This window comes from Mercenaria mercenaria, chromosome 7 (genome assembly GCF_021730395.1).
Source record: "Mercenaria mercenaria strain notata chromosome 7, MADL_Memer_1, whole genome shotgun sequence".
NCBI classification, from domain to species: Eukaryota; Metazoa; Mollusca; class Bivalvia; order Venerida; family Veneridae; genus Mercenaria; species Mercenaria mercenaria.
Window position 1 is genome coordinate 80,169,229 of NC_069367.1, and position 144,179 is coordinate 80,313,407.

Here is a 144,179-nt window from a genome sequence, read left to right on the forward strand (position 1 = left end):
AATAAATGTATAATAAAAATATCTCATTAACATTCTTAACCTTTGACCAGACTTTCATATTTGCGGATAAAACCGAAACTTCGCAATTTGAGTTACTTAAGAGTTCGAAATTTCAAATTGATAGATAAACTCACTTGTACGGATTCTTCGTGGAACTGATAGATGACAGTAGACTAAATATATACGTATTTTTTTGCCAAGCAGGATAAACATAAGCCGGCATAAGGTTTTCAAAGAAAGGCTTATATTTATGCACACATGCCCTAAGTATTATTTTACTGCGCTACTTACAATATTGAATGTTCTGAAAAAGAGCCTTAGTACAAAGCTTTATACTTCCAAACTGGTTGAAAAAACTATTTTGTCTCTCCTTTAAAAAGATATTACCTTAGTGCTATTAATACCAAGTCAGCGAAGCATACGACATATAAAATATTTGATATGGGTACGTCTTTTGCTACACCCCTCGCTATTAATACTCTGCAGCAAATATTCTTTCTCAACGGTTTAATTATATTGTTTGGTTCAAGTAATAACATTATCGATTTACATTATAAACTATCTTACTATTTTCAAAAAAAAAATATATATATAAGCTACATCAATGAATAATATAAAAATAAAAATGCCGCCTATTCCTGATGATTACAGATTTATTGCTGTGAAGTATATAGGTGTTTTAAGGTAAAATTACTGTTTATATATATATATATTTCAAATAGTGGTTTTCCATTTCTAACTTGAGTTCTTTAGTTTAGTTTTGCGACGCAATACATTCCATACAGGCGCATCCCACATTCCGTCATTTATATTTCTGTAGGATATTAGTACTTTTTATTATGGCGACTGATGAAAAAGACAAACTACTGGCAGAATATAACGCAGAGAAAATTGCCATAGAAAATGAAAACATTACGCAAGAGATTCTGCTACAGAGGCAAAAGTTAACTGACGCGCTGAAAAAGAATAATGAAAGACTTAAAAAGGAATTAAAGGAAGTCAGAAATCAAGTACGCATGGAAGAAACAGGTAAAACTTTTTTTGCTTAAGTTTTGTATCTATCCTGGGTGTGGAATACTCCTAACAGATGTTACCTACACCAGCAGTACATTTATCAATCACTGCGGAATAGCATGGTTATTGCAGAGAAATTTTATATTTTGGACTATCACTTAAGACAACGAATATGATAAAAATGGTGGACTTATAGTATGTTACAGGTCTGTCTGCCTGTTATACAAAGTGGAATCCTGCAATATTTGAAAATGTACAACATATTTTTCACGGACAGAAGTAAAAGACAGATCTCATTTTGTTCCTTTGTTCGATTGTTCGTCCGTCTGTCTGTCTGTCTGTCTGTCTGTCTGTCAATCCGTCAGTCAATAGGTAGATCATGCATAAACTTAAAAAATACAAGAAATCTCTTAGATGATGGTTTACTTGGAGAAAATGCAGGTCCTTCAATTACGTTTCAATATATGGCAGCAAATTTGACAAATACCCCTTCCAGTAGGTGACACGTTTGCTTGGCAATAGCACTATTTTCATTTATTGTCTTTATTTGCATGTGTACAAAGTGATATAAAACAGGATTTATCTGAAATACTTACTTACTAGCATATTTGTCATGATAACCCTATATCGCTCACCTGTTAAACTTGGCCTTGGAATCATGAAGATAAACATTCTGACCAAGCTTCATGAAGATAGGGTCATAAATGTTGCCTCTACAGTGTTAATAAGCTTTTAATTGATTTGAGTTGTGAACTTGTTTTTGACCCCATATGACCCGATTTTTAACTTGGCATAGGAATCATCAATATAAACATTCTACCAGGTTTCATGAAGACAGGGTTATACATATGGCCTCTAGAATGTTAACAAGCTTTTCGTTTGATTTGAGCAGGTGACCTAGTTTTTAACCCCACATAATCCAGTTTCAAACTCGGCCTAGGAATCGTTAGGATGAACATTCTGACCAAATTTCATGAAGATGGGATCATAAATGGTACCTCAGTAATCGTAACAATCTTTTCCTTTGATTTGACCGGGTGACCTAGTTCTTGATCCCATGTAATCCAGTTTCAAACTTGGATTAGGAATCATTAAGATAAATATTCTGACCAGGTTTCAAGAAGATAGGGTCATAAAAGTGGCCTTTGATTTGTCCTGATGACCTATTTTTAACCCCACATGACCTAGTTTCAAACCTGGCCTAGAGATCATCAATATAAACATTTCTTGCAAGTTTGTATCAAATTAAAGCATAAATGAAAATTCCTTATTACTGAAAGTGCCAAAATAGAAAAAGTGTGCCTCTTTCAGGGGAAATAACTCTAGAGCCCATGCTGGAATCTACCCGGTTTTCAAAAGAAACCGAGATCTTATTGTAACTTAAGTAGTGTGTAAGTGTTGATAAAATCGAATATAAAATGTAACTAAGGTAAATCTTAACAGGGTAAAAATGTTTTTACTCCCAAACCTATGATTAGATCCGAAGGATTCATCATGGAATCCCAGATCTATTGTTGTTGAAGATATTTTGCAAGATTGTATCAAATCAAACCATAAATGTTGCAAAAGTCGTAATAGAAAAGTTTGGCCCTTTAAGGGCCATAACTCTTAAACCCATGATGTGATCTGGTCAGTTTTCGAAATGAATCGAGATAGTATGCCAATACAAGTTGTGTACAGGTGTGATTAAGTACATTGCAAAATTTCGCCTCTATCGTGTTCACAAGCCAAAATTTTAGGGGCCATAACTCTGGAACCCATGATGGAATCTGGCCAGTGTTCGAAAGGAAACCAGGTATTAAGCCAATAAATTGTGTGCAAGTTTGGTTAATAGTGATTGCAAAATGTGGTCTTTATCATGTACACAAGAAATTGTGAAAGCACGGACGACAATAGACGACAGGCGATCAAAAAACGCTCACCTTGTCAATAAGTAAATTGTTTTACATGAAAATATAACAGCATATAAAATATTTATATTATTGTACAAAACCATTGTCAATTTATTCATATATGTATTGAATTCCGGAAAGGGGCTACATGAAGGGGCCACACTTCTGGACAGTCCAGCGCCTTTAAAAACGCACCATTTTTAAAAAGCTGTTACATGTCTTCGTTTTGATGCATTTGTAACATCGTGCGAGTGCTTAAACTTTACTTAACTAGGTAAAACATCGTTTTTACAACTGTTTACATTTATTTCTTTTCAAATGACATTCGTATTTAAAGTGGGGCAACTCATTTAGAATATTTTAAGTATCCAACTCCGTGGGACAGAACGTATTGGACAGATAAGTTATGTGTCAAGATGCTGTTCATTCGCTAAACATCTGTTGTTTTGTGGTATACTGTTCAACCTTAACATTCAATTCTAAAAAGGTCTTGATATTTATCTGAAAGTTAACCCGTCTAGGAGGAGAATGGTTCATGAAACAGGACATTTTATTTTACAATGAAAAATAATGACAATGATATAATTGCAAAAGATACAAATAACACAAATTTCCTCCAGGTTAATCATTAATCTGCTATTGTGAATTGTGAAGATTTTCTGTACGATCAACATGGAATGTAAATTTAGAAAATAGCCCAGTTTAATGATCTTGATACATTCCAAACGTGTCTGAAATAAGATTAACGTATTGAAAGGCAGTTTTTAGGTAGTGGTAATTGGTGGATAACTGGTCAAAGTACATTTCTTGTTTTCTGAAAAATGTTCTTATTTTGCTGAATGTCGAAAATTCATATAAAAATAACAGTTGACATTTTATGCTTTTAAACTTTCGCCTGCTAACTTTCTATAATGGACTGGTCTATCATACAATTGGGCAGTGCCATTTATTATTTGAAGGGATGTTCACTGAAAATGAACTGACTGAATAGTGAACTGTGCAGACGCAGACCATGATCAGACTGCACGGAAGTGCAGGCTGAACTTGGTCTGCGCTGGTCACAAAGGCAGGATCATTTGCCGACAGCCGGCTAAAGGTTAAATATTTTAAGATATTTTGTACCGTACAAAGTTTTGTCGACCCGACAGCCTTTCTTTTGTGTAAAACTGTCAGTTTCCTGGATTCTATACTTGTATTTACATTCAAAAGTATCTGACAACTTCTTCACGTGAATCAGATGTGGAGAACGACTTTAAACTATATAATATTAATTCAAATCGTTGCCATGCCAATTACAACAGAGGCCTCGAACTACAAGCCTCTTAATTAGTTGTACTCGTTACTTTTATTGTCAAGAAAACTGAAGGTTTTAATATCTTTTTGATGGTGTGTGCGCAGTGTTTTAACACATTTCGTTGTGTCTTCTTGGCCTGTGCCTGATCACGGTATGTTATGACAGCATTTCTTGTGATAATGTAATGATGAATCTATATCAATACTTTTTTATTACGGCAATGTATATTTAGGTAGCAAATTAAAGACCTAAATAAACTTAAAATTTCTTATAATAATTATGAAAAACAAGAGCTGTCACTATTGGTGACAAATGCCCCCGAAGTAGGCCCCAGAATATAACAGTTGCATACGCATAAAAATCACATATGATTTTGTGCCCTTCTCCTTGCCCTATGAGGCCTCGGTCATAAACGTGTCACATCTCCCGAATATGGTTAATATTTGTGTAAAATTATTTTCAAATCCCTTGATAAATGGCAGAGTTATGGACCAGACAAGAAACATCTTTGACTTCTAAGTGTGGCATTGACATTGGAGTTAGGGGTCTAGGTCCCACGCCTAATACCTCATCTCATTATATGGAACATTTGTGCCAAGTAATTTCAAAATCCCTTTATCAATGGCAGTTATGGACCGGACAAGAAACAATCCACGTTAATATTTGACCTATAATTGTGACCTTGACCTTTGAGCTAGGGGTCTGGGTCTTGCTCATGACACGTCATCTCAGTATGAGAAACATTTATGCCAAATATTTTCAGAATCCCTTAATGAATGGAAGTGTTATGAACCTGACACGAAAACATACCCTGTTATCCGTTGACTTATAAGTGTTACCTTGACTTTGGGAGCTAGGGATTTGGGTCTTGAGCATGACACATCGTCTCATTATGATAAACATTTATGCTAAGTTGTTTCAAAATCCCTTCATGGATGGCAGGGTTATGGACCGGACGAGAAACAGACCATGTTAACCTTTGACCTCTAAGTGTGACGTTGTCCTTGGAGCTAGGGGTATGGGTCTTGCGCAAGACACGTCGTCTCATTATTATTAACATTTATGCCAAGCTATTTAAAAAATCACTTTAAAGATGGAAGACATACATCCCGGACAAGAATTTACCTGGCGGACAGTGCGATTTTTATATGCCCGTCTTGTGGGTATAAAAAACTTATAAATTCCATTTGCGTCAAATTCTGACTAATTGACTAGACACACATTGATATCTCAGAAAGGGACTATAATCTTCCGAATATTTCCCAAATGTGCACGGATTTTTCATGCAAAACAAAATGTCATGTCCTAGTTGCTGATAAATATGTTTACAGGAGCGTAGCAAGTTGGGCCTTTTGTTATATTAACAGTATCCGATAACTTATAGCACATATTGTCTTGTTCCTTCTTCTGACTATTTGTTTGTAATCATACATACACGTTACAAGCGTTCTTCAAATCCGAAACCAATCTGGGGCCGTATTCATAAAGCATCTTAAGTATAAGTTTTGACTTAAGTTTAAGATTGTACTTAAGTTTGTGGTGATTTCAACTTAAGTATAAGTAAAAACTTAAGTTCTAGTCATAAAACAGCTAAAACTTAAGATACGTAAGAAATGACTTCAGTCAGAAAATAAAATAGCGTGGTGAGTACGATTAAAGTGTTGTTTTCAGATAAAGCACTTTAAACATAATTGTGCATGTTGTATCTGTCTGAAATTAATGTTGTTGTTCTTTTTTAATGTTTTCGTCCACATTAAAAAACAAGAATTACTTATTAAGTTATTATATGAATAACAAATATACTTAAGTAAAATAAATTTCTAACCTAAGTAATACTTAAGTAAATAATCAATTTCTTATACTTAAGTTGCTTTATGAAAACGGCCCCTGGACTATATAAAACAGGAGCATGTAGGTCAGTCAGTTATCATTCTCGGAATAGGTCTGCATAGTCTTTATAGACCTGTGAGGTGATTTGTCTATAAACACAATGCAGACCTATTTCTCGAACAATAACTATTACATATACAAATACATTGCATTTATATATAGTGCAAAAAATATAAAATATTCTATTGAGCTTTACAATTACATAACACACATTACAACAATACATTCAAAATATGAACAGGATTCTAGAACTGAAATAGATAAATACTATTTTATATCATTACAAATATTTTGTATGTAAGAAGAGCACACTCATTGTTCATGAAACTGACTATACAAATGTGTTTTCAGTTTTGATATAAAGCTGGCTTGAGACTGAATGTCTTTCAGATAGCTAAGTAGATCTTTCCACCATTTTGGAAAAACGACGACCATAGATCTGTCTGATAATTTTGATATCCGTCTAAGAATGTTTAAGTAAGTGTCACTTTGTGATCGCAGTCTGTACCGTTGTCGAGTAGGTACAAACATTTCCCACTGTATCATTGACGAAAGAGAAGAATATAACTAGGACTTTGAACACGACTTCACATGACTGTTCATAGGAAGAATTCATGACTACTCTAGCGGCATGATTTTGGACTGTAGTTTGTTGATTTAATAGGCTGGAATTTCGGTAAACAAACCGTTGCAGAAGTCAATGTTGGAATGAACGAATCCATGCACTAATGATTTATTGAGATGTTTACGTATAGCTCTATGATTTCGTAACTGTACATGAGCTATCTGACACTTTTTCTGGGTTGGGATAATTGTCATGGTTACACACAGGTCTCTGACATGATCGGCGCATTTTACGTCACACCCACCAACATTTACACTTATGATTTTCAATATCCCTAACTGTTGTCTGGTTCCATATATAATTATTTCAGTTTTAGGCTGATTCATTTTCAGTTTGAATGTTGTCATCCATTTTATGATTTCATTTAGGCAACTGTCAAGATGTTGAAGAACAGTTGTCTCATTTTGATAATTCCCAGCTTGAATTTTGAACGCAAATTGTGGTCATCCGCCTATCGGTAGAGATTGACTGGTTATTTCTGCACCTTAGATACAGGTTAAAGATCACCGATCCGGTACAAGAACCCCGTGGAACACCGAACTTCAATGGCTCAGTGTCAGATGCTGACTGTTCGACTAAGCTCTCATTGTTCTGTTCGTGAGATAAGATTCGATCCATTTCAAGGGAGTGTTATGAATACCAAACTCATCTTGAATGATTTGAATCAGTATCGGAATATCGATGGTATCGAACGCTGCACTCAAGTCGATTATGATCACGATTGTTATTTGGTTTTTATCTACGGTTTCCAAAATATTATAAATTTTGACCATTACTGTTTCAACTCTGATATTTTCTATAGGCACTTTAATAAACTAGCTTAAATTTGCTTCATGCAGCCTTTTTAAAAGAAATTTGGAGACGGACAATAGTTTTGGAATTCCAGCAGGAGAACTTGCTTCTTCAATAAAGGTTTAGGACAATTATTAAATATGATAAAGTTCCATGTGCACTGACGTATGAACACATCTGCGGTCTGCATTTTTGTACTTGTAACATGTAAAATATTGAGTTCTTCTCAACCCGATGCAAGAGGGCATGGGGAGTAGCATGCATTTCCAGTACGGTCCATGAACAGGTTCAGTCAAACTGGAGCCTGGAACATTTTCGTTTTTGTCGTGTTGAGCGACCTGTGGACTTTCCACTTTTTTCTATTTTAATAAAAGTACTTTTCCACGCCTCTAGGAACACACCAGATAGCAGTGATAGACTTACAATTTCTGTCACAACGGGAGCAAGTTGTGAAAATGCTCATTTTTTTAGTTGGAATTACATCAAGTTTACATAAGGTAGCATTTCGGGAAGTGGTTTGAACGCAGTAAATGTATTTATAATCACAGTTGGATTCGAGCAGGAAGAATTATCATTGATGTTTGTTGTAGTTTGTATATTGTCATGATCATTTCTCAGTTTGTTTATAATATCGGCAAACTATCGTAGGAAGTAATTTACCAATTTAGTTCTTCTCAACCCGATGCAAGAGGGCATGGGGAGTAGCATGCATTTCCAGTACGGTCCATGAACAGGTTCAGTCAAACCGGAGCCTGGAACATTTTCGTTTTTGTCGTGTTGAGCGACCTGTGGACTTTCCACTTTTTTCTATTTTAATGAAAGTACTTTTCCACGCCTCTAGGAACACACCAGATAGCAGTGATAGACTTACAATTTCTGTCACAACGGGAGCAAGTTGTGAAAATGCTCATTTTTTTTAATTGGAATTACATCAGGTTTACATAAGGTAGCATTTCGGAAAGTGGTTTGAACGCAGTAAATGTATTTATAATCACAGTTGGATTCGAGCAGGAAGAATTATCATTGATGTTTGTTGTAATTTGTATATTGTCATGATCATTTCTCAATTTGTTTATAATATCGGCAAACTATCGTAGGAAGTAATTTACCAAAGATACTGAACCTCTGTGTAATGGGGAGTGGATTGTCCTTCGACCTTCCAAGTAAATCTGATGCAAAAACATTTAGCATTTTTATGTTTCCTTCTGCCATTCTTGGTCTGAATACTCATCCTTGGTCCTAGAAGGTTCAGCACTATATATGTTTCTTATACCATTATATACTTTTTTCTTTGACAGGTCAGATTTATCATTCATAAAGATTTTTTCTATTGATCGTTTGTACTGTTTCAGCTGTTTTATGTATCCAGAGTACCACGGAACTGTCAGTCTACAGAGAATAGTTCTTTCATTCAGAGGGGCATATTTCTGAACAATATCTGACGTGATTCTTGTGAATTCAGACACACGATCATTAACCTTGGACGAGCTCTGGTTGTAAGATGTTACTGGAATTCCAACTGCGAAATTATATATTTTTTCCTGATCAAGGGGGAACGACACTGCTCAATATTGCGACGCACAAAGCAGTGGTCAGAGATATAATAGTCTGACAAAGGTCGTGAGTTTGATCCTCGGGCGGGGTGTATGTTCTCCGTGGCTATTTGATAAACGGCATTCTGCCTGAAATCATAAGTCCTCCAGCTCTGATTCTTGTCGGGAAGTTGGCAGTTACTTGCGGAAAACAGGTTTGTACTGGTACAGAATCCAGGACTACTGGATAGGTTAACTGCCCGCCGTTACATGACAGAAATACTGTTGAAAAACGGCGTTAAACCAAAAACAAACAAACTGACAAAGGTTGTGAGACTTGAGACTTTCACACGTTTGTCTTCTAGCTTTGTGATCATCAGGTCAAAAATGTGACCACAAGAATGAGTTGAAGCATTGACATGTTGAACCAGTTAAAAAGATTTCAAACACTACTGGTATTGTTTGGTAACTTATTGTCCATATGGATGTTAATGTCACTTAACAGCACCTGATACTCAGATATGAGCGTTATTTGTTCAAGAAACTCAGTGAATCCTTCCATGAACATAGTCTGAGTCACTGGGTATCTCTTCGAATACGGTGGTCTATATATCGCGAAGATGTAAAGTATGAACGATTGACTGCATACTTTCCATTCAGTACATTCAAAGGACTGAAAGTTTTTGCTGGTCATTTTGACATTTTTAGATTGCTTCTGTATAATAGGGTAAGTCCTCCACCTTTACGGTCGGGTCTCGGAACATCATCAAATCAGTAACCTTCCTGTAAAAATTCTAAGCTTAAAACGCCATCACTATCCGGCTGTAGCCAAGTTTCAGTGATCACACAGAGATCTATACCCTCCTTCAATATGCACTGGAGAAAGTCAGCAGATTTCCCTCGGACATACCTTATGTACACTGTTGGAAGTTTCAATTGTTTCTTTCTGTGGGCATATTTTCGGACTATTGTGATATCCCCAGCGTCGGCATTGGCCTCGTGAGTATACTCTTTGAAGACCATATATCACTGATCATAAATTAAGGAAATTTCAAACACGCCTTTCGCATGATACCAACTGAATGACATAGATTAAATAGCTCTCGGCATTAAGTACTGTCCTTTTTGTACTTATCCAATGTACTTAGCCATTCCTATTAAACAAATTCAGATTGTAATTGTCAAATTAGTATCTTAGTACCTATACATCGGAACTACATAAAACTTGACATACGTCTGCATCATGGCATTATTGAATGAACGACATAGGCTCCATAACTCTTGCTTTTATTTAATAAAATTATGTCTTTGTATTTAGCCATATATTCCTTTTTTCTGCGACTGTATCTCAGAAACTATTGACCACAACTAGATAAATCGTCACTGTCATGGTAATGACAACTGAGTGACATAGGTCCCATAAGTTTGCATTTATTTTGAAAAAGTTATAACCATATTTGTGATTTTTCTTTTTTCGTTCACCATTGTCAGCAAATTAGTATCTCAGAAACTCAACATCATACCTAAATGAATCTTCACAGACTTCTTTACCGTAACAATACTAACTGAATGACATAGGTTCCATAACTTTAGCTCATGTTGATAAAATCATGTTCTTTTGTGTTTGAATAGTATGAACCACATTTCATAGATCCTGAAATTATCTCCTTATCTGTACTTTCATGAATACATTTTCTTATTCCGCATAACAGAATTTAAGGCAGATAATAGAATTGTGATAAGGCATCTGTTCGTCCGTCCATTTGTCAACCCAACACGTTTCTCCACCATCCTACAATTCCAAAGTGTCGTACTTTAGTTTCTTGTATTTATCTATATTTCATCTTGTTATCCCGTCATCCACCCGTCAACATTACTTCACTGCACCTCACCACTACCACAGAAAACATTCCCTACAAAGAAGAAACATTTTGTTTTTCATTTTAAGTATTCCAGTGTTTTTTATATTGTCTCTTAGTATCCCTTCAACTGTCATCCACCCGCCCACATTTTCCAACCCCCACAAAAAAAATCAGTTTTTTATTCGCTTTTAGTTTCTTGTGCGTCTTGATATTGCTTAAAAGTATCCTATCAGCCCCCCTTTCATCTTCTTTTCTTCGTTTTTACTTTGATACATTCTTATTTGTCTAAACACAATGTATTGTTGTTTTTAGCTCAACCAATCCCCACTACTTCGGAGTGTGCTCTTCTTGAAAATGTTCATCTTGAGTCGAGTTTCGTTGTTTCCTTGTCAACACCAGGTCCGTAACCAAAATGAATTTAACGGAGGCTAGGGGTGTTTGTTACACTTTAGTTAAGGTGAAATTTCTTAAACACAAAAACTTAAAAATATATGTATATGGCAGGGTAGGATGTAGGTGGCTGTTTTTGTTATCCCCCGACGATGAAATCGGGAGGGGTATTGAAATGGCGTTGGTTGTCCGTCCGTCACGTCCGTGCATCCGTCCGTCCGCAGCCATTTCTAAGTAAGTAGCAGTTAAAATTTCATGAAACTTGAAATGAACATGAACAGCATACTTGGATGATGCAGGTCAAGTTTATTTTGCATTGGTCAATTTCCCTTAGAATTATTGCCCTTGACTTAATGAAAAATGCCCCAAAATGTCCGTCCGCAGCCTATTCTCAGTACATACTGCGATGATGCCCGTCAGGTTTTTTATTGGTCAATTTCCCTTAAAGTTATTGCTCTTGATTTAATGAAAAATCCACGCCTGCAGCCATTTCTCAGTAACAATTAAGCTGATAGAATTTCATAAAACTTGAAATAAATATGAACCAACATACTTCGATGATGCCAGTCTTTTTTTATTGGTCAATTTTCCTTAGAGTTATTGCCGTTTAATTGTATATAAATCTACAGATTTGTACATTACAAACCAGCCAATTGGTAGAATTTCATTAAACATCTTTAGTCTTTTCTATGAACAGCCCCCACTCCCCACCCCCCTCCAAAAAGTATTTTTTCATTCCATTTTTATTTTATTTTTTCAAACCTTCCATAAATATTTACCAACATGCAAAGTTGTACCGTTCCCCCACCTCACTCCTCCACCCAGTCATGCCCACTACCATTATCATGCATCCCAGCCTCAAACACCAATGTTTTTTTTTTTTTTAAATTTCCACCAATATTTGTAATCAACATGTTATGTTTTATACCTTCAACCGGTCACCCCCTACCCCCAAATAATAATATAAAACAAATACATTCATTTTCTTTTAAACTGATTTTGACTGATGAAATTATTTGCTTTCTTAGTAACACCCTCAACTTTTTACCGGATACATTTTTTTTTGCAATTCCTCACCACAAACCCTTTCAGCGGGGATACCAATTCATCGAATTTGCTTTTTGGTAATGTGTGTACCCCCTGGCTAATGGTGTTATTACAGATTATTAGAAAAACTTTGAAACTTTGAAACTGCTTTATTTGATTAAACGCCTAATTTTACACATAGTATATTCACCGGCGTTGTACATTGAATTATACCAGATTTATATAGCGCCGAAGGCGCTTTACATAGTTCAAATGCAGCCACACAGGGCGCATAATTCATCCTCTACTAGTACAGACACAGAGCGATCTGACCAGAGGGACAGAGTGAGACAAAGCCCCCACGACAGAGAGATCAGAAATCAGATACAGGCTTATCCGGCTAACTTAGCCTAGCTCGTTTCGAATAGACAGCCTGGTTTTTAACGTGCCCAGTATATAGCACTGATACACGCAAGGATTGCCTGGGTTCCTGACCAGTACACTTCTAGTTGGGTGGGAAACACTGAAAAGCGTTTCTGAAAATTCCCGAGTAGCTGCCGGGGATCGAACCCCGACCTCAGGATTGGAAGGCCAGTGTACAAACTACTGAGCTATCCGTCCACCCAAAAAAAAAGAAAAAAAGAAATACTACACACAACCTTACCAATAGTGCCTGCACCAACAATTACGTTTAATTAAACAAACATTAAAAATATAAATGTTAAAATGTAAAACCTTTTACAAAAATTCAAAAACTATTATATGCTGCTAAAATAGTTAGCAAAACATTTAGAACAACGACACGAAGTATCTGAAATACAGTGTCTTAAGATTTTTTAATGTGGTAAGTGTTTTTCTTTTGCGTAGTTCTAACGGCAGTTCTTTCCACAGTTTTGAACCAATAGTACAGAAACTTCTATTATTGAATGTTTTGCACTTGTTGTATGGAACAACATAACGACATTCAGAATTTCCGTACTATCTCAAACCTTGTGTATTATGAATATACTGTCTAAGCTATTCTGTTAAAACATTGAACTTAATCTTTGCTTTCACCGGCAACCAATGTATGTCATACAATGCCTGTTTAGATCTGTCAAATTTTCGGTTATGGACAACTTTTGCGCACTTGTTTTGAATACGTTGCATCAGACGCACCTCATCGTTAGCTACACCATACTGTCAGGATACTGGTTATATGACCCAGGGAAGTGCCTACGCCTTTAGTATCTTGAACAACGGTTTGGGTCCAATCGCTAAGGTGACGATATCTTAGACTAGCTGACAAACGAAGTAGAATGGCCTTTGTTAAAACGTAGAGCTGGTGAGACCAAATATCTCATATATAGAATTTTCCTCTGGCTACCTTGCCTAAATGATTCGTGTACCAATGATTCGTAAATGATTTCTATTATGAGCTAGACAAATTCAAGGATCAGGTAAATCACTAAATGTTTCAAACTAACAATCTTCAATTAAAAATGATTAGCTCAAACTCCTATTGGCTGGAGACTCTATACTTGACTGGTCTTTTTGTTGAAGTTCCCGTCAGACAATGTCTTTGAATCAACAACATACGAGTCCTATCGCACAGATGCTCGGCCTCTGTCCTCTCAAACTCTATATGATTGCCCTGACTCCTGGATTCTCAGCGCCTATATGCTATTATATGTAGCATTCAACTACCATATAGGTATATCCTCGATGCCTTGGCTGTACTTCGCCAGTAATGCTGAACCGTCTATAAGCTGGAACTCTCTTACTATCTCAGGAGATTACCAAACTCTGGGTCTCTGTCTCAGCTTCCTGATGCTCAGCCTATATATGCTATCGTATATAGCATTCAACTACCCTTCAGGTAAAACCTATATGCGCTGGCCCTATAGCTCAAAACCTGGTTGAAATTCTGCAACTCTTTTTTAATCTACAAACTTCCAAAGTCTTCTTTTTAATAATTTTTCCGCCCTGACAGGGTAACTGCAATAGTCTTCTTATCAAGGTACTGGGATAAATTATTAGTTGAATCCTCGATGTGTCTTCTTCGACCGCTGGATACCGAATGAGCTCTCTGTCATCCATCTACCTATTTATACCCCAGCAGACGTGCTATTTTTAGAACTTGTTTCTGATTGGTCCAAATTTAAACATAGCGTTTTACAACGAGTACTTGCTCTATCAAATATCTGGTTCCCTTTAACTTTTGTATATGACATATTGTGCGAAGCTGGGACCCAGCCATCCACATAATGAACCCAAATCAGCCACAAATGACCCAAATTCTATTTTATACAGTAATTTAACAATAATTATAACAAAGATAGCGTGAAAATGGAGTCGAGCACTATCTGTGCTTATGTGTTACGTTAGCAATATATCAAATATACAAATTATTCTGACACATACAGTATGACATTGCAGTAATCCAAACGTGAAATAACTAGAGACAAAGCTAAAATTTCAGTGGCTGATTTTGTTAAATATTTACGGATGTTCTTACTTCGTAGGTAATTCAACATGACTGTACGACATTTGCGTTTTATATGATCTTTAAAGTTCAGTGTTTCGTCAAGAAATGCACCGATATATCTAATTATGCTTGCACGTTTGATATCACCACCCGCAATGCTAATCGCATTTGTGAAATACTTGCTCAATTGAGGTCAGCTATAAGACATGATAAATTCAGTTTTTGAAGTGTTCATTTTCAGTTTGTTTCTATTCATCCTGCCATTCTGCTGGAGTTATTCTGCTATTCTGCGATTCAGCTGAAGTTATTCTGTTATTCTGTCATTATGCTGGTGTTATTCTGCTATTCTGCCATTCTGCTGGAGTTATTTTGCTATTCTGTCATTCTGCTGAAGTTATTCTGCTATTCAGCTGGAGTTATTCTGCTATTCTGACATTCTGCTGGAGTTATTCTGCTATTCTGCTGGAGTTATTCTGCTATTCTGCTTTTCTGTCATTCTGCTGGAGTTATTCTGCTATTCTGCTTTTCTGCAATTCTTCTAAGTTTTTCTGCTATTCTGCTATTCCGCCATTCTGCTGGAGTTATTCTGCTATTCTGCTGGAGTTAGTCTGCTATTCTGCTGAGTTTTTCTGCTATTCTGCTATTCCACCATTCTGCCGGAGTTATTCTGCCATTCTGCTAGAGTTATTCTGCTATTCCGCTATTCTACCATTCAGCTGAAGTTATTCTGCTATTCTGCCATTTTGCTGGATTTATTCTGCTATTCTGCCATTCTGCTAGAGTTATTCTGCTATTCTGCTAGAGTTATTCTGCTATTCTGCCATTCTGCTGGTGTTATTCTGCTATTCTGCCATTCTGCTGGCGTTATTCTGCTGGAGGTATTCTGCTATTCTGCCATTCTGCTGGAGTTATTCTGCTATTCTGCCATTCTGTTGGAGTTATTCTGTTATTCTGCTGGAGTTATTCTGTTATTCTGCTGGAGTTATTCTGCTATTCTGCTATTCTGCTTACTTCACACAGATTTTTATGCATCGTTTTCGGGGACATAAGATGTTGTAGCTTCAAAGATGTTTAGTATAAAAAGGGGATTTGGTCTGTCTTGATCAAATGCTTTGATATATCTCCTCCTTTGGCAATTGACTGTTTTATAACGATGTATAGGCATAGGTGATATTGATCAATACAATTACCTTCATTAATCCTGTCTGTCCTCTATTACAACACCTGTTCATAAATATGACATATTGACAAGTATATGAGCTCCACTGTAAAATACTGAATTGTTATAACTTTTGTTTGCATCTAAAATCGTTTTCATTTCTGCTCTTTGCATGAGTACAAGGGAAGTAAGATAATAGATGTCTATGCGTGTAAGTACTTGCATGTGGCCAGAGTAACACAACTGTAGAATAAATATCGAAAGTTCAGTTATTGGTATAAATAAAACTTTCATTAATGGCACATTTGTAAAATATTTTGGGTATCCGAAGGATTTAGCAATCGATTTGTAGACTTGTTTAGAAATGTTCTTCTGTCTAAATAAATATGTTCTTAGTACTGAGTACAATTTTATTAAAATTAATATGCAAGAAACATAACTATCTTTTAAATATTTAAGCCTTGTTCTTTCATGTCTTACAAGCAAATCTGTTGCACTTCCAGTGACCAGGCATGCATTTGTTTATTGGTATTCTTGTTTCTATAGAAAATTACAAAATTTCTTCGAATACCATAATTTTTTAAAGACCTGTTTCAAGCACTATCTTATCGAACCACAGATTGTATAAGCTTACATAGTACTTTAAAGGTCCAATACTAAGGAAAGTGAACACTTTAATTTCTTTTAAAAAGCACAGAAACTATTTCATTTTATTGGAAAATGAAAGTTGGTATGTAGAAATTCGAAATAAATCGAAGTATATGTACAATTATTTTTCTATGAAGTATGAAGAAAGTTAAAAAGACCTGGGGGGTCATTCTGTCGATTCATTGAAATTTCAACATAATACACATACATTTCTTTGAGTTCCAAAGACCTTCTGTAAATTTTGACCTGCCAATCTTCATTATTTAGTGTCTTGCAGAAGTCTATGCACTGGCTATGAAAAAAATTGCCAACTCACTTTCCCTTAGTAATGGACCTTTAAAATAAATTTCATAAATGTATTTTGGCATTAAGACACAGGATGCTGTTAGCGAAAGCATGTTTTTCCCCAAGTTAATGGTCATTATTTGTGATTCGCGTCTTCTAATGTATCGAAATTAATTGAAATTTCAATATATTTTCATCGCATATTTGTCTAAATGTTGAAGTATAAATGGTCTATTAAAAATTATGAATGATATTGCAAAAATAATCAAGGGTTGGTGGTGAGGGTAGGGTTTGTTTGACGTTACGATTAGTAAAATTATATGTAACATATTTAAAATGTTATTCAAATATTGTTGATTGTTGGCAGTTTTGCTCAAAGTCGTCGTTACTGAACGTTTCATATGCCTGTTGCTTTGAATGAGAACATGGCTAATTTTCATTTATGTTGGAAGTTTGAAATTTAGACTTATACCTTAAATGCTAAAGTTTTATTTTTCTCTGTTGTTAATTAGCACGTACTTTTTAAAAATGAAACTATGCTTGAAAGTGCATTCTGAATGTACAAACTGCTCAGCAAGTATTAAACGGTATCAGTTTGCTAAAATGTGACAAATTCAAAATTTAACAGTCTTCAGACTAAGTTTAAACACTTACGAATACGGACCAAGTCCCTGCTCTCTACATCTATTCGTTTGCCAGCAACGAGTTCCAAGCAGAGGTGTCTGTAATACTGCGGAACGGTATCTTGGAACATCAAAACTCTCTAGGTTTTAGCCTCTCACTGTTCCGGTAATCAAAGGTCGTTAGTGAAAGAAACAGTACTTTCGAACATCTAAATATTTTGTTTTACAGATTTCTCATCAAGACTGTTCATATCTATATTGTAATTTGATAGAGAAAACTTTTAGATACTGACAGTACCGATTGTCATATATTTGATATCGCGTTGATAATATTTGAGAAATTATACACCTCACATTAGACGTCAATAATGAAAGATCAAATCTCCTATTTACGACCTAAATACTATAGAAATGCTGTATTCCAAATCACCTAATGTACAATTAGTCTATTAAAAGCTCGAAAGTGGAAGATACGACCAATTTCCTCTGTACATACTTCTAAAACTGACCAAAAATGGGCCGTAACGACTTGTAAGTAACGGATATGACCTTATATTATTAACAAAATGTCATTTTTGGTTTAATAAACATTGTCACATACTGGTAGTTTTTTATGTTCATGCTATGGCCTCTTCGATGCAGTTCCCGGAAAGGTATAATAAAATGTCGTAAGTAACAGTTACAACAATGTATTTCTGTGATGTCCTCTGTTGTCGATACGTCCTCCAGACCTTTACTTGGCAGGGGTAGCTCAGATAGCTGCGTCGAGTGAGACTAGACCCATTTCATACGAGCTCCTTTTCTGATATTGTCATCTGATACAAATCCAATTACTTACGCGAGCTGTTCCCCTTTTACAATCTCAAACCCATAGAAAATACCGCTTCTGTGGTTAAATGTTATATTTCGATCTCGTTAGATCGTTGAACATGTCGTGTTAATGTACTGTTTATTTTCCAGCTTAAACATTTCGGCTTGGGTGGTTCCAATACTCCCGCTTAAATATCTTAGGGTATGACCACCCTTAGATATGGTGCCTGATTTTTAAAGTTGTCTTTTTAGCTCACCCTTAGATATGGTGCCTGATTTTTAAAATTGTCTTTTTAGCTCACCTGAGCAATGCTCAGGTGAGTTTTTGTGATCGCTCAATGTCCGGCGTCCGTCGTCTGTCTGTCGTCTGTCAACATTTAGCTTGTGTATGCAATAGAGGCTGTATTTTTTCAACTGATCTTCATGAAATTTTGTCAGAATGATTACCTTTATAAAATCTAGGCCAAGTTCGAATATGGGTTACCTGGGGTCAAAAACTATGTCACTAGGTCAAATTAAAGAAAAACCTTGTGTATGAGATAGAGGCTGTATTTTTCAACTGATCCTGATAAATTTTGATCAGAATGATTGCCTTGATAAAATCTTGGTCAAGTTTGAATATGGGTCATCTAGGGTAAAAAGTTAGGTCACTAGGTCAAATCAAAGAAAAAACATTGTGTTTGTAATAGGGGCTGCATTTTATATCGGATCTTAATGAAATTTGATCAGAATGTTTGTCTTGATGAAATCTAGGTTGAATTTGAATATGGATTATTTAGGGTCAAAAACTAGGTGACCCGGTCAAATTGAAGAACAGTCTTATGTACGCAATAGGGGCTTCATTTTACACTAGATATTCATAAAATTTAGTCCGAATGATTGCCTTGTTGAATTCTAGGTCAAATTAGAATATGGGTCATCTTAGGTCAAAACCTAGGTCACTAGGTCAAATCAAAGAAAACCTTGTTAATGCGATAGAGGCTGTATTTTTCAATTGATTTTCATGAAATTTGGTCAGAATGATAGTCTTGATGACATTAAGGTCAAATTCGAATATTGGTCATTTGGGGTCAAAAACTAGGTCGCTAGGACAAATCAAAGAAAAATGTTTTGTATGTGATAGAGGCTGTATTTTTCAATTGAGGTTCATGAAATTTGGTCAGAATGATTGCCTTGATCAAATCTAGGTCAAGTTCGAATGTAGATTATCTTGGCTCAAAAACTAGGTCACTAGGTCAAATGGAAGAAAATACTTGTTTACACTTAAGAGACATTTTTGATCCAGTCTTAATAAAAATTGGTCAGAATATTTGTTTCTATGAAGTCACTAGGTTAAACCTGTTTACATTGTTATGGTGTGTTTCTCAGGTGAGCGACTTAGAGCCATCTTGGCCCTCTTGTTCTCAATTTCTATTATATGCGGGCTCCATAGCCACATACCCCCTCTTCATTCCAGTTTATTTTGCTCTGCCAATTGTTTTCTCGTTCAGGGTAATGCAACTTATTTAACTGTGGATCATACACCGGTGTTCATGGAATTGTACATGTACCATGTGCACCGCCGTATGAGCACATCTGCGTGTGTTTCTAAATTATATTAGTGTACCTCTAATATGTGCTAATGTTGAGTTCTGATCGAACCGAGGCTAGAGGTGTTGACGGTATCTCGCATTTTCACTACAATCCGCGAACATGCTATATCAAACCGAACCTGCAACATTTTCATTTATATCGTTTTGGGCGACCTGTGTTTTTCCTTTCTCTATTTTATAACAGCCACATATACCTACTTTTTGATAAAAAAACACTGTATTTCAGTTAATTTCATTTTCCAAAGCCATATTCCTTATTCGACATTAAGATCGTGTTTATCTGTTACATATGCCTCTTTTTATTCAATGTATTCTGTGAATTTTTCCGAAGTCACTTTCGCCATTTATTCCACGTCCTATTCACATGGTATCTTGAAAAAAATGTCAAAAGGGTTTTATTGTATTTTCCTTACAGCAATACTCGCAAGATCTAAAATGACATTTCTTCTGTTTTGGAATTAAAATTCTGACCAATTTCCTATTCCTTATAAATCATTACATCGATCTTTTTTGTTCATCTTATATTGTTAAAAGTTTTGAAACGGAAGTAAGGCCCCTTGTCTCATCATTTATACAAAGTATTCTTCTTATTCATCAGTGGGACACAATACGCTTGTTTTCAAGGAAAATGCAAAAGATGGGCATCATAACAGCAATTGAGTTTGAGATGTGTGTTTTGGGGACTGAGAGAAAAAGGTTCCTGTTACATTGACCTTTGAGCCACTGGCGCCAAAATTAATAGAGAACTTCTTTAAGTAGTACTTTGTAACGGATATAGTTTGAAATCCGTAACTTTTATACACTCTGACTTGGAGTTCCAGAAAAGAGAAAATTACTGAGCATCAAGTTAGGTCCCTGACACCTTGACTTTGAGTCATTGACACCAAAATTGATAGGGATCTTCCTCTAGTGTTATTTAGTCAATGCGTAAAAATAAAAAAGCCGTAGCTATAATACTAAATAATTCACAGTCTAGAAAACCATTCTCAATCTCCCGGTTACTGTGAGCTCGACATTTACCCTACAGACCATATCAAATAATCAGGACCCTCCTTACTTTGTTAAAGTCATCAAGTAAAGTTTGAACGCTGTATCTACAATACGCTGTAACTTCGAGCTTTTAATCGAATAAAATACCAGAAAATAACCCGGGTCCCTGTGACCTTGCCCTTTGAGCCAATGACCCTGAAATCAATACAGATCATTGTCTAATATTAAAATGGAGGCATTTCAATAGGAAACAATAAGCTAAGTCTCAAAAGCGAAGCTAATTACTTTTCTCAAAAATTAGAACAATTGCAAAAAAGAATACTTTGGCTTATCCTTTATATTTAATTATCCAGTACACATGTACTTTAAATCGGTCAAGCTTTATATAAGAATGACTATATGACAGATGATGTATTGTCAGAGACCATCCTAGGCTTTCCAATGCCGAGTTAATGGTCAAAACAATTAAACTGTCATCACGTATACCAAATTTAGTAACAATAAACCTAAAATATCTCTCCATATGTTTGAAAAGGTGACTTGGTCAAAAGTCCCGGCCAAACCAGCCAGGAGCTGAGTCGGTCAAGAGTAAAAACAGCTTTAGCCAATCATAGCAGAGTATTCTGCAAAAGGCGACAGGCATGTGATTGTCACATGACGTGAAGTATAGAAAAGAAGGGCCCAAACTGCCCAAGCTTCAGTTTGGCCACGGTTACCATCACGCTAACCCCTTTTTGATAAAACATTTCTTAAATTAATTCTTTGGCTCTAGATCTAAATTTCGGAAATATTCATTTATTATATAAGTTAGTGAGAAAGGACAGTAGAATCTAAATACTTTAATAGATAGTATAAATTATTATGAACTGTTATAAGAAAGTGTAGTTTACTAATTTTCAAAGTGTATAGTAAAATCACAACGCGGAAGTGCGACAGGGGTAATATGTAATTAACTGTATATCTCTATAAACTCTTTATACTTTGTGACATTCGTAAATTTCGAATTGCCATTAATTTTCAGTAGTGGTCAGAAAACAATAGAAAAAAAGGATAGCACGGTTCTGAAAACAACAGAATATGTTTCTTTTTTCATTTTTTTCTCATGCCCATTTTATATGCATAGAATTTTGTTTTATATAAATATAGAATCTTTTCTGTACAGCAAAATAATTTTTAAGGTTAAACAATTATATTTATGTCTAAATGAAGCAAAAAGTTCAGGTTTTACTCATAAAGGAAACAGGAGAATCTGATAATAGGACTACCCACATTTTATGACCCTGAGGTTGTCCGAGTAGAGGGGGGCCTGTTGTTTTACTACAACTGTCTTCTGCTTTCAGATTCGCTGAGTTCACAGACGAAATTGAAATTCATTTCTTCTTTACAAGATCAAGATTTTAAAGGGTCTCAGTTTCCATCGATGTCTTGGAATTCAATAGAAACGATAAGATCACATTCAGAGAATTCAGACTATTATATTGATGTCAAGTCATGCAATAACCGGAGTCACCAACTGTCTTCAACCTCCGATATTTACGAGAGTGTTGGCTCTGCCTCATGCGCAAATATTCGGCCGGGTAAATACATACAACAGGCCACCAAAAGAAGATACTGCTGTATATATAAAGTACTGTTTGCCTTTCTTTGTGCGTTCCTTTTATTAACAACACTTACCGCGTTAGGATGGCAGTTATTCGGATCAGACGATTCAGCCACTACGCAAATTGAGTCATCATGCACACCATGTAACATGTCGGAAGTGAAAGGCGAAAATAACAAGACGTGCTGTGGTAGAAACTTCACTGAAAGTTTAATAGAATCTGATGGAGCAGGGGTACGTTCAATATTTTTGAATAATATTCCAAGACAATAATGGTATAATTACTATATACTAGTAATAATGGTATGACTAGCATAGTCTTTAATATAAAATATATATGGCATTTTCGCGATAACTCTCAGAAATTACAAATACCTAAATGAAACTTATATTGAAAAACACTTACATATTCAATAAACAAGTTACGTTTAGAGGTAATTACAATATTCACCTCATTTGTCGTTGTTTCCCTATAATATTTTATCAGGTATGTTGAGCAAGATTTTTTCATATATATTTTAGCTATCAAAAATACATTTTTGGGCGAAAGAATTTTGAAAAAAAAAAACATCGTAAAATACAATTCTAAGACTTTTACGATTTACTTTTAAATAGACAAAGAACGATTTTATCGTGTATTGTCTTGTCGATTAGAGCGACCTACTTTTGGCTATTCCGGTTTACTCCCTCATATTAAAATTGCATTTTATCAATCAAAATGTTATTTCCCTGTTTGATTCTATGTTTCTATGCAAACAAATAAAAGATTAAAACATACAAAGATGACAATCTACAAACAGTTTGGAACACCATTCGTGTGAAAGAAAGAAAGTATCTTAACTTCAATGGAAATAAATGAAAGTAGAGAAAAATATCTTAGATTCAATGAAAATAACTGAAAACCGAGAGAGAAAGATCTCAAAATAATTTGTTTGTTTGTTTGTTTTGGGCTTAACGCCGTTTTTCAACAGTATTTCAGTCATGTAACAGTGGGCAGTTAACCTAACCAATGTTCCCGGATTCTGTACCAGTACAAACCCGTTCTCCGCAAGTAACTGCCAACTTTCCCACATGAATCGGTAGCATCGCGCGTAATATATAGTAGGGGCCATGTATATGTCTAAAGTAGATTTCTTGTCTGACAGTTCAACAATATGGGATATCTTCCAAACTGACAGCTAAAATTTGGGTATAAGCACATGTGTAATAAGGTTTGTTAGCATTTCTATAATTGCAAAACTTGAAAATGCAAACTCTATATTTTGACATTAAATAGTTTGCTTCAGTTCCATATACATCATTTTTACTTCAATGATACCAAATTCACTGCTCAAGAAGACTTAAATTATTCCGGAAACAAAGTGAAAATACGTCTCACTGCAACAAAATATATATAAATATATATATATAAAACCAATGAAAATATGAATATATTACTTTAATATTTCTAAATAGTCCATATGAATGTATATAATAAAAATATACGTGTAATATATTAAGGCACTGACCTCCAGATTTTGACTAAACTGATTATATTTTCAAACTGAAGTTTGGTCATATTATGAACATTAGAATATGGTTTTTGTTTCTAAACTACCTGGTATTTTGAAAATGCCAAATTAAGAAAAAAAAAAATGAACGCGTCGAGAATCGAACCTAGACCGCCGCGACAATAAAGTTTTCCGCTGTCGTTAGATATTATAGGGTAATCATAACAGTAGCTCGATCTGGGATGCTGTGTTTGGCTTGAGTGGATTTTGCAAGATCGTATCTCATGAGGCGCGCATGCGACGAGTGTTATGCGACCTTGCAAACTCCACGAGAGCCGTATACAAAATCCCAGATCTAGCTAGCTACTGTCGTAGAGATCCTTATATTATATACCTCCACTGTTCTGTTTGTTTATTTGTAATGGAACAGATCTGAAAGTGTGTTGATGTTAAAATGAAGCGAGTGATGTTATATATAACATATATATTCAGTTATATTCATATAACTGTCAGTTCATGCATTCCGGTAACAAGCAATACGAAAGTACAATACTGGATTTTTGGGAGGTACAATACGGGATTTTTTTCTGCCTGTTCGTATTTCTATGTGAAATGTGCGCTGTATTTTTGACAAAATTTACATAAGTATAAAATAAAGATATTTATAGTCGAGGCAGTTTATCTCGAGTAAAGCGTCACAAACGCTTTTCAATTTTCATCATGAAAAGTAATAAACTTCTCGTGTGTTTCCGTAACGTATAGTCTGTCAGTAAATAATTTTTAAGAAATATAGCATTAATTTCGGCTAGAACTTCGTGTAAGACTACACCAAATTTAAGCTTACCCTATATATGTTTCATCCACATCCCAACCACTATGTAGATATTTAAATTATCTGGACTTAAATAATATATTTATATATTCCTTTCACTATGAATTATTTCAATGTTTAACATTGTAATATTGTTTAAATTATATGGTGTATTATACATACATATTTTACATGAATACTGCCAGTATCTTTGTATCTCCTGGATTCAGGTCCCCAGGTCCCCAGTCCCCAGATCTTCAATTTAGGCTAAACATGAGTGAACTTTATATTTAATTTTATTTTTAGTAACAGTTCCTGTGTTTCTGTATTTGAGGTCCCCAGGTCCCCATGTCCCCATCAAAGTAAAATGTTTGTCTGTTTTCTCAGCTGCTCTACACACCACTCTGATACTTTGACATTATGACTGTCTTTGTTGTTACATGTTGTTGTATGAAAATTAATGTATTATTTAAGAATGTATATATATACTATATATATATAGTCATGTACTTGAATATCTGCAACATTTACTACAAAGGTTATTATAAAGAAAAATAGTTAGATAAGCAAAATCAAAATTTATATCAACAAAAATATTAATATAATGAAAATGTATAAATTATATGTAACATATAACATAATTATATTTGTTTTACTTCACTGCAAAGGAAAAACAATGCATTATTACCAGTTTTTATATCTTTTGATCAAATTGTTCTAGAAATAGAATAGTAATAACTGTTCTGGATTTTACTGAAACATATTAAAAGCAACACACACACACACACACACACACACACACACACACACAAAAATAGATTGAAAAAATAGGTAGATAGAAAAATAACACAAATAGTTTTGTTTGTAAAAACTTTCATACTAAAAATGATATAAATTCAGTAATAATGTTTTAACACATATATCTAACACATGATGACTTGACCTAAAATATTTTCTTAAAGTTATTTTTTGATTGTATAGGTAGATGTATGAGATACAGAAGATTGTGGTAAGGTTGATTGATCTATAAAGATAATATGAAATAAGGCACTGCCTCAATCGGGAATCGATCAGACTTCAACTCATCCCTTTAACATTTAAAAAAACTGTCTACTAGGGTGTTTAATAACAAGCAAACTGTTGAGAAGCACAATGACAGACTTAAGGTGATCACAACAGCTCACACTGTGCTCAGGTGAGCTAAAAATCATACAAACTGAAAAGTTACTAGATTGCAACTCACTGTTAACAAGACTTAACAGACAGACACACATTAACAATCTATTTGCACCACGGCAGGTTAAGAGCTCAGTCTAGGGAGACATATTAGCCTTCTTGTGCAAGGCTTGGTTTTTTCTATTTGTGTTTATTGTAATTCTGAAATTACTGGTAAAACAAATCCTAATTTTGTTTTTATATACACATCAAAAAGACTAGCATTACACTTTATTTATTGAATAAACTATTCACATATTTAAGTTTTATCTGTATACACATTTATAAAGATCACAGATCACACAACTTGTTTTATCCATACATGAAATATAGCTGAACTGTGAATAACAACTTTTAATAACAGTACTGGATGCTTTTGTCAGGCTTTGAAATAAGTATTGTCAAAATAAAGAAAATGTGACTTGCTGTAATCTGTATTCTAAAATGTACAATTTCTCTTACAACAAGAACAAATAAACAAGAGGGGCCATGATGGCCCTGTATCGCTCACCTGACATATTGACATAAAGATCATCAAGATCAACATTCTGACCAAGTTACATTAAGATATGATCATAAATGTAGCCTCTAAAGAGTTAACTAGCTTTTCCTTTGATTTGACTTGGTGACCTAGTTTTTGACCCCACATGACCCTCATCAAGACATTTTGATGAAGTTTCATGAAGATGCAGTCATAAATGTGGCCTCTGGAGTGTTAACGAGCTTTTCCTTTGATTTGACCTAGTGACCTAATTTTTAATCCCACCTGAACTAGATTTAACTTGGTCTATAGATCATCAAGATTAAAATTCTGACAAAGTTTCATTAAGATTAAGATATGGTCATAAATTTGGCTTCTAAAGTGTAAACTAGCTTTTCCTTTGATTTGACCTAGTGACCTAGTTTTTGACCCTACATAACCCAGATTCAAACTGGACCTTGAGATCATAAAGATTAACATTCTGACCAAGTTTCATGAAGATATAGCCTTAAATGTGACCTCTACGGTGTTAACAAGCTTTTCCTTTGATTTGACTTGGTGACCTAGTTTTTGATCCAAGATAACCCAATATCAAAAGTATCCAAGATTTTATTGAGGGTAACAGTCTGACCAAGTTTAATAAAGATTAGGTCAAAGTTGTGACCTCTAGAGTGTTAACAGTCAGACTGTTGACGACGGATGGACACAGGGCGATCACAAAAGCTCACCTTGAGCACTTTGTGCTCAGGTGAGCTAAACGCTAGAGTTGTCACAGGAGTGACGAATTATACCCTACAATATGGCCTTATCACAGAACTAAGCCAATATCAAAGCAGCATTTTCTTGAGCTATGACCTAATGACCTCAAATTCAATCTCTATAGTTTCATGATCCTCCGCCAAAGTGTTCTCAAGTTGTTGTATGGAAAAGGTTTAAATGTTCAGGGTCATCCTGACCTTTGGAACTCTGAATCAATACAGGTAATCTGCTGGTCAAGACCAACCTTGTACTAAATTTTGTGTTTCTCATCCCAAGCATCCTGAAGTTATTGTCCAAAAACCGTTTTAAAGAACCGTTATTTATTTTGTTGAGCTTAACATCACACCGACACAGGATAGGCCATATGGCGACTTTACAGTTTTAATGGTGGAGGAAGACCCCATGTGCCCCTCCATGCATCATTTTAAAGAACCGGGTCAGTGTGACCTTGACCTGTGACCTACTGACCTCAACATCATTAGGGGTCACCTGCAGGTCATAATCAACCTCCCTAACAATTTTCATGATCCTAGGCTCAAGCATTTTCAAGTAAAAATCTGAAAAACATTTCACTGTTTTGCCTTATTGTGACCTTGACCTACTCACCTCAAAATAAAACTTGACCTGCATTTCATGATGTGACACCTGTGTACCAAACTTTATCATCCTAGGCTCAAGGTCTCAAGTTATCATTCGGAAACGGCTCGACTGTTCAAGGTCACTGTGACCTTGACCTTTGATCTATTGACCTCAAATTCAAACAACCTGTATTTTATCATGATACACCTGTGTTACAAAAGCTATGATCCCAGGCCAAAGCGTTTGCAAGTTATCTTGACCTTTGACCTACTGACCCCAAAGTCTAACTTGACCTGTAACTATGTACCAAAAAATATTTAAAGCGGTCAAGCTTTTCATGAGTTATCACCTGGAAGCCATGAAAACCTACTGACTGAAAGACAAACAAGCTTACTACATGGGGGTATAACAGAACATTCTCTTTAAAATCTCATGAAAAATACGAGAACTAGATACCCACAGGCAATATGTCAAGCCCGCCAGCTGTCAACAGGACTGGGAGTTGTGCATGACACTCCTTGTCTCATTGAGGCAAACATTTATGCCAAATAAAAGAGACTGCAAAAAGTTACAATATAAGTTATTTACAGTAACAACAAAGGAACGTAAAATTTAAAAAAAAATTTAAAAAAATATATAAAAAAAATTCTAAGTCCACAAAAAAATCCGCACCAGCAGAGATAGGTCAAAATACACCTGAAAATTGGATGTAACATGCATGTTGTACTACAGAAAAGTAGTCTTGATTTTTCCCTACGACCAGTAATAAAAAAGTTACAAATGTAAGCTATTTATAGTAACAACAAAGGGAAGTAATTCTAGGATCTTTTGCATGACACTCCGTCGCATGATGATGAACAATTGTGCCAAGTTACATCAAAATCCCTCTATGCATCAAAAAGAAATGCTCCAGACAAAGTCATTTTTGTATCTGACTTTTGACCTCTAAGTGTGACCTTGACCTTAGACCTAGTTCTTCCGTATGACACTCTGTCTCATGGTGGTGAACATTTGTGCCAAGTTACATCAAAGTCCATCCATGCATGAAGAAGAAATGCTCCAGACAAAGTTGTCATTCTTGTATCCTTTGACCTCTAAGTGTGACCTTGACCTTAGACCTAGGGACCTGGTTCTTGCGCAAGACACTCCATCTCATGATGGTGAACAATTGTGCCAAGTTACATCAAAATCCCTCCATGCATCAAGAAGAAATGCTCCGGACAGTCATTTTTGAATTTGACCTTTGACCTGTAAGTGTGATCTTGACCTTTGAGATAGGAACCTGGGGCTTGCGCATGACACTCCGTCTCACTGAGGTTAACATTCATACCATATATAAACAGATTGCTCCATGCATGTCCAAATTATGGTCGGACAAACAAATCGGACGGACGCACGCACATACAACGGATAGACATTTGGAAACTATGTCTTCGCTTCCGCAAGCGGGCTCGACAATAACAAAACCAATGTGATAATACATTATCTCTTAAAGTAACAGAGCTTTGTCAAACATGACTCTTCTCAAAATAAATTTTAGTTTCTAAATAAATCCTGAATTTCCTATCCTTAAAAGTTTGTTTTTTTTAAGTTCCCTTGTTCTTCTGTCTTTTTTATATTTTCTGGTGTTTCTTTCTTGCTTTTCAAGTATACTGGATTTGTTGACCTTCCATTTTGTAGCTGCCTGCTCTCAAGAAGTGAACCTGTAAAACAGAAATCAAATATTGTAAATTGATAAAAAGAGACCCTAACCAACTTTCATCAAGATCCTATGAAAAATGTGACCTATAGAGTGGTCACAAGCAAAAGTTTATCGACGCACGGACGGACGCCGGATGCCGCGCTATCACAGAAGCTCACCTTGTCACTTTGTGACAGGTGAGCTAAAAAGTCAATATCTGAGAACCGCTTCCTCCGGTCACAAATTAAACCATTTGTTGATGTGATTTTTGGGAAATGTTACCTTGCATTTTGGGATGTTGGGAAAAAAATGCGATATTTTTGTATTGGGAAGTGGCCGAATACAGGCCACTGTCATATAAGGATGAAAAGCCCTGCCGGCTAACAATTTCTGACAAGAAATCATTTTCAAAGTTTTTCTTTCCGGTCAGTTCTATATGAAATTAATTTCTTTGGGTAATTTTGAAAGGGGACCACCCCAAAATCATTCTGTGAAGTTTGGTGTAAATCTGCCCAGTGTTTCTGAAGAAGATTTTTTACAAATTGTTGGCACATGACGGACATCAACTCATGTTGTCACCCTGTGACAGGTGATTGAGCTAATAATTGTTTAAATTTGCATACATGTATTAAATTTTATGGTTTTGTCCAGAAATGCTTTATCATCAAGAAAATGAAATGGAGTCTTTACTAAGGTCTAAAAAAATTTTGTTTCCGGTAACATGCTAAAATAAATTAGGGTAGGTAGGTCGGAAAAAGTTTTTCTTTTGATTTTTTGAAATTATTTTTAGGGAGACTTTTTGGAAATTATTTTTGTGTCAAAAAATGAATACAAATAGGGGGGTTATGCCTCTAGAGCATCAGTAAGTTGATTTATAACATCACTGTCCATGTTTAAAGCATAAAAAGTTTTTATCAAAAAGTTGAAAAAAATGTTCTCAAAGACAAAGGCGGACGGACCGTCCATTTAGGGTCGGGCCAAAAATTTATGGTAGGTCAGGATACAGGAAACAGACAATTTTTTTTACGCCTAATGTTCCTTGGTATTTGCACTGACTCAATCGCAAAAATCTGTTCACACAAATACTAATTTGTATACAGTATATCATACTTTTTGAATGATTGAAACTGCTTCCCACAGCTGCAACTATATAATAAAGAAACAGAATGACAGAAATACCTTATGAGCCACAAGCAAGTGGTTTCAGTCTGTCAACAAGCACTTTGGAGCAGTACAACAATACTCTGTATAATAGACCAAGATGCCTGAAAATAGTGAAAAGGGAGCAAATTACGGGAACATGGACAACCAGCTGTTTTGAAATTTCAAAGGTCTAAGAGCTAATATCCTTTTCGCAGTTTTTCAATTTTCATGCCAATAAGATGACCTCAATTATATCATTGGCATGGCGGGAGAAATTTGTTAAAAAAACTTTTTTTAATGAAAATAAAACAGTAGCAAATTTTGTCAAAATGTATAATAAAACGAAGTAAATGCGGTTAAAAATTTCAGATTGGAAAAAGAAATGTCACTGTATGAGTAGGTTTGTTTACACGACTGACCAGCCAGAACAGCCAAACATTACTTTAACCCAGTGAATTCCAGGTACCTTTTTGACTTGGTGGTCTATGACCTTCACTTTGCTCGGTATCATTAAAAGTCAAAAACAGACTGGTAAAGCAGCTAGAAGAATCTGTTCTGCCTTCCTCAGCTTAGTATGAACACAGGAGCTGACAAAATGCTACAATTGTTTATTGGTATCTGACGGTCATGATTCATAAACGTATAACTTTAAACGTATTTGAGTTTGTGTGCAGTGTACAAAATTCAGATTTCAACTAACCCATGCTGGCAACCAGATAGAAAATTTTCCAAGCCTGACACCAATTTCACATGCCTGAACTTAAAGCTGAATTTTCAACCATAAAACAACTGGTCTAGCTCATACCCTCAAAATACTTCATCATATTGTTGGGGACATGCTCGACTGGGGATTCCTAGGAGAACAGGAACTGAATGCATCGGACCAAAAAGTAATGTGAGTGGCTTCAGTTTGCATTTGCAGAGCTCAAATTTAACTTTTTTGACCAACATAAAAATTTTAGCATGTAGCTTTTTTTTCTTGTTGCTTAGTCTGAAATCTACTTGCAAATTTAGACTTTCAATTAAGAATGTTAGAATATCCTAAAAAGTCATGCTAGAACATCAATACTGTTTGCACGGTTTTCCTTGGCGTACAATTTTGTGCGTTATAACTCAAAATAACCTTCAAAGTAATTCGGAACACATCATTGATGGCGTAACTTTACTACTGGCTGAAACTACGGCAAGGCAAATTATCGTAGTGACGGTACCTAATATTATAAATAGTGATTCAACTGTATACATGTACGAATTAGTAAGACAGCCTGCATTCTAGATTTAATTATAAGATAGACCTCTACTTTTCTTTATAATCAGTAATCCATTCAATAAAAAACGGCTAACCAAAAAAAGATGTTGTGTTTTCTGTTATCCTCAAATGAAAGCGAATCTACAAACATTAAAAAAAAACCGCAACAATTTTGACTAAATTATTTGTATTTGCAAAATTAATTGTGTGAAATTTTGATCTTAACTTGCATTCCATGAAATTGACTTACATTTAGCGGGTCCAAAATTTGAGCCCTGTGATTTGTGAAAGTAATTACATCTTCTGCATGATTATGGTTCTGACTAACTCTTAAACTCTTGCATTTATGGAACAGTTTGAATTCAATTCCTTCATAATTCTGACCAACTAATCGAGCATGCTTCAGAACTCCAGATTAAGGGCTGTATTTTTGTAATTACAAACTTGTTAGGGATCAGATATGACTTTATTTTAAAATGTGGATGTATCAATAAGAATTTATTTTAAAATGTGGTTGTATCAGTACGACATGTAAACAGTATTACATATATTCCAAAGAAAGATCGAGCCGAATTGCATGTCTGCGCCAAGTTGCGCTTATCAACGCTATCCTGACTGTTGACAATTTGCACGGTGTCAGATGAGTGTGGAATAAACGAAACAAACGCCAACAGCATAATGTAATGCATTAACACATAATTTTTTTGGACTTCAAAAATTATGCGTCATAAAAATCTGAAAAGGGGAAATAATTCTACCAATTTCAAACTGAAGGCAACCAAGTTATTTTTATTTCAATTTGTGTCATATGAACAGATGAACCAAGTTTGAAAGAAATATCTTTACTATTTTTCAAAAAATGTTAGTTTTTATGTCGAAAGCCCGATCGGGCAATGTTACCAGCCTGTTTAAAATCTATATTTTTTCTATAAGCCGATCCGATTCCCTATATTTAGACCGAGCACAGCTTATCGGCAGAATCATAAGCTCAACTTAATCACTGTGTCAGTGTTCGAAATTCACAGTAGTCCGACAGCCTGTGGCTACCAAATTTCAACTCGGGCTACCGATTTTCCGCAGGCACAAGCCTGACCAGGCTACTAAATTTTCCTATAAATTTGTTTTAAAAATCATGCTAATTAAACGAGCATCATGATTTCATATGATCTCCATTAATAAACACTAAGAAGGCATCACGCATCGTCCAGACTGAGGAATGCTTATTGGACTGTTGTTGTTTTTTTTGCACTCTCACGTGTTGACAATCAAACACGAAGTGTCAAAGATGTAACCACAGCACTAACTGGCTGAATACAATCACCTCTCACAAGTACCTGCAGTAGGCAGAGCTTAAATTATGCTATCAGTGTGTGTGTAAATGTGTATTCAGCACTCGTTATTATATCTTGCAAATTGTCAAAAGTCCGAGTAGCAGTAATTGGCAAGTGCCGATCCTAAAAAAATCGGGCGTTATAGTCTACAAATTGTTATATGGTGCAAAAATTAAGTATTTTAAGGTGTTAAAGTTCGGGGTAGTGAAATTAGTGTCGGGCTAGTCCAAATAATTGTACTCGAGAGTTAAATATCGTTATATTTTTTTGACTTGTCGATATCCGCCTCCTCTAGGTAGACAACGTAAAATATCAAAATGTAATATCGGTCTACCCGAGGTCTCATTATTTAGAATAAGTGTCGGGCTTGGAAAATTTCCTATCTGGTAGCCCAAATGGTCTAGTGGATTCAAATTTGAATTTCGCACACTGCTGTGTATACATGCAGTGAGCCTTAAGAAATAATAATCTAAAAGGCCCATTTCAAATTGATGAATAAATAAAAATGTAAAAAATAAGGAATTTCTATGCTGTTTATGGGTGGGGTGTTTGTTTACATTATTATTATACAATGGAAAGTTAGTTACTCACGTTTCTAAAAATGTCAACAGGCCAACCATGCACATGCTGTACTGGAGTGCCGTCCATATTCTATATAAAAGTAAAATAATTCCATTAATCAGTCATGCCTGCAAGTAAAATCACCGACTTCTTAATTTTAAAAATTCAATATAGGCATACGCCATAGTAACAGAGAAGTTCAAAGAAACTAAAGTACCGGAAAGGAATTAAAATACGATCTGAAAAGCGACACAAAGGTGAATCTATTCTCTCATTCCCCGAGCTGAAGAACTCGTTGGAGAACGTTTTTGTTTCCTCAAATTTTCAAAATGTCGGCGCCAGTCGTAACGTGTATCCACTCTCACTCTAAATATAAAAATGTTCAAAATGTCGCCGTTTAAAAATGTTACTCAGTATAGAATAAAGCATGTTTGTATCACAAATTATATCAGTGTAGTATTAGCTTCTGACGCAACAAAATTAACAGCTTACTTTGAATATTCTTTCGGGTCGCAGACATCTTATTGTGCGGATATTGCGTTTCGCCTACTGATCTGACGGACGCTTATTAACATTAACGAAGATCGTGATATCCCGAATTTCATCGGGGTCGTCGCACGCCCATGGTCTAAACCGGAACTCCATATTTTTTTATTTGGATAGTATGTGTTGTTTGGATACCCTCGTATGTTACCGTAGTGGGATTCGATCCCGATTTTCGTCGCTTCGCGACGAAAATCGGTAAGATCGATTCCCTATAAATAAAATGATGCCCTAAAACTATAAAAATAATTATAGAACAGCCAGCAAAGTCCATTTAACTAGAATTGTTTTGACATTTTGATTTATTACTAAGCCAATAGTCTCTAAGCGGTTGTACATTACAATTATTTGCTAATTTCATTTCAAGATGGAGAACTCATGGGATTAGATTGCAGGATATCTTTCTTTCATATGTAGGGTTTTGTAAAATGGTCATCAGTTCTAGTCCACTTAAAAAACGAAAATTTATAGAGAACATTCAAAAGAATTAAAAAAAAAAACATATTCATTTCAATAAATATTGTACATTTGTGTAGTAAAGTATAAATTCACCTTTTTCATATTAGGCCTAAAAAAATTCTTTTGTTTCCGGTAACATGCTAAAAAATATTAGGGTAGGTAGGTCGGAAATTTTTTTTTTTTTTTTTTGGAATTTTTTTTTTATTAAGGGAGACTTTTCGGAAATTATTTTTTTGTCAAAAAATGATTACAAATAAGGGGGTTATGCCTTTAGAGCATCAGTAAGTTGATTTCTAACATCAATGGCCATGTTTAAAGCATAACAAGTGCAGTTTTGCATCTTTTTGTTAAAAAAAATGAAAAAAATATTCTCCAACGCCATAAAAACATTTAGGGTCGGGCCAAAAAATTAGGGTAGGTCGGGATACCGGAAACAAACAATTTTTTTTTACGCCTAACAGAATTTTAGTGTACAATTTACTTTGTGTGTTTGATGACTAAGCTTTTGTTGTCTTATGATTATCATTTTATCAGAGTCACCAGTGTTCCTGGAATGTGTATGACTGCTTATTAAATTTTGCTCCCCACAAGTAACTGACAACTTCCCAAAATCAATCAACAGTGTAGAATGAAGTCGAACTAAAAATGCATCCCCTTGAATCATAGCTCTGCTCATCTTCCTACTGGTAGTGCAAGATTGAAGATTATATGACTAACTTGATTTAATATACATTTGTGTTACGTATGAAGGGTTTCTACCATATTTTAGAGCTAGTTTTAAAGATATCCTTTACTTATGAAATAGTTGACTTTACTCACTGAAATAGTTCAAACGAATTTAACTTGGCTAAATATATAAACTAAGAGTGTTTGTAGAGTTACATTTACATTTAAATGTCATGTTTAGCAGTCACTTCTTATATGCTTTTGTTATTTCATAGAAAAATATAAGAAACTGCAACACCTTCTTTCAACGTGTCATTACAGTCTGTTTTAACATGACAGATACAGTAAGTGATATGCAAACATTTGTGGTACTGTAATATACAGAAATGTTTTTATATTCTGGCTATTCTATATTTTTCAAAAAGCAGAATACATGCAATAATTATCTATCCATCTTCTTTATAGAAAGTATCAGAAAAAGAAAATTTATGAAATCTGAAAATTCATCTTGCAATTTGTTATAAGGAATAGTGTAGAAAAACACTAATTGAACAGAACTGCTTGGTTCTAATAATATTACTGTAAAAACTGAGATGATTTTAAACTGAAGTGTATGTATAATGCAAAAAAGTGTGACAGATAGCCATCAAATAAAACTTTAAATGTACAAATTCAGGTATAAAACACAGACATTTTAGTTACTAAGCTCTGTACCTTCACCTACACCCCTGCGGGCCCCATGCCATTATTGGACGATCTGTGTATGAAAAGAATTACTTTGATCGTGAGAGGCGACTAATAGGTTCAGAACACTTGATTTTGCTTTAACTCTGTGATTCCATATCTTTTGATTTTATTTTGGTGTAAATAGATGTGAAGCAAAAATTTTCAGTCAGTCCTCTATGACGCAATGTGTTGGTGTGCAGTAAAACCCAAATCAGATCATATCAAAATTCGCCTCGATAGCCTTAAGTGGTAGAGCGTCCACTTAGAGTGCGGGAGGTTGTAGGTTCGATTCCCGGCTGCGTAATACCTTAGACGTGAAAAATGGTACCAGCAGCTCCCTTCCTTCAGGCGCTCAGCATTAAAAGGGAAATGGCCTCTTCTCTCATATCCTTGTGGCGATGGATTCCATCAGGAATGAGGTGTTGAGAGTGATTAATATAAGTTGTAGAACTTCCTTCGCAATCAACCTAAAATAATGTATCAACTAAAATTCGCCTATGCTCATTGTGAATTGAATAGTCTTATAGTAGAAAGTACAATTTTTAAAATATGCTGAAGTTGTGACAAAGAAATTATGCTTATATATTTCGTTTTAAAATGCTGACAGTTAGCCGGGCAGAGGAGAGCATGCCATGGATATCCTACCACTTTAGATTTCACACAGTTTGCCGGGTTGTAGTGATGAATATAGCCAGTCTATCCCTCTGATCCGTGACATTCCGTGCAAAGCATGGATGTAAATTATCTAAATACATGTATACTGCTGACTAGCGTACAAATTAAACCAAATAGAGCTAATAGACCTTTACAACAGACACGTAGATGTAAATGTAAATGTAGACGTACTAATTCGAGGACTTAGCGCAAGACTATCGTATATTGTTATTTATTTATATACAGTTACAATAGTCTTGCACTATACCCTCGCTATGTACTTTGGTCAAATTATAGGGGATTTCTCAAAACATTATTAACTAACTAAATTAACTATGACTGTTTCACTAATGATGTCACAAGATATGTTAAAAAAATCATGAAAATTGTCCCTTCTACACGCCGGTTTTCAATCTGACTCTCAGTGCGATAAAGATTCACTTACGTTGTACGTGCTAATTTGACGTTAGTCAAACGTTACTGAAAATACATATACGGATATATACGTAATTAAGGTAGTTTCATTTCAAATGTACTTTAAAGTGGCATTGTGCGCATCTTACTGCACGTGGTGTGTTTTTGGTAAGTGTTCTATAAAAGCAAGTTTCGGTTGTTGTGAATTTAAATGTGTTAAACTAACGATAATACCGCATATGTATTCGAAGTTAATGCTTTAGAAATAAAGAAATCGGGCTAATGAAATAATAGAGCTTTCCTTCAATCTTCTACACAATGATCTCCCTTACCTAAAGACAGATATTTCTAAAGTAGAAGGGAAGCAACTCCTGCATGTAGTTTGACTATTTTTAAAAAGACTGCCCCACTCAAAATAAGAAGTCATATTTGGAAAGTAATCATTTCGTTCTGGTAACGGGAAGAATTTGGTATGTTAGATTAAAAGCTAAAATTTCCTTCATCCTTTTTTACACACACTTCTTTTTTAGCTGGATTTTTACTTGGAAATGCATATAATTCCACTTTAATAATGCAGTCGTGCATAATATTCTTATAATGAATGAATTACTGAAACGGCACAGAATCAATATTCTAACATCACATAATAAAGTCGACGAGGAAGACGGTAAAATTGTTTTGCTGATTAAAAATAGTTCCATTATCAACGTGAGGCATAATAAATATATAGAAAAAATGTCCTATTCATTTAAATTGTTTGATTTATTGACATATTACATGTATTTGATCACGTCCATGCAAATATACCCATGCAATATCGATTTCATAGAGTTCACGATGTGCACGTGTATGTGATAATAGCATTTTTTTGTGTAAATATTTTTAGATTGAGAGGTGGTACTTGTACGTGTACGCGTTCATGTAGGATTTCATTCTTCATTTCAATAAGTGTCTATGTGCTTAAGTTTAGAACATTAACTTTACACAGACTATAGCCATACAAGTTCATTTAATATTTGTGTGATAGAGCCGTTGCCAGGGGTCGTGCAGGGTGTTGAACATTGAACAGACACAAACATAACAGTCGTTCTTTGTAAACTGTATTCAATACACAAATGACATGCCGGAAATTCTATAGCAAAGATTCACTTACAAGAACGAGAAAAAAGGACTTGCCTTATTTATTTAATGATAAAATGCTCGTCACGAACCTCAGGTTTTATTATGTTAATTCACTAGTTGAATAAATTCAGTAACAAATTTCACTCACGTAAGATCCTTTATATTTCACAAACATCCGTAAATTGCAAGTATTAAGACTGTCGATATTTTTCTCACTAAAATGAATATTTATCAAAATTATGTAAATCTGTATTATGTTGAAAGAATATACAGAATTTGAAATTAACACCATTCAGTGAAATCAATGATAAATCGAATGAAAAGATGGTTGTTTCAAAGGATTCTTAAAAGTTTGTGATTTAAGCAGTGTAAATTTATAAACTTCTAGAGTGCATGTTTTATTAAAGCTGGTAATTCATGAAACATCGCTGGTGAACATCGCTGTAGCTAGCAAACTACGGGGACCCACGCATATATTTTCTAATTAATGTTGATCTGAAAGCAACACCTGATAGGTACAGTACATAAAAATATTTCTGTTTTGACTAAGTTACGTTCAAAATGTTGAATTAAATTTTACTCCTCCAAAATACTTCTAACCGAAGAACTGTGTAGATCTAATCATTTTACGAATCTGTAGAACTAAGTCTATCGGATAAAAAATTGTCTCTTATTAATATTCAATAAAGAAATTGTCAGTATAGTTTTGATATCTCTGGTGTTAGAACACGCCATGTACCCGGATAATCCAAACTCTGTTCAGCGACCCTAACTCAGTGCCAACATGGCTGACATAAAGGCGATGTATGTAGTTAATTTCCTTGTCTTTTTTCATCTTTTTATGTTAGTATGCAATGTTATCGTAAAACTTTTGATAGTCATAATATCATGTATTGATAGCATGCTTTGTGTACTAAATATTTCAATCGAAATGTCACATTATGTGGCTGGAATGCATTAAAATGTACTCAAAGAAGTCTTCAAAATGAACATGTTTTATGTTTCTAACTGTTTTAAAGTACCAGAAATTGCAGTAAGACCTTACTTATTAAATGTATTAGTTCCATAAACATCTCTTTGACAATGTTTAACAGTATCAAAGTTTGCAATTGATTTTTACAGTTTAAAATTTGTATTGATTATGAGGTGGGTTTAAATTTGCGGATAATTCCTAACTGGTATAGGATACAGTGCTGGATAAATACGAACTTAGAATGGATAAACACCTAACCAAACGAAAACGGCTGTTCGTCTGTCATATGGGAAAATTAGACTCATCGATTTTTCACACAAGTGAAAATATTTTATATAGCGCAAAGAAGGAGCCCTTTACTTTATTTAAATTCATGAAAAAAGTATTATAGGTATTTTAGCTTTGCAAACGATGGGATAATATTCAATGCATTGTCTTTCTTGTGAATATTTTATTTTAAAAATGAATTTAAAAGAAAATGGTCTTTTTTACGTATACTTTATGTCTGTCTATTTACAATTAGAAATATAGTAAAATATGGATAATTTGCTGAATTTTTTTCTGTTTAACAAAGAATAAATAGATTCTTATGTGTGCTTAAAGACCTTTGCAAACGACTTAGTAATCTATATCCATTTAGCTATTGTTTGATACTAATTTCAGTTTTCTAGGTGAAGAAGAAAACGGTCTTTTTTAAGCATTTTGCAGATGAGTATAGGTTTTTTTTTCCTTATCGGAAAGACTCGAACATTCTCGTATGTTTCCGTCAATTCTTACGGAATTTAAGCTCCTTAACGGTAAAGACTGATATCTTCTCACCCGCTAAACAGCACACATGTACGGATTTATAAATTAGTGGACGGTCCATAATATGATTTGTTTACAGCCAATAGTCAATTTTAAACAGCTTGAGGATCGAAGTTCAAAATTTATTAAAGAAACGTTGAAATTTTAGGCGGCATATTTTGGGTTAATGACCCTAGTTTTTGAAAATATGTGACCATAATATGAATTTCCGTACCACTTTAACATATAAAGCATTGTGATGTAACGCAAAATGGAACCGTCTAAAATGTTTTGCCCTCACTAAAAGTTACATTTAATTGGCATAGCATACTCTATCTATGTTAGTAGCAAAATTATCATTTGAAAGCTTGAAATTGGATATTGAACTTTCTCAGTATCTATATTTAGTTTTCTTTTGGCAAAGCTGTAAGTAAAAAGCTTGAGTGTGCGTTAAAAATATCAAATAAAAAGAGAGGTACAGATAAAGTATATAAGTATAGTTCTAAGCAAAAAATGGGCATAATTCAGGAAATATTGGTGCAATAGTTATGCACCTTGTGTCATATGATATGGGTGATGATGTGGAACACTTACTTCAAGTTTGAATCAAATCCATAACTCGAGGGTTCAACGCAATAAGGGCGTATCTACATATAATAATCATATGTAGATACGCCCTTATTGCGTTGAACCCTCGAACTGAGATATAGTGAAAATGCATCGAAATTGTAATTTATGATGTTACACCTTTGTCAAAAACATTAATTAATAAACTGTCAAGAACTTGAGGGTTTAATGACTCCAATAGTGGATGAATATTGCACAATAGCTTGAGTCTGTGTTAGAAATATTAAATAATAAGAGAGGTACAGATAAAGTGTATCAAAACACTATATAAGTATAATTCTAAGCAAAAAGGGGACATAGTTCTGGAAAAATTGGTGCAAGAGTTATGCACCTTGTGTCATATGATGTGGGTAATGATGTGGAACAACTACTTTAAGTTTGAAACAAATGCATTTCGTAATAACTGAGATATAGTGAAAATGCATCAAAATTAACTTTAAATTCTAAGTAAACGGGGGCATAATTTATGCAAGATTGGTGTCAGAGTTATGCACCTTATGTCACATGATGTGTGTTATAAGGTGGAAGATCTATATTAAGTTTGAACCAAATCCATTTAGTAATAACTGAAATAGAGTGAAAGTGTATCAAAACTTTGACCTGAAATTCTAAGTAAAAAGCGGGCATAATTTATGAAATATTGGTGCAAGAGTTATGGCCCTTGTGTCATATCATATCGATGATGATGTTGAACAACTATTTTAAATTTGAATGAAATCCATTTAGTAATAAAATCCTTCCAGGCACATGGAAGCAAAAGTTATGGAGCAAAAACCAAATATCTAACCTTTGACCTTGAATTGTGACCTTGACCTTTGACCATCAGGCATATGTGATGTGTTCAACATGTCATCTGGTCTTGAGGAATAATAATGTGAAGTTAAATTAAAATCTTTCTAGGCATATAGATTTCGGGACGGGACGCAAACTGACCCCTATATAGCCCCCACCCCCACCCTCCCCAACATGTTTGGTGGGGGTATAAACATGAAGATTTCTTTCAAGTTTAAAGTACTTTTACAATAGGTTATACTAATATTTTCATATATTAACGACAGTGTTTCATCATAAAGTTGGATTACAAATACTTAAAAACAAGAGTTGGTTGAATTTTATCAAAGCGAAATTGAAAGTAAGCGGTTGTTGCACTTTTATGTGACGCTATGAAAGGTCAAGAATGAAGTGCTAGCTAGGATTTCTTACTGGCTTTAATAAACTTTTGGATCTGCAGTCAGTCTATCAAACAGTAAATTCCAGAAATCCACAAAGATCCACCAATCAAATGATACAATGATTTCCGAGGCCGAAATCCAGAATTTCAGCAGCACGTCACTTGGTCTTGAGGAATAACAATGTGAAGTTAAATTAAAATCCTTCTAGGCATATAGATTTCAGCACGAAATATAAAAAAGAAAATGATCGATAAATTGCATATTACAACGGTAGTTGATTAATGTCTGGTTTTTAACAAATATAAATTACAAATAAATACAGATCATGAATTGTTCCTTTGACTATAAATGGAACTCTTATACAAAAATATTGAAGTATGCGGATTTCAAATATTTCCGCCAGCGAAACTTTTGGTAGCAATGACATTTGAGTAGACTGAAACAATTCTTTCAAAAAATATAGAAGAAAAATACCACCATATACAAAAAACTATTTAAATTTTGATATACCGACGTTTCGCCGAAAGGCTTCATCAGAGTAATACGTAAATAGCGGAACTGACGTTACGTCATCTTGAAAAATAGTGCCAACGCGCTAGACCACGTTACATACATAGCCGGCAAAATGCATTTAACAAAAACACAGCAAAAGGTAATATATTTGTAAAATCAGGCTATCGGATCAGTAAGATACGAAACGTTTCTAAAATACATATATATAACTGACGGTAACATTGTTAAAGTGAACAGCGACATTGGGCAAATAACTTGAAATCGATTCATCATCATTTCTTATGTCATGATGTCTATTCATACGTTTTGAAACTTGTTGGTTTGTTTGTCCAACATACTGTTTGTGACTTTTTACAAGTTATGATATATATAACATTTTCGTAGTACAATCTGTAGAGCATTTGTGAGGAAATGACTCGTTTGTATTAAAACTTTGAAACTGGCTATCAGTAGCAATACTATTACAGTGTGTACATCTCCGTTTGTTACATGTCTCTCACTATCTTTTAGAGATTTGAAAGGAGAAAGTCCCGAGCATTTGTGGCACGTTTAAATGCTAGAAATGGTTTGAAAGCATGTAAAAACGTGACACTTTCATTTTTTAAAAGGCGTAACAATTCCCATTACTTGCGTAATTTGGCTCCGGTATTCGGTATTCAATAGCAAATGATATAAAGGAGCTTTTAAGATTTTCAGTAGTACTTGGTGCCTGTTCCTGGCTTAAATAAGACACTTTTCCAACAGCTCTATCAACAATATCACGTGGATAATATCACTCTAGAAAAAATTGACGTAATTCATGATTGAGTTTCGGAAACTGTTATTATTAGAAATAATTCTTCAATACCTTTTTGCTTTGCTAAAAGGTATTCCATCTTTACAAGATTTGGGGTGACTAAATTTAAAGAATATTTTACAAATTGATGAATGTTAGTAATTTTCACATAAACACTTCTTTTAATATATAATGAATTAGTCTTCCTAACAGTCACATCCAGAAAAGACACCTCCGCCAGAGAAATAGCGTGGGAAAATTTAATTGATGGATGGAATTCACTGATGGCACTAATAAAGTTCTTCATTTAAATGGTCTCAGATCAACGAGATATCGTCCAAGAATCGGAACCATAGTGTCGGCTTCAGATCTCTTGAATTTAAAAAGTCGTTTTCAAATTTCCCGTAAATACAGATGCGCATGCCGGAGCCATGAAACTACCCATAGCTTGCCAATACACTGACGATAATAACAGTTATTCTCAAGAAGAAGTTGTAACAACTCAGCAATATTTTCACTAGTGGGTTTAGTACTGGCATACAGTGGGTTCACATCAATAGTAACTAAATACGAGGTTTTACTTTTAAACTTCACAGGCTTAATTTTTTTTAATATAGTCACTAGTATCCTTAATATAAGTAGAATAGTTTTCAGTATATATTTTCCGTTGTTGAATTACAACCTGCGACAATTGGCCAGTGGAAATTTAGAAACATATTCCTTATGGATCTTGGATAAAATGTTAAATTGAGCCGGGAAAACATCAAATTCGTCTCAATATCCATGTTATTTACACATCTAAAATAAATAATGTCAAAAAGGTACTAAGTATTTCAAATGTTATTGTGGTTTTCATTTATAAATGTTCAGTTCTAATCAGTTCACACCAGTATGGCAAGTTCATAAGGTAAGAGTATCTATACTTTGCTAAGATAGTTCAATCAGCACAGGATTTCACAATATCACAAGGATTTCCTGTCCAGAAATTTTAACGGAATAAAAAGTTTGCTGTGGCACAGTACGTTACGAGTTATTGCAATAACCACTTTGAACACCAATGTTCATTTGAAATCTGACTAAATAAAACCGAGTCTGTTATTAGTTCATTTTGCTTTGTTTTATTCTTCCAAAAGATTTTTTTAGATATTTTTATGGCAAAAGGGAAATGAGAAAATGTCGTCCTGCTTGACTAGGCTATTATAGTGTTTGTTCTGCTGACACGGATTATCTAACCACTATTTGTATAACCCTTTTAGATGTAAAGTACTGTGATTTTACCTGTTGTTTAATCAGTGGAAATGGTTTTAATCTACCTCGAATTATTCACAGAAATGAAGAATGATATTCATTTTTAATTTGAAACGTGTCTTCATTATATGTTGTGACCACTTTTGAGATTACAACAGTACTTGTTTATATTGTTAACTCTCAACCTAAAATATTTTTGTAAACTTAATTTTCCATTAAGCAAAATTACTACTTTGAGATAATTGCAACCGTTTCGTAACACAACCAAAATACTAAATATGTTTCTTGAAAGTTAAGTAAACTTTAGTATAAAGGTTTTGTTTTAAATTCTGAGTGTTTACGTGAACATACACATAGAGATAATGAGCAGTGTTCATTGTATCTGTCTCTAAAACAGGACACTATGTCTTTATTAAATGAATAAAAATGTATGAAATGTATTTTTCAATTATTATATTTGTGTTCTTTTTTATTTATTTTTTTTTAAATTTGTACATGCACATGTATTCTGTTGAATGCAAACCTGTCTCGTAGATAAATTAGTGTTACCACAATTTGCGAATGCTATCTCTAACAATCATGCAAAAATGCTGCTGCCATGTCGAATTCTGTCTGATTCCGTTCACAATGTTTGGCCAAATATTGTTTTTCAGGCAAAACGGTGCAGTTACATATATTATTTTGCAATCTGACTTAAGTACTTGATCTTCTAAACGAAGATCTGAGAACGACCCATTCACATTCGTTTTCCGTATATTTTGGATTTCCAGTATTGCTATTTTTATTTTATCCAATCAGACGACTTGTTCGAATGTCAAAGAGTAAGAAAAATGTTTCAGGGCTCGAACCCGGGACCCCTCGCTTACAAAGCAAGTGGCCTACCGACTGAGCTAACCGGCTATCTGATACATTACGACATAAGAATTGTAAATATCAAAAGTCAAGGCTACAGGTAGATTTGCAAGATGTTGTAAGTTAGGCTCTGATTGGCTAGCGAAAGGGTCGTCAGAACGAGGCAATGAATAGGTCGTTCTCAGATCCTATGCGTAGCGTAATAGGAGATGTACTTTAGTCAGATTGATTATTTTGCACATTATTGTTTGACAGGATGTTTAGTCTTTGCTTACGAATAAATGTATGCCTTTTCAAATTTCCTTGCTTATTTTGCAACTTTGATATTTATCTCAATATGTACAGAGACTGCCAAAAGAACAAAACGTGTATGAATATAAGGTATGATTAGTGCACAATATATAAAATTATAAAAGATAAGTCAAATAATACGATGTTGTTCTTTACAATTATAGAATTTATTACGAAGACATAATAAAAATAAGGAATAAGCAAAACGATTATCTGCTTAAGTAACTTGCTAAATTAACTTGTTAGGTAGTTGATAAAACATATCACATTGCATGTCACTTTTTGCATTGTCGGGCTAATAATCAGCATATATTTTCGACATTTAAGACTGTTGTTCTATTTCTGAATTTCTAGGAATATAAATAAATACTCAAGGCCTTGCTGCCATTGATAGTTAATATGCCTGACCAGCCTTTGGTTATGATGTGGATAAATCGAGGGTGAACGTCTAGCTTCAATGCAAAAGCCCCAGTTTTATTTAATAAAATCTGGAAAGTAGAAGAATGTAGTCATATTGATCAATTGTGGAAGTTTCCAACATGTCACTTCTGAAAACGGAATACATAACAGTTCTTAAAGATCCGGAAACCCATATTGACACTGGAAATAACGCTGAAACAATAGATAAATAGCGGATGCATTTAAGAAGATTATGTAGCCATTTTGACAAACGTAATTTATGTATTTGAGTGTGTATGCTGTTTAGCCTTATATCATTTTTGACTCAAATGCCACTGCACATGTAAATACAAAATCATGATGAGCAAATAAAGGTGAATGTCGAAAAGATTAAAGATATGATAAGGCCTAAATAAATCTTTGTTTCCGGTAACATGCTAAAAATATTGGGGTCGTTAGGTCGGATTTTTAAAAAAAAAATATTTATTATGTGAGACTTTTTGGAAATTATTTTTTGTGTCAAAAAATGAATACAAATAAGGGGGTTATGCCTTTAGAGCATCAGTAAGTTGATTTCTAACATCACTGACCATGTTTAAAGCATTAAAAGTGTAGTTTTGCTTTTTGTTACATTCTCCAAGGCCATAGAAACATTTAGGGTCTGGCCAAAAATTTAGGGTAGGTCGGGATACCGGAAACAGACATTGTTTTACGCCTAATAACACAGGAAATAATACTACAGAGCCTTGGGGGGCAATAACGATACAGAAAAGGTAAATAAATCAGCAAGTTTTCATCATTTGCTTGCTTGCTTATTTATTTATTTTCTCTTGTTCATATCGAGCTACATTCAGTCTCCATTTGCTGGCCTTCCAGTATGTGCATTTTTATTATATAGAGCATGTTTCTTCATATTTGTAATTTGTTTTAGAATTGTCTCATTTCAAATATATTCGTGTATGTGGTCAGTTCTTCGGTATTTTTCGTAATTCTTGTTAAAATATAATTGATTATTGAGTTGAAAAAAATCTTAGTACGCATGTACATTAAGTTTGCAATGTTATTATTCACACGAACAAATTATATTGGTAGCAATGGTAGATGTCCTAGCATAAATTATAAGAATATATATAATTTTGAATCAAATCGTACCAAAATATATTTTGTAATTTTACCATAGTTACGTTCTATTTAAGTACGATTATTTAATTCAATTTTATTTACACATAATTAAAATTCCGTCATATCAAAACTAATTGTCAGCAAATCAAACTAGCACAGTATGGTTGTAATTGAATAAATACACAGACCTTTTTTCTAGACGCGTGTGCAAAATAAAGAGAAATACTTATTTGTAGAAAAAATCTAAGAAATGTACAACAGTTGTTTGTTAATATATCATCTATCATATGATTTAATACAAGGCAGCATTCTACATCTTCTTTTTGAAAAACACTTTTGTTGAGGTTAATATAATGATGTTCAGTTATTTTCATGGCACATTAGAAAATAGTGTAAAAAAAACGTATATTGTTTTTATTGCTGAAACAGTAAGTTCATTCAACAAATACCACAGCACACTTTTAGTCAAAGTCAACATGCAACATTTCATTTCCTGCCATGTTACAAAAAGTTTCTTTGTCACTTGCAGGCTAGCAAAAAGACGGGTCGTCAAACAAGAACAGGTAAATGTATTTCTTGCATTTGGTATGGATTACCTGAACGTTTTCATAACTTAAGGAGGTAGGTTACCTTGTTACCAGGGTAATTTCAGATTAATTGAACCGCAGCAATGTTTTGTATTTCGTGTAATAGGATATTTTAACTGCTACAATCTCAATTTCGTTTATCTCTGACCCTTCAAGTTAAATTTTTATTCAGGTTTGAAGAACATGACCAACCAAAGGTATTTTATATTGAAAGAAGAAGGAAAATACGGATATTTTACACTTTTCAGTGTATTTTGGTTTCATTGATATCCGTAGAAGTCTGCATAGTTGATAATTTTTACTAGTATGCGCGTTAGCTTTCTAATATAAGCTTAAAATGTATATGTAGCGGGGCTCGTGTTTCCATGGAAACGCATTTTCTCTTATTTTTAAACAACTATGTATAAAAACGGGGTTTTCGACAGCTTCAGTGCCATTCCGTTAGTGACCAACATGGAAATTTTGGGTATTATTATTAGCAAAATACCAAGCACTTTACATGGTACCCTATTTTTCTTAAAGTTTAAAGTAACCATGGCAACAGAGATGTTTGAAATAGCTTATATCTTGCTTTTTGTCGTAATTTCTTATAAAACAAATTGAATAAAATTATCTTTCTTGTTAAAGTAGCTTTAAAATATGTTATTTCTAACGAAAGTAATATTTTCGTGTTATTTGCATTTATTCAAACAAATTCACAGCTTAAAATACTGACAGCAGTACCCTTCGTCTGGCATTTTTCATGGAAAAATAGTTCCGCATGTTGCTTTTATTCTCATGGATATTGTTGAAATGAAAATAAAATGCCGAAGCTGTGTTCCCTAAATAGACCAATGTTAACGCTTTTGAATTTTACATTTAGATATATAGGTCACTGGCTTCGTTTCCATGGTAACGCCAATTCAATCCAAGAAACTACAATATTCTACTGAAATTCGAACACTTTTAGAGCTTAGTTTACTGATTCCTGGAACCATTGAGCATTTGCTCTGTGCTTCCGAATAATCTACCCTTACCTCTTATCTTTTGTAGTCACAACAGCGGACATTTAGGTTAGTGCTGTGTGGGAGCTGTAAAAGGTTGTATGGACGGCGGTAACCGCCAAAATTAGTAAATATACAATCCATTCATAAACAAGTCAGTCAGTGCAGTGCATTTCAACACTGTCTAGTCTAAAATTCCATCCCGTCCAATATATTTGCATTCAACGCATTGTATTTTGAAACCATTTACTGCAAAACTTCATTCCATCCATCAAAACATGGAACGATGCATTGAAAAACTTGTTGCGATGCACCATAATATGAAATCATCCAACAAAACATGATACCATGCAGCTCAATGTGAAGCCGTTTAACACAACATGAGTACGTGCAGTGTGAAATGAAATGATTTATTACAACTTGACGCCGTCTAATGCATATCGAAACCGCTTTGTGTGAGTAAGGTCGGTTTAAGGACAAATTTTAAGATATTCATATGTAAAACTAATCCAGAATCTATATTTATAACAGGGCAAACTTATGAACTGATAGTCTTATTAACCTTTTACAATGCACGTACTCGTGTTTCGTTAAACGGCTTCACATTTGGCTGCATGGCGTTTAATTTTAATACGCCGCTCCAAATCACACAACACGGTTTCAGTATGCATTAGACGGCGCCAAGCTTTAATGAATCGTTTCATTTTACACTGCACGAACTCACGTTGTGTTAAACGGCCTCCGATGAGCTGCATGGTATCATGTTTTGTTGGATGATTTCATATTACGGTGCATCGCAACAAGTTTTTCAATGCATCGTTCTATGTTTAGATGGATGGAATGAAGTTTTGTATTAAATGGTTTCAAAATACAATGCGTTGAATGCAAATTTACTGGACGGGATAGAGTTTTAGACGGCGTTGAAATGCTATGCACTGACTGACTTGTTTATGAATGGATTGTATATTTACTAATTTGGCGGTAACCGCCGCCCATAAGGTTGCCCCGTACTATGTCTCAGTGTTGTTATAGATTTACTGATTCCTTGGAATCACTGAGCACTTGCTGTGCTTCCGAGAAATCTACCCTTACCTCTTATCTTTAGTATATAAGTAACAAATTATCAACGGAAACTGAAAAATAAGTATTGCAAATCAAACTGCCAGTCTTTTATTTGCAAATGGCCGTAAAAATAGACTTTCACCCAACTGTATTCCAAATAACATTGGTTACCATCATCCATTTTCTTACATTCCGCATAACATTTCAATATAACTACATAAAAGAAGCAAAATATTTATTATTATTCAGAGCAAAAGACTCACAAAAATATTTCAGCAAATAATGACTGTTTGGAAATAGTTCAAATAAAGAAAATACACAGAATTACGTACTTTCAAAATAAATGCTATTAATTTTGCGCGGTGACTGACACGTATCGTCATGACGTCAATGACGTCATTTTAAGGCAACAATGTTTTGAAGCGTTTCACAGTGGATATCTACCCAATTCTCCTAATACTGCAATATTAGGAGTTTGTTGTTTCACTCCTAACATCTTTTTACAGAATTTCACGCGCAATTTATCGACCTCTTTAAAGTCATAAATGCCCCATACCTCAGAGCTGTACAAAATAATTGGTACAACCATTGAATCAAATAGTGCCATCTTAGTTTTAATATCTAAGTTGACTCTATCAAGTAAAGATAACAAGGAATTACAATGTATATGCTTGAAGAGCTTGATCTGAAAGTGTTTTAACAGAATATTTCATATTTTCTGTATCAGATCAGCGCCAGGATATGTAAAGTTATCAACTACCTTTATACTCTCGCCATTTATTGTCCATATAAAATTATTGACTTGTTTCTTCTCCTCAAAAATACATATTTTTGTTTTGATACATTTATTTTTAGACCCCATTTAGTAGAATAAGTAGGAATAATGTTTAACTGCGCTTGCAAACTCTCAGGATAAGTTGTGAATAAAGCTATATCGTCAGCTAAAAGAAGCATATACATACTCAACTGATTTGGGTAATTTTCACTTAATTGATTAAAATCGATATCTTCATTTATGTCGTTTATGATAAGGATAAAAAGTAGAGGCGAGAGTGGCTCCCCTTGCTTCAATCCTACTCTTGACAAATTCATATCCGAAGACATCTGAACAAAAGATTTAACATTTGCATATATTGATTCGATAATATTAATCATTTTAGAATTGACACCTTCTTTTAAAAGCTTTACCCATAAAGCATCTCTAATAACTGTGTCAAAAAGTTTCTCATAGTCATTAAAAGCACAGTACAATTTTGATTTACTAAACAACACTTTTTGAATCAAACAATGAAGTATAAATATACAGTCTACTGTGGAATGATTATCTCTAAATCCGAATTGCGATTCATTGAAAACATGATTTTGTTTAATCTGTTTCTGAGTAACAACGAAAATATTTTACCAGCAACATTTACTAGCGTTATAACTCTATAATTTGAGGGGATTGTAACACCACCTTTTTATGAATTGGTACAATAATACCTTTACGCCATGCCTCAGGATATATACCCGAGTCATATATTTTGTTAAAAATTGTTACCAAATATGGAGATATGAAATAGTTTGAATCAATCAAAAAATCAGCTACATTCTTGTCATAATCACAGATTTTATATCTATTCAAAGATTTAACAGTTCTTGAAACCTTCTCAACATTAAACGGGCAGTCTCATTCTTCAATATGTATCTCTTCATTTCGTCCCTCATAGACATTCTCAGCTGAAAATTCATTATGAGCTGTGTTTGAAAGATTCTTAAAATGTTCAACAAAATCATGTGGGCTCACGTCAGCCGATTTCATTTTTTTTTCTTAAACTTATTAATATATTTCCAAAATTTCCGTGGACTTTTTTTGCTCATACTACTCAGTTTCTTTTTTTTCTTTAATATAATAAGAACGTTTTGCATTTCGTTTTACTATTGCAAATTCTTTTCTCCTGGTAAGAAATTTTATTTTATTTAATTCACTTCTATTTGAATGGACAATTCTCTTATCTGTTTGAAAAACGGCCTTTGCCAGCCTACACTAATCATTAAACCACGGCATTTTTTTATTCTTAGTACGCATCTGTCTATGACCAGTGTAGCATCTTTCATTTACCTGATATGAAATATCATACACTGTTTTGGAAAAATCATTAATACATACATCAATATCACCTGTACTCAGCTTTTACGACAATTCATCAGTACATGTTTATTCTCATCCAGTAAAGTTTGCATTTTTTGTAAGTCTGTGTGTTCCCATACAATCTTATCATAGGTTAAAATATCAGTCCTATAGAAAAAATTATTCTCAATATTCAGTGAAAAAGTTACTGGGCAATGACCTGGAAATTCAGTCAAACTATGTACATTCATGTGGAAAATAAAAGGAAAATCATAAAAAACGAAAAGTGAAAACTTCACAGGTCGCTCAACACGACAAAAACGAAAATGTTGCAGGCTCGGTTTAATTGAGTCTGTTCATGGACGGTAGTGGAAATGCATGCTACCGTCCACGCCCTCTAGCCCCGGGTTGAGCAGAACTAAACACATGCTAAAAGTACAAAAAGCAATTTAGAGACATCCGCAGATGTATTCAAAATTGTTATAAGATAATCAACTACACTGGATGCATTTTTATTTGTTTGTTTTGGGTTTAACGCCGTTTTTCAACAGTATTTCAGTCATGTAACGGCGGGCAGTTAACCTAACCAGTGTTCCTGGGTTCTGTACCAGTACAAACCTGTTCTCCGCAAGTAACTGCCAACTTCCCCGCATGAATTATCAGAGGTGGAGGACTAATGATTTCAGACACAATGTCGTTTATCAAATAGTCACGGAGAACATACGCCTCGCCCGAGGATCGAACTCGCGACCCCGCGATCCGTAGACCAACGCTCTTACCTACTGAGCTAAGCGGGCGGACTGGATGCATTTTTAATTCTAATTACATTATGACATGTAAATTCTTCTTCCTCGAGCCTTCCATTAGCAATAATAATCTCATTTTCCTTACAAAGAGATAATAAACGGTTACCAAAACTATTCACTTGGTTATCGCGAGAAATGCGTGCCGGAATCTCCAGTACAGACTGATCGCTTTCGGGTAAATCGACATAATGGTCAAGATCAATATTTTGCACAAAGTCAGGTTTTTCCTGTCCTTGAATTCAGGTCACCTGTCAAAAATACGTCGCCGAGAAAACTATACTTTCTTATATCAGAATTCAGCTGATCATAAAATCGTATTACAAAAATATTAATTATTGATTGTCACAAAACATTCCCTTTTCAATTTAAACCATACAATTCCGTTTGAATGTAAGCTCACTAACTCTATTGTATTCAAGTACTCTTCTCTATAATATATGATAATACCTCTACTAAAACGTTTCGCTCTACGATTTGTTTTCGGACGAGCACAAACAAAAGAACAATATCCATCAGTGCAATATTTGCTGATTTTGAATTCTATGTTTCATTTAACACGGGAATGTCGTACGAATTTATAAAATTCAAAAAGTCCGGTTCGTCTAATTTATTTTTTTATTCCTTGAACATTCCAAAGTAAAAAGCTAAGCTGCTTCTCCAAAATTTCCTAATCTGAAGATGAAACAAATCTACGACCTTCAATGTACAATTTGTCGTAAACCAGAACTGCTGTTTTGTTTTGATTTTTAGCTTTAATGAGTTCCGGAATAAATTTCATTTGCCGCTCTTGTATTTCCTTTGGGTATTGGTCAGAGACCTTGATTTCTATAGATTCACGTTTTTCAAATACTTTTTGTTTAACGTTAATTTTATCAGGGGTGTGACTAAAGTTAACCACTATCGGGCGAGTCTTGGCTCGATCGTATCTTCCGATGCGATTGGCACGATTAATTGTTATTGTATCCTTAGCACCTGTGATTCCCAGATCTTTCTCGCAAGAATCTAGATTTTTTTTCGAACAGTCCTCACTTTTTCTCTTCTCAGTAGTGATACATTCATCAAAATTATAGAATAAGAGATTGTCTCTCATGGATCTTGATTGTAAATCCAATAACTCTTCAGAAAGACGACGATTTTCTTGCTTAACAGCTTGATATTCAATTTCTATATTTTTTATTTTTTTTATGATTAATATTTATCCGACACCAAGCCACATGAAACTTCCTTCTAATTTTGTCATATATAATTCTGATTTCGACCACGTGTCATTTTAACGTTATGTGTTATGTACCATCACGTTCTATACAATATCATTCTAACCCCGCTCTTAGGTCAATAGCTATATTGAAATGTTAATTGTACTGCTGCTCGTGTTAACCTATGTTTATTCATTATGGTGTTTTGAAACTCATACGTGAAATAATATTGCAAAATCTTCTTACGATATTAACCTTTACCCTGCTAAGAAAATTTACTGACTATATAGCAAACAGTGCAGACCATGATCAGCATGATCTTGGTGTGCACTGGTAGCAAAGACAGAATATGCTAATGTTAAAAAGACTTGAGTAGTTCAACGAAAACAGCTATTTCTTGAGGACACTATTTCATATGTACATAGACGCAACAATATAATTAAAAAAAAAAGTATGAACAATAGTGGTTTCTCAGCACGATACATTGTATACGATAATTGCATCTTTTATTGATTTAATGCAAACTGGACAAATTCAGTAATGCAACAATTATCTGATCTGATTTAAATTGTCTGTACTCGTACATTTGTGAATGAAGTTATTGAACAGTTACATATTATTCGTGACCCCATTATGATTTTAGATATGAAACTCTTTTGAAATGCTCATAGGATTGGAAATTCATTATGAAAACAGTTCATGACTATATATAACAGGTGAAAGAAGACACTTAAAGTTCTTCATGGCCACAATGATAAAAACAATAGATATATCAGGTCGGGTAGGGCTAGTAGGTATGAAAGCTAACTTTGATCCAATTGCCTCTCAGTGATGTTGGTTCAAAGCCCAGCTTGAAAGCCATTTGCAATAAACGATCATGATTTACATCGGTGCATGAAATAATCTACAAAGGGGGCACCTCAGGTATAACTCTACCATTAAAAGCCCTCCGAAAGGTCAAAATTGCGAAAACAATCTGCTTTGTCCTACAAGCATTTTAGATGAAGATTGTTTGCACCTTTTATCAAAAGTATGGTTTATTTGTTCTAGATTTTTTCCCTATATTTAGCTGACTCAGCAACTTCTTTTCTATTATCTTTACAGCATCTTCAAACACACCCAATTTCTATCTCCATGGCAGCGGAAGTTCACGTGCCACAGATGGTGTATATATATATATTGACCACCTCATAGCATAATTACCACTGTCATTTAATTTCGAAAAGTCAGGTGTTGTAACTAGAATCACAAAATAAGAGTTTTATTTTTTGTAGTGTGTTGTGGACGACATTATGGAGTTTAATTGATAATCATACATAAATGACATGTATATGCGCGTTTGCTTGTTTAAATTTACTGCTATAGGAAATGGAATTCATTTTCTTTAGTGTCTGCCAAAATTAGTGTAAGAAGCTATTATATACGTTTTGGAATTTTCGTAAAACATTACATTTAGAAATGATTACCCTTTCTGTGAATATGAGGTTTTGGCAATATTAGAAGCAGAAACTAAATCTTAACATTTGCGCTGCCATATGATCATTTCTAATAAATATATAAACTGAAAATCGGACATACATTTTTTTCAGTTTATGGAAACTTCATTTGGAAAAGGCCCGAACATAGAACCTTTAGCAGGGAAGATGACTGTTTCAGTGCAACCATCAATCCAAAGAATTCTCTTACGAAAGTTACAATTCTGAGAGGTGGTGTGTACTATGTGTTTGCGAAAGTAACAGCAAATGGAAAGAGTCCTCTGAAGAAGTAATCTCACCTAGTTAATATTCGGTTTAAAATGATCCACGTGGGAAAACAAATGACGTTTTAAGAAAGAGCTTTGTCTGTTTCATTCACCAAGGGCCAAACAAGGTTTTTGCATTAGATAAGTATTTTACAAGGTTCAGATATAAGTTATATATTTCTTGTTTTGTAGTGGGATCTTTTTGAATCTTAAAATCAATTTTATGACCAAAAATGCACTTTTCCTTCTAAACATTCGGCCTATAAACAGTTCTGACAAATAAACCTTTCAAATTTTTATAAAAGGTGTTACATGTGAATGAATTTTTGTTTATCGTAGCCAATGGAAAATCTTATCAAAATGCCAACCAAACTTAACAGCTAATATAATAAATGCAACTGAATATATGGAAGAAAGAAAACCAGATTTATAGTTTTGAGAACCCATGATCATATTTGAACAAATTGACATTATAGTAATCAAATATTCTACAATTTTAGAATTTCAGACATGTCCAAGTCTAAAGTTTTAGTAAACACTATAAATCATTTGGTATTCATAAGAACTTATGATGTAGTCTATTTAGCTCGCTGAAATAGTCATAATTATAATTATGTGCGCTTATTGCACTTAAGTGAGATAATTAGAAATACCTTGTTTAAAAAATCTCTGTAATATATTTGTTTCTGAACAATTGAAAATGTAAGACATATAGACTAACACGAAGCCCTATCTCGGATTGAAACCTGTCTCAACGACATAGTCTCTTGGATTCATCAGAACATGCTGAAGCTCAATGCTGACAAAACTGAGGTCATTTTGTTTCACACAAATCACACCAAAATACCCGAAGATATCTGCGTGGAAGTAGGACCCTCTCAGATTAAACTATCATTTTGTGTGAAGAATCTCGGTGCTAGAATGGATTTAAACATGGTCATGACACAGCTTATTAACACTCTCTGTAGAGCTAGTTACGCACAACTTCGGCAAATTGGCCACACCAGGCAGTACATCACAGATGATGCTACCAAGTCTCTTGTGAACTCTCTGGTTACATCAAAAGCAGACTATTGTAACTCGCTGCTGTATGGAATTTCCAAAGACTCACTGCAAAAACTTCAATGTGTACAAAACACAGCGGCTCGCATCATAACCAGGACTCCAAGATACGAACACAACACGCCGGTCTTGAAGGAGTTGCATTGGCTTCCGGTTCGGCACCGAATTGAGTTCAAAATCTTGACACTTACATCGAAAGCCATGCACAATGAATCTCCTAAGTACATTATCGATATGCTGGACATGTACAAGCCTCGTAGAGACTTAAGGTCGGCAAATGGCCCGGTGTCTTTGGTTATACCGAGGAGTCCAACAGTAAAGTATGGTGACAGAAGTTTCAAGCATGCAGCTCCATAGCTTTGGAACCCTCCTAGCAAGCATCAGAGATTCAAGCTCACTGTCTGCATTTAAAGAATCTTTGAAAACGCATCTCTTTCACATATGTTATAAATAAATAACAAAATCTGAAATACTGTTGAAAATGGCGTTAAACCAAATCACATTCACATAATGTTATAAATAAATAACAAAATCTGAAATACTGTTGAAAATGGCATTAAACCAAAAAGCATGAAAGGTTTGTTTCGTGTTTAGAAAGGGATTGGTCTCGTTATGTAATTTAACGTTGAACGTAATTTATGGATGCTCTTGTTTTAATTAATCTTTTACCAATGTATTTTCATGTATGTATGTGTTCTTTATGTTTTTGTAAAGCACTTTTGAACGTACATATTTTGTATGAAAAGAGAGCTATATTATAAAATGAAAATAATATCAATATAAGACAGTCATTAGGGAACTGTACGAAACCAAGTAAATCAGTATCAGACTTGGTTTGCCTGTGACCGTTCAGGAGATGTAAAAATGCTTTGTGCACCCTCACACCCTTAGCATTGACTTTAGCTTTTGTAATACATGCAATGAAACTACAATAGAACTGACACACAAACCAATAAACGTTTTATGACATGTGTAACTCTCCAGAAACATATTCTAGTAGTAATTTAGGATTTCATAGACTTTATCTAATAATTCCATGTATCACATTAAATATCAAATAGAATAAACGTTTGCATATTACACATCCACTGCTTGCAAGACCAGTTTACTATTACCAACGTCCTTTTGCTGATCGTGTTGAACAGGCCAAAAATGTTACTGTAAAGCACAAATATAATAACAACCACTGGAGCACATTTGCGCAAGCTGGTCTTCCGGATTGCTTATTGTCAATAGATAACGCATGCAGAATTTCAACATCACACGATATTCTTTTAAGACATTATAAAACCATGCATACTTTTTATGAAAACTTTCTTCCTGTGCAATAACTCAAAATCATGACTCTATACTATTTTTGAAATACAACTAGTCAATATACCCGCATAAACATGAATAATTACCCTTGTATATATCAAATTATGCGAAAAACATACCTAACAAATGTTATTGGCGTTTACCATTTTCAGTTTTGCAATACCAGCAGTTAGCATCTATTTAAAGAAGAATGATGATGTACTGGACATTGCCTGGACAACACAGGACAACAGGTATACACCTATATCCGATGTATTTTTTTCCGATGTACGGTTTAGGTATGAGAAAATAAAATTATATATTTATGTCTCCCCCCCCCCCCCCCACCCCCCGCTCTGGGGGAGACATATTGTTTTTGCCCTGTCCGTCCGTCCGTACGTCACATTTCCTTTCCGATCAATAACTGGAGAATCATTTGATCTAGAACCTTCAAACTTCATAGGGTTTTAGGGCTGCTAGAGTAGACGACCCCTAATTGTTTTTGGGGTAACTCCATCAAAGGTCAAGGTCACAGGGGCTTGAACATTGAAAACCATTTCCTATCAATAACTAGAGAACTACTTGACCCAGAATGTTGAAACTTCATAGAATAATTGGTCATGTAGAGTAGATGACCCTTATTGTTTTTGGGGTTACTCCGTTAAAGGTCAAGGTTACAGGGGCCTGAACATTGATAACGATTTCCGATCAATAACTTGAGAACCTCTTGATCCAGAATGTTGAAACGTCATAGGATGATTGAACATGCAGAGTAAATGACTCCTATCGATTTTGGGGTCACTCTGTTAAAGGTCAAGGTCACAGGAACCTGAACATGGAAAGCAATTTCCGATCAAGAACTTGAGAAACACTTGACCCAGAATGTTGAAACTTCATAAGGTGATTGAACATGCGGAGTAGATGACCCCTATTGATTTTTGGGTCAGTCTATTAAAGGTCAAGGTCACAGGGGCCTGGTCATGTAAAATCATTTCTGGAAAATAACTTGAGAACCACATGACCTGGAATGTTGAAACTTAATAGGATGATTGGACATGCAGAGTAGATGACTCCTATTTATTTTGAGGTCACTTGATCAAAAGTCAAGTTCACAGGAGCCTGAACAGTGACTTGAGAACAACTAGGCCAAGAGTGTTGAAACTTAGCGGGATGACTGGACATGCCAAGTAGATGATCCCTATTGCAGCCAGCCATCAGTGTCTCTTTGACTTTCGCTCCTGACCCCTATTGACTTCTTGCCTATACGACTTTGCATTGGGGGAAACATGCGCTTTTTAACAAAAGCATCTTCTAGTTACAACGATTTATCTATATGCTTCTTGAAATTTCAGTTTCTTGTTACATGGATATTACGTCAGCTAAAGGCATCTCATATCCCATATTGGCCATAGTTGCTTACATATATACCTTATACTAATATTGAGCGGACGTTACTCATAGTAGAAACAATATTTATGAAAATACAATAAAACTGTTTATACAAGTATAAGGTATAATTGTGGTGTATCAGTTATTATCAAGAGAGTACATGTACGCTTGAAATACACCCATGTACATTTCGAGCAAATGTACCTATATTAGTGCGAGTTATTTGTTGAAAGAATGCTGCGACTGCCTTCCTATATGGTGTGTTTACAAACATGGGTGTCACGTCATCAGTTACATGCATTGTACAGGACGTTCGGTCTCTTCACACTTGAAACACAACCACAATGAAAATATTAAATACATTTTTTTCGATAACTGTTCACCGTATCTAAAATTTACATTAAGAAAAGTAATTAGACAAGCCTGGATCTGTTGTTTCCTTATTCAATATTTAGACATACCGTGCTGATAGATTCGAAATAACCTATAGTGAATGTCTTCAGATTCCTTGATAATGATTTGATACATGATAAAACATATAGAAAATTTTATCATCACCTAAGATGTAAATAGAGTTTATGACGATTTTTTTCTCGAAAAACACAATTTCTTTCTTGCATGGTAGCAAACACATGTATATATTGATGACATTCATTTGATTTATAGAGCGATAAACTACAATTGCATTCTCAAAAAGCAATAACGTTTGTCCACATACTGACCAACATTTAATTGCATTTTCAGGGGAGGCATTTACAACGCTCTTCGAGGCTATTATAATTCTGACGAAATAAAATATCCCATGGATTCTTTGTCGGTATCTGGACTTCACAGATTAGAAGCAAATGACGAAATTTATGTGCAAAGACCACCCGATTCAGTGAGTAGTAGAGTCGAACGATTTCTCGTTGAAAACAATAAGGCAGGTTTTGGAGCATTTCTTGTTGAAGCAGACAGTTAAGAAACAAATCAACCGAACTTACGAAACTTAAGTGTCCACGTTGGCTATTTGTAAATTGACAAACTGCAGGTTGCCTTTGTATTTTTTCTTACGGTGATGAACCTAGAATTATTATCTAATTTCAGAGCTTTACAAATATTTTATGTGAATAATGCATGCATGTGTCGATATTTTGAGAAAATAAACACAACTTCTGCAGCGTATCGGAAGGGTTTAGTTTGGAGGAGTCATCCTAAAAAGCAATGATCATATGTTAATTGATTGGTTCTCTCTTAGTACATTATTTGCAGAAATGAGTTAAAAGAAATTTTAAAACAATTAAACTTGCTAAATAATATTCAGAATTAAATGTATGATTATAGATACTGCGCAATGTCTTAGACAGCATTTTAACTGAAAAGTCTTTGACATTTTTGAGTTTCCTGACATTGTTCAATTTATTAAAAAATAATTTAGTGCTAATAATATAAGTAAAAGTTTCCAGAAACCTAGGTTTTTCTTTCGTGCAAGTTGTTGAAATACTAGGTTTTATAACTGAAGTAGAAAGGGGATCTTTTTTATATTTTCAAACGCGCTATGCGCCCGTGAATAATGTTTATTCCGTTTCAAGACAGAATATCATATGTGTATTATATTATATCAAAATGTCTAAATCGTTGATATTAGAAACAGTATTAAACTTTTTGAACCGTTATAAAAGAAGGATTTGATAGTAATACTTTTCATAGTCTCATAGGGTGGATTTGTACATTTTGGTCCCTGTTAGCATCTTTATGTTTAATAGGTCTTTTTGTGAAAAGTATATTTCAACATGTCAATTGTCAGTCTCCGTATTCTAAAAGAACCCGTTTTATAGCAGGAATAGTGTGTTCTAAATAGTTTAATTAGTAAAGTATGTAGTCGTATTTAGAGCTTTAGATAGTCTCTCCGTCACTTATCCCATTTTGTTCGATTAACTTTTGCATTCGTCAATAACCAATCACACCACTCTCCGCTTTCTCCGCCATCATTCAAAACGTAAACAATGCCATTTTTGTACCCCATCAAATGAAATCCATTATTTTTGATTGTATATTTATATAACTACAGGTAAACATGTGTTATAATTACCTTTATTATATACCTATATAAATTCTGTAAAAAATCGGCTTGTATTTCACAATTAAATATGAACAGACAGACAAAAATTCCGTATTGTACCTTTTAAATTCCGTATTGTACCTTCCGTATTGTATGCTGCCGGACTATTTTCATAAATATGCATGACCCGAAACATTTCTATAAATAGCGCACATAAAAACTTCACTAAGTTCCATTTAATATCGATAAACATTGAAGATTTCGTTCAAGAACAAAACAAGAATGAAAATGGTAAAGGTATATAATAAAAGGGTCATTATAACTAGATCTGGGACTTTGCATTCGGCTCTCGTGGATTTTGCAAGGTCGGATCACACTCGGCGCTTGCGCGCCTCGTGAGATCCGATCTGGCAAAATCCACGAGAGCCGAATACTGCATCCCAGATCAATCTACTGTTATAATAACCCTATTTTATATGTGTTTCATTGAATTGTATTGGTCGATTGATGTAATTGTATGTATTTTGTTCATTATTGTTTACATTTGTGTGTACGAATGCGTATATATAATTACAGGATCATATCATACAGGATCGTATCTGTTACATCCTTATTACCAACCCCAGGGTCCCAAATACAACCCAAAGCTCTACCGAACCCATACAAAAGCTAGTACGGCGACAGTTTTTAAAGCAGAATAATTAAAGTTTTAAAACAACTATCTATGTTTCAGAAATGTTTTTAACAAATAAACAAATAGAACAAATTGCAAATGAAAAGGAGAAATGGAGAAATAACGTGTGTGATTTGGTATAAATATGCAAACACTTAAAAGGAAACAATTAGCATATTTTCATGTGTATCCGTATTTGACGAACAAGTCATGCTCTGCGTATTTGTAGCTTCTTAATGTAGTTTTAACATTTGTATTGCAAACAGTTAATACTAGTTATTGCTTTTAAAGTAAATTGTTCACTATTTCCATTTTTTTTCACTGTGAGAAACAGTTCAGGCTTTTCTATATTTTCTGAAGTCTTGTTGTTCTATCAGAAAAATAAAATAAAACCGTTTCATGGACTCAACCTCCTACATTCTATGGCTCCTTGATTCAATGTCTTATATAAGACTCTTGTACTGTTTCGAAGATATTTATTTTTGTATCAGGTAGTGTCATATACACTAAGCAAAATACATATTGTTATGAAAAGCAAACAAATATCTGAAATTACAGCGTACATTGAAGTAAGTTGTTCTTTAGAAATACCTACAAGGCAGATACACAGTTAACAGCAAGTCTGCAGTATCAGAGAAAACTGTTACAGGTGGGGTGGGTACGTAAATTTAAAAATAGTGCAGCCCGCCCGCTTAGCTCAGTAGGTAAGAGCGTTGGTCTACGGATCTCGGGGTCGCGAGTTCGATCCTCGGGCGGGGCGTATGTTCTCCGTGACTATTTGATAAACAACATTGTGTCTGAAATCATTAGTCCTCCACCTCTGATTCATGTGGGGAAGTTGGCAGTTACTTGCGGAGAACATGTTTGTACTGGTACAGAATCCAGGAATACTGGTTAGGTTAACTGCCCGCCGTTACATGACTGAAATACTGTTGAAAAACGGCGTTTAACCCAAAACAAACAAACAAAATTAAAAATAGTGCGGCAGTCACGTCCTGGCAGGCCAAGAACAGCAGTGACGTAAAAGAACATTGCTGCTATAAGACGACTGATTGACGATGATGCCAGGTTTACTGTGTCCGAGATAGCGTCTTTTCTTGGCATGTCAACGAGGACAACTCATATGATTCTCACAAAGCACTTGGGTTAAAGAAAGGATTGTACCCCGTTGGGTGCCTCACATGTTAACCGAGGATCAAAAGGCCAATAGGGTCAAATGTGCTAAAGAAACGCTTAAACATTTCTCAAATTTAACTGCTCACACACTGTCAGGAGGTGAGATCTGGGTATAGTTTTCATGAGCCACGGCGCAGTGTTGACAACAGTGGCAGCGACAATGTTACCATAGACCAGTTATTACACAAAGAACTAAAATAGTAAAACATACTTTGTATTCTATCTTCGTTAAGGTACATTCTATAGCCAAAATATCGACATTTTAGTGCTTGTCTTTACAATCATTTTGCGAATGTTTACTGAAGAATTACACAATTTGATGAATGAAACGCCTATTGAAAATGATTAAGCTCTGTTTTGAAGTATATATCTTGAAAAACAAATGCCAACTTATACCCGAAAATCCGGACAGAAGACAGAAAAAATATTTTTAAGGAGGTCATGTTTTTTTTCAAAATCGACAGCTGCTACACACAAGCATTATTCTGTCTAAAATTGTGACCAAAACTTACCTAGATAATATATCTACTTCCTGCGAACAATCAATTTTTAAATAAATTTGATGAAAATGCCTGTTAGAGTCGATAATTTCAGATAATTTTTATTTTCTCTTTTTCTTTTCATGCAGACATCATCATTTCGCTACTAATTTGAGATAAACCTGCGTATTTATGACAAAATTCCATAATATCATTACAAGGGCAATACACACAAAAGTCAGATGTGTCAATTTTATTTTTAGAAATGGTTGCAGTCACAAAGTAACTGACAGAATAAAATATAAATTTCAGCATATTTTTTTCACACAAAAAATGTGTTAGTGCGTAGAAATGTGATCAGGCTGAACACATGGTATTAAGGATAGCATAATTTTCGGAGCTTAACGTGAAAACAGTCAAAGGGAAGGATTCACAAACATTAAATTTATGCTTAAATAATAAATTTTAACTATTTCCTTCGGAAGTTTACATGACTGTGCTGTCAAAAGGCCTCACGTGTGTTTACATATTTTGACAGGTCGAGTTGCTCTGGTACTAGGAACGATGGTAAGTGCAAAATTATATAGATTTATACAAATTAATTATTTTTACAAGGTTGATACTCGGTCGACTCTATTTCAAGATCTGGGAACGATTTGGGCGGAGAACATAGCATATGCATGCGTGTATCACTGTCACCAGAGATTAGCTATCATTTTAGATCTACAGGTAGATGCAGAATCAAACGCTTTTAGTTTCAAGGATAGTGAATCGATCAGAATTGATCATTGTCATAGTAAAAAAACATGTTGATATACTTTTTGCAATCGAATTGACATTAATTTGAACTTAGACGACCATAAACCCTCTGCATTATGCCATAAAACATGTTTGATTGGACGTGCTGAATCATCCGGCAAAAACCATCAAGATTTCTAAAGTAGCATTAATTAGGCCTATTGTGCATTTCATTCGTCTTCTGTTTGTTTCAGATGAATGAAAACCTGCACCATGGAAATAATGTCATTTCAACATTTGTAAACTGTTTGAACCTGTGCTGGGCGTGAACATTGACATTTCTTATTCAACGGGAATACTTACCTGACGGCGACCAACAGTACAGACAGGTAAATGTCAATATTCAATATAGAATCTATAATCTACAATAATAATAAAAAAACGAAAGTAAGCCAAAGAAAGGACACCTCTGCATAGCTGACAAGGTCAAGGGTCTGAATGAAGCATGATCATGCACTAAAATATCAACAAATTTATACAAGTTGAATGAAATAACATACTAAAGTACAGTAGGCCTATATTACACCAAGATTTAATTAATAAATAGTTTATTAATTATTTTTCATGACATGCATGAATTGTTCAACTACATTTTTACATCAACTGTGTTGTAGACCTACAAAATAAGCTTAAAGAAGTGAAGCTACATGAGCAGTTTTAAAATACATAAATCCACACTTATTCCATATAATGCTAATTTTCTTTATATGGGTGGTTTTCAAAATAATGAAGCTTTTTCTTCCTTTTCACCTTACTTTAATTCAGTTCAGTTTTAGAATGTGTTTTTGAGCAAATCATATCCAAATCAGTGTAGTCAATGACTGTGTGCAATTTCAGCTGAATGGCTCAAGCATTTTGCTGGCTCGTCTCGACGAGCCAGTATTACGATAGGATTTTACTATTAAGTCTACCTAAAAGGCAGAACATCTCCTAAACCTGGCTCTCAGCTTTTTACTTTCATTACAAATGCAAGCCAGCAACCAAGAAAACAAAATAGCATTTCCTTTACGAGAAGTGTCCAATCGAAAGCAGGCTTACAAAAAGTGACCAGTCGAAAGCTGGTTTACGAAAAAGTCATATATTCCACGTAGGCCGCAACCATCTTATATCAATGAACACAAAGAAGCTCAATGACACGCAAAGGGCCAATCTATGCAAGTAGAAAATGCATCGATTGCCTGTCCCTTACTGTAGTTGTTGAAATTATGCAGAAAGATTCAGATTGCCCCTTTTCTGGAAAAAATGAATGAATATACGCCTCAGAACTATGTAGACAAGATCTGAAATAGTAATAAGGCAAAATTTCAAGGCGTTATCCGGTTCTTCTTGTTTAATTTTTCGTTTTTTCCCTTCCTTCCTTTTCGGCTCTTCTCGTTAAATTTTTCGGTTTTTGCAACTCTCTACACTGGAGGTTCCCGCAAAAACCTGTAGATGTGCAAGACATAATTTCTCATCGCCATAGCTGTAACTTATATTACGCTATATGATATCCATCGCCATGAATGTACAAGAGAGAGGAAGTTGGTTTTCTTTTTAATGCTAAGCAAAAAGCAAGGGAATTTCTGGTAAAATGCTCACGTTCAGGCATTGAACACATAACATGTGTACCCACAATAAACGCTCTACCACTGACCTATCCAGGCATCACAGACCCTATAATTTTCACTGGCATATCACTGTGCTTCATAACTGCCCTGTTAGAACAAGAGCTAAGCGAGCCACTTTCTAGCTTTTTTAAAAGCTAAACTTGTTACAGTTATATTAGATTATATAGCTAATTTTGTCCCCTTTGCACCCAAAAAATGGTGTGAAATTTTGCATGAAGGATAGTTTTCAACTGTGTTTTACTTTTTCAAACCGAGCTTTATTGTCACAGCTTTTGTAACCTAAACTCTGCACATTTAAAGCAAAATACTTTTTTTTCATTAACTACATCTTATTCTTACCAATGGTTCATGTCTTGTGATGGAACCCCCTTCACAAAAATAGTGAAAAAAAAAACTAAATTTAAATGTTGAACACTATAATTTCTTAACCCCATTATTTTTCTTAAGTTCTAATGTTTTTTTAAGATCTTTATCCTTTCAGCTGTGAAGGCACCTTATGATTTTTTTTTTGTTTTTAAAAAATCAACTTTCTCACAATCTTGATATATGTCTATAAACCAAAAAATGTCCCCTGTGCACCTTTTCAGTTATTAAGTGCCAGCTCTCTTTTATTCTTTAAATAAAATGCGTTTTTACTTTATTTTCCTTGAAAGGGAGTTAAAATGGATACAAGAGCAGCTTTCAACTTCACATATAAAGGACTGCTAAACATCCACAAACTTTAAGCCAAAAGTGATGTCCCCTGTGCACCTTTTTTGACATTCATCAATTATCATAGCATTACTGTAATATGTTGTGGCAGTTCTATATTCTTAGCAGTGTGTAAGCTAAATGCAGACATTACTTGATAATTAAGCATTATATAAGACACCCAGGGCAATTTAAATTTCATTGTTTGCATTTTTCCCCATGTTGCCAATTTTCAGGTTTAAAAGTGGAAATATCAATTTTATTGCTTCTAAAGCTCTTAAGTTTACCTACATATGTAAATGTTCTCTACTGAATATTGTGTAGTTGAAAGAATTTTACTTACTATGTACATATTCTATGAATATATATTTTGCTGCAATTTGTCCCCTGTGCATCTTCTTAGTAGCATTATAGAGTATGTATGAATTTTACTATTCCATTTTACCATGCATGTCATTTTGTCATTTTTCTACTCTGAATTAGCAGTGCATGTAAACTAAATGATTTCAATGTGTTAGTCACTTAATTTTCATTTAAAGCATTGCATGCTTTTGAATTTTCATGTTTCTGTTGTGAAAAATTTCAGTTTTGTAGTTATTTTGTGGAATAAACTTATTGTTCAATAGACTTTGTCTTAAGATGATCACCATTAGTCTTTTATGAACAGAAAACTAATTACTAATAAATTTTACACTGATTTTCAGTATGTGTCCCCTGTGCATCTCTTAAATAACTCAATTTTTAGTTAAAAATAATAGAAATTAAAATCACTGGACATTCTTGAAATTTGACATGTGGTTTATAAACCTGCAAAATGTGAGAAAAAAAAAAGGTTTTATAATAATATGTTAATTATTTTTCATTCAGCAACAACTTTTCAAAGTAAAACTTTATTTTCATGTGAGATTTGTGCAGAAAGGTTGATTTTAAAAACCAATGTCCACAAACATTCATTAAATAAGTTTCAAACTATACACAAACACCTCTTCATATATTATGTTAAAAAAATACCGTTATCCATATTTCCTTGTCATAAAACACTGCAACATTTATCACCCATCTTACTGGAAATTCTCTGAACTTTTGAAATAAAGGCTGAAATATTATTTGATTGGTATTTCTCAACACTTTCCCAAAGTTATTTTCTTGAAATTTGAATTATTTGCTATCCCCTTACAGAAAAAAATAGTCTGTGGTGAATGGATGCGGTGAACGGTCAGTGAATGATTGGTTAATAGAAAGTAAATGAATTTGGGACCATTAACTTTTCATTAACTTTTCACATGCAAATGTGGTCTGCGGTGAATGGCTGCGGTGAATGATCTGCGGACAGTCTGCGGTGAATGAGCTGCGAACATTCTGCGGTGAATGATCTGCGAACTGTCTGCGGTGAATGAGCTGCGAACAGTCTGCGGTGAATGAGCTGCGAACAGTCTGCGGTGAATGGACTGTGAACAGTCTGCGGTGAATGAGCTGCGAGCTGCATGTCTGCCGAAAGTTTTCATCTTGTAGTTTCAGAAGAGACATTATTTTAAGAAACAAGATCTCGTCGAACACGAAATGTCCCCCTTGATGCATTCAGTAATTGCACAAGGAACAGAAATTATTTGCTCACTGTAAACAAAAGTTCTACTGTTCTGGTTCAATGTGACATTGACCTTTGACCTATTTGCCTCAAAATCAACAGGGGTCATCTGCTGGTCATGATCAACCTCCGTATTAAGTTTAATGATCCTAGGCCTAAGCGTTCTCTAGGTATTGTCTGAAAAGGGTTTAACTGTTCCAGGTGAATGTGACCTTGATCTTTAGCCTACAGACTTCAAAATCTATAGGGTTCATCTACAGGTCATGACCAACCTCCCTATCAAGTTTCATGATCCTAGGTCCAAGTGTTCTCAAGTTATTGTCTGGAAACGGTTAAAATGTTCCGGGTCACTGTAACCTTGAAATTTGACCTACTGACCTCAAAATCAATAGGAGTCATTTGCTGGTCATGACCAACCATCCTATTAATTTTCACAATCCTAGGCCCAAGCAATCTTGAGTTATCATCCGGAAACCGTTTATCTGTTCCGGGTCACTGTGACCTTGAACTTTGACATACTGACCTCAAAATCAACAGAAGTCATGTGCTGGTCATGATCAACCTCTTTATCAACTTTCATGATCCTAGGCCCAAGCGTTCTTGAGTAATCATCCGGAAACCGTTTAAATGTTCAGGGTCACTGTGACCTTGATCTTTGACATAGAGATCTCAAAATTAATAGGGATCATCTGCAGGTGATGACCAATCTTTCTATCAAATTTCTTGATCCTAGGCCCAAGCGTTCTTGAGTTATCATCCGGAAACGGATTGGTCTACATACAGACCGACCCACATCTGCAAAACAATATACCCCTCCTTCTTCCAAGGGAGGCATAAATATGTAGTTGATGGATGAAAAGGTGGACAGACAATGAACAATCACAACAGCTCATCCTGGCACTTAGTGGGCCTGGCAGATGATTTAATAAGCTAGTAAATTAGCTGGATACCTCTATCCATTTACATATACAAGAAATCAAAGTCATGAAAACTGGTGACAAAAATAAGTCTGCATCTGTTTAGAATTACATGAATCAAATAAAATGAAAAAAAATATCCCATTTTACTTTTGACATGCCTTGTGTATATCATTGACAATTAAAAAGCACTTACTTTAGGTGATACCATGCTATTCACATAATTCTGCTGTGCTCAACATGGTCCAGAATTTCAAACTATACAACCATTTTGCCGCCAAAACTGGTGCAGCTATTTTATTCACAAATCATGACATTCAAGTTTTCTTCGGTGAATAGAAAGTGAATCAATGATACAATATTTAAAATACCAAGTCCTGCGGTGAATAAGAAGTGAACACTGGATTCTGCGGTGAATAGAATGTTAAACAAGAGCAAAGCCTTGCGGGTGCTGACGCTCATCTGATTTTTTGTATAATAGAAAAATTGTCCTACCCATGATTTTCTAAGTCCAAAACGGGCCATAATTCTTGCAAAAAGCAGGATGGAGTTATGTTTCTTGATGTACAGAGTCAGCTTATGATGGTGAACAACAGTTGCAAGTTTCAAAGCAATAGCTTTGATAGTTTAGGAGAAAAGTTGACCTAAACATAAAACTTAATCAATAAATCTGATATTTTCTAAGTCCAAAACGGGCCATAATTCTTGCAAAAAGCAGGATGGAGTTATGTTTCTTGATGTACAGAGTCAGCTTATGATGGTGAACAACAGTTGCAAGTTTCAAAGCAATAGCTTTGATAGTTTAGGAGAAAAGTTGACCTTAACATAAAACTTAATCAATAAATCTGATATTTTCTAAGTCCAAAAGGGGCCATAATTCTTGCAAAAAGCAGGATGGAGTTATGTTTCTTGCTGTACAGGGTCAGCTTATGATGGTGAACAAGTGTTGCAAGTTTTAAAGCAATAGCTTTGATATTTTATAAGAAAAGCTGACCTAAACATAAAACTTAACCAAGAAATCTGATTTTCTAAGTCCAAAAGGAGCAATAATTCTTGCAAAAAGCAGTACAGAGTTATGTTTCTTGCTGTACAGGGTCAGCTTATGATGGTAAACAAGTGTTGCAAGTTTTAAAGCAATAGCTTTGACAGTTTTGGAGAAAAGTTGACCTAAACATAAAACTTAACCAAGAAATCTGATATTTTCTAAGTCCAAAAGGGGCCATAATTCTTGCAAAAAGCAGGAAGGAGTTATGTTTCTTGTTGTACAGGGTCAGCTATTGCAAGTTTCAAAGCAATACCTTTGTTAGTTTAGGAGAAAAGCTGACCTAAACATAAAACTTAACCAGGCAACACCGATGCCGATGCCGATGCCGATGCCGATCAAGTGATGACAATAACTTATCATTTTTTTTTCAAAAAATCAGATGAGCTAAAAAGAAATTTGATCGCCAATCATTCACCGGATGCGGTGAATGAACAGCGAACTGCTGCGGTGAATAGCTCCATTAACTTTCTATTAACTTTCCATTCACCGGAGAAGGCTTGTTCTGTAAGGGTCATAAAAAATAGGTGACCACTAAAAGAAAAAGGTTTAAATTTCAAAAAAAAACAACAACAAAGAAATATCAAACAGGGAATGCCATGCACCAAAAACGCAGCCTCCCCAAAACGAAACCTACAGCACGCAGACGTGCACACCACCCGCACACACACACATACACGCGCACACACACAAAGCCAATACACCACAAACACACACACACATACACGCGCAAACACAAAGCCAACACATTAGGACAAAACGAACAAACAAAGGATCACAGTAGGGCACCGCCTTGGAACGGTCATTGGCGAAAACACCACTGGGGAGCTTAAACCGGTTTATGGTGCGCACCCAACCTCACTCTTACCCCCCTCCACCATGTTCCAAAGACACGGGACAGTGTAAATAAAAGTAATCCTCTTCAGGTGGATCTCTAACACACGTAATGGAAACAAAAAGGCATGGCATGTAAAACACAAAAATGCCCGTGTATAAATATACAAAAAGCAAACCTTTAGAACCAAAAACGTATGTACTCAATGCCTTTTCAGAAGACAGAGCAACAAGAGAAACACCTTTAAGGGCCCGACGAAACAGGCCAGAAGACAGATATCAAAACAGTTCAGTCCTGATAGGATTTAAAAACTGCTTATCATAGAGTCCTCCCCCTCTTCCGTCAGACACAATCAAAGAGGAAAGCGTAGTGTCCAATTGTAAACGGGTTGAACACTAAACATGCGGTATGTCTCAAAACAGTTGGGTCGTAACCTCTTTTAATAAAACGTTTTATAATTTACCAAATACATACCCCTATGTCACGCTTTTGCTTCATTATTTTGAAAACCACCAATATGTTTCCTCATAGTTTTTTTATAATGTACTTATTTCAGATGAAGATATAAATTGATCCAAAGAAATAATGGGACAATGAATGCTATAATTGCCAAGAAGAGGACTGCCATATTTACACACAATTTTATACAGGTAGGTGTTTAAAAAGTGTTTTGAAAATAGATGTGGCATTCAGCACTTATTTTACAAACTATAATAGTTGATTTTAGAATTATATACTTCTGTACATTGTTTTTAATATGAAGTGTCAGCAATTGAAATTTATAGAGAAATCACAGTTTATTGTGAAAGAAAAATTTATGTATACATAAATGTGCATGTTGGTTTTTTTTTATTTCAGTTACAGTATGATATGGTGAACAAAAAGCCCTCAATGCAGCCTTATGGAGTTATGGCTAGACCATGAACATCAGACATCAAAAAGGTACAGGACAGTTTAGAGCTGAATTTATTAAATTCTTTCATGTAATTACTAATTATCAGTTCCAATGAAACTTGGTACACAACATCAGCATGAAGTGGACATGCACATATTGTCAGGACTATCAAATTTGATTATTTGTTTCTTCATTTATCATGTCATTTTTTTTTTAAATTATCAGATCATAGCTTCCTTCATACCTTGTGCATTAAAACTCCTTCTGCAGATTCCATCATATTCAAATGGATCATGGTACACTTCATGGCTAAGCAGCAGAAAAACACATACTATAGTGAATTTTACATCTGATGACTCTTTTCTAAAGTTATGGCCCTTTTAGAATTTTGAAGTAAATATTACAGTTTCTTTTGTCCTTCATGTACTAAGCTCCTCCCCCACTTTCTATCCAATACCCTTGAAACTTGTAATACACTTTTGCCTTAAATGTAAAGGCCTTTATCTATTTTATCCTAAAATATAAATTAGGGGTGTAATGCCCCCCTTTAAACTATAAGAATTATATTTCTTCTCCTTCTACAGTTTTCATACTGTGTCACAATGGAAAAGTAAGTTGATATGAAATTATTAACATGAAGTAGGCATGCACATATTGCAAGACTTCCACTTCAGGTTACTTTTTATTGAGTTATGGCCTTTACTTTAAAATATCACAAATACACTAAGTCTTGTACATTGTGTAGGCCTATTCACAGTTTCAAACAATTCAAAAGAAATTTAGTATATATATTGGACATGAAGTGATCATTTGCATAGTGTTAGTTGAAAATGAGGATGCATGAAGACGTATAGACAAATATATATCATCTGTCAGAATTCATAGCTTGGTCTTAGTCTTTATTACTTGTGTAGGGTACTGCTTTTCCACTTTTTAATGAAATTTTCTTTATAATGTCTGTCAGACTGATAATGTTATAATTGTAAGATTTTACATTCTACAATTTTGTGTTTTTTATCATATGAACATATAAAACATGTAAGATTTATACTAGTGTAAAAATGACTAAATGTTCTCATTTCAGATGATCATCTGAAGGGCCATAAGTATTTGAAGCATTGGTCAACAAAAACTGAACTATTTGATGGATCATACATGTACAGAATGTACTATCGTATTTCCAGAATCAGAGAAATAGAAATATCAAGTATCAGGGAGAAAGAAAAGTATGCATGGTGTATTAAGAACTACCTTAGATTAATTTGCAAAATACACTGAAATCTCACAATTGCTAATTGCATAATGCATATGGAAGTTAAGAAAGGTGTACTCTTCTGGAAAATATGTGTCCAGTGCAACATTTCTTTTTTTTCAATTTTCTGAGCATAATTCCACATAATTCTACATAAGAATTGTAAAATGGATACATGGATAATACAAGATGTGTAATCTTATTTTTTCCAGAAACAAATTGGGGGAATCAGAGAAGAAATATCAAGAATTAGGGAAAAAGAAATATTTGTCATGCATGAAGAACATGCATTTTATTAATTTACACAATACTTTGAAGCCTCACAACTGTTAATGCCATTATGAATATAGAAGTTTAGAAGCCTGCATTTTGATAAATCATCTACTGGCACAATATTTTTTTTTCAATTCTCTTAGCATATTACTACAAAAAAAATTGTAACTTTATAATATAGTCTTGTTGTCACTGCGGTCGTATAGGAGGCAGTAAACAGTTTTTCAGCTGTTAGTGTCGAATTGTCCAGGGTCAAATTTACAAATAAGAGGCAATTTACGGAATGAAGTGCATATTTGAACTTCTAAATAATAATAATTGCTAGAATTGAAGTTTCAGCGGCTAGAATTGAGTTTCACTTATTTAAAGAAAATCAGATGAGTAGCCTTGATCTTGATAGTATGACGTAATGACTTGCAGGAGCGTATACATGCTTCCTCTGAGCTAGCTTAAAGTGGGGTTGTCATTTTAGCAGGGGCCTCAGGAAAACTGGAATAGTGAAAAAACGGTACGGACGGCACATATATTTGAGCTTATTTTCAGATTTTACAGTGTTACTGGAGTATGGAACAGTGTAGCAGTTGGGGCTATCATTTGCAGGGAACTTTCTGCAGCGATTTGAAAATTGGCAAATTTAGCTTTTTTCGTCATCAGTTTCCGCGACCGGGAGAGCACAAAATTCAGGTCTTGTAAACAGAAAACTAGATATTAGAGATGTATTGCAGATGGTTTGTAACGACAGACATACAGTGATGTTAATGTTGCAATATTTTTATTTCAGGTGTGTGGTTACAGATTTTTGTGTGAGGTGTTGAAAGTTAGGTAGGCGACTCTAGGCCGAGAAGCTCAGAAAACTGTTTACTGCCTCCTTAAGGAGGCAGTAAACAGTTTTCAGCTGTTAGTGTCGAATTGGCCGGGGTGAAATTTACGAATAAGAGGCAATTTACGGAATGAAGTGCATATTTGAACTTCTAAATAATAATAATTGCTAGAATTGAAGTTTCAGCGGCTAGAATTGAGTTTCACTTATTTAAAGAAAATCAGTTGAGTAGCCTTGATCTTGATAGTATGACGTAATGACTTGCAGGAGCGTATACATGCTTCCTCTGAGCTAGCTTAAAGTGGGGTTGTCATTTTAGCAGGGGCCTCAGGAAAACTGGAATAGTGAAAAAACGGTACGGATGGCACATATATTTGAGCTTATTTTCAGATTTTACAGTGTTACTGGAGTATGGAACAGTGTAGCAGTTGGGGCTATCATTTGCAGGGAACTTTCTGCAGCGATTTGAAAATTGGCAAATTTAGCTTTTTTCGTCATCAGTTTCCGCGACCGGGAGAGCACAAAATTCAGGTCTTGTAAACAGAAAACTAGATATTAGAGATGTATTGCAGATGGTTTGTAACAACAGACATACAGTGATGTTAATGTTGCAATATTTTTATTTCAGGTGTGTAGTTACAGATTTTTGTGTGAGGTGTTGAAAGTTAGGTAGGCGACTCTAGGCCGAGAAGCTCAGAAAACTGTTTACTGCCTCGTTAATTAAAGAGGCAGTAAACAGTTTTCAGCTGTTAGTGTCGAATTGTCCAGGGTCAAATTTACAAATAAGAGGCAATTTACGGAATGAAGTGCATATTTGAACTTCTAAATAATAATAATTGCTAGAATTGAAGTTTCAGCGGCTAGAATTGAGTTTCACTTATTTAAAGAAAATCAGATGAGTAGCCTTGATCTTGATAGTATGACGTAATGACTTGCAGGAGCGTATACATGCTTCCTCTGAGCTAGCTTAAAATGGGGTTGTCATTTTAGCAGGGGCCTCAGGAAAACTGGAATAGTGAAAAAACGGTACGGATGGCACATATATTTGAGCTTATTTTCAGATTTTACAGTGTTACTGGAGTATGGAACAGTGTAGCAGTTGGGGCTATCATTTGCAGGGAACTTTCTGCACCGATTTGAAAATTGGCAAATTTAGCTTTTTTCGACATCAGTTTCCGCGACCGGAAGAGCACAAAATTCAGGTCTTGTAAACAGAAAACTAGATATTAGAGATGTATTGCAGATGGTTTGTAACGACAGACATACAGTGATGTTAATGTTGCAATATCTTTATTTCAGGTATGTGGTTACAGACTTTTGTGTGAGGTGTTGAAAGTTAGGTAGGCAACTCTAGGCCGAGAAGCTCAGAAAACTGTTTACTGCCTCCTTAATTAAGGAGGCAGTAAACAGTTTTCAGCTGTTAGTGTCGAATTGTCCAGGGTCAAATTTACAAATAAGAGGCAATTTACGGAATGAAGTGCATATTTGAACTTCTAAATAATAATAATTGCTAGAATTGAAGTTCCAGCGGCTAGAATTGAGTTGCACTTATTTAAAGAAAATCAGATGAGTAGCCTTGATCTTGATAGTATGACGTAATGACTTGCAGGAGCGTATACATGCTTCCTCTGAGCTAGCTTAAAGTGGGGTTGTCATTTTAGCAGGGGCCTCAGGAAAACTGGAATAGTGAAAAAACGGTACGGATGGCACATATATTTGAGCTTATTTTCAGATTTTACAGTGTTACTGGAGTATGGAACAGTGTAGCAGTTGGGGCTATCATTTGCAGGGAACTTTCTGCAGCGATTTGAAAATTGGCAAATTTAGCTTTTTTCGACATCAGTTTCCGCGACCGGGAGAGCACAAAATTCAGGTCTTGTAAACAGAAAACTAGATATTAGAGATGTATTGCAGATGGTTTGTATCGACAGACATACAGTGATGTTAATGTTGCAATATCTTTATTTCAGGTGTGTAGTTACAGACTTTTGTGTGAGGTTTTGAAAGTTAGGTAGGCGACTCTAGGCCGAGAAGCTCAGAAAACTGTTTACTGCCTCCTATACAGTTTGGTTCGAAATGGGGCGAGTACGAAAGTGCGAGTAGTCTGAGTAAGGTTGTCCCCCTTGTTGAATTTTGGGCGAACATTCCTGACACATGTGTGCAGATCTTTCGAAGCTTGCGCAAGGGTTTCTTTCTTACATGACATGCGTGCGGATGCCTAAAAGAGGTATTTTATACGTTAGCTTATAATTTACTTGCGGGGTCTCGTCGTGTTTTGAGGGAAATTGCTGTTATTCATTGTTAAAGTGTCATAGTATCAATTACGGACAGAATTGCATTTTTCGGATACAAACTAAGGTCTTTTGCATGACGATGGTGCTGCGTTATTTTGCTAAATAGTTGATTGTAAACTTGTTTAAGGGTTTTTTATGCAAGTTATGTAAGTAAGTAAGATATAATTCACAGATGTCAGGTATGAACTTGTTTGTAATACCTTTATTATACTGTATGTTTCAGTTCGACGTAGACAATTGCGATTAAAGCTGCTCGCCCGCAGAAATGTTTACGGATTCACAGCACTATATGGTTATGTAGGAAAAAGTAAAGCGTTGCAAACGGTTTATTATTTTTCCAATATAGCCATATAGAGCGGTGAATCCGTAAACCTGTTTTCATAAGACATTTTCTCAGAATGTTACGTAGATTTTCGCTTATTTTGTTGATCATGTCTTTTCATTTTACATTCTTGTTATAAAAATGTTGCTTTTATGAAATTGAATATTTTCGACCAAACTTAGGGCGAGCAGCTTTAAAAGTCTTCAGTAAAACTCTTGGTCGTTGTCATTGAGGAAGAAGCACTTACACTTGTAGAAAAAGTGTAAGTCTTTCATATTTGTTTTATAGAAAACGTTTCATGATGTTTCAATGTAAATTTGCTAGACCCAGACCTCTAGCTCCAAGGTCAAGGTTACACTTAGATGTCAAAGGTAATAAGGGTCTGTTTCGTGTTTGGTCCATAACTCTGCCATCGATAAAGGAATTTTGAAATAAGTTTGGCATAAATGTTCACCATAAAGAGACATGCACAAGACCCAGACCCTTTGCTCTTAGGTCAAGGTCACACTTAGAGGTCAAAGGTTAACAGAGTCCTGTGTCCGGTCAGTAACTCTGCCATCCATGAAAGGATTTTTAGATAACTTGGCGTAAATGTTCACGGTAATGAAACGACGTGCCATGCGCAAGACCAAGCCCCTAGCTCTAAGGTCAGTGTCACACTTAGAGGCCAAAATCAGATACAAAAATGACTTTGTCCGGAGCTTTTCTTCTTCATGCATGGAGGGATTTTGATGTAGAATGGCAAAAATATGGAGTGTAATGCGCAAGAACCAGGCCCCTAATTTAGAATTACCTTCCTTTACTCTTACTGTAAATAGCTATTATTGCAACTAGTTTATTATTAGCCATAGGGGAAATGGGACCACTTTTCTGTAGTACAACACGCATGTTACATTCAATTTTAGATGTATTTTGGCTACCTGATAAGGACTTTTGTGTGGACTTAGATATTTTTGTCACTATAAATAATATATATATGGTAACTTTTTATAATTGACCGTAGGGAAAAATCAATTCTGTGTTACTTTCAAATTTTAGGTGTATTTTAAGGTACCTCTTCGTGGTAAGGACTTTTTGTGGACTTAAAAGGGCAAAACTTACATCCCTTTGTTGCTACTATGAAACGATTATTCTTGAAACTTTTTATCCTGGTTGTTAGAATTGAATATGTCATTGTTTTGGCTTACTGTCTACCAAAGATAGTTTTGTACAGAAAATGTTTAATTGTAACATCTACATGACGGGCATATATTTAACATCCTGGCACTCTTGTTATATTTTGTTCATGCCAAGATGCTGTATTGGAATACAGTATTTGTAATGAAAATTTCCTTAGGCGGGGGACGTTGCTAACTCTGTTACAAATTCTTTTTTCTTTTTTTTTGTTGAGTTGTTGCCCTATTTGACCTCGAACTAATTCATCACATCGTAAACTTAAATCCTACAGATCCATGTAACTGAATTGAAACTTGGTATACATCAACAGCATGAAGTAAATATGTACATTTTGCCCTGATTTTTATGGTCGATTATTTTGTCTGGAGTTGTGGCCCTTCTTTAACGACGAATGACAAATACAATGTAGTTTCCTACATTTCTCTTCATTTCAAATAAAACTTGTTAAGCATCATAGACATGCGCATTTGTTTTGTGTTCAGTTGTTTAAGTTATATATATTTTTTACTTAGTAACATTATTGAGCCGTCATTATACTAAATTATTGAATGAAACATTTTTTATTGACACCATTCTAGTTCGCTTTGCAACCTCCGTGAAGGAATATTGTCAAACTGTACCGATAAGGAGAAGAGTTTGCTTCCTTTTGTAGCACAACTTTCTATGCATAGTTGTGTATTGATCATAATTATATATAATACTTTTATTTGTGTGAACATGCATGCATTTGTTATACTGCAAAATAAAACAGTCATTATTAATTACTTATACTGTTGTCCCTTTCATCCTTTTTACCGTTAATAGCACAGTCATTCACAGAAGATGCTGTATACTAACACATTTTGTTGTAAATATGTTCTACTTAATTATTTAATATAAAAAAGTTAATCTTGGAATTTGTGTAAACAGAAGTCCTTCATCCGTTTGTCTATCATCAGTCTTATACAGAAATGCAAAGTATCACAAGTTCACAATGAGGAACACAGATAGGCATTCACACAAAAAGTACTTCCAGTTTCAGTTGGCTGTATTTTTTATAAACGATTTCGTGAATTATTGACAGTACTTGTTTATTAAAGCACTCGATGAATATGTACATTATGTAGGAAAGAGCGTAACAATAAATGATATTGGTTCCACAGACGTATCCTGATATGTTTTCAAAACATTCTGAGATAAGCCCGAAGGCCTTGAAAAGTCGTCCAAAGTAATGCATATGTTTTAGCCTTTGATTGTCCTATACTCATCAAGGTTGCGCCCAACTAATTTGGCAATAGTATTTTCTCAAAACTGAGACCAAAAATCCATCAGGTGCCACCATTACCTTCTTCTAAACTGTTGCCTCGCTGCATCAAATGAAGGTATTTCTGGATCCGGACTAGCCAGGGAAGCCGTTGATAATAATTGTGCTTTGTCAGAAAAAATCTTACCTACATTAAAGATCCCGCTTAATTTGCGCTAATTAGTGTTAATTGGCATTCATCGAGTTTCTGATATTGTCAATTTGCAGGTAGAAAAAAAAGTTAGAAATTGTCAGACTGGATTCCCAGGATAGATCCGGACCTGCCATTAAGTATGATTAAGACCTTAAAGGTTGATGTCGGACGAGGGATCTAGCAAAGTTTTACAACATTTCAGCATATCAACGACGTCGGCAGAGATCACGAAGTTGTTCTGTTGTCAGGCTTAAGATACAGGCATAGTTAAATTCCAAAACGACGGCCGTTTTTGGCATATTAACATTTATTTGATACAATAGAGCTCCACCAGGTTTGAATAGTTAAAATGGCCGCGATATGAATTTTGTACAGTAATCATTTCTGCGTACAGACTGAAGGCGCCACTCCCTCACACACAAAAAAATAGTCGGAGCATAGGTAATTTGTCTTATGTTCTTGGTAAAATAATTGCAAAATATACATTTTTCCTCGCTCGCTACGCTCGCATACATAATTTGTCTTTTATTCTGACTGAAGAACATAAAATGTGCGTTTTATTCTCGCTTGCTACGCTCGCATTGATAATTTATCTTTTGTTCTGGCTGAAAAATATGCATTTTTTTCTTGCTCGCTACGCTCGAAAACGTAATTTGTCCTCTGTTCTGGGTGAAACATAAACAAAATGCATTTTTTCTCTATCACACAGGTAATTATTAGTTTTTTGATGAAAAATATGCATTTTTTTCTCGCTCGCTATGCTCGCACAGTTGAAATCTGACAAAGTTTGCATGAGCTCCTATAAAACTCTTTACAATTTTTGTTAGTCCTACGTAAACCCGCCCCATAAAAATCCTCATGAAACGGGCTAAGAAATTCCGAGATACTCGCGCAAGAATAAGTCTGACAATTCATAAGACATGACTATAATTAGCATGTTATTTGTGTTGATTTCGTCACAAAACCTGTCCTTTGTCAATAACAAATAAAGTACCACAGAACGCCCAGAATGCATCAGATGGTTCCATTATTTTTATAGATTTCCGGAGGATCATGCCCGGGCTCCCCCCCCCCCCCTATTTGCTGTACACTACAAATCTTTTACGCCCCCTCTTACACCAAATCCTGTAACCGCCCCTGGTTACAATGACAAGTCTGGTAGTTGAATTATTCAAAAGAGGTAATGGAAGTAAGAATTTTTTACAAAGTTTGGTACGCTTTTATCATATTAAATAAACCGTTTGAAAAAAGTAAGATAGTCCGATGAAGCAGATAATTTAGATTTCATTTCAGGTTGTAGAATATTTTGAGAGAAAAAAACAACAGCAAAAAACTGTTGATTATTCTTGGAATACTTTTTGACTGTACTATTAGAATAGTGTTATTGGATCTATAAAATCTGCCGAGAATGATAATCGGGATAAAGAACTCTCCCTTTAGGTAAACGGCGTGAAAAACTATCCTTTATTATATTTGGCGGGAATCGGACACGATTTCCCCGTGCAATGTTAATATTTATAGTAACTAAAAAGTAGTCCGTCATGTCAACAAAGGACGATGAAAACAATCGTTTGAAGCATTCTAAAATATATTTTCAGTCGTAAATCGTCAGCCTTTTAAAAAAAGTTTGGGTAATTTAAAGGGTGGCAAGAACTAGATACATGTTTTGTCTGTCTATTAATACATTTTTAATGGACTCCGCATGTATTTTGAAGCAGCCCTTGATTTTGAAAAACATGACCAATTTTCTTATCAAATTCGTCATCGTACGACTTATGAAAGAGTCGTAGTCGTAGTTTGATTATCTGGTCATACACTTCGTTCAAAGACGAATTCATTGGTGTATACTTTTTATAACTTTTGTTCAGTAACAAACCCTCCAATCTAAATTATTTAGACCCAATATTTTTCCGATAGAATGAACCTTAAGTGGTTCTCTACACTGTCAGGAAAGTCAGTCAGTTTTGATAGAGACAATGTACTGAATATTGTCAAACGAAAATAAAATAGAATGCGTCCAAGGAATGGTATTCGTGGTCTCAAGTTGATCCATGACGAAGCTGTGGCTCACAAAAAGCCGTCGTTTAAAAGCTAGGTCCTTGTAAGTTTTATCCTATTTAAACAAGGGGCATGTTTTAGGGATAGTGCTATACCCAAATAAATCTTGTTCAAGCTCTTTTTGTTGCAAACATCTACTTCAAGCAATTTCTGTTGCAAACTTATTCTGAAAAAATAGTGTCCAACTATCAGAGGATGTTTATTGTGCAACTCGTGAACATTTCTTTTCTGTTTAGGGTCGTACATTTTTATAGCATCAAATGGCCCTTTGATATTTTAATATAACTGTTGATAAAAAAACCTTATCATGTTTTCACGAAACCTGGCAGGATTAAGGTTAGTGTTCCTACATAATTTTAACATCTTACCTGTTTATAGGTTATAGAACGTCTACGTTCCCGCATAGGGTTTAACGTCAACGGCAGATAGATTCAGTTGTCTAGATTGCAAGCAGAAATAAAACTTATTATATAAACTTTCGGAGACATTGTCTATAGGTACATTTTGTCTTTTTGATCTTGTCCGCCTTTACACACTATACAGACAAGGGCTTTAACATGCAGTTGTTCTCTTTCAGATCTTTTCAGGTCTAGATGCTATGAACATCAGACGCTACTAGTATTATGACCCGAGAGCATGAACATGGATCTGCATTAGTTGAACAAACTACGCTAACACGTATATCAGAAATAACCATTAGGTAAGTGTTATTGGTATCAAAGACAATTTATAAAGTTTTGTAAGCCTTTCTTATTTTCTATTCCTATTCTGAACCAACAATTTTAGCAACCTACAGTTTTTTGCGTAATATTATAGTACACACAAGCAGTGTTGTTACCAACCAGTAATGAAAAGAAAATTAATTGCAGTGTAGTGCCATAATACAGAAGACATATAAGTATTGCTACAGAAATGAATGGCAAGTACAAACATTGAAATGCCGTTTACTTGCAAAAATTATTTTAATTGTTAGAAACAAAACAAAAGCGTCAAGTGCAACGGTTTATAATGTTTTATGTTCAGTTCTTTATATTATATTAATTTTGCATTACATTGCAATATATTACACAAATTACCAGTGTTACTTTTTATTGCAGAGATCACGAGTTTAACCGAAGGAAAGGAAGCGTACCAAAGTATGGAACATTAAGAAAATTAAATGATATACCAAGAGGTGTTCAATCAGTTAGGTCACATTACAGAGTTGACGAGTCCACTAAGACTATATTTTGAGCGAACTCACAAAGTAAAATACAGCGCAACAGTTACGCTGTATACAGTGGATTGAAATTGATAAACTATAACAAGAAAATGTTCGACTGCGATTAAATCAGACTTCTCTGTAAATGAACAAACATAATGATGATGTTTTCTGTTGATTGCCACCATAAATTTAAATGCCAACTCTACTGTTTTCAATTTTTCCTTAATAAAGTTGCTTGTGTCCAAGATTACATCTTTTTGGATACCGTGCAACTTGGGTTTTGCCTTTTCCGAAGTTGTATGTGATACTTCTTCTTTCTGTTTAAAACCATTCAATTTTCCAATCAGAAACTTTAAACGACAAAATTAAGCACGTGATAAAATGATGGGAACTACATTCATGTTTCAGCAGATGTTACACTGTAACATAGATGAGTTAAACATTTTATCTCAGTTTTACTCTCATTGTACACTGTCCATGTGTTTTAGTGTTAGTATCGAATTAGTTATTGTTTTGATACACAGAAGTATGACATAAGATATTCAAAGATGACGATTTATGTTTCAGAAACAAAATATGAACTATGCCGCATGTCCGTAAAGGGTTATTTTACATGTATCTTATCACCAACACTCAATAGCCTTGTTTCGTATTATGATCATGTTATATCGACACAAGATTGCGCAGGTTATAACTTCTAATGAGTTCAAAACATTTTATATAATAATCATATCTTAAGACTGGGATATATTTTTGTACATTTAATCTAGAAATGAAACACAACGTATGTATTTATGTCATTATGTTATTACATCACTGTTGTATATAAATATTTTTTTCTATCAAAACTACATGTACTAATATTTTACGAAAAACAGTTTTTATGAACAAATCATGAATCCTGATAGTTTGTTGTTTCATGTGACGACAAATGACGTTGAAGCACAAACCATGAACGAAATTTCTTTTCGCAAATACCACATTCCTGAGGAGAATTCCCATCGCTGGTCTCAGTCTTGCGTTTTTGCCTGAAAAATAAATTGAATAAGGAAATACAATACTGTAGATTTCAGATCGATTGAAATTAAAACACAAGTTTGCTATATATTAGTTCAATCATAATATTTCTTTTATGTAAAATATCTTTAACAAAATTTCTGTCAGTTATAAATACAGGTCAATGGAGATAGGAACTTAGAATTTGAACTTGTCAGATTACACGGTTTGCATTAAAGACACTGATTCTGGTATGCCAGGTATGTGGCCTATGGTGATGATAAGGTCTGCGTATTGGCGGTAAGGGCCAATACACAAGTAGGAGATGAATTTCACTATCTTTTTATTTGCCAAAAGTTTGTTAATGAAAGAAAAAAGTATTTGAAACGCTATTTCTATGTTAATCCGAACTTTTTCAAATTGGAAGAATTGTTTTCTAGCACAAATATAACTGTACTGAACAAATTAAGTATATTTGTCGATGTAATTATTAAGAACTTTTTACGCTAATATATTTATTGGAACATTGCTAGAACACATACATTATCATCATTTGATCTGCTTTGTAGTATCACATACATTTATCAGACTGCTATATATATATTATGTTTGTCGTTCTCCATTGAACTGCAATTTGTTAATATGATATGCCGCCATTACCCACTGTATAACAATGAAAATGATGCTTATGTTGTTTACTTGATGTAAACCTAAGTTGGAAAATAAAGTTTGAAAGTTTGAAAGTCTGGACCATTGATAGACTTGCTTCTGTTTATCATAATAAGCTACTGTATAGCTACTGTACAGTAAATAAATTGCAGGTGATATTTCTCACCTTTATAGCAAATCAGTTCTCACCTTTATAACGAATTTAGAAAGCTTGATTGAATTAGGGCTAAATAAACAAAGTGATAAGATACAACAGTGTTTTTATCATATTTTTAATAAATCAAGTTTTTTAACAATTACATCTCATCATTGCTGGGGTTTTTCTTATCAAAAATATAAAAAAAAATGCATTCAGGCACATAGCTTTTATAATAATAAATTATGTGTATTTTGAACAATGATATCCCTTTATTGCTGGATTTTATTATACATAAAAGAAACGTTATTTAGACAACACAAGGGGAATTAAGCATTTTAATATATAAAATCCTTCTGTCCATATTCCTTTTTTTATCTATTAAAAATGCAACTGAACGCTTCTTTAACTTCTAATAAAATCCAGCAATTATCTTTCTTTCTGTTTTTATTTTGTTATTTTTGATAAAAAGATCATAATCATTGAATAAACAAACTTGTAATTTCTCTTATTAAGTTTTAAATAATTATTTTATTGATTATAAAAAAAAGGTGAGAGTTTCCTAAAAGGAGTGAGAATTGCTTTGCTATAAGAGTTATAATTTAATTGGCCAGGACATTACTCAACATGACTGAGCAATCAAAATTAGTATATTATCAATTAAAATAATTTTGTGTACATTCTGAAAAAAAAAAAAAAAAAAAAAAAAAGCATTTCAATCAATAAAATGCAAAACACAGGAAATAACCAATTTATCTGTAGGCAATAAAATTTATAATTCTCTGACAATAATTAGGCTACATGTCAAGTCTACAGGGGTTTTATGGACCCTTATCAGACTGGACCAGACAGGATCTTGTATATTGGGGATTAAAATGTCTGGTATTTGGGGGAGTCACTTATATAGGAGATTTTCTTTGCCTTTAAGTAATTTCTTGGGCTAGATACACACAAGACTATTGCACACCATAGCAAAACATCGACCATATTATTTCTCTGATCTTCCAAAATCACAAAAAGCTAAAAATAAGTCTCTGTTTTGTGCCCAAACGTCGTTATACGTGATTAGAAATAGAATTATGAAATGTCGAGCTATCTGCTGCAACTTTGAGGAAATTCATGATTTGCTTTTCAGCCAGTTTCGCAGTAAACATTCTCAGATAGTTGGACACTATTTTTCAGAATAAGTTTGCAACAGAAATTGCTTGAAGTACAAGTTTGCAACAAAAAAGAGCTTGCACAAGATTTATTTGGGTATAGCACTGTCCCTAAAACATGCAGAGCCAAACGTTTATAGAATTCTTCACAATTAGTTGTTTTGTCTCGTTTAAGGGCCCCAAAACAGGCTAGTTTGATCATTAGAATGTAAAGAACGGCAAGAAACGACGCAATTCAAATATCAAAACATGAACACGACCATTTTATAACTTCAATAACTTCGAGAATTCGATATCTACAACGCTGAAACGCAAAACCGAGTGTGACGTAGACATAGAACTGATGCATGCACATATCCATAGAGTCCAAAATACCATAGAAACCCGCTTACCTGATAAAAAAACAAGCGAACACGCGATGATGTGGTGGACGGATAGCTCAGTGGTTTGCACACTGGCCTTCCAATCCTGAGGTCGGGGGTTCGATCCCCGGCAGCTACTCGGGAATTTTCAGAAACGCTTTTCAGTGTTTCCCACCCAACTAGAGGTGTACTGGTCAGGAACCCAGGCAATCCTTGCGTGTATCAGTGCTATACACTGGGCACGTTAAAGAACCAGGCTGTCTATTCGCAACGAGCTAGGCTAAGTTAGCCGGACAAGCCTGTATCTGATTTCTGGGGGCTTTGTCTCACTCTGTCCCTCTGGTCAGATCGCTCTGTGTCTGTACTAGTAGAGGATGAATTATGCGCCCTGTGTGGCTGCATTTGAACTATGTAAAGCGCCTTTGAACGTGAAATTGATCATGAAAAGGGTATAATAATAATAATAATAATAATAATAATTTCAGAAAATATCCGCCATTTTGTAAGTTTGCAATCATTTCGCCCGCTTGAACCAAGTGTGTAACCACTTCACGTCCTGCCCCTTGTTAAAGGCTGAGGAAGATGCTGGCTTGGAACAAAATGTATCGAATGATTGGATTTCTCGATTGAAATCAAGGGCGAATACTTAGAAGGGATAAGGTAAATTTGAAGTCTCTCCCCGATTGATTACCGTATTCCAGCAAGATTGTCATAACTTTTAGAATGGCGCTCGTAAAACAAACAAGAGAAAAACGGCTGTGTTTATACTTCTTGAAAATAGGTTCGTATTCCATATTAAGTTTTGATGATAAAAATTCTTAATGCCTTATGGTATTGCAAAAGAAAAGTACATTGTCTCTTACTACAGATTTACAATAGAGTTCGAAACAATAAACTATTAAATTTGTTAGAATAAGTAATGACAAAACAATGAATGCAAGTACGGGTATAATTATTTTTGAAAGCATATATTAAACTGTCTGTCGGAAATAACTTGTTTTATTGGCTATTTTCTTGGCATTTTGATTAGTTTGTTTTATGTGTATAATTAACCCATCAAGACTTTTTGCGGCTTTTATAACGATAAACATTGGTAGATATTATACATTAGACAGTAAGGTAATTTACTGAAGTTTTCATGAAAAAGTTAAAATTTCAGAATCTTTGAAAGATCGTAATGATTTTAAGGTTAAAACCCACGATCGATTACGGCGCCCGAATATATGTGGTCATTATCAACAGCACGAATGTCATCTAGCATGGGGTGCCAAATGATTTTTGCCAGCATGGGTAAAATCGCAGACAATCCCAGTCTGCTCTATAAGAAATGTCTATATTCATATCAATATTGATGTAATAAATAATCAGTGTAACTATGCCTAATAGTTTGAGTCATTACTTTTCGAAAAGTACTAGAAATAATTAAATTGCGTATGAATGTCAACTAATCAAATAATAATAATAATAATATATTATCTTCGTATATCTATTTATCAGTAAAGAGAAAACAACAGTTTCAAAAAGCAAAAGCAAATGTGTTTCGACAAAATTCTTCCAGCATAAGCGATCGTCCCTCCAAAGAAAGAAGTTAAATGACATTATACTTTAGCAACAATGACAGTGCTATGAAGTATATCTAACATACGTACTTGTACATGTACAATTCTAAGTATATCTAACATACGTACTTGTACATGTACATATCTAAGTATATCTAACAAACGTACTTGTACATGTACATATCTATGAACAAAGTGACACAAAATACAAATGTAGACATCTTGGATACAGTACCATTCTTCTCCCCCTTCCCCCCCCCCCCCCCCCCCCCCCGTCTTTCCCACCAACAGTCACTGGTAAAATTATGTTGACATGTACATATTCTAATTGACTGTGGCATAGTAGATTACTTATAATGTGCAGTTTACAATTATTTCAGTGTCTGGTAGAATTGAAACGGTTCAAGTGTGCCACTGCCAAATAGAAGTAACTCTTGAATAGCCACGGTTATAAGCAGGATTTTCCCTAGGAGTAAGATTAAGAAAGCATTTGAAAAGGTCATCATTACTAACATCAAGTTACTTAACTAATTTCCCGTATGTGTAGTAACATTTCTTTGAGTATCAACGCTTTACTTAAACATTTCTTTTGTTCTCAGACAAAAAAAAAGAAGTGTATATATGGTTTAGACAACTATGTACGAAAATCCATAATTTACACATATGCATGTTTGGTATCGAATTAAAGTTTAGATGATGGTCCGTATGATGGCTTCGTGTGCCATGCAGAAAAAAAAACATTTAAAAGGTAGAGGTCACTTTAAACTCGCAGATTTGAATGAAAGTAACCATGACACTGTAGGATAAGTTTACCACAGCGCTTTTCTCCTAAAGTTAGCTAATGTCTAGTGTGACCACCTCTTCGACGTATAAGATCTCACTGACCTAACGTAACGTCTGATGACCTCATTTGGCATCCAGTTCCATTCAAACAGAAATGCATTTTCAAGATCTTGCAGGCTGTTTAAATCGTGATTTTATTTCTGACTTTCATCCTCAAAAGATCTCAAATATACTCCATATGGTTACAAACTTCGGCATATGCGGTCCATGGCAAAACATTTTTGATTTGGCCTGCAAAAAATCCGCTTGTATGAGCAGCTACATTGGAACTTGGGTTATCATGCAGTGGAACTTGACGCAATCCCCCCTGATGACAACAAGATTAGTTTTTCTTCCTCCCATAATTTCATCCCAGTCAATGACAGTCCGATTGGCGTAGCTTCCTAAAGTCACGTTAGACACGTGCCAACACATTTTTCTTAAAAACAGAAAATATGAAATTGATTTAACTGCAATTAACATTAACCTTTTGTTTTATTTATTTCTTTTATTACTTGAAAATACGGTATGCAATAAAAAGAATCTGTCACTAGTTGAAGGTGCTGATGAAAATATCTGGCTCTCTCGGATAACTGTTTTGCGGTAACTCGGCAGAGCCACGTTACCGTCTGAACAGTTATATAGATAGTTCCGTCCGAGCCTTCAACCAGTGAAGGATTCATTTATTCTTAGACTGAGGTAAAGAAAAAATTTCGTTGGTAGACCTACCATGTCCGTACTATTTTAACGTATCGTCATGAGTGGTATTCAAATCACTCAGCTGTGAACGGACGTATTGATGTTTCATCAATATCGCGAGGATGCATGGATGGAATTAATAAAATAGATTTTCTAAAATATAAAGAATAAAGGTAATTATTAAGTTATTAAAAAGGGATCCAATATTGCAGCTACTCGGGAATTTTCAGAAACGCTTTTCAGTGTTTCCCACCCAACTAGAGGTGTACTGGTCAGGAACCCAGGCAATCCTTGCGTATATCAGTGCTATACACTGGGCACGTTAAAGAACCAGGCTGTCTATTCGCAATGAACTAGGCTAAGTTAGCCGGACAAGCCTGTATCTGATTTCTGACCTCTCTGTGAGGGGGCTTTGTCTCACTCTGTCCCTCTGGTCAGATCGCTCTGTGTCTGTACTAGTAGAGGATGAATTATGCGCCCTGTGTGGCTGCATTTGGACTATGTAAAGCGCCTTTGAACGTGAAATTGATCATGAAAAGGGCGCTATATAAATCTGGTATTATAATAATACAATATAATAATAATTAGCAACATGCTTTTGTGTAGCATCCAATCAGGTTGGCAAATTGTGTCAATTAAGTATTACAAGTATCTTTCACTGCTTGAAGGTGCAGACGGAAATTTCTGACTCGGGTAACTGTAGGCAGGACACCACATTGATGTTACTGGCATCAGGTATTCGGTTTATCAGTGTCCTGTACATGATACTCGGCACTATAAACTGGAAAAGTGTTGAGGATTTTCTATTTCCACATTTACCTAGCTCGGAAGTGCTGCTTGATAACATATTCATTGCTATTATACCGAAATAACGTTATTGAAGAAAGTGGATTATTTTAGGTATACACACACTAATATGGAAACTTTGTTCGCTTGTTTTGTGTTCGCCGTCTTTCAATAGTATTTCAGTTATGTAACAGCGAGCTGTAAACCTAACCAGTGTTCCTCCGATTCTCTGCAAGTAACACACACTAATATGGAAACTTTGTTCGCTTGTTTTGTGTTCGCCGTCTTTCAATAGTATTTCAGTTATGTAACAGCGAGCTGTAAACCTAACCAGTGTTCCTCCGATTCTCTGCAAGTAACTTCCAACTTCCCCACACGAAGACGATTTATTTTAGACCCAACGTCTTCTATGAAATCCGCGGTCACAGAGAACATACGCCCTGCAAGAGGATCGAACTCACAATCCAGAGATCCGTAGATCTGCGCTATCCTTATTGACTAAGTGGGCGGGTGAATAAGGAAAATGGCGTGAAAAAATTTAGTTTCGCATACTGGTGGATTCAAATTATTCTCATTTTCATAATGAAGTGATAGTATGAGAGACTTTGTCAGGGAAACTTAGATCATAAACCACTAAAGTGTGTGTCTTTTACCGGAAATATTTTCTTGCATAAAATATGAATCCCACGTTTCTGTTAATTTTCATTCAGAACTGATTTTATTCTTCTTAAAGGAAATGTAAGTTACAGACATTTGTAATGGGTCCTGATGTGTGCTGTCGCTACGTCTTCTCCTTCTTCATCTTCTTCGTCTTTTCCGCCTTATGAGACGAACCGCATATAATGCGTCAAATCCTCCACCAAGTGAATAGAACAATTGTAATATGATGTGTAATTTTATACTGAGCACACTGTTTAACTTTCTACTCTGAGCTTGTAAAATGCTTGATTTAAGTCTATCAGATAGTATGAGAATTTGGGGGTAGTCCCGTGCCGAACTATGCTGATACAAACTTATTCTTCAAATTTATATGTCTATTTCTTTCAGTATGAAGTCTGAACACTTAATCTTTTACAAACTGATTCTAAATCACAGAGTTTCTGTATAGCTTTATTATTATACCTGTCAACATTCAACACCCGCAAACAGTCAATTATTAAAGTAACTTTCTGAAAATCTTCCAGATGATTCCAGTTAAGTTCACTGATTGCAGATAGTTCGTATAAGATATCATTCACTGCAGGTGTTCTCGCGTAACAGTTTCACAATACAACAAAAAATTTCCATTGTCTCGTTACCCGAACGACAAAGATTACGGATCAACTACATTTTGGTTGAATGTCGCCCTATTACTTTGCAGAATGTATGTTCCAGAGATAAATTTGAGTTTCAATACAGCTCTGTTTGCATCATTTGTGGACTTAGCTTCAATTTGTAAGTTAGGATGGGGTTTCCCTGGTTGAATTATAGAACAATTAAGGTACTTTAATGACTTTAAGCCATTAGATTGCATAACTATTTAAGATTTCCAATGTTTGTCCACAACATAGTGAACAGTCCTTTTTCCAGTGGAATTTACTTTTGGGGTTGTCTAGAAGTCCTTCCGGATCTCTAAAGTCATACAGACAAAAATCTTGGACAGTTCAATAAACCAGCTATTACTATCTGGATGCTTGACAAGTAGTTGTCTTTTAGCCAGTCGTTTTTCGTTTTTCCATATCTAATAATTCTTTCTGTTTTGATAATTCAGGATCTATAGTTGGTTCTGTTTGAGTATACGAATTACAGAGTAGTTGTGCTGGCGACCTTGAATGTTTGTTTTCATTAAGTTGGAGTTGAGCATTGGTGCCATAACATTACATGTATATACTGTCTCTCGCTCTTACCTTCATCGTACTTGACACACTCGGGATGACATTCAGCATTACATACTTGACAGCTCTCTTTGGATTTCCCAAATGCAGTTTGGCAGACATGTTTCATCTCTATCTGTTTCTTCTTGAATGATCGCTGCTGCCCCATTACCCGATATACCTATAGCTTGCCCTAGAATACTAAAAAGATGAGGGGGCGGCATATATTACATGTAAAATCGTTATCAGTACTTCACTCTAAACGCTCTATTTCCTCTGGTGTGCTCTTTTGACATCTGAAAGTGCAGCCAGTGACCAACTTTCATACAGTATACACCTTTAGCCCTGCACTTCATTTAGCACTTGAGACAGCTTATATCCTCCTTCAGGGTATCCTCACCACCCTCTGCATCCCTTGAAATCTCACGGTTAGACCGGGATTTATATTTAGATAAAATCGGTACCTTTCCGCCACAGTTAGTATCACCTGGCGCTCCTGACAGATGTCTGTGTTGACTTTCTTGTTTAATCTTCAACATTCTCTCCAAGTTATCTACAAGCATCTGATTGATTGATCTCCTCTGTGTTTACAGTTTGTCCAGCAAAGGTTACAGAATCTACAATGTTCTTCAAAATGTTAATGTCGCGATCATAAGACATGTGAGGATTGCTTCCATTTATGAGTATTCGGCATCTCTGTAAATATATAATTATGTAGTGTGTATTCATCATTAACACGTATGGTAAAAGAAACAATGTTGTGACCTTTTTTGTCAGTTTCTTCTCGAACATTAGCTACCCCTTTGCTTGTAGGAAAAATTTTGTAACATTGCAAACAGGCTTCCTAAATTAATTCAAAAGTTGCCGCATCTAGAGTGAGAACAATACCACCTCCGGTTATTTCGCTCATAATAGACTTCTCTCTTTAAGCTGCCTCAAGCTTCTTTGTTTTTTTCCACATTAAGTGTATAGTCCTTTTTAAAACCGCAGCCTTAGTCTAACCTTTATCTTGCTTACTTGTAACCATTCTCTTTCCTTCTTCACACCCACCACCCCTCTTCACTGGAGCAAGTGTGTGTATCATGATTGCTGTGGTGCCTTAGCTCTATCACTACCCGCACCGTCGATGCTTAAAGTAGTCTATACAAAGTACTTAATACGTAATAGCGAGTTTGAATGAAAGTAAACAACTGTTCTACGGCGTAGAGGTTTCTACTGGGTAGAATGCTCTTTATATAAGAAGGATTATTCTCGTTATCAGTCACCAGCACTGACTGAGTTCAAGACTCATGTAGGTAACAATGAGGCTTGATAAAGCTTATAAGCAGAGAGTGTTTACCAAGAATCCTGACGACGCAGAGTGATAAATAACTGTGATAGGTGTATCAAACAATATTGATTTCTCGTTACTTACAAAATTCCTGTCCTCAGCCGGCGGTTGTGGTTGATACGGTTGTCATCTCTTCTATTTAAAGAACTTTATATACAGCGGGAATTTCTACGCCGTAGAGCAGTCGTTTATATTTCATCAAGCACGTGATGTTTTATCTTGCATAGTCTACTTTCAGCAGTTGGAACTGAGAGCAGCTGAGAGCTACTGAGTGCTGTGGTTCCTCTTTAATCTAGTTCCAAACCGCGGTTATAGGTTGGAAGCCGAGTTTTGTCTACCAAGAAACTAGACGACGAACTGTGAGTGATAAACAAGTAATCCTTATTCTACAAGCTCTGTACTTAGTGTTATCTACATAAGTCTTGGACTCAGTCAGTGATAGTGGTTGATTTAGTCGTCGGCTCATTTCATACATGGTATATCCTACACAGTGGAAATCAGTACGCCGTAGTACAGTCGTTTACTTTATTATTCAAGCGAGTAATTACGTTTTATCGTGCGTAGATTATTAATCAGCAGTCAGATGTGGTAACAGCCGTGAGCTGTATGCTGTGTTTCTACTCCAGTATAGCTCGAAACCACGGTGTTATAAGCAGGGTGCGTAACCGCGAGTGATAAATAAGAACATTACCATTTCTTATGATATAAACTCCAAAATGGGTTTTGAAAAAAAGTTGAATTGAAAAGGATGTAGTTGTGGGAAGAGATTGAAGAGTGATTTTTGTGCGGGAAAAAGTGAAAAAATGACTGGAAAAAGACCCACCCCCTCTTAAAATGGGGTATTTTAATGGGTTTAATGGAAGAAGATAAGGAGTGCTAGGGTAGCGCTTTGGAGTGATCAGTAACAAGGAAAGACATAACTGTGCCCGTTGAAGGAATTTCGCCATCGACCACTCCAAGGCGGTGCCCTACTGTATTCGTTCGCTTTTGTCTTTTGTTGGAAGAATGTATGGAAAGCGCAATGACTTTCACGATAACAATAAAAACATTGTTCGGGGAGACAATCCGAATTACATATATTCCGATTTGGAAAAAAGAAAAAGAAAAGAAAAATGATAAGAAAATAAAGCATTGAGACAGTTGGTTGAGTTGGTATTTGTGTGCTGATGCGAAGTGATGAAATAAACTCAAACGTTTCTGTTTTTAGTGAATCCCGGCAGACACGTTGCGTTCCAAGAAAACTTGGATCCTAATGTTTATATAGGAATGAATTTTGACCCCTCGTAACGTGTTACTGGGAAACAGGTACAACAGAAAATACATCACTGTGCCCAGTGAAGGAATTTTGCTATTGACTTTTCTAAGGCGGTGCCCCATTGTGTTCTTTTTTAATGATAGTGCAATAAAGGAAATAGCAACCAAGCCGGTGTGCACTTTAAAGTGTAAGACAACGAAAAGGACAATTCGACAATACAGCTGCAACCAAGACCAAAAAAAAATATATTTGCATAAATTGACTTTTCGCAAGTATGAAAAACAGTGTGTGGCCTTGTTGAGATCAAACAACATGGGTCCGGTTTCCTATCCAGACGGTGATGCAGATACACTCTGTTCGTGTAATTTGATACTTTGGAGAGGTTATATAGAGTCAGGTTCAAATACTTTACACAAAGGGATCTGCAACGCGAGTAAAATATTTTAAACTTAGGCTTACATTAATGGTTGCTGAGTTTTTGTTAAAAACAACAACAACATTTAATTTTTGGAACTGCATTTAACCAATGTTTTAAACATTTTGCGAGGTCAGGGAAGATATCTGGATCTTGGATATATATTTGTTTTGCATGAAGTGATTATGATTCTAGCTCTTACGAAGTAACATTTTCGCTGTTTTATTTCGAATAGTGGACTTGAAAACTTCATATTTTATACATTTCAGGTGGATGTTTTAGCTGTGTTGAAGAGGCATGCATAACTGACTACGATTTATCCTTTGGACGTATTTATGTTCATTGTCGAAGTATGAAATAAAGATTAGAAGATACGTATAATATATTGTGTTGATAATATGTTGGGTCACAAGTAAAATTCCAACGTAAAATAGTAAATTAAGGGTAGAATGCAGTCGTAAACATGTTGGGTTATGGTTAGATTGTGGTTGGGTTAAGGTTGTATCATGGTTGGATATTGGTTGGATTCTCGACGTTGTATCGACGTCGTATTAGGACGTCTAAAAAACTTTAAAATCCAACTATAATCCGACGTTGATCCGACGTCGGGGTCCAACGTCGGTACAACGTCAATACAACGTCTTTTGTTTGCTAGGTGGAGAATGCGTGACTAATAGACAACATGTGTAGAGAAGACCCAGGGTTATAAAGTTTTACGAGTACATGTTCAATGCATATTGATTTCCTGTGTAAAATTTATTATCATTATTATTGTCATTATTATTATTATTTTGATTATGAAAGTAGACCGTCTTTGATACGAAATTTCGGTAAAGAAAAAAGATTATGATTTTTAATATCCAATGAAATATTTTTATCAGTTTTGTGCTCATTTTCAAGACTGTGAGAACAAGTAATTATTCTATATTATTTAAATAATAATTCGACACCAAATAGTTGTTTAACTTAGAACAGCATTTCATTCTCTTATCAGTCCGACCAGAATCCAACGTCGTATAGACATCTAAATCTAACGTCGACTAGACGTCGTGAATATGACGTTGAACAGACGTTGTATTTTGGTCGCCAACGTCGCGACCAAAATCCAAAGTTGTTTCAACGTTGTGTCGACGTCAGGTGTTTGCTGGTTATAGACTCTAGCAGTAATGACCACAGCAGAAATCGTGTAATCTTTTCACAAATACTATTGAATTTAAACGAAATAAAATGTTAAAATATTACAGTTACAGTCATATATTTTGATTTTTTCATACTTGCTCTAAGGTTTAGACTTCATTCGCTTTCGTAGATCTAAATGTTTCGAAATTCATTTTTCACTGTCGAGTGTTATGCTACGTTTATGTGTGCGAAAGAATAAGCTGTCATAAACGCTGACTGACTAATGTTCCGTGTCATTTTTTTTTCAGAGCTATGTTGTCAAGTGATGATGTGATTTGTACTAGACAACATAACATACAGCAGTGGAACAGAGACAGACTTATTTAACAGTTCAAAATATTAGACTCTGATTTAGTCAAATAAGACGGGTTTAACAATCACGTGCACTACATGACAATTTTCCGCTTTATAGAGGGAACACGACTCAATGCATGATTTTGTCATAGTGATGAATTATAATACAAAAAAAAAAACGATTAAATAAACTCGCATCAAAACTTGAACATTTGCTTCTTCTTTTTATTAGCTCACTAGCGCACGAAGTGCTCAAGTTGAGCTATCGTGACCGGTCGTTGTCCGACATCCGTACGCGTACGTCGTGCATCGTCTGTCAACACTTGCCTTGTGAACACTACAGAAAATGTGTGTCTTCTTGATCTCTTGGTCAAGTTTTAAACCGAGTCGTGTGAGGCCAAAAACTACGTCACTAGGTACACTAAGCACAGCAAGATCAGCTCTGGTGAGCGATAAGGACATCTTAATTGGCCCTCTCGTTTTATATGACTAACGCCTAATTCACCCTATATCGACTTCCCTCTCAGCACTAATCACCCGCACAGCTCATTTTCACTTTCAATCAGGGGTAATTGGTCTTTTACATTTACCATGCCAAAAATACTCAAACCCTATAACTAACACCGTTTAACTTAAACTCTTTTACTCGTGGGACCAATCACCCTAGAAGCCGATTTCGCTTTGGAGATTCTTGAAATGAATGTCCTGTTCTCGATTTTCCATTTTAAATGGATCAAATTTGGTCCAAAGATTTGCAGATTTATTCATTTTACAGTTTAATCAGTAGATTATTTGAATTTTTCCGAGTAACCAACTGCTGCGCATATCGTTATGTTATATTATTCTTTAAAAAAGAATGAATGTGTAATTTGTAAGATTTCAGTTAACTATGAAGTATCTTTGCAATAACTGAGATTAATATCAACAAACTGTTACAGTTAATGACGATGGATAGTTGTGATTAAATGTTTTGACAATAACATTTATCCTTGCCTTGGGAAATATTATTAAATATACTGGGCGTAATTGAAAAGTTACCACTTAATATATACCTCTTTTACTTTATTATACAATATCGGCGTCACTTTTTCATGGCCTGTGTGCGGTCTATTACTCATAGACCCTGTCTGATCATGTCTCCTAACCCATTTAATGACTGTAAGGTTAGAACAGCACATACGACGTGCAATTTCACGACATGAAAGTTCGGTGTCAACTAGGCCCGATGTCGTTGATCGTGCCTTAAACGTGACATTCTTAGCAATGATATTCTGGTTATTTTCACGTATTCCTTTTAGTCTGTCGACTTACTTTCAAGTGCGATGAATGATTTGTGATAGAATTTTCGTACATGTCGACATTGCTGAAAAAAGTCATTTTGCACGTGCAGCCCGTGCCTCAAATGCAGTTAATCGAATTTGACAAATCTTTACACCGGTGACGTCTCAGTTGCGTCAAAAATGTAGTCGTGTTATGCTTTTAACACAGTCCAATGCGATTTTTAAAATATAAGAGCCAATAGGGTGGTAACTTTTCAGTGACGCTGAGCATAGTTAACAAGTGAATTATGTTTAGTTGCTAACAATATTCACATCTGTTGCGAAACATTATAAGAATAGAAGAAAAAAGTAAATTCTATATTCATGCAAACTTGGTTACATGATATAAAACCTTACAATAAATTTGATGTCAACATAACCAATAATCAAAACTAGAAGATGCTTTTGTAAGAAAGCGCCCCCAATGCCTTTAAATGATAGCTGTATGTACTTGCACGCAAAACTTTAAGCAAGGTGTGACGCCGACGGCAGGGTGAGTAGACAAGATTAGTTCAACGGTGGAACGTAGTATGACATGAAATGGATATTTTGGACTTTGGTTCAAGGTGTGAATAAAATTTGAAAAATAATGGATTTGTTGTAAACACAGTAAAAACGGAAAAAAATTGTTAGGGACTTTTTCATAGACAAGCTAAATATAGCAGAGGAAACTGTACGAAATTTGAAAATAGAACGAGTTCATCGCATGTGAACCATTATGGGTGAATCGAATGAGCCAGGGCAAATCGGACGTGCAACAAATGGTCCAAAGCATCGAAGAATTATGTGTTAATTCAGCTACTATAAGGACAAGGAAATGGTTTAACTGCAAAGCAAAATCTCAAGGACACCCCCTATAATATCACTGAACAGTACCCACCGGAAGTTGCAGCGAACAGGCGAAAGTTAGTTCCCAAAATGAAGGAGGCGAGAAAGTCTGGACACAAGTCATGGATAGCGTATGACACCCTATACGTGGACGGAAAAGCGATCAAAGATACATAGGGAAGACACGGTGGGCTGAAATGTCTTAGTTGGAAATGTAATGGATTGACTGAGCGTAATAAAATTGTGAATTTGTTAACCTGCTTACAGAACATGATATTGTGATTTTGACAGAATCTTGGACTGGAAAAACTTCAAATATTGACCTGGATGGATATTATTGTTACAATTTTTATAGGAAAGTTAAACATAGAAACGCTAAGAGAAACAGTTGTGGAATAGTCATCTATATACGAAACGATATTAAAGGGGGCATTTCAATAGTGAAAAATAGGCATGACACTATCGTGTGGATGAAATTAGACAAAGACTTTTTTTGGCACCGACAGCGATATATTCATAGCAGATGTATATATGTGGAGCGACGCATCCCCTATAACCAATGTTATAGATGTAGACCTATTCGAATGCTTTCAAAACGATATTTATTTCTTCGAAACTAAAGGGACTGTACTCGTCGTCGGAGATTGTAATGCCAGAACTTCATGCAAACCGGATTATATATTGTTTGACAGGCTTGTCCCAGAATTAGACGATAGTGATTATTATACAGATATACCCATACAGAGATTTTCCATGGACAATGTATGCAAGGTAACAAATTATGCGATTTGTGTAAGGGGACATCACTAAGAATTGCTAACGAGCCTTTGGGTAGCGATGTTGGTAAAGGTGCATTTACATGTTATAATAGGAATGGTAGCAGTGTAATTGATTATCTACTTTTAAAAGAACAAAACTTTAATATCGTCGAAGATTTCAAAGTATGTGACTTTAATATTTTCAGTGACCATACACCCATTAGTTTCAAATTATGTAGCAACATGACAGAATGTAATAACAGAGTCCGTAAAACAGAGCTCATTAAATGGCATGACGAAGAAAAATAAAAATATCGTGCTGCCTTGTTTGAAAATATCATTTGAACTTTTGATAATTCGCTAGAAGGAATAGGCGATGATCAAGCGTCCATCAACGGTATGGTTGCTGATTTTACGAACATTGTCCGAGATGCTGCAGACCCAATTTTTCGGAGAGGTATTTATAAAAGACATCAATTTAATAACGCTAATGTAGACGATAGTAGCAAATGGTTTGATGTAGAATGGAAAACTGCAAAAAGATCATACAAAGACGCTTTATTGATATTTAATAGCACATATAGTGATGCAGATAGAATAGAACTATGTAGACGTAAAAATATATATAAGAATCTTATAAAGAAAAAACGTAGATCTTACAGATTTAAACAAACTAAAGATTTTGAAAGTCTTAAAAAATGTACACCTCGCGAGTTTTGGAGATATTTTAAAAATTATCAGTCTGGAAGCGCTAGTGATATTCCCCTTGATGAGTTTAAATCATATTTTGAAGATATGTTTTCAAATGTAAATACTTATATGCATGATGAGGCTGAAGAGTTCAATGTTACACATAATTTTAACATTGATATTCCTGTGTACGCGGAACAAGATGCACAAATATCTTATTCAGAAGTATGTAATGCAATCAAACGGTTAAGCAAACATAAAGCAGCGGGAGAAGATCAGTTGTTAAAACAAAATGATATTTTAGCTGGATATAACTGTATTGTTTAATAAGATTTTGAATACAGGTTGTTTCCCTGAACAATGGACAAAACGTATTATCATTCCTTTACATAAAAAGGGAGATAAATATAATGTTAACAATTACAAAGGTATTACCCTGCTAAGCAATTTAGGGAAATTATTTACATCAGTGTTAAATGCTCGCATTAGCAAGTGGGCTGAACATAATAATATTATATCTGATGCACAGTTTGGTTTTAGGAAAGGTCGATCAACTATAGATGCTGTATTTATTTTAAACTCACTGCTACAGAAGTTTATTAACGGAAACAAACGTTTGTATTGTTGTTTCATTGATATGAAACGTTGTTTTGATTCCATTCAAACAAATGCACTGTGGTAATGGGCCTTAATGGGAAAATATTACGCATTATTAGATATGGTAATTTTAGCTACAAACCCAGTTGATATCATTTGATAAATTGTATGATTATTGCAATACATGGGGCCTCGAAGTAAATGTTGCTAAAACCAAGTGTGTCGTTTTTAGGAAACGAGGATGTTTACGCAATGAAAAACGCAATGGAGAAACCTGGTTTTGTGGAAATGATTTATGTGTGCTTGAAACTGTTAACTATTTAGGTGTCACTTTTTATTATACTGGAAACTTTGCACTAAATACCCAAACTCTGTATGGAAAAGTCCTCAAAGCCATGAATACACTTGTTGCAAATCTAAAGAAACATGAATCTTTACCAAAGATAGCTTCGCAGCTGTTTGATTCATTTGTTCTGTCTACATTAAACTACGGGTGCGAAATATGGGGATTTTCCAAATCTAAACATTTAGAAAATCTACATGTTAAATTTTGTAAAACTCTACATGTATTAGGGGTTAGACAGTCATCGTGCAACGTTTTTGTATATGGCGAATTGGGTAGATGCCCGGTATACATCAATAGATATGTACATATTATAGACTGTGTAATAGCGATAATGTTATTAAGAACGCTACTGTAGAATCAGACATATCAGATTGTCTGAATGGCAAATCCAACTGGTTTACACATGTGCAAAACCTTTTGTCGAAATGTGTTTTTTTTTTTTTTTTTTTTTTTTTTTTTTTTTGTATAAATGGAATGAAATTGTAAATAATACAACTTTAGTTCATCATAATGATCAAGAATTTATCAATATATTGAAACAACGTTTGATAGATGAATTTATACAAGAATGGCGAGCTGATGTCAACAGTATGGAAGTTTTGACTTTGTACAAACGTGTTAAAGATACTCTGGAAATTGAACCATATTTAAACAATATTATATCTCGCAACCTACGTATTGTAATTACGAGGATTCGCATATCCGCACATAGTCTTAGAATACAAACTTGCAGATTTGGAAGAGACAGAATAGACAGAACTTTGACAGTTTGTCAAGTATGTAATAGTAATGAAATAGAGGATGAATTTCATTTTGTATTTAAATGCCATCCTTATCAAGAAATAAGATTAAAGTATATTAAGAATTATTACAGAAAGAAACCATGTATGTTTAAATTTACACAACTGTTGTCGTCCAGAGATATTTTGGGAATTGTGGGTACAACATGGCGGACGTGTTTTTCTACGTGGCAATATTTTGATGGACTTTTTGTGATTTGAACAATAAAAATGCATGCAAATATTAGCAATTATTTCGCAATGGCAAGTGATAAGCCTACGGACAGATTTACAAATAGGTTTGAGCCCCTTTCTGATGGATTTGAGGAGCAACGTGGAAAAAGAGCTCGCCGGTCCACAGGTGGCGGGTCTTTACACGGACAACAGGTAAATACACCTGTATTTCAACCATTTACGCATGTGAATGTGGAAGAACTTAAGAAACTGCCAAGTGACGAGAAACTAAATGCACTACTTGATGGTATGTCAAATTTGGGATTATTGAAATATAGACTAGATAATATTGAGTCGACAGTGTACATAAACTGTGCTAGACACGAGGTAACTGACCAACGCTTGAAATTACTTGAATATAGGTCAATCGATTTAGAGGTCCGGGCAAGAGAGCAAAATATCATTATAACAGGCATTACTGAGACTATTAACGAAAATTGTGTTGATATTGCTACGGATATCATAAAAAACCGCCTTGGTCTCGATCCAAAAACTTTTAACATCATGGATGCCTATAGATTAGGTAAAGTATTTAGGCCCCGTGCACCTCATCTTCCCCAGACCACTAAACCACAGCACAGATTTATTCTAGTGATATTTAGTCACAGAGTGGAAGTTGACTTTCTTATGCAAAATGCTTACAAATTAAAGAACATGAATATTGGGCTAACACGTGACTTCCCAAGGGAAATTAGTGACGCAAGGAAGGTACTTTGGCCTAGGTTTAAGGCAGAGCGGGCGAAACACGGTCCTAGGGATGTGCAAATTGTGTATCCTGCGGCTCTCAAAGTGAAAGGGAAAATCGTCCAGGACATGTTCCCAGACTGGTATGAGACACTTAGAGGTTCGCGCCATACCAGCGCCTCAAAACGTGTTGCAGAAACCATCAAAAAAAATTCAGACACTATGCGTCAAGTATTCGCTAACCAGTATGGCCAGACACCTACTGAACAAAATAATGACGATCCGCGTGCAAATTACAATGGCCCTGTGGTCATGGACACCATAGACTCGCACATAAACCATTCTTCGCCCCCTGGTGACCTGAATCATCACAACGAGGACCAAGTCTCAAACAAATCTGATTCTAACTTAAATGAAATGTGTGAACCAGAAAACAGGAATATTGACCGAGAAAACGGACAATCAATTCCCAGCGGTCAAGCCGTTGGCATTTCTCTTGACACGGTTCAACATCACTCATCGCCTGAGTCTTCGCGAGGCAAAGGCCCCTTACCAAGCAAATCTACTTCCGGTCGATCGGATATCGACCATCCTGACATAGATCATCCACCAGAGTGCCGGGATAGTGGTTTTGACAATTAGCACGTGCCGGGGACAGTGCGTAGGTGTAATGAGCACGTGCCTGGAACTGTTGACCCAGTTTTACATACAGTCGGAAGTAATTCAATCTCATCTGAACTCCGGAATGAAGGTAGTCGCGACGACGAAGTTATTTATTTATGTTCAAAATGTATAAACCTGCCAAGCACATCAAATTTTGTTATGTGTGAGCATTACAATTCTAGTGCATATTTTGATACAGATTCGGAAAATGTTTATTGTACGGATACAACTCCGTCGTTTTATGATACTGATGTTCAGAAAAATACTAAAACATGTAACTCTGAATACAGCTCTGAAAACCCCACGAGTATAAACAATTTAAAAATTGGTAGTTTGAACGTTTGTGGACTAAAGAACAGGTGTAATTATCCAGAATTCTTTGATTTAATTAAAAGCTACGACATTTTTTGTATAGAAGAAACAAAACTTGATATATATGATGTTATAAATGTACCTGGATATAAATTTTACTCAAAACCTAGGTCCGAAAAGTATTTTAAGAAATCTGGAGGACTTGGTGTTTTTGTGAAAAACACAGTTTCAGAAAATGTTGAAATACTGGAATCAAATAGTGAATATGTTTTATGGTTGAAAATTAAATGCACCATTCTCGACAGAGAAGATAACCTGCTTCTTGGAGCCGTTTACGTTCATTCGTTGCAATCTCGTTTTTATACAGAAGATGAGTTTTTTATTTTTGAAAATGATGTATCTGATAAATGTAGTTTGTATAAATATTGTATTTTGATAGGCGATGTCAATGCCCATACATCGTCTCTCCCTGATTATGTCAGTTTCGATAATTTTTTAACAGAACATTTTGACCTAGATGAAAATTTTGTAAGTGATTTCAATACTGCTGACTGGTTAGAGGAAAATAATTTGCAGTTAAAAAGAAACTCATCTGATAGTAAGATTAATGCTATTGGTTTAAAACTTTTAGAACTTTGTAAATGTAATAACCTTTTTATTGCAAACGGTAGAATTGGCGAAGACCGGTCAATCGGCAAATGTACTTTTAGGGAAACTTCTGTTATAGACTACGTGTTATTTTCTTGTCACAGTTTTAATTTTATCTCAGATTTTCAAATTATTGATGTAGATTATAAGAATCTTTCACTGGTCGCGGGTAAAGATGGGAATATCCGGCACGAGGGTAACTGTTTAGGCGGTAACGAGGCTTCCAGCCGAGTTACCACCTAAACAGTTACCCGAGTGCCGGATATTCCCATCTTTACCCGCGACCAGTGATTGATTCTTTTTCTTGCATACCGATTTCAAGAAATAATAATAAAAATAAAATCAATCGAACGGCTTTCCTTTTAGAACTATTTCTTATAGCAGTGTATTTAAACAAAGCGCGGGAAACCAACGTCCGTAAACAGGAAAGACGTCATGACGTTTCAAAACAAATAACAATGTTTAGTTCCGGTTTTGTTTTATCAGCTGCAGCGTAACGTTATGTATTTTTGATAAAATAACGTGATTTGAATCGGGAAATATACTATCAGGAACTAATAGGAACAGTCAAGGTATTGAATTTTTATTCCGTTTTTTAAATAAAATATAAATTACTACATAAATCTTCTACATATATGTAGTTCGTAATACGTCATTTACAGCACGAGAGTCATCTTACACCCCGGGGTGTAAGATGGAGTTTTCCAGCACCGGTAAAAATACCGGAAATCCCCGTCTGGTATGCAAGAACACTTATTCTCCGATGGTCACTCCGCCCTGACCTTAACCTTGAGTATCCCGGTTTCGGCGAACCGTGAAGTCACGCAAAGATCTGTCATTAGGAACGGTCCTCTCCTTAAACCCCCAAAATGGGAAAACGACAAAAATGATGCTTTTATTGCAAATTTGAATCAAGACGAGTTACACGAAATAAATGTAAAATTACGGGATCTTACTATTAACCCTACGAAAAATGAAATAAATGAAATTGCGAATAGCATCGGAAAACTATTTAATGATTCAGCGATTAAAACTTTCAAACGAAACGAATTTCCGCAACATTCTTACAACGATCAAAATACGTCTTATCATAAACCATGGTTTGGGCCTCAGTGTAAAAAGGCGAGACGGAGATATCATATCGCGCAGAGAAAGTATTTCATTCATAAAAACGATCAATATAAGTGTGAATTGAACCGTGCCAGTAAGACATATAAACAAACGCTAAACACGTATATTCATAAACACAGAACGCGAAACGAACGTAAATTAAGAGAGATGCACTCTAAACGGCCTAAAGATTTTTGGAAAGTCCTGCACAAATTAAATTCTTCCTCTACAGCCGAAAATACGCCCGATATTCAAACATTCTACGATCATTTTAAAAAAGTAAACGCCGAAAATTTATACGAAGACACCGAGAATTTTGATATGTTAAATGTTCGTTTACAAAACAACGAGGATTTGAACTGTAGAATCTCGAACGAAGAACTTAAAAAGATGATAAATAAAAGTAATAATTCGAAAGCCGCGTCCCCCCAAGATTATATATACAACGAATACATTAAAAGTACTAAGGAGTTTATGATCCCTATCTATTGCGACTTTTTTAATAAGATCTTTGACTCAGGTATTTTACCAGATAGTTGGTTAATTGGTACTATTATCCCAATATATAAGAAGAAAGGGTCCCCCCGGGATCCAGTAAACTATAGGCCAATAACTTTACTAAGTTGTTTAGGTAAACTCTTTACTGCTATACTTAATGAACGAATTAATAACTTTTTGTTAAGAAATAAAATCCTCGACGAAAATCAGGCAGGCTTCAGGTCAAAATATTCAACAGCTGATCATGTTTTTACATTAAAATTTTTAATTGATAAAGTTAAAGCACAAAAGAAAAGGTTGTTCTGCTCTTATATTGATTTTTCAGTTGCCTTTGATAACATATGGCGGGTAGGTCTCTGGGGAAAACTACTTAAGACTGGCATTAATGGTAAACTTTTTCAGATCATCTATAATATGTACCAAGATATTAAGTCATGTGTATCTATCAATAACAACATTTCTCCATTTTTCAAAAGCTTCTGCGGGGTCAGACAAGGGGAAAATCTTTCCCCTATCTTATTTTCTATCTATCTTAATGATCTGGAAGACTATTTAGCTTCAAAAAACCAGGGTATTGATATTGAGAAAATTGATGACAATATAATATCTTATTTAAAATTGTTTGTGTTGTTATACGCAGATGACACTGTAATAATTAGTGAAAATCAAGATACATTTCAAAGTCTACTTAATGATTTTAACGATTACTGTGACCAGTGGAAAATGACCATAAACATGAATAAAACAAAAATAATTGTTTTCGGAACTACTAAACCAGACAAATATAAATTCTTTATCAACGGTAAACTTGTAGAAACGGTTTAAAGAGTATAAATACCTGGGTACTTTGTTTTCGTCATCTGGCAGTTTTCTAAATGCTCGAAATTGATTGCAAGCCAGGCAAATAAAGCCATGCACATCCTTTACACTAGAATTTATAACTTGGATTTGCCACTAGACATTCAGTTGAAGCTTTTTGATCAAACAATTTTACCAATCCTTACATATAACTGCGAAATTTGGGGTTTTGAAAATCTGGATTTGATCGAAAAAATTCATAATGATTTTCTTAGGAAAATTACAAAAAGTAAAAAGAGCATGCCACTCTATATGTTGTACGGGGAGTTGGGTCGGTATCCACTCGAGATTATTGTCAAAACAAGAATGATTGGCTTCTGGTGCAAACTATTGACAGGTAGTTCCGATAAAATTTCTCGAATATGTTATGAAAATATGCTAAATTCTACTATTAACTACAAATGGTTAAATTGTATCAAAAATATTTTAAATCAAACTGGTAAAACGTATATTTGGACGCACCAAGGAACAATAAATTTGACTCATACCGAAAAAAGTGTTAAAAGAACACTTATTGACCAGTTTATTCAGAAATGGCACGGGCAACTTGCAAATTCTTCAAAAGGTATTAACTATAGACTATTTAAAAGTGAAATTAAATTTGAACCATATTTAAGTATACTGCCAGACAACCTCCGTTACTCAATTTTTCATTTTAGGACGGGAAATCATAGGTTCCCTGTAGAAACGGGACGGTGGCGTAACTCAAACCTCCCATATGAAGCCCGTAAATGTAATTTGTGCAGTCTGAATGAAGTTGGCGATGAGTTTCACTACCTCTTTGTATGCCCATTTTTTTGCATCCAAAGAAAACATTTTATACCAATTTATTACTATAAGAGGCCGAATACTTTGAAATTTAAGGACTTGCTTTCAACAGGACACTTACATCTCCTTAGAAATATAGCACTATTTGTACGTTGTATTATGCAACATTTTAAAATGCAAGTTAGATAGAATAGAAAAATGGAAGTGTATTTATTTTTAACTCACCCGAACATGTGTATGTAATCCAAATTAGAATATTGTCTTCAAAGAATTAGCATTTTTCGCTTCATAAATCATTCACATGAAATAAAGTCCCTTTTTTTGTTTCGCTATAATTTTACTATATTGTTTTGAAATTATGTTCACAGAAACACTTGACACACTTTTTGTTCTATTTTAATCACTACCGAGAATGTCATTCATAAAACCCGCAGTAAGCGAGATTTTCGTGCAAAAGTACTATCGTAGTACGGTTGTAGATTTTTTTTTCCCCACGATAACTGACCGTATTTTGGCATGATCCATTAAATCCTGTCTGCGCATGTGTATTCAATATTGCTGTGTATACCTGTATTTTAGTGAGACTGACACTTTTTTTTTTCTTTTACCTTTCTCTTAACTTAACCTTTTTGACATCTGTAATTATCTGTAATTTTAAGGCGATTAGGATATATTTATTTGCAAGATAATTCCATCTATCTGTAAACATTAACAATATGCTTTGTTGATGACAAAATAACTGTCCCCATGTTCATTACAGAAAATTATCTTATTGTATTATTGCTAACAAAAACCCACACTTTATTTACTTTATTCAGTCATACTGTTACACTTTGTGACCTGACTTAAATAAAAGTAATTATTGTTGTTGTTGATAAGTCAGAACTTTATAGGTTAGCTAAGTTTATCCAGGAAGCGCTAGAAATACGTAAGCTCAGACTATTACAACTCAGTATTTGATTTTTTTTTGTACTGTTCAAAGTTAGTTTAGAAGGTATCATTTGTAAACAGAATGTATGAGTCTAATAAGGCAATTGCGTATTGTTAATATGTTCGCAAGGTCGAATGGTAGTCGAGCAACAGTTAGATTACTGCTAGTAAAAGCAAAATTGATAACTATTTAGTTGTCTATGGAAACAGATCTTGCTTGGGTAGTTAGTCTACATCTTTTGATATTTTTCTTTCTTTATTCCTTATTTCACAGGTGCAGATGTATTATAATTATTTTGTAAGGCTATTGCAGAGTCGTCAACCATGGGTAATTTACACCTGCGGTGGACACCGCCGTGGGGTAGGGGACACTGATGCGTTGCGCACTGCGCGACGCAGGGTGTGCTGCCATGAAGATGGTCTGAATGCGACCTTCTTCTGGTGGCTTTGCACCTCTTCAAATAGTTCTTTAAAAATCAGTGAAACAGTCAGTTGCTCAATTAACCTACGACAGGTCAAAGTTAAAACAGATAATGATGATTACTACATGTAATAAATAAAATAAGACAATTATTGTAGATTAAGTACTGCGGTATCATTTTTTTTCGAGTCGGCTGGTTTTCGGGCATTGTATGCGACGATATATGTTAGCATACCCATTACATTACCACACGAGAGAAGTTGGGATCCAGGACTTAGTAGGTGCAAAGAAATCAAAGTTTTTGTACCTGTCACCGTTAATTATCAAGTTATTATTCACAGATCGATGTCAGAATACTTGGTAGACACACTCTGCTTATAAATAAGCTTTAACCGTGGTTTTGAACTCAGCATGGTTCTGATGTTACCTCTTGTTATTAAAATAGAAAAAGTGGAAAATCCACAGGTCGCTCAACACGACAAAAACGAAAATGTTGCAGGCTCGGTTTGATTTAGCTTGTTCATGAAAGGTAGTGGAAATGCATGCTACCGTCCACGCCCTCTAGCCCTAGGTTGAACAGAACTCAACACCTACACATGCTAAAAGTACAAAAAGCAATTTAGAGACATCCGCAGATGTATTCAAACGGCGTGAACATGAAACCTTCAATGTTACACGGGTTGTGGCGTGTAATTCCATGAAAAGCGGCGTTTGGTCCCCAGATAAAGTAATGGGTTTGCCCCAAACGAGAAAACAATGGGCAGAACCAAACAAACTGGAATTTAGAGAGGGGATCTGAGGTTATGGAGACACAGAACATTTGTTACTAGTAACAAAAATACTAGGGTATGTAGCAACCACCAAATTTAGGCCATATGTGGCACAGGATACAGTAGCTGACGGCTGCTCCCTAATCCGGCTACTGTAAATAGACTATGCAAGATAAAGCGTAATTACTCCCTTAGTTAAAAATAAACGGCTGTTCCACAGCAATGTTTTAGATGATAAGCTTAAAGAAATAAACACTAAGCTTTAATGAATTCCTGGAAAAGTTCTATATACTGACACGTTAATTACGATAGTTTTAGGCTCTGATTTCGTCATTATCATTGAGCGCTCATTAATTGCAGTTGGATAAAAGCTTATAAATACCAGGACAGCGCCACGAACTGAGCATAAGGGGCCTCCGTGGCCGAGTGGTTAAGGTCGCTCACTTCAAACCACTTGCCCCTCATCGATGTGGGTTCGAGCCTTCTCGGGGCATTCAATATTCATGTGCCCAACAACGAAGGAGCAGAACCTGTCTTGCTACAGAGGAGTCAACAACGTCAATGTAAATATATTAAAGAGTCTGCCAAACTACCGACTGAATAACATCGCTGAAAAATAAATAATATGATAAATTGACCAAATACTATCAGGTTCTTGACATCCTATCATAGTCTCGGTTCTTAATTACTCAAAACATTGCGTTTTGTTTAAGTTCCACGGCGATAGGAACTCGACATCTGGTGGTATTTAGGTAAAATCTTACGTATGGTATTCACCTCTGAGGCATTGTTTGTTGTGAATCAACATACAACAAGATCCATCCACGAATTTTGAGCGCTCGTCATCAGTTAAATTGCGATAGGTTGATTAGCAGTAATTATTTTATATTTTATCAATCAATTTTGAAATCATTTGTTTCAATCAGTAGGCAAGGAAGTCCATAGAAAAAATTATACTATTGAGCTAGGCCGTGCACGCTTTACTAGCAGACTATAGAAATAATTATTTATAAATATAATTAGTGTTACCGGTTGCAGAAATAGTACTCTTTGCGAAGTTACCTCCCTTCGTTCTTATTACGCCATTTGTATGAGAGAAAATAATTTTCCCGTTTCTGGTTGGTATTTTATATGTTATTTTATAGATCTACATCCTTCTGGACCAAAAAGGATGGTTTGTTTTAACTAGTATATGAATTGACAAAAACAATCCCTGTTTATTGAATAGAGACATCCGCAGGTAATACAGATTACCTACGGATGTCTCTATTCAATAAACAGATTACTTGCGGATGTCTCTATTCAATAAACAGGGATTAGTGTTATTGTCTCAATTTTCGACTGCAAGTGCCAGGCAGACCGTTTTCACATACCGGTGTAAAACGAAAAAAAAAAGCCACTCACCTTAATTTTTTCGTTGCTGCTTGTTTCATTCTTCCTCTTTATTAAAATAAATTTAAAACTTTATTTATCTGGTTATTCCCACTGAGTATGATGCCATGATGAAGTCATGTTAAGGTTTAGGAGTATACCACCAAAACACAGAAATTTTTGATAAACAAACAACATCGTTACCAATATTTTGACAAACTGACCATTACATGTTCTGTCGTACTGTCCCGTACTTAAAATATTCTGAAAAAGTTGTTCCCCTTTGAAAATGAATGCCATTTGTACATACATGTCAAGTTCCGTGGACAATTTTCCAGGATATTTCAGTTGAAAATCCAGGATATTTGATGAAAATCCAGGAGATTTTTTCGTTGAACGTTTCTTAGGAAATTTTTGGTTGAATATAATACTATGTAACAGATTAGGTCCGATTTGGGCAATGTTTTTAGGTGCTTAAGTTGCTTTATAATGCATTTTAACCTCTATCATGTTGAATACGATTGATTCTGCATTTGCAACCAGTGTAAATTGTTCATGCAGTCTGATCATGATCTGCACTGTTTGCCATTTATCAGTCAGTATCTTTTTTGTAAGCAGCCAGTTTAACAGTTACCAGTACTGTCCAAAATGAAAATTTTAGAAATTCTGCAATGTAAACAAAAACAAAAAACATATAGGTTTATAGTAACTTTATTTAGTTATTACACTTTACAGTATTCTTTGAGCAGAGGAATAGGAATTTGGATGAAATTTGAAATTTTATACTACTGGCGAGTTTCTAACCTGCAGGGTTTTTTGTTTTTTTTTACATTCTTAGATTTTTTGCAAATGAGCAAAAGCTAACATAAATTGGTAATAAATCTATTTCACCATTTTTAATCTACACTGAAAAATGCTTCTTACTCATCAAAATGAAATACAAAATCATAGCAGTGTTAAAAGAATGTTAAAACCTATCTCTAGTTGTTTTCTCAATTATGCCATCAGTGGTAATTATTGCCATCACTCCAATAAAGGTTGGCTCTTTATCTATTCAAATGTATCCCTAAATATATCTTTTCACACTAAATCTTCGATAAACAAGTTTCCTGTCTTATCATCATATTATGTCAGTATCACCACTCGACAATTAACACAATCTAAAAATAGCACAGTACACACCTGTTTGCAGAATGTCATCAGTGCGTGACCTTGTTAAACTCTTATCAATATACCAGTAGAGTGATAAATTACGTCAGACACAGTGTGTAATTAGGGATTTAGTTTGATACAGGAAAGCATTAACTTGGAATTTTGCATTTCCGGGAGAAATGATTGATTTCCGTATGTCCGGGAAATGGACAAAAAATCCGTGAGACTCCCGGACAATCCGGGAAACTTGACATGTATGTTTGTAAAGAAATAAAAATAAACAATTGCTGAAAACTGTGTTCCACCAAGTTATGCAGGGATCGAATTTAACGGTCGCTAACTCGCAAAATTCGAGTAAGAATAAAAAAATGCGAGTAGAAAATCATGTCACTCGAATATTTTTGCGATCACGTTCGAAAATCGGGGAATTCGCTCAAACTGTCCTTTTCTCTTTAAAAACTCCTTTCGGGCAGTTAAATTACCGATAATCACGTGACTGCTTCTAGACGCTTGTCGCTTTATACAAAAGTAATTATCGGATATGTAAGTAAGCGTCTAGGCAATATTTGTTTTCATTTTGGACGTCTGTAATTTGCAAAGTTCTGTGAAAATGGAGAGGAAATAACATGTTTCTTGGTGCAAAAAAGCCCGCTGAGCTCGAAAATGCTAGCAACACTACCAACTGTGACCTGAGAAAAACTTAAAAGATCAACGTCAAGCCAAAAGTCCAAAGAATCATTGAGTACTTTGGTTTGTATCATACTTTCAAAACCAGAAATTCCCAAGCCTGTCCGAACTGTGAACTTTTATATGAAACCAAACAACAACAAAACAACTTGAATTTAGCACGTAAACAGCTTTTAAATAATTGCTAGTGGAACCCATCATTTTGCTAGTGGAAAAAAATGGCACTAGCAAAAATTTGCTAGTTGGAAAAAAAGTTAAATTCGATCCCTGTTATGTGAAATTTCAATCTCGCACGCTATTGCAAATGCATCAAAACAAACTTGTGTAACAGTTCTTTGAAAATGGTGAGTTTTTAAAGGCGTTTGACTGTCCGGAAGATGGACCCCTTTAGGCAGTCCTTTTCCGGAATTCAGTGTTTATATCAGTATACTGACACATGTTTTGTAGTTTTTATAATAATAGCGTATATATTACTCTACAAAACAAGTGTCAGTATACTGGTATCGGACCTGTACCCGAACAGTACCAGTATCCGAATTCTCGTAATTTCTCCTTTCATGTAACCCTTCATAAAGGGAGTACTATATGTTTTGGAAGGCTGTTTCACAAGGAAGCATCGAGCGAAATTTCGTTCATCAATGACAAGTGTTTACAGAGAAATTCCACTTGGGCTGTTTCAAAAAAAATGGCTAGTTTTAGTTTTTCTTAAACTACTATCACATCATGCATTATTAGATGCTGATTTGTTTGTCTAAAAATGCAAACTGGTGTCATAGAGCTGTATGCAAAGTTTGGTCAAGATTGCTTCACAGAAAAAAAAGTTATGTCTGAAAAACATGCCAAAAATGTCAGGAGTGCAACAAAAAAGTGTGACACTTTAAGAAAAGCTTAAAATTCAAAATATTATTTCAATGTCAAAATGTATATGAGAGAGTAAAACATGTATTTTTTATTCAAGTTGAATGTCTTGACTAAAAGGTAACATAAATCTATGGGTAATATAAGAATGTTTTAAACAAAATACAAGGCTGAAAAGGAATGAGGGCAGTTATGTTAATTTCCATAAAAAATCAGTATAAATCTATGTAAATGACTACAAATTTTTGGTACTAATAGTATTTCATAACCTACACTTACTATTATAGAGTAACACATATAATTGACTTAAAAAAGTAATAATTTAATCATAATATCTCTCAAAACTATTTTTAACACGGTATATCGCAGTGGACCCAAATTTGGTCAGGAGTGAAACATTTGCGCTTAATGAGGCACCGTGTTTGAAAATAAAACATACATGTACCCAAATGCAGTTTTTCAAGTAGTGTGTGTAGTGTTGCAATCATAAAAGACAGTCATGAGTGAAGTTGTGTTTTTGTATGGAGTATGTGGCTCGTATGTATATGTCAGGAGTGAAACATTATTTTCAGTTTTGGTGCTATTCTTAAAACTAGCATATTAAAAAGCAACACTGTTCAGCTGGGCATTTTTTAAAATTCTGGGTGATGAATGGAGGATATCACTACAATCTGGTTCATTTTAGGTAAGTGTTTTACTGCTCTATAAACTGAAACTGATACATTAATATTTAGCAGTAGAAATATATCTTATAAATATCCATGTCCACAAAGTAAAACATTTTTATGTATTACTTTTAAGATTTTCCTGTTTATGTTTTATCAAATGTATTTACCTATTGCTGAAAATAACAAATTACAGCATATATCTTTTCTTTTTAGCATGCTTTCTTGCATGAGTAAAAATGTTTCACTCCTGACATTAAAATGGTAAAATTGCATACATTCATTTTATAGAGTAAATATGAAGCAGCCAAGATGAGAAAACTTATTGTTAGCCTTCCAGCCATCAGAAAAATCATGAAGAACATAAAGACTGAAACCAATAGAATAACATCCACAGAAAGAGTTTGAAAACTTTTACAAAAGCTGAAAAAGGATGGAAAACTACTTGGAAAGGCGAAACTGAAACAAAAACAGAAACAAGTCAAAAGAGCTGGTCAGAAAAGGAAGAAAATCAAACAAAGTTGTAGATGAAAGAATGAAATCTAAACAGAGAGAATGGATAAAAGAAAAGTAGAAAACAAGCAGTATCATTGTTGAAGGTAATACTAAAAACACTAAGGCTACCACTGAAGCTGATGAATGTACCCTACTCACCTGCACACAATGACACAGTACTTTGCAATTTGATGCACACAAGATTGCATAATTATGTGGAGTGTATGTTTAGTAACAAAAAACAAAGTGCCATAACTCTGCAGAATATTTATCAAACAGAACCTAACATGCACCATTCACTGAACTAGAGTTTTACTGATCCCTTGAGTGAGGTTCCATTAAATCTGTATGCAGGGGTTCGGGATATTAGGAGTGCACAAGATTGCATCTGCAGATTGTATGTATATAGTTTATTAACAAAATACAAAGTCCCATAACTGTGCAGTATTTTTTTCTGAAAGAATCTAACAAGCACCATGCACAACTAGGGTTACTACTGATCACTTGTCTTAAGTTTCATCAAATTGTGTGCATGGGTTCAGGAGATTAGGCACGCACAAGAATGCATATGCAGACTATGAATATAGTATAGTAACAAAAAAACAAAGTCCCATAACTCTGCATATTTTTTTTTCTGAAAGAGAACATAACCTGCACCATGTACAACTACAGTTGTTAAATTTCACTTTTGTGAAGTTTGTTTCATCAAATTGTGTCAAGGGGATGAGAAGAGTTGATTTGCACAAGATTGTGTCTATAGACAGACAAAAGGAAACTAGTATACCCCCTTACAACTTGAGTTTTTTTGGGGTAACAACTGATGAGCACAAGGTTGTGTCTATATACAGACAGATTGACAGACAGGCAGATGAACAGACTGATAGTCAGACAAACTGAAACCAGTTAACCCACCAGGCACCTTACAACTTCGATGTTCAGGGGGTTTAATTACGATAGTAGAAACTGACACTTCAAATAATATAAAATAATCAAGTTTATATGTTAAGGTAATAAAATATGACTTATGTAATGTTTAGCTCTAATTTCTAAATATAACCTTGCATTTCACGTAAATTTGCAGGATGAAAAGGTTGATGACCGGAAATACAGTTGAGGTTCCTCCAGAAGACACTGAGGCTTTCCGGGAGTTCAAACATAGCCAAACACTGGTGTGTCCTGGCAGTCACTACATGATACTTAACAAACTCTAACTCAGCCTAACTGTTGCCTTGCAGTGGAATCAAAATGGAGTTCAATATACCAGAACTTTAATGTGCAGGATGAACTATTCATTCTTAGAATTTAAGTTGACAAACGTGTCAGGAGTGAAACATTTTGACATTTTTATGTTTTCAGAAGTTATCATGGTTATATTCTATTAATAGCTCATTGTTACTTTGATATGTAACAAATCAGCACTGTGAGGAGCTGTTCTTATAAAACTGTTTGTAAGTTAACTCAAAGTTGAAAATCTGTTGTTGTTTCTTGAATCAAATTCATCGTTGTTGTTCTAAAAATGTAAAAATATCAAAGTTTCAGAATCAAAACTTGTTAAAAAGCCGCTTCTTTTCTGCATTGCAATAATAAATTAAGCTGTTATTAGACTTGCATTCTGTTTAGATCACAACATTAAGTTAAAATCTAAGTTATGGTAATAATGTGTATTATGTCAGGAGTGAAACATTTATTGGTCAAACTGTTAATCAGTTCTGTAATATGAAATACTAAGTCATGTTTATGTAATACCTTGTGGTATTTATTTGATATTCTTTAAAATATATGGCAAAGTTGCCTTTTTGTATTAAGAGTACACAGTTAATTTAAAAAACAAACTTTCTTCATTATAATAGCCATAAAATTGGGCTAAATAACGAAAAAATCAATTAATTTAATTTTTTGGAGGCATATAGCTAGCTCGGACATTTTTTTTCATTTTCTTTAACACCTAAACTAAGAAAAGTTAGCATAAAAAGACACAAAGAATTATACTTTTTGTTTCTGCAGTGACTTTGAAGATGGTATGTTGTTTTCTCTTTTTTGTTGGGTCAGTTGAATTAAAGATCAATAAAAAACTTAATATGTGTTGTATTGTTTGCACGCAACCATTTTTATAGACTGCAATGACAGCTTATTAAAATGAGATAATCAGAATGCTACTTAGACCTGTTTTAATTTTTGATCATTTTTACATGTTTCCTGCCATTTTTTTTAAAACAGCCCACTTCTTTATTAAGCAATCAACTTTCTGTTTTGTTTACATCTGAGGGATTCCACATGACACGCATGCGCGGAAGACAAACCCATGTTTGTCCTATTCCAGGGAGGTAAATCCCGAGCTTATGATTTGCACTCCGTTGTAGAATTACTCTCCCTTTATAATTAGATAAAATATTAAGGAAATTATATTTTTATATTTTTACAAATGGCATTCATTTTCAAAGGGGGACAACTTTTTCAGAATATTTTAAGTACAGGACAGTATGGCAGAACATGTAATGGTCAGTTAAAATATTGGTAACGATGTTGTTCGTTTATAGAATATTTCTGTGTTTTGGTGTATACTCCTAAACCTTAATATTTCCCAATACTTCAGGTAAGTTAACAGTCAATGATTTCTTTCCCAATAAGTCAGCCAATAGCTATTCATAGCTAATGTTATTATGTTTGAAACCTAATTATATATAAAAATTAGTATCTTGTATCTTCTACTTCAGGTAAGTTCACAGTCTATGATTTCAGACAGATTTCAAACTTTTTTTCAATACAAAAAGAACATTAAACAATCTAACACTTAGACTGCCATATTACCAAAGATATACCAAAGAAGTATAAAATACACAGAATGGCAACTGGCTGTAATCTCCCGTGAGCTCGTGTCAGAGCGTGATTTGGCGTTATCTTACTAAAAACAAACATCGGCGAGCATGGAGTTACAATTTGTACCTTTAAAACTACATTTAAAATACATGTTAGCTTCTAAAACAAAATTAGTTTAATGTGAAATGGTCTTAAAACACGAAGTACACGTTTTTTTTTTGCCATCGAAATAAGCGTGGTCATACGGTGATAATTATTTTACCGATGAATAATTGCTTTCGCATACAAAATGGCGCATTGAGGAAGCGCCACTTCCGGTAAACGAGATCTCGTTTTTTTGTCACAGGAGGTTGGCGAGATTTGCTCTATATGACTTTCAAGTTGCCAATCTATTTATTTTCATAGCTCTTTGGATATACTTATTACAAGTGATATCTAGATCTATTCTTAGTCTAAAATTGTGGCAAGAATTTCACCAGCTACCATATTAAAGTGTAGCAAAGTTATCTTCAATGTGACATTAAGTCTTTTTGAAGGACAGACCCATCTAATGCACAGGTTGTACTGGAGTTAAATTGGGTATCATTATATTAAAAGCATATAGCTGTAATTCCATTATTTTTGCCTTAATGGCTTGCCATACTTTCATTTCTAAGAAATGTCTTAAAAATAGAAACAACCTAGCTGGCTTCCGGTTTAGTGACATCATCAGCAATCTGTCAGACGATATCTTTCCAGATAATAAACAATGTTTACAGGAAATATAGAGGATTTTTTGACACAGGGTGTGGAGACCAAAGGATGAAAAAGATGTTTAAATGGTTTTGTTTAAAAAGGTGATACCTCACAAGTAATCAGGACATTTTCAAATACATGTGCGATTCCCGTACGAAAAAGTACGCCCATACTTTAGGCGGAAACCGCCCAGAAAAATAAGGCGGTTTCCATCTTATGTTGCTATTAAGCGTAATATCAGCCTTAGGGAGACCTTAGGGAGAATAGGGCTCGAAATATGCAAATTTTTTCCTGTTAGTAAGGCGGAAACCGCCTAAATTGGCGTAAAAATGTTTAAGCAGGAAAAAATTCCATCTAAGGATATTCTCTGCTTAGGCGGAAAAAAATACCCAGAAAAGCTTAACTGGAATAAAATCCGCCTTATGTAAAACATAAAAAAGTACCCTTAGTATTTATCTTGAGCATGAAGCTTTTCACATTTCACTAGATTCATTTTGCTTTGCCAAATACAATTAATTAATAAGACTGTGAGCTTCGATTTTACAAATATATCAGCTGTGGCTTAATGATAGACTTATTGAAGAAAATGCACAACCATACAGACATTTTTTGAAAGATTTAAAAAGAATTAAACCTCCACTAAATAAGCATAGACATGTCATGAACTACTGATTATTATACTGAAATTATCATTAATGTGTGTTGCCAGTGCCATACTTTTGTGATAAATGTCTTTAATTATGGCAATTATTATGATACTAAGATAATAACAATTAAATACTAACTTAGAATTGAAATCTTATTTAAATTGTTTGCTACTTTGTAAATGCTATACATTATACATGTACTTTTGAAATGTAAGTAGTTAACAGATAGTGATTTGGTTAAAACAGGAAGATGTTCATTAAATTCTCTATACTTTAATTTGCTATTTCTTAAGGATTACAGAAGTAAATTATTTAAATTCTAACTTACCACAAATATATAATGTACTCCTTAGTCTAGTCTACCTAACTAACAACATCCCATGTATAAATGCCTACAGAAAGTGCTTTCTCTCTAAACAGAAGTGACAACATCTGGATGTAGTAAACTCACTGGACCCTTACAGTGATCCTATTTCAAATTAACTGATATACAATCACCACCTTCCAAAATTCCGCCTTATCTCAGTAAAGCCATTTTTTCTAAGTTCAAAATTTCCCCTTATTTTATCTGAGAATTCCGCCTAGTGAGAATGCACCTTTTTTTTTGAAAAGCATTAACCAGAATTTAAGAAAAATTCCGCCTTCCTGTTAGGCGTAATTTTTTGAATAATCCGTGTCCGCCTATAGTCCGCCTTTGAATATCAATTTTAGCAGGATTACGCCCTTAATACGCTTTAATTCTGAGCGGATTCCGCCTTAGTTTTTCGTACGGGTACGGAAGAGGGGCTTCCGCTTTGCTTGAGTAATTATGTCAACTTCCGATAGGCACTGCTTACATAAAAGTTGACTGTTTACTCCAGTATCATGGAAGCCCGGGTACCATGAGAAAGGAGTATATAATGTAATTTTGCCATATATCTGCAGAGGGGGATCCTTTGTGCAAAATTAGTCAGGCTTATTTGTTATATAAAAGAATTCAATATTGGTATACATGGACCACCTCAAATTCAGTGGCCCTAGAGAAGCAAAATCTGCAAGAAGATAACTCTTGCAAACTTCCAAAAAGAAGTATGTGACCCCCAAAAAATTGAAATGCTCTCATTCGCTATATAACCCTAGCTTATAAATGGCATTGCATAGACGGCATCTTAAATATTTATAGTATATAACTTTTAAGATGGGAAAGGGAGCAAATTATATACTGTTTTCCAAAGTGAAAGTACAATGTACAGTGCTTCAGGGTATAACGGACTTTAGGATATAGAGGGAAGGCTGATAATTTTTAGCTCAACTATACGAAGTATGGAGAGCTATCCTACCTGACCTGGCGTAGGCGTCGGTGTCCTTCCGTGTCCACACTTTGGTTAAAGCTTTGATGCACTTTCTCTTTATCTTTGTTATTACTTCATGGATTTACTTCAAACTTAAAATAGTTGTTCCTCATCATCATCCACATCATATGGCACAAGGGTCATAACTCTGGCACCAATATTTCATGAATTAACCCCCCTTTTTACTTAGAATTTCAGGTTAAAGTTTTGGTGCACTTTCATTTTATCTCAGTTATTACTAAATGGATTTGATTCAAACTTAAAATAGTTGTTCAGCATCATCACTCACATCATATGACACAAGGGCCATAACTCTGGCAGCAGTTTTTCGGGAATTATGCCCCTTTTTAAAGTGGCATTATGCGCATCTAATACTGCATAGTGTGTTATGGGTGAGTGTTCTATAAAAGCAATTTTCAGTTGCTGTGCATTTAGATGTGTTAAATTAACGATAAGGCCGCATTAGTATTCGAAGTTGAAGCTTTAAAAATAAAGAAATTGGACGGATAAAATAATAAATATTTTTTCAATCTTCTGCGCAATAATCTCCCTTACCTGAAAATGGAAATTTCTGATGTAGAAGGGAAGCAACTCCTGCTTGCAGTTTGACGTTTTTTAAAAAGACTGCCCCAGTCAAAATAAGAAAAGTCATATTTGGAAACTTATTATTTTGTATTGGTAACAGGAAGAGTTTGGTATGCTGGGTTAAAAACTATAATTTTCTCCATCCTTTTTACATGCACATCTATTTAAGCTTGGTTTTTACTTGAAAAATGCATATAATTCCACTTTAATTAGAATTTAATTTTGACACATTTTCATTATATTGCAGACTCGCAGTTATTTCAAAATGGATTTGATTCAACATGACAAAAGGTGCACCAATATTTCATGAATTATGCCCCCTTTTTGCTTAGAATTATACTTTTTTAATGTTTTGATACACTTGATCCTTATCTCTCTTATTACTTAATACTTTTGACACAGGCTCAAGCTATTATCCAATATCTTCATCCACATTGGAGTCATTAAACACTCCAGTGACGCCTTCAGTTTCATCAAATGTGCCCAGTTTCACTATCCAGCATCGAAATAGTCGAGCGCGCTGCCTCCTGTGACAGCTCTTGTTGTATAATAGACTTGAAATATTGTATAAATTCCTATGTCATTCTTTTACTGACATGCATACAGCCATTTTAAATTTTGCTTGTTGTGTTATTTTTCATGTCATCAAATGAAAATCAAAGCTATCCTTTACTGACCAAATCAGTGTGTATGTAAAAAAACAATAGTGCATGAAATTTATTTGAAAGAACTTAAAAAAGTTGAAGTTTTTGTAAAAAAGTATACATTTAATATTATTCTGATTTATGGTAAAAAAAGTCCTGGAAACTTTGTTAAGATGTGGATTTTGAACTAATAATTGAAAAAATGACCACACGATTTGTAAACAATCGCATGGAGCGTAAAAGTGTATGAATTTCTATTTAATTTTTAAAGCTGAATGTTTTGAAAAGAATAGCTGTTTTCTGACTGCATGATATAATGAAAAAACTATTCAAGTCCTTGTGCAATTACATTTGGAAGTAGGGTAGGCATCACAGTATTTTTTGTTTTTATTTTTAGTTTGTCTAATTTTTGGAAAAAAAATCTAGGTCTTTTCGTCACTTGATCATCTGTGTCAGCGTCGGTTAAAATTTTTTGTTAAGACAATTCACGAAATCAAATCCCATCAAACAAGTAAAATTACCATTCATTTTATGTTCAAAAGTTGAAATCCACGAAATTCATATCCCTACGAAATTGCCATTTTGACCAAAACCACGAAATTTCATGCCCACAAAATTAAATGAATTTACGGTATTAGAATTAGTATTAAAATCTTTGATTTTATAAAAATATTATTTCATTTTTGTATCTTTGGGACAATCTTGATGTTTTTTATTTTGAACACAGACACAGAGACAGCTTTGAAATTTTGATTGCTTGACATCTCTCAAGCTGTTTGCTTAATGACTTAACACTTAAAAGTTAAGCTTCTTCCATCTGAACAACTAATACTTAAATAAACCAGAAATTTTGGTAGGAAAGCTTATCCCTTTTTACTACCTAAGCCTTTATAAAAATAGTTTAATATTTTAAACAAAACAATCATCATTTTGACTTGAAGAGCCATCCTGGTATCCCTTCTTGTGACAAATTCTTCATGAAAATAATGTTTTATACTCTTGATTTGACAGAGCCCAGTAAAAATTCCAGTCGCAAATGTCTAAGTATCATTCAAAACTTGGACATAAGAAAGAAATAAACTGGATTTTTTATAAACAAGACTTAGTGTTGACTTTGTCATTTTCAGGTATGTGCTTTAAAAAGTATTTTATTATTTTAAGATTTTCTGTTTAATTCGTTTTGTTTACTTTTCTTATTGTGGAAATGCGATTTGACTTTGTATTAAGAAGTAACTTTCTAAAGGATGCCACTTACATTCAGTGTTAATGTTAATCCCTAAAAATACTTAACAGTAATGTCAATGTAAGCTTAGATTTGTTATTAATCTTTAATATATACCTATTACTAAAAGCAAGAATATCAGCTAATTTCCCCATTATTGCTTAAATATTGAATATTGTGTAATCTAATATTTACATAAGAATCTAATTGCCCAATTTCTTAAAATTATGGAATATTGTATAATCATTTTAAAAAAGTTTGACATTAGAAAGAAATAAACTGGATTTTTAAATAAATGAGAGTTTGTGTGGACTTCGTCATTTTCAGGATTTTGATACATTAGAGTATAATTTTATCAGTCAGTAGTTGAAGCAAAAAACGTTTAAAATATCAAAGCCGCTTAAAAGCATATGTGGCAAGACTGAACTGAATTCTTGCATTTTTTTAAAAGTATTTCTTTTATGCTGAAACTTGACATGTTTGTGTCGGCCTGCTTAGTGGATACGTTTCCTTAAAAGATTAGTAAGAGCTGGCATTCAGATTGAGAATATTAACCGCCTCGGTAGCCTAGTGGTAGAGCATCCGCTTTGAGTGCGTGAGGTCGTGGGTTCAATCCCCGGCCGTGTCATACCAAAGATGTAAAAAATGGTACTAGTAGCTTCCTCGCTTGGCGCTCAGCATTAAGAGGGTAGTGCTAGGACTGGTCAGCCTGGTGTCAGCATAATGTTGACTGGTTGGGGTATCATGTCATGTGTGTATGGCATGATATTCCTGTGAGACAGAATATAATGTTAATATCGTTTGGCAAAATATTAATTCTATGGAGAAGAATATGATTTTGAGAGTGATGAATCTTGTATAAGAATAGTTGTTGTTCAAAGCAGAAATATGTCTATAAAAGCTATTATATTTTCTTCACAAGAAAAGTTTGACACATGACATCAAGTGAATACTGATCTAGTACCATAAATGAATGAGACCTAGGTTGGGGATTTTGAAAAAAAAAAGAAATCTGCACTGGGGATAGAATTCATACATACCTCAACTTTTTCATAATAGAAGATACATGTATATTTTATTCTCCCATGTAACACAGAAAGAAATGGAAATAATTCATCATGATCAGGTGGTATGGTTTTATTTGGAGACCTTCAATGCTGTGAAGATATGTGGCACAGTGTATTGAACATAAGCTGTTACTGCCACTCTCCATTCAAGTTTTAGCATTAACTACTGCTCATGGGAACTGCAAAGGTTTTTTTACTGATTGTAATATATTATATCACGTATTTGATCAAACAGTAAGTGACAAGTAATAAACAAACAGATATTAGATATATTATCTTACTTTGTACTGTTAATTTCTGCAATTTAAGATGAATGATTTAAGGTAGTTCTGCACATTCGGATCAATATTTTTTTTACATTGTAATATTTGATTAAACTCTGATTTTTCAAAACTTCAAATTAAATATACTATGAATTCAGCAAATAAATCAAAGCGCTGATGGTGGCTGCTAATCAATGTGTAAAATATTACAAAGAAAGTGACATTTGAGGAATTCTTAATACAAACCAGAAGAACTTTTTTTTTGGGGGGTGGGGGGGGGTGCAAAATATTCAGCTTTGGTTTTAAAATTAATCCTTTTTTCATTGCCAGTCATTGTTTACATACACACTGATTCTGTCTTTAACGAATAGTTTTGATCTTTTTTGATTATTTGTGACGAAAACAACAACTTAAATTATTTTACTGTAAATAAATGATATAAGCTTTTTTCTACAAACCATTCAGCTTTTAAGATTTCTTTCTAAAGCTTTTGGGCAGTGCCTGTCATTAATTATATACACACTGATTTAGTCCTTATCGGATAACTTTGGTTTTCATGAAATTTTTGTGGAAGAAAACAGCACAAAAAATGCACCACAAATGCACCTCAGAATTTCAATTCTGCAGCCAGTGTATTTAAGAGGCGCATTAATTATCACTCCATCTGTTATACCGGTACTCAAAAGTCCGCTAGACATAACAGCAGGCTTCGCAAAAATGTTGGACATTTAAGTCAGACAAACTTACAACTTTAGTCAGACCGTGAAAAAAATCGAAAAATAAATTATGTAACTGGCGAAACGAACCGTTTTAATTTTTTAAACATATTTGTATCTATCCAGATATTTTGAGCCGCACCATGAGAAATCCAACATAGTGCGTTTGCGACCAGCATGGGTCCAGACCAGCCTGTGCATCTGTGCAGTCTGGTCAGGATCCATGCTGTTCGCTTTCAAAGCCTATTGCAACTAGAGAAACCGTTAGCGAACAGCATGGACCAGACTGTGCGGATCCGCAGGTCCATGTTGGTCACAAATGCACTATGTTGGTTTACTCTTGGTGCGACTGAAGTGAGCAGAATCTGTCTTAAAACAATATTCAATTTTTAAGTTGGTCAAATCTGTTATCCGATGGCTTGATACACTCTGACATATTGTCGTTTCAAAAAGGCGAGTATTGATATCATAGCTGCGCCCGTTGATAATTCGTGTTTTGTTAGACGAAATTGTACCGAATACATGTATATCTATGCATTAATATAGTATCTTATGTTGTACACTTGCTGAAGGAAGATTATCCGTGAGGGAATATTATTTAGAAAACATACATGTCTTTGATTCTCATAGCAGGTCACATTGCAAACAATATTGAATGAATTTTAGCTGAATATTCTTTTGTTTTGTTCACTCTCGTATTGCAAAGCATGTTTAATTATATTTTGTTCTTAGTATAACGATGAACTGTACATGTTTAAGTTATATCAATAAATTACTGTCCTGTTCTGTTCTGTTCATAAATCATCTTACTAAATTAGTGCGCTAATTAGAGTTAATTGGCAGTAGCAACGCCTGAGGAAATCCGTATCACTGCTGATTATCGATTTTCTATAAATAGCCTAATTAACATGTGGTCATATTTTCGAGTGTTTGAAACGACAACGAGACAATACTGTCTAAAATTCGGTAACATTCTTAGATCACTAGGGTTGCATTAACATAATATCTTATATTTTGATAGCTATGATTGACGAACATTTAAGTTTATTCTGACATACTTGAAAATTGTTACAACTTGCTGGAAAAGCTATGGTAGGTACAAACTGGTATTGTCTATGGACCGGAAATGTTCGGAAACTTTTCCGTTGAAATTCCGTTTCTATTTTTAGCCGTGGATTATCTGTGGTGGATTTATATAATCTGTAGATTATTGTTGCTGTTAGAAGTCATCGTGCTTTATCAAATACAGTCTTATATTTCGGGAGTTATACATGTGACAATGCGGTTAGGAAACATGTTTGAATTGTCAGTCTGGATTCCCGGCTAGGTTTCAACTTTTTCTACGTTATAAGCTACGTGACCTCGGCCAGTACTATGCAATAGCTAATCAATATCATCGCTCAGTTCAGGTGACATGAGGTCAACGTTTATTCACGTGATCATAAATTTGCATATTTGTATTCATACACGTGGTTGTTTTAATTAAAACGTTGGCTTCAGTTTGTATTGATTTTAGTTGCCGAATTTACATTAAAAATGGTATTAAGGCATATATTGTAGCATTGCATATTCTGCACGTTGTGTAGATAATTATTTCCCTGGAAAGCCTGGAACTATTTTTGGTTGTTAGGATGGTCTTAAGAACTGACAAGAAATTTTCTCAAACAGAGTATTCTTTTTAACACTGGTGGCAGCAGCCACCAAAAAGATAGGGTTTTGTGCTTGATTTTTTGCTAGACTGATTTGAAAAATGTGGACCTCATGTAATTTTTCATAATGGGAGTCTCTGCAAAAAGCATAGATTTCATAACATTTCCCTTACAGAAGAAAAAGGCCTGCTGCGTACTCTTGCTGTGTACATACAGCGTATATGATGCGTACATGATGTGTACTGAAATCAAGGGCTTTAAATAGTACGCAGGATATACACCGCACATACACCGATAGTACGTTTGTAGTACACTTTTGACATGCAAATGAGCTCTGCCGCATACTACTTGCTGCGTACATGCTGTGGACTACATAGTACACAGGATGTACGCTGGAGGAATTTAGTATGCGGGAAATAGTACGCAGCATGTACGTGGCACATACACTTTTCACATGCAAATGAGCCTGCGGTGTACTACCCCTGCGGCGTACATGCTGTGTACTCCTGGCCCGAGTCCTGCGGCGTACATGCTGTGTACTCTTGTGGCGAAACTGCTGTGATAATGTAAATTCCTTACCCCACCAACTTTTGTATGCAAATGCTGATCATTTGGACAGAAAAAAACAGAAAAAAGATAAGTGACATGCATCAATAAGTATTTACCCTTACCAAAATAATGTAGATTGATGTTATCAAATAAATTAGTATGCTTTTCTTCATACACTTTTCAATGAAATAAATCAATTTTTGTAGCATGTAATTTGGTAAACATTTGAAGAAAATGGCGTAACTGCATCAAGGGGAAACAACTTTAATGCAACTAAATATAAGTGTTATGATTTATTATAGACGATGTGTGCGTAGTATGTATTTATTTTGATTAAAATCCATCTGAGAACAATCTAGGACTGGAATTATATAAGCATTTATACACTTTTACGTCCGTAAAAAGTAGCACACCAAAAAATTTTGGATTGATGTTTTCCAATGGGGCGAGCGCAATTAGCCAAAAACGTTCTGAAAATATACGAGCAGCAAATCCAATTAACAACTTTTTAATCTGGTGAGGCCATAATGAGTTAACATAATGATCATTAAAGCCTTTATAAAACATGATAGAATGGTGTTTTGCTTAAGAGTATTCAAATAACAGTGTGAGCTATTAATTCTTCTCATTCGGGCGCTGTTGAGGCATTATCTTGGTAATTATTTCATGTATTACAAAATGTAATGCAACGAAGTTCAAATAAGGCTTTTCAATTATCCAAGTTAGAAAGCTCCAGGATTAATTCAGAATGAAAAAGAATATATTTTTACACTGCATGTAAGGTGCAGCTCAGAAATCACTAAGATGTAAGCTTCACAAATGAACATTGCAAATAGTAAATGGCAAATTTTCATCGTTCAGAATACCGGTAATCCTACCTGCATGAAGTGTACTTCAGACTTTAACCTAAAAAAATTCAAAGTATAAACACCAAAAGAAAATGAACAAGTCCCTCCTGCGTATATGAAGTTTACTTCAGACTTTAACTTATAAAAAAAAAACTAAGTATAAATGCCAAAAGAAATTGTACAAGTCTTTCCCGCTTATATGAAGTGTACTGCACAAATTTCAAAGAATCTGCGGTGTACATGCAGTGTACTATTTTCTTGTACAAGTCCCTCCTGCGTACATGCAGTGTACTCTTTAAATTTTCAGAGTCTGTGCTGCGTACTTGAAGTGTACTAGTGACCTCCTGTGTACATGCTGTGTACTTGTCGAAATAGTACGCGGCATGCGGTGTATGTAAAATGTACTCCTCTGGCGTACTACTGTGTTCGCGGCATATACACAGCAAATACGCAGCATGTACGCCACAGAGGCTTGCTTCTGTAAGGGTTATGCTAATAGAATTTTCTCCATAATTTAGATTTTAATGATACTTCTCACAGTTGTAAATAAACATGATTGTGGCCTATAATGTAGTGAAATACCGGTAATATGTGTAGGTATGTGTGATTATTTCTGAGATATTTGACCATGATTAAAATGAACAGCACATTTTACGCTTAATTTTAGACATTGCTTTGAATTATTAACATGTCAGATGTTTTAAGTTAGAAAGATAGTAACAGTGCCATTTAAATGAATTTACTCATATGTTGCCATTATTATGTCTCCCACCACACAGTGGTGTGGGAGACATATTGATTTACTCCAGTCTGTGTGTCTGTCTGTGCGTGTGTCTGTCTGTCTGTCACAAAGCTTGTCCGCACTCTAAATCAAACATTTCTCATCCGATTTTCACCAAACTTATATAAAATGTGTTTGACTATAAGACCTCTGTCAAGTTCGATAACTAGCCAAATCGGTCCTGGCATATTGGAGTTATGGACCATGAATTACCAAAAATCGGCCTTTTTACTGTTGTCCGCACTCTAAGTCAAACCTTTCTCATCCGATATTCATTAAACTTGAACAAAGTGTGTTTGACCATGAGACCTCAGCCAAGTTCGATAAATAGCCAAATTGGTTTAGGCATTTTGGAATTACGGCCCTTGAATTAACGAAAAATTGGCCTTTTTACTCTTGTCTGCACTCTAAGTCGAACATTTCCCATCCTATCTTCACCAAACTTGAACAAAATTTGTTTGCCAATAAGTGCTCGGCTAAGTTAGATAACTATAGTCAAATCAGTCCAGGCATTTTGGAGTTACAGTCCTTGAATTACTGAAAAATCAGCCTTTTTACTCTTGTCCCCACTCTAAGTCAAACATTTCTCATCCGATCTTCACCAAACTTAAACAAAATGTGTTTGACCATAAGACCTCAAACAAGTTCAATAATGAGCCAAATCGGTCCAGGCATTTTGGAGGTCTGGCCCTTGAATTGTAGTGAGTAAACAGTATATAAAGACTGACTTGCTATTTAGATGATTACCGGTAGGCAGTTGTGGGAGACATTCACTTTAATTTCCCCAAAGCAGCTCTAGTTTCATAAAATGATTTTCATTGCATTCCCCAAATCTGGGGTTTATTATATGTTTTCCGGATAAATGACGTTACGCCATCGCTCCTGGTTAATCAAACTGCAGAACTACCTTAATTCATGGTGATAGATTACTCAGTTAATTTGAATAAGACAGTACAATGTTTGCTTATTTTAAGAATGTTTAACTTACAATCACAGCAAGGAAGTTGTTTCAAAAGAATGAATGTCATTCATCTATCAAGTAGCTACCATTAATTTTTGCATGTGGGTTAAATACACAAGATTAGGCCCTTTGGTAACTATTATGACTGTGTAAGTGAATACAGGAAATTCATGAAGTATCAAACATATACTGCGGCAGTCACACACTTGAAAGTAAGACTTGCTTTTGGTGAGTTGGATATATAGGAGAGGTCAAGGTAAGATTGTATGTGTTATAGATGAAAGTTGCACTGCCATTATAAAGGAAATAATACGGTAAAAGCTATGAGAACCAGACTCTGTCCAGACCAAGTCAAAAGCCCAATTTTAAGAAGATTCTGGTTTTTGGGGGATTTTACACAGATTTGTGAGAGGTGTTATATCCGGTATGAAAAAATAAGGCAGAATCCGTTCTGAATGTAGGCGTATTTAAGGGCGTAATCCTGCTAAAATGGATATTCAAAGGCAGACTATAGGTGGACATGGATTATTTTGAAAATTACGCCTAACAGGAAGGCGGAATGTTTCTTAAATTCTGATTTTAAAATGCTTTTCACTAGGTGGAATTTTCAGATAAAATAAGGGGAAATTTTGAACTTAGAAAAAATGGCTTTACTTAAAGACAAGGCGGAATTTTGGAAGGTGGTAATTGTGTATCAGTTAATTTGAAATAGGATCACTGTAATGGTGATGTTGTGACTCCTGTTTAGAGAGAATTAAGCACTTTCTGAAGGCATTTATACATGGGATGTTGTTAGTTAAGTACACTAGACTAAGAAGTACATTATATATTTGCGGTAAGTTAGATTTAATTAATTTACTTCTGTAAACCTTTAGAAATAGCAAAATGTGTAGAGGATTAATGAACATCTTTTCTGTTTTAACCAAATCACTATCTGTTAATTACTTACATTTCAGAAGTACATGATAATGCATAGCATTTACAAGGTAGCAAACAATTTAAATAAGATTTCAAGTCTAAGTTAGTATTTAACCTTTAGCCTGCTGGCGGCGAATATTTCAGCCTTTGCGACCAGTGCAGACCAAGATCAGCCTGCACATCCGTGCAGTCTGATCATGGTCTGCACTGTTCGCTATTCAGTCAGTAAATTTTCAGTGAACACCCCCTTGAATGATAAGTGGTACTGCCCAAATTGAATGATGGACCAGTCCATTTTAGAAGTTTAGCGTGCTAAGGGTTAATTGTTATTATCTTAGTATCTATCATAATTATTGCCATAATTATAGACATGTTATCACAAAAGTATGTCTCTGGCACCAAACAGTAATGATAATTTCAGTAATAATCAGTAGTTCATGACATGTCCATTCTAGTTTAGTGAAGGTTTAATAACTTTCAAATTTTTCAAGAAATGTTCATGATATTTAGTCAGTATTGTAGTGCATTTGCTTCATTAATTTTGTTATTAAGCCACAGCTGATATATTTGTAAAATTAAAGCTGTCTTATTAATAAATTGTACTTGGCAAAGCAGAATGAATCTAGTGAAATGTGAAAAGCTTCATGCTCAAGATAAATACTAAGGGTAATTTTTTTATGCTTTACATCAGGCGGTGGATTTTATTCCAGTCAAGCTTTTCTGGGTATTTTTTTCTGCCAAAGCAGAGAATAGCCTTAGACGGAATTTTTTCCTGCTTGAACATTTTTACACCAATTTAGGCGGTTTCCGTCTTACTAACAGGAAAAAATTTGCATATTTCGAGCGCAGTATACTCCCTAAGGTCTCCCTAAGGCTGATATTACACTTAATAGCAACATAAGATGGAAACCGCCTTATTTTTCTGGGCAGTTCCTGCCTAAAGTATTGGCGTACTTTTTCATACGGGATATGTTCATTCTTATTTATTTCATCTGACTTCTATTATATTTAGTGTCTCTAAGGACTTTTCCTTTTTCAAAATCTGCATTGTATCTCTCTGTTATATATTAAAAATGACATTACTTTTAACATGAAAAAATATTACTTAAAATGATACCAAATTATTAAGTTAAGATGAAAAGAATGTTTCTCTTACTGTGGAAATATGAATAGACTAGTAAATCATATAACATGTATCATATGAATATCAGCATTTAATAATAAGAAAGAATATTTATTATCGAAGAAGGAGGTGTATATTGATTTGCAGGTTGCAGAAATAAGTGTAAATACAATACTCTAACACGATCTGATTCATTTTCCTATTAAAGAAGGCTGAAAACAGTGAATTATTATACCACAAATCACTGTTCTGACGTCACAATTATTACGTCGTAGCATCAAATGGCATAGCGGCGCACTGGAAAAGAAACCGATTGAAAACGAGCAAATATTTCATGAATGTCGTCAAGGATGTACTTATATAAAAATCCTTGGTAATGTGTTAGAATCGAAATAATATATCTCATTTAGTGATTTGCTCTTGAATAAATCATTGTTTGTCTTTTAGATGCATATTATTTCAAGCTACATGTACTTGGCATCTGAACTCCAAACAATGATTTATTCAACGACAAATGACTGGATGAGATGTATTATTTCTTAAACAACTGTAATTCAATAAGAAGCTTTTATAAACAACTAGTTAGGAAAATATTTTTTAATTTAACAAGAACTCATAGAACATGAAATGCCCCCCTTGATGCATTCAGTAATTGCACAAGGAACAGAAATTATTTGGTCACGCATACACATGCTCAGCTTAGTAGGGAGAGCGTTGGTCTACGGATTGCAGGGTCGCGAGTTTGATCCCCGGACGGGGCGTATGTTCTCCGTGATGATTTGATAAAAGACATTGTGTCTGAAATCATTCGTCCTCCACCTAGTATGATAATTCATGTGGGGAAGTTGGCAGATACTTGCGGAGAACAGGTTTGTACTGGTACAGAATCCAGGAACACTGGTTAGGTTAACTGCCCGCCACTACATGACTGAAATACTGTTGCAAAATGGCGTTATACCCAAAACAAACAAAACACAAAAGTTCTACTATTCTTGGTCAATTTGACCTTGACCTTTGACCAACGGACCTCAAAATCAATAGGGGTAATCTGCTGGTCATATGATAACCTCCCTATTAAGTTTCCTGATCCTAAGCCCAAGCAATGGGAATGGATTGAAACTTCACACACTTGTCCACTGTCATGAGCTGATAAACACTGTGCAGGTTCCATAACCCTTTTTCGCATTTTTACAAAATTATGCCCCTTTTATGACTTTTGTATTTATTCAGTTGACAAGGATTGTTGAATAGTCAGGCGTTGCTGTCCTCCAACAGCTCTTGTTTTCAATAAACATTTATTATCAAAATGTGAAGTTGTGTACCCACACCTGATGACACCCCACCACCTGGTCACACCTCTTACCATCCCCATCCCACATTTTTTTTTTCTTTTTTTTTTTATTCATCAACATGCAAAGTTGTACCCTCTCCCCACCTCACTCCTCCACCCAGCGCCCCGATCATGCATCTCCACCCCAACATTTTTTTTTCCATTTTTTCCTATCAGTATTTGTTTTCAGCATGTGAAGGTTCTACCCAGGTGGGTGCCCGCTGGTGATGAAATAATGCACGGAGGGGCACCTGGGGTCTTCCTCCACCATTAAAGCTGTAAAGTCGCCATATGACCAATCATGTGTCGGTGCGACGTTAAATAAAAAATAAAAAAAAATTATCAACATATGGAGTTATTATATGCCCAAAGGGATGTATTATGTTATGACGCCGGTGTCTGTCCGTCCTTCCGCAGCCATTTCTCAGTAACTAGCAGGTAGAATTTCATAAAACTTGAAATAAACATGAACCGACATACTGCAATGATGCCTGTCAAGTTCTTTTTTGGATTGGTCAATTTCCCTTAGAGTTATTGCCCTTGATTTAATGAAAAATCCATGTCTGCAGCCATTTCTCAGTAACAAGCTGGTAGAATTTCATGAAACTTGAAATAAACATGAACCAACATACTTCTTTGATGCCCGTCATTTTTTTTTTTTATTGGTCAGTTTTACTTAGAGTTATTAATGCCCTTATTCACAGATTTGTACATAACAAACCAACCAATTGGTAGAATTTCATTAAACTTCTTTCATTCTTTTCCATGAACATTTATTATAAACATGTGAAGTTGTGTACCCACACCTGGTCACCACCCTCCCCACTCCCACCTTCCATGAATATTTATCAACATGCAAAGTTGTACCAAGTTGTAAGGTGAAGACGATTAGTATTTCAATTGAGGATTTAGTAACCCAGTATAGTGAAAACACAATTATTTGCTTGTATTCATTAAGAAATAATATATTGCAAAAATAGTGCTTTAACACTATTTATGCATGATGGGCGGTTATACGTCGAGGGTAATAATTTGTCGGGTGTAATAATTTCACGAGGGCGCTGTCCAAGTAAAGTTATTTGTACAATGTATACCACCTGAGTGGAGTGTATAAATAGTGTTAAAACAAGGTTTTGCTATTAATTATTTTGATTTTTATATGCCCTTAAGCTAAAACAGTAGATAAAATATTGTAGCGCTCTTTCTTGGTTGCAACAAAACTTTGACGTCATTGACATGCACGTTAATGTGATGTTGTTGTAACGTAAGAGTGTTTTAACAGAGAAAAGAATTTAGAATAAACATTAATGACTTCAAACATAATAATAATGAAAAAATGTTACACCAGTGAAAATGATCTTACATTTGTGACAGGGGCCTCCGTGGCAGTGTGGTTAAGGTCGCTGACTTGAAATCACTTGCCGCTGTGGGTTTGAGCCCTACTTGGGGCATTGAATTGTTCATGTGAGGAAGCCATCCAGCTGGCTTAGGGAAGGTTGGTGGTTCTACCCAGGTGCCTGCTTGTGATGAAATAATGCACGGAGGGGCACTTTAGTCTTCAGGGGTCTTCCTCCACCATTAAAGCTGGAAAGTCACCATGACCTATAATTGTGTCGGTGCGACATTAAACCCAACAAAAAACAAAAACATACATGTGTGATTTATGTACAATACTTACAAAACATGGCAAAATTATTTATCATAAATGTGCAATTACTGTTATCAGAATATAGCATAAAGGGATGAAATGAAATTATTGTATTCATCAAAATCATGTCCTTTGCAGTCATTATTGACCCAGGTTTAACTTACATATATTTCCTGTATTTGCAGAATTATTTCAAGCTACATATACTTCAAATGCTGCAAACAAGGCTTCTTAGGCAGGTGATCAGATCACAACTGCTGCATTTGGTAAGTTTTATTATATTGTTTATCAAGTAAACACTGTTCTTTGGTTGTTTTGCTTGTGCCTCAAGTATTAAAAAGTGTATTCAGTTTTTAGCCCCCACCCCCTTCCCCAGTTTCAGACAATCAGTCTCTCATACCAATCATTTGAATTGAAACTTGGTATTCATCATCAACATGCAGTGGACACTGAGCCACAGATTGACTGCACTTAAATGTCTGAAATTTATTGCTAGAGTTGTATGTCTCTGTTTTGGACTTTTAAACATCATAAGAAACTTTGAGTATGCAACTTGCCATACAGTTTCTGTCTATTAAACTCAGAGGAAGGTTGGTAAATATCAACATATTGTGGGATGACATGTGAATTTTGTCAAGAGTTCTGTGTCTTATTATGTGTGGATCCAGAAGTGGGGTGAGCTATTGTCAGGGTTGCCATTTACCTTGAAAAGTCAGGGATTTTTAAATGTTCTGTGGCTATGGCAGTCTTCAAGCAGTATTTATAAGTCTTTCTAATCACATTTTGATGTAGTAGTGTATAAACATAATTTTGAATGTGTTTGAATCAATTTCGTTTGCAAACTTTGGAATTTTGAAGACTGAAAGGCTTTGCAGTCCAAAATAAATATATTAAAAGGGTGCATTGGATGGCTGTAGGGGAATTATAGGAGACCGAAAAATATGGTGGCATTGGTCAGTGAGAAGTATGGTTTAGTCAGGAAAAAGTCATGAAAAAGTCAGGGAATTTCGTTTTTAGCTCATCTGATTTTTGAAAAAAAAATGATGAGTTATTGTCATCACTTGAGCGGGCGTCGGCGTCGGGGTCGCCTGGTAAAGTTTTATGTTTAGGTCAGCTTTTCTCCTAAACTATGAAAGCTATTGCTTTGAAACTTAGAATACTTGTTCACCATCATAAGCTGACCCTGTACATCAAGAAACATAACTCCATCTTGCTTTTTGCAAGAATTATTGCCCCTTTTGGATTTAGAAAATCAATTTTCTTGCTTAAGTTTTATGTTTAGGTCAGCTTTTATCCTAAACTATCAAAGCTATTGCTTTAAAACCTGCAAAACTTGTTCACCATCATAAGCTGTCCCTGTACAGCAAGAAACATAACTCCATCCTGCTTTTTGCAAGATTTATGGCCCCTTTTGGACTTAGAAAATATCAGATTTCTTTATAAGTTTTATGTTTAGGTGAACTTTTTCTCTTAAACTATCAAAGCTATTGTTTTGAAACTTGCAACACTTGTTCACCATAATAAGCTGACCCTGTACAGCAAGAAACATAACTCCATCCTGCTTTTTGCAAGATTTATGGCCCCTTTTGGACTTAGAAAATATCAGATTTCTTGGTTAAGTTTTGTGTTTAGGTGAACTTTTTCTCTTAAACTATCAAAGCTATTGCTTTGAAACTTGCAACACTTGTTCACCATCATAAGCTGACCCTGTACAGCAAGCAACATAACTCCATCCTGCTTTTTGCAATAATTATTGCCCCTTTTGGACTTAGAAAATATCAGAATTCTTGGTTAAGTTTTATGTTTAGGTCAACTTTTTCTCTTAAACTATCAAAGCTATTGCTTTGAAACTTGCAACACTTGTTCACCATCATAAGCTGACCCTGTACAGCAAGAAACATAACTCCATCCTCTTTTTGCAAGATTTATGGCCCCTTTTGGACTTAGAAAATATCAGATTTCTTGGTTAAGTTTTATGTTTAGGTGAACTTTTTCTCTTAAACTATCAAAGCTATTGCTTTGAAACTTGCAACACTTGTTCACCATCATAAGCTGACCCTGTACAGCAAGCAGCATAACTCCATCCTGCTTTTTGCAATAATTATTGCCCCTTTTGAGTATTATGTTTAAGTCAACTTTTCTCATAAACTATCAAAGCTATTGCTTTAAAACTTGCAACAGTTTTTCACCATCATAAGTGGACACTGTACATCAAGAAACATAACTCTATCCTGCTTTTTGCAAGAATGATGGCCCTTTTTAGACTTAGAAAATCATGGGTAGGACAATATTTCTATTATACAAAAAAAATCAGATTAGCGTCAGCACCCGCAAGGCGGTGCCCTTGTCGTAACTAAGTGGCAACCCAGATTGTGAACACTTACTATCCTGATTGTCTGCCTACACTTTTGAGCTTACCTGAGCACAAAGTGCTTTTGGTGAGCTATTGTGATCACTTAACATATGTCAGTCATCATCTGTACATACACACTTTTCTTTAGACGACTTCTCCTCTGAAACTACTGGTCAGCATTGTTCCAAACTGGGTTAGTAGCATCCTAACAGCAATTGTCAGTTGCTTGGCATTTAAATGTGTTAAATTAAGGGGAGCGGTGATCTAGTGGATAAGGTGTCGGCTGCTCAATCCAGGGGTCGTGGGTTCGAGCCCCACTGGGGTCACGACCATGACTTCTCATATGCCACCAGTACTGGTTTTTCCAGGAAGCGGACTTGAGAGTGGTTACAATAAGCTTGAAGCTTTTATCACAATCGAGCTAAAATAAATTAGTATAAACTAAATGACCATAATGCCGCATAAGTATTTGAAGCTGATGCTTTAGAAATAAAGAAATTGGACTAAAAATATAATAGTTTTCTTCAGTGTTCTATGCAGTGATCTCCCTTACCCATAGGTAGAGATTTCTGAAGTTGAAGGGAATTAGCAACAGTTTGACTTTAAGGTTCAGGCCCCACTAGGACCAATTTTTTTCTCTTTATATTTCATTTTTCTAGTAAATTTAACTGTTTTTCAAGACAAGCATTATTGATTTATTGAACAAAAAACAAAATTTTCAAAATTTTTCTTTTGATAAGCCATTTCTTGCTGTTTAAAGTGAATTTTATCTCTTAATACAGAAGAGTGCAGGGTTAGACATCTTTGAAAATATTGACTTACATGCAGTAAAAGTTCTTTATTTTGCCTTTACTCTTTAGTTTACATATTGTGGAAGAAATGCATGACATTGTGGATTTTACTGATGCCCCTTGATTAGTTTTGAATGTAGAGAGCAAAATTCAATTTAACAGTCTCACAGGACTCGGCCATAATTTTTGAGTGTTGGAGCTCAATTTCTGTCCGATTAAACAATTAAATCCTTTTACTAATGAGGCTCCCCAGAAAAAATGTTATTGACAGTTTAACTTTGTGTTTTGTAATTGTTAATAGGGGTGTAACACAATTCAATACGTATCGGGATACAGAATGCAAGGATACGGTACATATAGCGATCGGATACAAATTGAGTACCATATGTATGCATTCATGTGACAAAATGAAACAAAATCGATGTTCCTTCCCATTGAAAGTTATCATAACTTGAAATTTTGCTTTAAAGTTTAAGAAACTTATTATTGATACATTTATTTAGTTGCTATCTTCAACAGTGATTGTATGGAAGTTTCATTCAATGTCTCTACTTTTCACTGTATGAAGGATTTTCATCAAACTTGGGTCAAATGGTGACCTCTTCAAGATGATGTGCAGAACCCATGAGTCAGCCATGCCGGCTAAAGGTCAAGGTCACAACTGAGGGTCAAAGGTTTGAGCCTTCCATTTTGTGTCCACTCTCAATCTCCTAAACCCCTTCAAGGAATTTTATAAAACTTGGGTCAGATGATCACCTTATCAAAACGATGTGCAGAACTTACGAGTCAGCCATGCTGGCTCAAGTTCAAGGTTACAGCTTAGGGTCAAAGGTTTGAGCCTTCCATTTTGTGTCCACTCTGTATCTCCTAAACCCCTTGAAAGATTTTCATCAAACTTGGGTCAAATGATCACCTCATCAAGAGCTCATAAGTCAGCTATGTCACCTCAACTCAAGGTCAAAGGTTTTAGCTCTGTATCTCCTAAACCCCTTGAAGGATTTTCATGAAACTTGGGTCTAATTACCACCTCATCAAGACCTTGTGCAGAATTCATGAGTCAGCCATATCAGTTTAAGGTCAAGGTCACAGCTAAAGGTCAAAGGTTTACCCTTTCACTATCCATAACAGTGGCGGGGGATTTAGCCATCTTACAGACTGCCTTGTTTATTTTTCCTTCTAAACATTATACTGTTTTGTATACTTTCTGTGAATAATAAAGCCTTTATACTATTCTGTCATATCTAACGTGAATCCCAGGAAAGTTCCATGGCAAATGACGGGTCCACTACCTTAACCATTGATGGATCTTCATCAGACTTGATTTAGAGCATCATTGTAAGTCCTCTCCCAGAATAGTTCAAAACTGTAATGCCTTGAACTTTGGCATGTAGCATTGTGATGGTTTGGTACCAAATTTGTCCGAATTATGCATCTAGGGTCAAAATGGGCCAAATGTTCAGCAAGAGCTATTAATGTCATGGGACTGTGTCCATCAACTGGCCTCAAAAGGTTTCTTGTCATGTACTGACACCTGTTAACTGGTTCTGAGCAAAACAGTTTGTGGTGGACAAAACAGTTCACCGATATTTTTGCAGGCATCTGCATTTAGGTAAGTATTCTCCATCCAAGAATAGGTTGGTGCAAAATATGTTAAAGATTTGTATTACAATAAAAAATAGCATGAAGGAAGAACATGCCAGGTGCTTCCCATTTAAAAGTAACCTATATTTAGTAAGTAATGACGAGTTAAAAGTGTGATTTTGTTGAAAAATATGAAAATGAAAGTTTAACGCTGTACATTTAATTCAGTTTCCAACTTAGGGATATTGTATTAATGTCAACCTTTAAAACAATGTTTGCTCTGATATTGTCCAACATTTAAGCAACCTAACGCAATAATATTCAATGAGTTATAGACATTCAAACATGACATGGTCAAAAAAAAGTGTGGCGGCTCAAAATTATTTGTGTGGTGAGCAAGAGTAGTCCTGTGTCTTTTTTATTTTACTCTAATACTAAATGGTCTTAATGGTATATCAAGCTGGTAACTCTTCATTTTTAAAGATGTCTATTCTACCCCTTCTGTTTCAGAGGTAAATTCTCTTTGAACAGCAAGAAATCGCTTATCAAATGAATTTGTTTCTGCTTTTGTACAAACAGTACAATAAATCAATAATAAGTCTTGAAAGAAGTAAAACCTCACTAGAAAAAAAGGAAAATAGGAAAAAAATATTTGGTACCAATGGGGCTTGAACATACGCCCCCCTGAAAATTGCAGTCAAAGTAGGTTTATGGTAGGTATTGAATACTCTTCAAAAAGGACATACTCTATTATGGGCCTAATACCTTAATTTAGCACCTCTGTTATAGCCATAGGTTTGACACTTTAAAGTACAAACAACTTGAACGTGACTGACTGACAGAAAAGCCCAATTCATTAAGGAGTTTGAATTATGTCTAAATATAAGCACGTGTTAAAGAGATTGAAGAAGAACATGTACAGACAGAACTTAAAAATATGAAAGACTTCAGAAATGAAGATATATAAAATGATCACAGTAATTGGTGACAGAATAACAGATTTGAGGGAGTCTTTTGTATCATTAAATCGCAGCATTGAAAAAATGAATAAGCTGGGAAATATCGAAGGTAAACAGTGAACGAAATCAAGATTTGCCCCAGTGATTGATTGCTTGAATGAAATTTCTTGGCTTTAAAAGCAAGATGGTCATACCTTAGGGAAATGGTGACGCAATCAACTGATACACAACAAAATAATATAACCTTTAGAATAACAGCTGGTGTAACAAAACCACAACATGCATTTGTTTATTTACAACGACCTGACAAAAGTAATTCACAACAACATAACCCACACCTGTTGGATACATTTAAGGTAAATGCTAATAATTATAATTGTACATTGGAATAATGTCGTCTTGAAGTTGGTAATGGTGTTTTTTATCCAGAAACAGAATACACAAGTATATCAAGAATATATGATGATGTAATTAATTATTATTATAAACAAAATAATAAGACTACTGGAAGCCTGCTAAATAGATCAAATTTTTCTAGATTATTTGGATTTATTCATTTTAACTTGGAATATAAAAATATAAAAAGGAAGTAATAACAGAAGATCCTAAGCATATTACATTAACAGCTAAATTAAATATTCCACCAGCAGCTAATATTCGTGTTTACGCAATTGTATTATATGAGGAAACAGTTGAAATAAATACTATTGGAAATGAACTTGTTATTGTTTAAATAAAATAAATATAAATTATATATAATGTCATCAAATTATATTGAATATAAAGTTAACCTAACAGATGGACAAAAGAAAAATTTAGCACAAGTTTATAATAATAAAATTCCACATACTTTTAGATTAAAACATGAACAATTATATGGAAACTTCCCTTTACTATTAACAAAAACACAAATTAATCAAATTAAAAAAGCTGTTGCAAATAAGAAGAGATTAGAAATTAAAATTTCAAAAAAACAAATGTCCAGTCAAGGTCAAAATGGCGGATTTTTAGGAGCTTTGGCTGGTTTGTTAGGAAAAACAATTCTTCCAATGGCAGCAAAAATAGCTCCAAAAATATTAGCCCCTCTAGGCATCGGGGCCCTCTCTGGGCTGGCCAGTACTGGTGTTAGTAAGTTACTTGGGAATGGTATGATCGGACCCAATGGGTCCTCTCTTCTCCCAGGGGGAAGAATTTCAGTAGCTAATGATAAGAGAAATATGATATCACCATATCTTACACCTAATCAAAGAAAGCAACTAGTAGGATCTGGAGTGATTAAATTAACACAAAAACAAAAACAAAATGGCGGCTTTTTAGGTATGTTGGCTGCTAGTCTAGGGATACCTTTGATTACATCTTTGTTAAGTGGTAAGGGACATGGTCAGGGTGGAATTATAAATTCCCCAGGAACCAAAGGTTTTGGTCTACAGATTGATTCTCAGAAAAGACCTTACAGACGAATTCCTATAGTAAAAAAAAATAAAATTTATAAACAAACCAATTTCTAACTTTGAAATTAAACAATGGGTAAAACAATTAAAAATTAAAAACTTTAGGGGTGTGTTTAGTAGAAATAATTTACTAAAATTAAAAGCAAAGGACGAGTGCGGAATAATCAATTTAGATGACTTTGCTGGACCTGGAACACATTCGGTTTGTTACTTGAATACTTTGTACTTCGATCCATTTGGACTTCCTCCACCAAAGGAAGTAATTAATTATATACCTGGGGTCAAGTATAACAACATACAATATCAAGACAAAACAAGTACACTCTGTGGTTATTATTGTTTATTTTTCATAAAAATGTTACAAGATAAAATACCGTTGTATGATTTATTGTATAAAATACTAAAAATTAATAATGTAAAACAAAATGAACAAACTATTAAACTTTATTATAAATTATTTTAACCAATAAGGACATGTAAATTTTTCTTCCGGGTTTTAAACTTTGTGCACTTACAATATAGGGATAAGAGGTTAAGTGAGGTTAAACTGACCTTGTTTTCGTGGCAGGATTTTGGCAAATATTTGGTGGAAGTGTTTAATCATATTTTACTATAGGTTTTCATAAAGTACTTTGAAAATTTGTTTTAAATTTGTTGAAATTGGTTAGCATTGATCGGTTAAGGTCAAGGGTTAAAATTAATTTGGGTCAAAATCAGGCCAAAACCATCATTTCTTATACTACTCATCAGTTTCATCATTTGAAGAAATCTTCCTTCTAGTTCTTCGTCTATTCCAGTGCTAGATGGAACGTCGCAGTTATCACCCAGGCACTCGCAGTCTGCCTCATCAACTGGGAATTTGTAGTCATAAGTTCCTGTCCGGTTGAAAAAATAGGTGGATAGCATTAAAGGTTACTAGCATTAAAGTAAGGTCAACAACGGTAAATAGGTTTTTCAACACATGACCATCACGTGGCATAATTTACATTCACTCTGCTGTCACAATTCTGTGCACATAAGTAACATCAGTGTTCCATTTTAACGAACATGACATTCCCTTCAATTTCAGTTTATTTTACCCATGTATTTCAAATTCAATACGGAGTTACGAAGTAGAATATAATACGTTACGATCTCTAGGGAAAGGTAATCTTTACGATAGGCGGTCAACTTTGGTTGAACACGGAACAGTTGCTAGAGTCATTTAAATATGGTTGGCAATGTAAAAGACCAAAACAAACTGACCATCAAGGTTTCGAATCCCATCCGACGTGTTGATTTTTATAGAACAACTAACTCCACTTTAGTTGCAGTTATTTACTGACATCTGTTTTGCATGTTTTTATCAAAATCATTGACGTATGAAGTCGCATCTATTCCACAGTCCATTCACTTTTCTTGCTATACTTATTGTATGTACGCAACTTTTGTTGGGTCATTGTTAAGCTAACTTGACCTATTCCTGCAGTGTTGACACGGGTATACATTTTTACACCACAATTACAAGAGCAGAATAAATACTTAAAAAGTTCGTTTTTGTTCCCTTTTCACTCAGTAAAAGGTTTATTGTGGCAAGACCATAATTAAAATTCGTTTACCATATAATTCTGGATACAAATAAAAAATGTCTGGCTTTCCACAAGGTGTTCCTTCCCGTGTCTGCCTCCTTATATAATGTGTATTCTACTCTGCCCGTATTAAGTCCAATTCATGCTGAATAAGTTGCATAAAACAGAATCTGACGCAACTTCTGCAACAAGAAACAAACACGATAACAATTATAACTGAGAAAAAGTAATACAAAAAGTAAAACTGGCAATTGTTTTGCAGCGCGACCATGTATTGTCCACAGAATATGACATAAGGCTATCAAAACATACATTTACAAAATAATTTTTCTGTTCCATAAACCCTTTTTCTAAGCATGCTCGGATCCAGTGGCACCCACCGCAGTCGACTGTCCAGCGACCACATATTCTTTCAACATAGAGCAATTGAGGAATATGTTAACAAATATCTAAGGTACTAAGTAACAATCAAGGTACATAGTGACTTGCTAGAGATTATTGTGAGTGCCGATTTGTGGGGAAGACACGTTTTTGACAACACTTTCTTTATCTAAAACATTGGAACATGGATAAATTATAACTCGAACATTTAGCTGTTAGCCTATGTATCACATATGCCATACTTGTGTGTCGATATGTATTTGAAACGTCATGTATCGATATTATATCGATCTTCTGTGTTTCGACATCCTTAGTAAGAAACGGTCATTTTGACAATTTAAGGAACATATAACTATGAAAATAAAGAGCA

General features: G+C 34.8%; 1 protein-coding gene and 2 long non-coding RNA genes across 8 annotated transcripts; 2 read left to right on the top strand and 1 right to left on the bottom strand.

Moving 5' to 3' along the window:
* The first annotated feature begins 735 nt into the window (after positions 1 to 735).
* Positions 736 to 84,677, top strand: LOC128558690 (uncharacterized). 6 transcript variants are annotated; one of them, XM_053548763.1, is made up of 14 exons: positions 736 to 1,029; positions 22,232 to 22,725; positions 47,663 to 47,696; positions 54,982 to 55,041; positions 55,467 to 55,641; positions 58,150 to 58,230; positions 60,110 to 60,245; positions 64,273 to 64,301; positions 64,727 to 64,861; positions 71,765 to 71,858; positions 72,067 to 72,150; positions 73,188 to 73,329; positions 76,419 to 76,675; positions 82,312 to 82,434. In XM_053548763.1, the coding sequence occupies exons 1-8, from the start codon at positions 840 to 842 to the stop codon at positions 64,291 to 64,293; spliced, it is 1,191 nt and encodes a 396-aa protein (XP_053404738.1). In that variant the 5' UTR covers positions 736 to 839; the 3' UTR covers positions 64,294 to 64,301; positions 64,727 to 64,861; positions 71,765 to 71,858; positions 72,067 to 72,150; positions 73,188 to 73,329; positions 76,419 to 76,675; positions 82,312 to 82,434. The 6 variants fall into 6 exon arrangements, with proteins under 6 accessions (XP_053404738.1, XP_053404737.1, XP_053404735.1 ...); XM_053548762.1 differs by lacking the exon at positions 82,312 to 82,434 and having other exon boundaries at positions 76,419 to 76,678; XM_053548760.1 differs by lacking the exons at positions 64,273 to 64,301; positions 64,727 to 64,861; positions 71,765 to 71,858; ... (1 more) ...; positions 73,188 to 73,329; positions 76,419 to 76,675 and adding an exon at positions 82,832 to 84,677.
* Positions 29,393 to 33,986, bottom strand: LOC128558692 (uncharacterized). The gene is made up of 3 exons (XR_008371857.1): positions 33,822 to 33,986; positions 30,687 to 30,772; positions 29,393 to 29,529 (listed from the first exon to the last, which is right to left on the bottom strand). It is a non-coding gene; the product is annotated as an uncharacterized LOC128558692 (long non-coding RNA).
* An 11,163-nt stretch (positions 84,678 to 95,840) lies between the features above and the next one.
* LOC128558693 (uncharacterized) lies at positions 95,841 to 96,659 on the top strand. Its single transcript, XR_008371858.1, has 2 exons — positions 95,841 to 96,163; positions 96,405 to 96,659. It is a non-coding gene; the product is annotated as an uncharacterized LOC128558693 (long non-coding RNA).
* Positions 96,660 to 144,179: the final 47,520 nt, after the last annotated feature.

Excerpts from the sequence above, each read along its gene's own strand:
- LOC128558690 (XM_053548759.1), top strand. The coding sequence starts at position 840 with ATGGCGACTGATGAAAAAGACAAACTACTGGCAGAATATAACGCAGAG. Across the intron at positions 47,697-54,981 it reads GGGTCGTCAAACAAGAACAG|CATCTTCAAACACACCCAAT; the intron begins GTAAATGTATTT and ends TTATCTTTACAG. Across the intron at positions 58,231-60,109 it reads TGGACAACACAGGACAACAG|GGGAGGCATTTACAACGCTC; the intron begins GTATACACCTAT and ends TTGCATTTTCAG.